We start from the raw sequence: 144,179 nt of genomic DNA on the forward strand, positions 1-144,179 counted from the left end.
TAATTTGATCTAATTCAAGTAGCCAGTGTGTGGAAAACAGTGAAATCTAAAGCACAAACGAAATAGAAGCAGAATAGGCCATATGGCTTCTCAAGCAAAATCCATCATCCAATAAGATCACAATTAATCCTAAATCTCAAATATTATTTTTCTGCTAGATTCCCATATTGCAATATTGTCTTATGGTCTAAACATTTTTTTTTTGCCATTCTCACTATGGACTGCATTTGATTGCGAAACAAGCACAGCTCATCTAATAAATATATTGTTGACCATTTACTGTGATAGGATTTGAACTCGTATTTCTGGATTATCAGACCAGGTCTCCAGCCCCATTGGACATTGTGAAAAGTTGTCTTATTTCTTCAATTCCACACAAAGTATGTCCAAAGAGATTGAAAGTTATCTTATTGGTCGACATTAATTATCAGCAAAGTGATGGAAAGACCTGTTCACTGGGTTTTACTGGATCTTATTAGGACTTCATTACTATCTTTGAGTAAACACGGGAAAACTTCCGAATTCCAGATTGAGTTTTTCACCAAGAACTGCCCCACCTGAAACAAACCACATCACATCCTTTATCTTTACCAAACTCCCAATACCGAGTGCATTTTCTAGGAAGAATGGAATTGGCAGAACTTCAGTAATTATGTGTCCCCTACAAAATGCAATGTGTCTGTACACCAAGAGCATGCTGCAATTGTTCTTTGATAATTAGTATACAGGATCCAACAAGCAATGGCCAGGTGAAGGAGCAATGTTTCTGTTGTCTTATATGTTGAGGATGAAAGATTTTGACAAGACAAATTTTCCATTAAATTGTTTGGATAAATCTTAGATATTTAAATATAAGTGACCTTCTTATAAATCTAACCTGAAAAGTAACATCTCATCAATGAATAATTTTGCAACTTGACATTGAAGTAAAATCTGGGATTGAGTTTATAACCAAGTTAAATTAACCTCATAATCTCTTCAACCAGAAGCAAGTGTCCTATTAATTGTGCAAAGTCAGCATTGAACATATTCATTTTATTCTCTATTCAATATAACAGAATCCTGTTTGCCCTGCAATCAATCTTCCCCAACTGTTTTTCTGTTATTAAAACCAATGATTTATTCTATTAGATATCAGTATTTCTTCAGTCAATTAAACTATTAACATATCTGTACTGTTCACACATGTATCTCCAAAATCACCTTAATATTTAAGCAGGAATCTAAGAAACAAGAGTATGAGTAGACTATCTGTTCCTTCAAACCTGTTCATTCATTCATTAAGATTGTGATAGATCTTCTACCTTCACTCAATTTCTCTGCAGTGCATTGCTATCTCTTGAATCCCCTTGAGATATTCTCTAGATATCCAAGAATCAATCAATCACTTTATTGAATAAACCTGATGACTCAAGCTGCAGATTTCAGACTGGAGATTTCAAAAGATTAATCTCCCTGTCTTGAAGAAATATCTCCATATTTCATAACTATTTGGTCTATGCCTTATTCTGGGACAATGCGCCCTAGTTCTAATATCCTCATTCAGAGAAAATATCCATCTTGCATCCCCTTTATCAAGCCCTGCAGGAATTTTGTAAGAGGGATGTAGGATCTTGACCTGAAACATCAACCAGTGCTTTTACTCAACAGATACTTCCTGATCTTTTGAATTCATCCAGTGCTTTGTAGTTTTGATGAAGAATTCTTCAAGTTTAATACTAGCGTGGTGGCTTAAGACAGAACAAACTAAAAGAACAGTATTGGCATCAAGGAAAAAGGACAAACAATTACATATAACCCAATGGAGATCAATGAAAACTTGAGGGAATTCTACGAGCAACTATATCAAACTGAAAACGAAGGGAAAAAAGACAAAATAGATGAATTTCTAACTATAATTGAACTACTGAAATTGCAAATAGAGGAGCAAAATAAATTAATAAAACCATTTGAAATAAAAGAAATACAGGAGATATTAAAAAAAACTACTGAACAATTAAACACCGGGAGAGGATGGACTCCCAATAGAATTCTATAAAACATTTAAAGACTTATTAATTCCTCCTTTCCTGGAAGTAATGAACCAGATTGAAAAAACACAAAACATGCCAGATTCATGCAAAACAACAACAATTACAGTAATACCAAAGAAGGGGAAAGATCCACTAACACCAGCATCGTATAGACCAATATCTCCACTTAACACAGATTATAAGATAATAACTAAACTATTAGCAAACAGATTGGCTGACTGTGTACCAAAAATAATAAAAGTAGATCAAACTGGATTTATTTTTTTTTTTTAAAATCGAACAACAGACAATATCTGTAAGTTCATAAACTTAATCCATGCAGTACAAGGAAACAAGATACCAACAGTGGTGATTGCTTTAGACACAGAGAAAGCCTTTGACAGAGTAGAATGGAATTATTTATTCAAAGTACTACAGAAATTCAACCTACCAGAGAAATATATTAATTGGATTAAGCATTATATAAGGGACCATTGGCGAAGGTGACAATAAATGGATATATATCAAACCAATTTAAATTAAGCAGATCAACAAGGCTATCCCCCTCACTGTTTGCGTTAGCTATAGAACCACTGGCAGAACTGTTAAGAACAGAAAATAAAATAAGAGGGATAAAAAATAAAAGAGAAAGAATATAAAATCAGTCTATTTGCAGATGATGTCATAGTATACTTAACAGAATCAGAAATATCAATAAAAGAATTACATAAGAAATTGAAGGAATATAGAGAAATATCGGGGTACAAGATCAACGCAAATAAAATGAATAATGCAGATTTCACAAGTTTAAGAACGAATCACCATTTAGATGGCAAACGCAACCAATTCGATAGCTAGGTATACAACTAGATAATAATCTGGGCCATTGATCCAAACTAAATTATCAGCCATTAATGAAAAAAATTACAAGACGACTCAGAGCACTGGAAAGACTTACCACTAACACTGATAGGCAGGGTAAACGAGAAATGAAAATCTTCCCAAGGATACAATACCTATTTCAATCATTACCAATTCACCTAACAGAGAAATTCTTCAAGGAGCAAAAGAAAATAATAAAGAAATTCTTATGGAAAAGGGGGTAACCGAGGATAGCACTAGATAAATAAACAGAATGGTACAAACAAGGGGGCTTACAGCTACCAAACTTTAAGAAATAATATAGAGCAGCCCAATTAATATACCTATCAGATTTTTATCAAACAAGGGAAAAACCAGATTGGACCAGATTAAAGTTAGATAAAATAGGGGAGAAGGTACCTGAACATATACTATATAAGTGGGATGAAAAGTTGGTGCAACATAGGAATTCACTAGTATTGAACCATCTGCTCAACATTTGGATGAAGATTCACGTTGAAAGGAATAAAATAAATTATCAGCTACCAAAATTAATATTGACACAAAATCAACTAATCCCTTTCACAATAGATAACCTTTCCTTTAGAGAATGGGAGAGAAAAGGGATCAAAAGAATAGAAAATTATTTTTCGGGAAATAAATTATTATCTTTTGAACAAATGAAGGACAAATATAGTATAACTCATGATACAATGTTTGCATACCACCAACTGAAAGCCTACTTGAAGGACAAATTGGGAAATAGTCTGAGGTTACCAGAAGGAAGCAATTTTGAATATGTGATTTAAAATGATAATTTAAAAATTTATAACAAACATATACATCAAACTGCAAGAAAAGGAGAATGAGGAAACAAGCTGTAAACCTAAACAAAAATGGGAACAAGATCTAAACATAAAGATAAAGAATGAAACATAGGAAAAAAGCTATGCTCCGGAACTATGAGAAATACAATAAACACGAGGTTACGCATGATACAATATAATTGGTTACACAGGCTATACATCACACCCCAAAAGTTAAATAAATGGGACCCAAGAGTATCAGATAGATGTTTTTGCTGTAAGAAGGAAACAGGAACAACAATACATGCAATTTGGGCATGAGAGAAAGTGGAAAAATTTTGGGAAGATCTAAACCAGGTATTAAATAAAATCACAAAAAGCAACATACCAAAAAACCCAGAGATCTTTCTTCTAAATAATATAAGAAATAAAGAATTTGGACTCGATTTGGATGGAGCCCAAAAAAGATTTATTATGATAGCCCTAGCTGTAGCAAAAAAATGTATTATGTCAACCTGGAAATTAGAAGATAACCTGAGAATACAGCAATAGTACATAGAAATGAATAAATGTATTCCATTGTAAAAAATAACATAATTTAAGAAACAACATCACAGTATTCGAACAAATATGGGAACCATAAATGGAACACAATAGAGAAATCCTACCACGGACCTCCACCGTCTAAAATGACAGAAGGAGAAGACAACGAAATGAACTGACCCAGTACGTAAAAATAGAAGACACAAATTTCTTGTTTATTTTTATTATGTGACGACGTTGTTTAACGGGTTTAATGTATCATATAGATTGAAAGTTGAATGAATGGGGCGCGTTGGGGGAGGGAGGGAAGGGAGGGGGGAAAAGGGGAGAAAATGACACTGTGTATATTCAATAGAAAAATGCCTGTCTATATTTTGGTCAGTATGGTTCATAGTGTGAAAAATAAAAAAAATTAAAAAAAGAATTCTTCAAGTTTCAAAATGACCATCTTTCATTCTTCTTGGGTGTCACAGCAGTGTTTCTCACCCTGTGGTTTGTGGACAATTGGTGATCCAATTGTTATACGTGGTCCATGATGACATAGCAAAGGCTAATATTGCTGACTAATCTTAAGTAATGTCTAAAACAAAGTAGTAAATTTAAAAATAAAGTCAAACATTTGCTCCAATCTTTTGATGGCAAGTACATCCCTTTTAGTAATAACAAAGAGAAAACTGTGCACAATCTTCTTGGAGCAATGTCAGCCAATAAATCTTTACTCCTTCATGTTATTAAAACAACATACTACTTGCTTTCCAAATCGTTAACTGCACCTATATTTTTGCTTGCATTTCTGAGAGCTGAACAATCCACAATAACCATCCAGACACTAGAAAATACTGTTTCTGCAAAATCCTCCAATTTCACTGGAAGAACATACTCAATAAGGAAATAAAGAAGGCAAAAATAAGACATGAGGTTGTTTTGGCAGATAATGCGAAGGTAAGCCCGAAGGTTTTCTACAAGTACGTTAAGAGTAAAAGGATATTAAGTGACAAAAATGATCTCCTAGAAGACCAGAGTGCTCAACTATGTGTGCAGTAATGGGGATGATCTTATTTACTCAGGAAAGTGGCATTGTGCATAAGGAAAAAAGGGAAAAAAAAACAGAAGTGTCATGGAACATATGGAGATTAAGGAGGATGAGGTGCTTGCTGCCCTACAATGAATAAGCGTATATATATCCCCCAGGTTACATATGATATTCCCTTTAAATTGAGGGAGACTAGTGTAGAAATTACAGGGGCCCTGGCAGATATATTCAAAATGTCCTTAACTACAATGAGGTGCTAGAGGATTGGAGGGCAGCTCATGTTGTCCCATTATTTAAAAGAAGGCTCCAAAAATATACCAGGTATTTACAGGCTGGTGAGCCAGACATTAGTAGTACGTAAATTACTGGAAGGTTTTCTGAGAGATAGGTTATATAGGTATTTGGACAGCCACGGGTGATTAAAGATAGTCAATATAGTTTTGTATGTGGTTGGTCACGTCTAACAGATCATGTAAAGTTTTTCCAGGAGGTTACCAAGAAAGTAGATGAAGGAAAGGCTGTGGATGTTGTCTACATGGACTTTAGTAAAGCCTTTGATAAGGTCCCAGATGGGAGGTTATTTCAGAAGGTTCAGACACTGGGTAGTCATAGAAAGTTTGTAAACTGGATTCAAAATTGGCTGTGTGGGATAAAACAAAGAGCGGTAGAGGATAGTTGCTTCTCTGACTGGAGGCCTGAGACTAGTGGTGTGCCTCAGGGATCCGTGTTGGGAACATTGTTGTTTATTATCTTATCAATGATCTGGATGATAATGTGGTAAATTGGAAGCAAGATTGCTGATGACACAAAGAGAGGAGGTGTTCTGGACAGCAAAGAAGATTTTCAAAACTTGCAGAGTGATCAGGGCCAACGGGAGAATAAGCCAAAAAATGATGACATGGCAAAGACTAATAATATCTAAAACAAGGTGGTAAATTTAACAACAATAAAAATAAACCTTTGTTCCAGTCTTTTGATGTCAATGTCAAGCCTAGTGTCTTCCCCCACTCCACCTGAGGACTGTCCACACAATGGGTGCCCCCTCTCTCCCTCCCTCATCAATCACCTGACACCAGACTGCAAGCCCATTGCGGCCAAGAGCAGGTGCTACTGTGCAGCCGACAGGGCCTTCATTAAGTCCAAGGTGCAACGCCTTCTGGCAGAAGGGGTAATAGAGCTCAGCACTAGCCCCTGGCGAGTCCAGATCCTGGTTGTAAAAAGGAGACAGTAAACCAAGGATTTTCATTGACTATAATGAGACCATCAACTAGTACACCCAGCTGGACAGCGACCCATTACCCCATAGTGCTAACATGGTCAATGAGATAGTCCAGTACAAGATCTTCTCCACCATTGACCTAAAGTTAGCCTATCACCAGCTCCCCATCCAGGCCCAGGATAAGACTTATACTGCCTTCAAAGCTGACGAGCATCTTTACCAGTATTACCGGGTTCCTTTTGGGGTCACAAATGAAGTCTCTGTGTTCTAGAGGGAAATGGACCATATAGGAGACCGACATAACCTAAGAGCGATCTTTCCATACCTGGACAATGTCACCATCTGCAGCCATGACCAGCAGGTCAATGATGCTAACCTGGAGAAGTTCCTCTGGATGGCAGAGGCATTAAATCACACCTACAGTAGGGAGAATTGTGTGTTCAGCCATCCTTGGATGCATCGAGCAACATGATGTCATCGATCCCAACCCCGAACACATGTGCCCTGTGATGGAACTCCCACTCCGCCACATACTCACAACCCTGTGCAGGTGCATAGGACAGTTTTCCTACTATTGTCAGTGGGTCCCCTGGTTCTGAGATAAGTGCCGCACACTGGTCCAAGCCACCACTTTTCCCCTCGCTGCAGAGGCACAAGCGGTCTTTGCCCATATCAGAATGGATATCTCCAATGCCATGATGAAAACACCCTATTCCAGGTGGATTGCAACTCCTCTGATATGCCCTCACTGCCACCCTCAACCAAAGGGGCTAACCCATGGCCTTGTTCTCCTAGACCCTCCACGGCTCAGAGCTTGGGCACTCAGCCATCAAACAAGAGGCCCAGGCAATCATGGAAGCAGTCCGTCACTGCCACCACTACCTGCAGGCAGGAGTTTTACCCTCCTCACAGACCAACGTGCAGTAGCATTCATGTTCACCACCATCCACAGAGACAAGATCAAAAATGAGAAGATCTTGCGCTGGAGAGTCGAGCTGGCCACATTCAGCTGTGACATCCAGTACAGGCCAGGGAAGCTCAATGACTCTATTAATGCTCTGTCCTGGACCTGCGCCAATGCACACTCTGACCAACTTCAGGCATTGAACAACACGCTTTTCCACCAAGGCGTCACACCCCTGTGCCATTTTGTGAAATCCTGGAATCTCCCCTTCACGGTCCAGGAAGTCCAGACCATGACTGTGTCCTACCAGGTCTGTGTGGAGTCCAAACCATGTTTCTACTGTCCAGCACAGACCCACGTAATAAAGGCCTCTCAGCCCTTCAAGCAACTCAGCATTGACTTTAAGATACCACTGCCTTCCATGAACAAGATCATCTATTTCCTCTCAGTTGTAGACGAATACTCCCATTTCCCATTCCCCATCCCTTGCCCCAATACCTCCACCACCTCCATTATAAAGGCGCTAGCACATCGCATTTAGTTGCATGACTGGCTACAACCCCAGGGGCAAATAACAGGCAGAATGGGAAAACAGGGTAATCTGGAAGGCAGTCCTTCTGACCCTTAGGTCAAAGGGATAGTCCACCAACTACTAGCAAGAGGCCATTCCTGAGGCACTCCATGCTATACAGTCACTCTTATGTATGACTACCAACCAGACCACTCACGAACGCCTCTTTTCGTTCCCCAGAAAGTCGGCGACGGGAGTCTCACTGCCGGAATGGCTAATGTCTCTGGGACCAATCCTCCTCCATAGGCATGGGAGGACTCACAAATCTGACTCTTCATCGAGCATGTACTCCTCTGTCATGCAAACCCACATTATGCTTATGTGGCATGAGGACACCATCTTGACTCGGGGTCTGGCACCAGTGGGAGCCCAGCTCCCCCCCATTCCGGGCACAACTGGTACCACCAGGACCCTCCCCGCAGCATCATCAAACATGGGACCCTGCTGCATGCGGACCCACCCCTGACCTACATCCCCTCACTGCCTGAAATGATGGCCACCCCAGCCACCCTGACCCCACCAACCTTCAGGTGGTCCAGTCTTCACTGACCATTCATGAGGAGCGATGGTTCCAGAGGCAAAGGTGTCCACCAGACTATCTGAGTTTGTAAACTATGTAACTATGTGCTTTTCTCTCTCAAAGACGCGGTATCTAATGGACATTCAGCACAGACCCACGTAATAAAGGCCTCTCAGCTCTTCAAGCAACTCAGCATTGACTTTAAGATACCACTGCCTTCCATGAACAAGATCATCTATTTCCTCTTGGTTGGTGGACAATATTTTTCCTCTCCTCCCTGGGGACTCATTCTAAGAAGGGATGAATACAACTACTGGACTGTCGGTGACTGCCTGTGCCTGTCCGCACTCCTGCACTGCTTACTGCAAGGGAAATGCACTGTACCTGCAAGGAGGTCAACTGAGAGACTGGATCCACCTACTCCCTGCCAACCACTGGCCCCACATAAAGGCTCATGCAGCCCTCTGGGCAGGAGAAGAGCACACAAAACCAGGAAGGATACAGAAGCTTCTGAGCAAGTTTTTAGCTAATTAAACCCTTTAGTACAGCCTTTCGTTGTTTGTGCCTGTTTGTTCAAACTGTAGTGCACCACAATTGGTGAGGCCAAATTTGGAATATTGCATGCAGTTCTGGTCACCTAACTGTAGGGAGTATATCAATAAGATTGAAAGAGGGCAGAGAAGATTTACTAGGATGTTGCTGGATCTTCAGGAGTTGAGTTACAGGGTATGATGAAACAGGTTAGAACTTTATTCCTTGCAGCAAAGAAGAATGAGGAGAGATTTGATAGAGATTATAAGAGGTATGGACAAAGTGGATGTGAGACTTTTTCCACTTAGATTGGGAAGATAGATATGAGAGATGGTAGTTTTAAGGGGAAAGATTTTGGGCTTATTTTAGGGGAAAGTTCTTCACTCAGAGAATGGTGGGAGTATGGTATAAGCTGCCATCTGATGTGGTGAATCTAGGCTCAGTCTTAAGATTTAAGAATAATGGATGGGAGAGGTTTGGAGGGTTATGGAATGGGAGCAGGTTAATGGAGCTAGTGCAATAATGATCGGCAGAGATGAGAACGGCCAAATTGTTTGTTTTCTGTGCTGTGGTGTTCTATGGTTCTACTAACAAGCAAACTAATCTGAGAATCTTCTCTGAGGCCATCATCCTCAGTAATAACCTCTGAGTTACACTCAGTAGCCCAAAATTGACACTCAATTCCCAGCACTATCATGGGAATATATTATCAGGTAGACAAAGAACAAGATTCATGGATGTGTTCAAAAGGTTCCTGAAGAACTGCAATATTTCCAACTCTGTAACACTCCCCAGAATCTCAGGGCCAATACCCACTCCAAATGGAGCAATTGGAATGGTATTAAGAGCATCAAGGAATGAATTGCGAGCATTCAGAAACCCTGAATATGTAGTAGAATGTGCATCCCACATCACAAACTAACCGTACACCCAACCTGCACACTTTCCCCATCTCAGGAAGCGGTCCCATATTGGTATCTTCAGTTACCTTTGAAACCACAACTGAATTGGAAGCAAGTCTATCTTGATCCTGGAGATATGCCAAAGAAGAAGGGCTTGTGAACAAGAACACTCAGGTCTTGTTGACGATCCATGCTTGCAAATCTGCCACCATTAAAAAAGAATCTGCTTTTCTGTATTTTTTTCACTGAAGAAGATGATCTCATATTTCTCTAAATTATGTTCCATCTGGTATTTTCACACTCTGTCAAATAGTGAGTTTTTTCCCCTTTGAAGCCTCTTTACATCCTCATTATCTTGTTGTTAGTCATAATCCCACTTAATGTTTTCAGCATTTTAAAACCCTCTAAAACAGGGTTTTGTGACTGCTGAATGTTCCAAACCTGAATTGCAGACAGACCATTCCTCTCCATGGATGTTGTCTGATCCATTGAGATCACACATCACTGTTTCCTTTCTAAAAATTAAGGGCATAATTTCTTATTGCAGTACATCAGTTTTACACTCATGGAATATTCTATCATATTATTGTACTATTTTATTATAAAAGATTATCATTGTTCATTAAAATGTATTTATTTTCACATTATTCTGTCCATCCTTCAACTATGAAAGTCTTGTTATTAGTTTCTATATATCCATGTTAATACATTTTGTAAATTTATAGCACCAGAGGTCATAACACAGACCCTAAACATACAACTAGAGACACACAAGAGAGGGCAGATGCTGGAAACTGAAGCTGGAGGAACTCAGCTGGTTAAATGGCATCAGAGGGAGAGCAAGAATTGTCAATGTTTTGAGCCAAAAACCTTTTATCAAGACTGGGGATAAGGAGATGGTGTAAAGATGACAGGGTGGGAGAGGGGAGCCCCAATTATTGGTAAACCATGTTGGAGAGAGGCAATAGTTGGCAGACAAAGGGGAAAAGAGGCAAGGAAAACAAGGTATCAGGTGGAGGAGGCTGACTCATACAGAGTGGAGTGGGGACAAAGGCTGCAGTGCAGTGGAGTCTGAGAAGGTTAGAATGGTGGTATAAAAGGAGGGGAGTGTTCGAGAAACTCAGCAGATCCATAGGAAACAAAGGCAAATAACCAAAGTTTTGGCCCTGAAACGCTCATCTAGTTATGAACAAAAAGCAGGCAGGTGATTGACTAAAAAGGCGGGCGAGGATGGAAGAAGAGGCAGGGGAGGAACACAGCCCAACTGCCAAGAGGCCATAGGTTGACATCAATGGGTGGCAGGAGTAAAAAGCTGGGAATTGATGGGGGGAGGGAGGGAGTCTGTAAATGCAGAGCTGGAGGAAAGGAGATGGAGGGATAGGGAAAGAGAGAAATGGAGATGGAGGAAAGGAGATGGAGGGATAGGGAAAGAGAAATGGAGATGGAGGGATAGGGAAAGCGAGAAGTGGAGATGGAGGAAAGGAGATGGAGGAATAGGGAAAGAGAGAAATGGAGATGGAGGAAAGGAGATGGAGGGATAGGGAAAGAGAGAGATGGAAGGGGAGGCTAACTAAGCCAGAGAAGTCGATGTTGATACCCGCTGGTTGGAGGGTTCCCAGGTTGAACATGAGGTGTTCCTTAAGTTTGCATATGGTTTAAGTTTTGCAGTGGATGAGATCATGGACAGATATTGGCAAGAATATGGGATGGGGAATTAAAAAGGTTGGCCACTGGAAGATCCCCACTCTTGCTGCAGGTAGAACGAAGGTGGTTAGCAAAGCGATTTTCCAGTCTCTGTCTAGTCTCTCCGATGTAAAGGATGACAGTGACGAATCAGTGTTGTGCTGTCAGTCTCTCACTGTGCTTAGTCTGCTTTACTGACATTGGTCGTGCATTATCTCTTCCAGTAAAGTCAATCCCCTTGTGTATAACTGTGTATGCACCCAATGCCTTTCATTATTGTGCCACTAGTTTCTGCTAATAAAAGCCATGATTCCTGGTTAACTACACACCCTTCATCTTCTTCATTAACTGGCACATCAATTTTATTAGTAGAAACTAGAGGTACAATAATGAAAGACAATGGGTACATACATAGTTATATTGGAGACACTTTCTAGCTGGCAGAAAATTCACCCTAATCACTGATCAGAAATCTGTAGCCTACATGTTTAGTACTAAACACAAAAGTAAAATTAAAAACTATAAGATGGCACGCTGGCAAATAGAACTCTCAATTTACAATTATGAGATCCTGTACAGACCTGGCAAGTTAAATGATCTCTCCGACACATTGTCACGAACTGCTGCTGGTGCTCAGCTGGAAGGACTAATGGAGATTCATAGTAGACTGTGCCACCCAGGGGGTCACAAGATTCTCCCACTATATAAGGGCTAACAACCTTCCTTACTCCCTCGAAGAGGTCAGAAAACCGACTAAAAGCTGTCCTGTTTGTGCAGAATGCAAACTGCAGTATTTTAAAGCTCCTGAGGCCACTCTCATCAAAGCAACCCGACTTTTTGAGAGGATCAGTTCTAGATTTTAAAGGGCCGTTACCTTCTAACAAAAAAATGTATTTTTCCTTACAGTAATCGATGAATATTCAAGGTTTCCCATCGCAATACCCTGCCCTGACGTCTCAATGACGTCTGTCTTTAAGGCACTTGACAGAATTGTCAGTATTTTTGGTTTTCCCAGTTATAGTCATATAGACAGGCTCAGCATTCATGAGCGCAGAGCTGCGCCAAGCTCTGTTATGCAAGGGGATTGCTACCAGCCGCACCACGAGCTACAACCCCCCCAGGGCAATGGGCAGGTCGAAAGGGCTAATGCCACAGTCTGGAAGACTGTTAACCTCGAGTTAAAGACACATGGTTACCCTGTTACTCAGTGGCAGGAGGTGCTACCTGAGGCATTACATTCTATTCAGTCCCTATTACGTACAGCAACAAATCAAACACCTCATGAACGTGTGTTTACTTTTCCTAGGAAATCAGGAACTGTGATGGACCAGCCAACCTGTCTATCTGTCTATCTGTACTGCTGAAGCGACACGATAAAATGAACTGTCTAGTCCAGCCAGTTCAATTGCTGCATACTAACCCCAATTATGCCCATGTTAAATTCCCAGATGGCAGCACGGACACTGTACCCCTAAGAGGTTTGGCCCTGCCAGGTTTATCCCTTCTGCATACCCCTACCTGGAGTGATCCTGAGAGGTTGAACTCACCACCCCAGCCTGTGACCCCTAGTAAGCATTCAGATGGCCATGCTGAGGCCCCACTGCCTCATGCTGGTGATTCTGGAGCGGGTCCAGAAGTCCTCCCAACTCACACTACAGACCAAGGAACTGCATCAACACTGCCAGTTCCCAAGGTTGTCACTCCTGCAAAACTACCACTTGTCCCGATAAGAAGGTCTTCTCGCATTCATAAACAACCCAAGTGGCTCCAGTATTCATAAACATCTCATAATATTCTGATTGCTCTGATAGTTACTAGCCTTGTTTTTGCTATGTCAGTGAATTCTCACTGCCATTTATTTTATTGTTGTATTATGCTTTCAGTAGATTTGCTTGCCTGCTTGAATATTACTTTAGCAGCTTAATTTTAACCCTACTTCTGCTGGGGGTAACTGTGGTGAATCTGTGTTCTGCTGTCAGTCTCTCGCTGTGCTTAGTCTGCTTTTACTGATATTGGTCGTGTATTATCTCGACAACTAAAGACATGCTCCTTGTGTATAACTGTGTATGCACCACTAGTTTCTGCTAATAAAAGCCATGATTCCTGGTTAACTATACAGCCTTCGTCTTCTTCATTAACTGGCACTTCAATGACTCATGCAGATTCACAAGTGAAATGTTGCTTCACTTGAAAAGAATGTTTGTTGCCCTGACTGGTGGCGAGGGAGGGAATGTGGGTGCAAATTTCTTGCGGTCACAGGAGTAGATACCAATGGGGAGAATGGTGGAAAGGGTGGGCTAGGCAAGGGAATCACGGAGAGAGCAGTCACTGAAGCAGGGAGGGAGGAGAGAAGAGGAGAAGATGTATCTGTGGTGGGATTACTTTATAGGTAGCAGAAATTTCAGAGCATGATATGTTGGATGAGGAGTTGGAAGGTAAGAATAAGGAGAATTGATGTGTTTGGGAGGCCATGGAAATTAAAGGAAGACATCTCGGATGATCTTGCATGGAAGACCTCGTCCTGGGAACAGATTCGACATAGTCAGATGAAATGCGAGAGGGGAATAGAAACATTATAGGGGATAGGCTTGGAAGTGATGTAGTCAAGGTAAATGTGGGAGTTGGTGGATTTGTAGAAAAGGTCTGTCAAGAGTTTGTCCCCCAAGATGGAGACAGAGAGATCAAGAAAGGGGAGAGTTTTGTGGATACCCATGGCTACCCCTTTGATTTGGAGACAGTGAAAAGGAGGGTGAGAACAAGTTCTGCCAGTCGTAGAAGGAACTGGGATTGGGAATTGGAGGAATGGGTGGGTGGCTGGCTGGATGGAGGGTTTTGGCTCAAAACATTGACTATTCTTTATTTTCTCCCACTCATACTGCTTGCCCCACTTATTACCTCCAGCAGAATATATTTAGTTTGCAAGTAGGCATTCTAAGAATTTTCCATTTATTTGAAAACATTTTTTTTTTCTGCTGCTAGTTCTTCCAATTGTGCCATGTTGGGCTAAATTAACCAAGAAATACAAAAGCTTGAGGGTGATATGAAATGTGAGAAGAGTGGGATTAAAAACATTGTCCATTATTATAGCTGCCTTCAAGTGTTGCAACATGTTTCTCCTACATTCGATATTTGCAAATGTATGTTGAAAGTTTACATGTATTCTATTGCTGTTCTTTTTAAATATGGCTTTGCACATGAACCTTGAAAAGAAAGTTAGAAAAATATACCATTTTCAATCTCCCACCTCATTTGCACTACAATATTGTTGTGGAGATACAATCTTTTGCAAGAGGCAATAAAAACAAAAAAAAACTTGACGACAATTGAGGAAAACTATTGTAAAATGTCTTTTTAACTCCCTAAGGCAATCAAATAAAAATCAGAAGAAAAAGGTCACTCATAACTCTTCACAATCTTAGCCAACTACTAACTTTTATTTGAAAACTGTCAATAACTTGCCATGGTAACTCTTTAAGGAACTGAAGGAAAATCATCTTCCTGACAGTTTTCTGCCGCTCTGATTTTATTTCTGAAAAGAAACATTTCTAATAATAAACTTTTTCCCCATTTTCCTGTGAATCATAAATTACTTATTCAAATAGGCTATCAAATTCTAAGACTATGTTAAAATCCTGAAATATATCCATTTTGAAATTCCTCATGTAATCAACATCGATGGCAGACTGCAACCAAGTAATTAAAATAAGTGGATTTATGATCCTTCAAATATATAGATTTTTCCTGATCTTGCACACCTCCTGAATTTGCTGCAATATTACAAATAAAGATATGACAAAACAGGAAAATGAGTCAGTGAGGAAGTTTCCTTTCCTAAATGATATTAATAGGCTTGTCACATATTATAACATCCTGCAAACACTTTGGCGACATCTCCCAACAGCATATGTTTAATTCAAATTCTTAAACTTCCCTTGTCACATTTGAACAGCCTGCCTTTGTTTCACTAAACAAATAATGTAAATAATATACTGCAATTCTCAATTTACAGTTTGGCTATGAATGAATAGCAATAAACTGAAGATGCTGGCAATTTATTTTTTTTAAGTAAATTTTAAAATTTATTCATTTAGTCCCCTTTTGGCCCAAGAGCCCATACTCCCAAATTACACCTGGTTGACTAACACCCCCAGTAGATTTTGAAGGGTGGGAGGAAACCGTAGACCCCAGGAAAAACATACACAGTCACGGGGAGAATGTATAAGCTCCTTACAGACAGCTCAGGATTCAAACCCAGGTCCCATTCGCTGGTATTGTAACAGAGTTGCGCTCATCTAAAATAAATATAAAAAATGCAGGAAGCATTCAATGAACCAATCCGCATCTCTGGTGAGAGAAATAAAGATAACATGTCAAATTGAAGACCCTTCCTGAGAAAAAGCAGGAGTTTTATTATCCCGAGAAGGCTGCAGATGAAAGTAAAAGCAACGTCAATACAGTGAAGGAATAAAAGAATTAGTCCTTACCATGCTACTGCTGTCACAGTTATATTCATTGTACTTTAGATGAGAGATTATTTTTAACTGTATAGGTTTGAAGAATGGAATTTGTTTTGCTACTCTGATTTCATTTTATGGTGAGAACCAAAGGATTTACCAAAATACTGGCAATGAACAACAGATCTGGTGTTGCGCACCAGAGGTAAAAGCCAAGAAAAGCAATCACAAGCTGAGAGGCCAGTAGCAGGTTACAGTTCACCAGAGGCATGATACCCACTGCAGATGGAAAATCAAATTGAAGGAAGCTCCTGGTCTCATAAATTGGTGGCAGGCATCTGCAGCATCTTAGAAAAAGACAACATGTTGTTCTTCCTGGTTGACATATTTTACTGCCATCTCCCAAAGTAATCAAAGAACTCATTAATTTAACACTCTCCTACATACACATTTTTTAAAAATCTCTCAATCAGCCATCCACAAATGTATCAGAATTAGAATCAATGGGCCATTTGTTAAGAATGGTGGCCACAGGGACTTTGCAATTAATCCAGAAGCATATGTGTAACTTTATGGATTTGAGAGCCTTTCTACGTTCTTTCTTCTTTGGCTTGGAGAGGGTAAATGTCCACGTCAGCTGCAGGCTCGTTTGTGGCTGACAAGTCTGATGTGGGACAGGCAGACACGGTTGCAGGGGAAAATTGGTTGGTTGGGGTTGGGTGTTGGGTTTTTCCTCCTTTGTCTTTTGTCAGTGAGGTGGGCTCTGCGATCTTCTTCAAAGGAGGTTGCTGCCCGCCGTATGCATGGTACAACCAACATTTTTATTACGAGAACTAAGACTCGTAGAACATTCTGACAATTTAATTGCAAAGCAGCAAATTAAAGCAATATATTTATTTTACCCAATCATTTTGCTTCTAATCCAGGTGTTAAAATTCTTATTGAATTAAATGTAAAATTCAGTGCAATCCAGCCCAGTGTCAGCTTCTATTTATCAGCTGCCATATGTGTACAATGTCTGTATCCAGCAGAGCAGAGCTTGGTGGACTTAACCCTCCAATGTGAACTTTTCATTCATGTCCCTATTTCTCTGCGATGTTCTAACTCCCCTTTATTAAGTGAGTCACTGAAACCTAAGCATTTATCCTGGTGGTGGCCTTACATTGTGAGTTTCAGAGCTGATGTGTGGCAAGTATGACTTCTGTAAAATTGCATCCTTGGGTTCAGATTATTCATGCTGAATGTTTAAAGGTCCTGTGTGAGATAAGAGACATAAATAGATGTGGGAGAGAAGTAATGTTTAAGCTATCATCATGAATATAGTCATCTTTCATTCACTGATAAAGCAAAGTCATTGTGAATGAATGTCATATGACATCCAGGTGTGCATTGGGAAGGGTATCACTTTTGGTGGGTTCACAGAGAGACAAGTCTGGACATGAGTGTTACAATCACACGTAACTTTAATTAACACATGGGAGATAAACAGGAGAGAACGTTAGTCAATTGCTATTTCACTTAAGCATTGATATAGACATTCACTCTCGACCAATGTTGGGCTCGGAAAATAGTGAACCTATACTCAACTGCTTGCACATTTGAGTACACACAATACGAACAGGGACTCTTACACACACCCGATTCCCTGACCAATGAGAGTGCAGCTGTCTGCAAGTATTGATCTATTACATTCCTTTGGCTCAGCTTCAGTGCAGTGCACACCTTATCCACAGCACTTCCAGCAATATCTACAGTAATAACCTGGCATGGAGCAATGACTGAGGCTTGAACCATGAAGCAGAGTGAAAGAATGTGCTATGTGTCGATCTTTTATACAGTACTAATCTGTGCATCTAGCCAATAATGGCCCTAGGGGGCCAGAGTCAAACTTGATTGACAGGTGAAATGACTTCCAAATAAGTTTCAGACAGGGAGGACTTGTGACCATTCACAATATACACACTCCAGAGAGGCAGGGAAACCCTGTTTCCTCCACATATACCAGCTAAATTTTAGAAGCTCTTAATTGTTTTAATCATAGCTGATACACACTCAACACAAAGCAAACATAAACAAATCACAGATGTACCTTAGTGACAAGAAGTAAAGGGCTTCTGCTTAATTTCTGAAATGTTCTTATTTGAATTGCTTTTGGGAAATAAAACCAGAGGAACAGTTGCATTTATGTTTTAAAAACAGTTTTTAGCTGATAAATATTGATTATTCTTCAATTACAATCTTGTTTTCTCCTTGTACTCACTTGTGTTATTTAATTGTGTTTAGTAGATAATGTTTAGGTCTAATACTCAAATATAAACAACTTTATGGAAGCAAAACTTTTCCAAATGTCTCACACGTTCTCTTCTCTTTCACATTACTTCAACAGCTTTGCATTAAATGAAGAATTCCATGATATGTCTGTGATATTGACACCACTCAAGTCATTCCCATGCCACAGAGTCAGCCCTGGACATTAGATTTGACCCTCATAATTTCAGCCTTGCTGCTGTTATTGGGACATGCTTGTTATTTGTTATTTTTAGCAAACCTGAATGTCCAATACACAGAAATTCATATACTCAAAATTTAACACTCACTTTATCATATTGTCATGTCAAGAGCATTTATATATAGGATGGTAAAAATAAAGTTCAAGGGACTTGCAAAGATTTTGGCTTCAATACTGTTAAAGAACTTGAACACAAAGTTGCCAATCCAGTGCAGAGTTGATGGAAAAAACATCAAGAATTGCTGGATGAACTCAGACAATCTCATAGTGTCCTTAGGAGGTAAAGAAACAGTATATTGCCAACATTTCAGTTTTGAGCCCTTCTTCGAGGAGTTAAACCTGACAAAATGTCTTAATTGGATAGGAGAAGAGGAGGTGAGAGGTGATTTTGGATCTGTGAAAGGAGACAAAGGGAAAAAGGAAAAAGAGAGAGTTGGGATAATGGGGAGGAGGAAGAAAAAGGGAGGGTGGGGAGGTTTAGTGGAAGCCGGAGATCAATGTTAATGCCATCTGGTTGAAGGGTGTCCTTACAGAAGATAGGGTGTTGTTCCACCTATTTGCAGTTGGGGTCAGTCTAGCAGTGAATGAGGCCATGGACAGAAATGTCAGAAAAGGAATGGTTTTGAGAATTGAAATGGGTGGCCATTATTGCAGTGGACAGAGCTGAGGTCCTCAACAAAGCAATCTCCCAGTCTGTGCCAGCTCTCTCTGATGTAGAGGAGATCACAACAGGAGTACCCGATGCAGTAGATGACCCCTACAGATTCACAAGTGAAATTGTGCTTTACTTGGAAGGACTGTATTGGGTACTGAATGGTCATGAGTGAGGACACATGGGTGCCAAGGCAACATTGGTGGGAGGGAGGAGTGGGCAAGGATGTCCCTGTGATAGGCGGACAGGTGCGGAGAGGTGAATATGTGTCTATTGGTGGGATCACATATTAGGTGGTGGAAATAGCAGAGGAGGATATGTTGAATGCGGAGGTTCATGGGGTGGTAAGTGAGGACAAGGCTAATCCTGTCCTTATTATGCATGGGAGTGTAGAGTGCCAGGGCAGATGTGTGGGTAATGGAGGAAATGTGGTGAAGGCTGAGATGATGGTGGTAGAGGGAAAGCCATGTTATTTGAAGAAGGAGGACAACTCTGATGATCTGTCAAGTAAGTCCTCGGCCTGGGAGCAGATGTAGCAGAGAGAGAGGAATTGAGAGAATGGAATGGAATCCTTACAGGGGACAGGGTGTGAAGAGGTGTGGTTAGGGTAGCTGTGGAAGTTGGTGAGTTTGTAGAATATATCTGTTGAGAGGATTACAAGCTCCCATTTCATTTGGTGTGAGTATCACTTTAAGGACTAGTACTGGCTGAAACCATTCACAGCTGTAGAGAAACTGGGTGGCAACAACTAGTACAGACTATACCCAAAGCTGGTAATCTAGAAGAAGAGAAAGAACGTGCTGCTTTATCTAGGGGCACAGGTGGTGAGAGAGTCATGTGAGTGGAAAACTGAAGGAAACAGCATTTATTATTGACTACCAGCCTGCTCATGGAACAGTGAGGTGGAGTCACTCTGTATGAAATGGAAAATTTGGCTGATTCTCCCTGTCAGGAGAATTATTGAATCTCACCGTGACCAAAGGAAAGATCACTTTGACTGACCCATACTTGAGTTTTGGAAGCACGAGAATTGTTGCTTCGGATCATGTCCAAAGCGATTGTTATTTTGATTGACCCATACCTGGGTTTTGGAAGCATCGTGGAAGTAACCTGTTTCATTTCCCCTACACAAGGAAAATGGGAGTTGTGGCAACCATTCTTCTGAAAGGATATTTCTCAACAAGAAACTCGACAAGGATTTGTGAGTTTTGGGTAGTCCGGTCATTCAGTTTCTCCCATGATTACTTCTACACATCAATTTAAAAGTTTGTATTTTGACAAGGTTTCCTCTCCAACAGTTAAATCTACTGGAGTGGTCCTGGACTGCACAGGCAATGGAAAAGTTCACTGGGCATACTTTGAGCACTAGCATACAGACCATGTGCGGATGCACAAAGCTCTCAGTACTACCACTATTGAATAGTCATTTTATAACTTTCACATTGACAGCAATGTCCATTATTGAGTGCCGGAGTTCTTAGCGGATGTTGCCTGACACTGTAGTTGAAGCTAGGACTGAATTGGGGTCCAATTCTCTGCTCCCAGCTGGCAGCGGTGAGTTGCAGTTTGATGGTGCATTTCAAGAGCTAGGACTGTGGAGGCATCATTATCTGTGTGGTTTGGGTTGGCGTGGGGAGCGACGAGTGTGGCTGTACATGTACATGTTGACTGCATTTTCAGGTTGGCGAGGCGGAAGTGATGTGTTCGGTGGAAGTAGGTGGAAGTAGGTGGAAGTTGGCCGGTCCAAGATGACAGAGCCCGTGGGAAGCATATGGCGGTGGCATGGTTCGACGGCCCGGCCAGAAGTGATGTCACCTGGTGTGGGCAGAAGTGATGTGCAGAGTAATGGCGCTCCCCTATACTCACATGTGGAGATGGCCAGAGGGTCGCGGGAGGCTTATGGCTGGTTGCGGAGGGCTGCCACACTCTTGTGGGGTTTGGAGAGGCACACCTTGGAAGAATGGCCTTTCTTAACACACTGGGAGCAATACAAGTTCCTCACCAAAAAGTTCTTCCGCAATCATCTGTCAGACCCACACCAGTTCTTGTAGTACTTAAAGTGGCGGGATGCATCGGTAGCGGCGATCACTTCTTCATAGAAGGGGCCTTCAGTGGCAGAAGTTGTCTGTGTTGGCCAAGCTGAAGGGGACTGCAGGCGGGCATCGAAGGCTTCTGCATGGTAAGCTGCAGCTTCCAGGGAACAGACCACATCGATGACCTTTGTGAGGGAAGCATTGATTTCTTGCAGCAGTCTCTGTCGGGTAATCTTCGACGCAGACCTCACACACACACATCCCGTATGAGTTGTTCCACTTCCCAGCAGTCACCCCAGTCTTGGCTATGCTCACGCAGTGCCCCAAGGTAAGCGTCTATTGTCTCACCCTGCAGTTATAGCCTGGTGCTAAGCAGATACCTGGAGGAGAGTATATTCACTGGCGGGTGACTGGTAGATGCTTTCCAGGATGGCCATACTTGGTGCCATCACAGATCACCTGGAACATGAATGGGCCCAATTTCATGCGCAGTACTGTGAGTTTCTTCTGGTCTGAGATGATGACCTCAGCCTGAGTGTGGATGATTGTCCCGTTCGCATGGTTTCTGATCTCAATGTGTACTGGAGCTTCCGGGCTTTGGGGGTTGGCATCCAGCTTCTCTATGCTGAGAAACTTTTCCATGGTACTTTAAAACTAAGCTAATTAAATTGTGATGCACTGCAGTGTGAATAAACAGGCACAAACAGCAAAAGGCTCTACTATAGCCTTTAATTAACATAAATCTTGCACAACAGGGTCTGTATCCTTTCTGGCTCCATGTGCACTACTGCCTACACAGGGGGTGACGTTAGCCTTTATGTGGGGTCGGTGATTGGCAGGGAGTAGGTGGAACCAGTTTCCCAAGTTATCTCCCTGCAGGTACATTGGATTGGCCCGTGCAGTTGGAAGTGTGGGAGTGCGAACAGGCACAGGCATCCACCAATAGCCTAGTAGTTATATCACCACAGTACCTGAAATACATTGCTGGGGGTGGTATTGGTACAATAGGGATATTTAAAAGACTCTTAAATAGGTACACCAATGAATGAAAAATAGAGGGTTATGGTTGTGAGGTAGGGAAATATTAGATTGTTGAGGGGTAGGTCGGCACAACATTGTGGGCCGAAAGGCTTATCCTGTGCTATGTTTGAGTATAAAGTACATCAGATCACGAAAGAGGCCATGTGACTGCTTATCTTTCATTCTTTGATTACTGCTTAATCTTAAATATTTCTTCAGAATATTGCAAAGCACAAGTAAGTTTTTATGTTGTTCTTTATGAAAGAATGCCTCTAAATGTCAACCAGAGATATCTGACAGAATGTCTGGATAATCCAGAACTAAGTACCTCGTATCTAGATTCCAGTTGTTACCCAGTTTGATTGAATAGCCAATGACAAACTCATGTCAGTTGCATTAAATCTGCCAATGGTTTCTCAAATTTGATAATGAACAAATTTCATCCTGAAAGATTAGCTCAGCCAAAATAAATCTTCCCTAAGCAAATAGAGTTTTTAGATTTTCACCAACAGATTCACTGATAGACCACATAGAAGGAACAAATAAATAATAATTCCCTTAAAAAAGGGGGAAAAAAAGGAATATCATATTTACTTTTTCATATCAAATGAGGAAGTTTTGAATAGTTTTATAGTTACATTTGTAACACTGGAAGGTCATTGAACTTGTAAGATTAAAAAAAAACACCTGTATTAAAAATTAAGAATGAGGTAGATGATGAAAAACCGAAAATGCCAGAAGTGCACAGCTGGTCAGGTAACAGCTGTGGTGAGGAAACAGGGTGAATGTTTCAGGTCACCAATCCTTTATCTGAAATAAAAGTGAGAACAGAAGTGTGATTTAACTTAAAGAAGGGGCAAGGACTGCAGCTGAACGTATCTAAAATAAAAGAGATTGCTGGAAATGTCTAGCAGATCAAGTCACATCCAAAGATTTAGGAGTGACGGTACATCGTTCCCTGAAGGTAGAAACTCACGTGAATAGGGTGGTGAAGAAGGCTTTTAGTATGCTGGCCTTTATCAATCATTGCATGGAATATAGGAGTTGGGAGGTGATGTTGAGATTGTATAAGACGTTGGTGCGGCCTAATTTGGAGTTTTGTGTGCAGTTCTGGTCGCCTAATTATAGGAAGGATATAAACAGAGTGGAGAGAGTGCAGAGAAGGTTTACCAGAATGTTGCCTGGGTTTAAGCATCTGGAGTATGGGGAGAGATTGGACAGATTGGGTCTTTATTCTTTGGAGCGTAGAAGGTTGAGAGGGGATTTGATAGAAGTATTTAAGATTATGAAAGGGATAGACAGAATGGATGTGGATAGACTATTTCCGTTAAGAGGAGGAAAGTTTAAAACAAGAGGACATGAGTTAAGAATTAAGGGGCAGAGGTTTAGAGGTAACATGAGGGGGAACTTCTTTACTCAGAGAGTGGTAGCTGTGTGGAATGATCTTCCGGGAGAAATAGTGGCGGCGGAGTCAATTGTATTATTTAAGAAAAGGTTGGACAGGTATATGGATGAGAAGAAGATGGAGGGTTATGGGCATTGTGCAGGGAGGTGGGATTAGAAAGGGGTGTTTGGTTCGGTGTGGACTAGAAGGGCCTAATGGCCTGTTTCCGTGCTGTAATTGTTATATGTTATGTTAAAGAGAGAAAATCTTGTGTTCACACTGTAGATGGATGAAAAATTAGAATTGGGCAGTCTGACCATAATAATTTCTTTGTAAATCAGTATGTTGGAGCTGTGAACATGTAACTTTAGCACTACACTGCCAAACACAAGAATCAATGCTAACTCTCTCTTGCCAACATCCTAATATAACTAAACCCCTAATTCTCTTCAGGTTTCCAAAGGCCAGACTACAGAGTCACCACTCCAATGACCCAGGTTCAATGTTGATCCAGGTGTTCTTTGTGTCACTACATTGGTTTCCTGTGGCTCCTTCAGTTGATACTCGCATCCCAAATCCATGGGGTAAATTGGCCTTCTCTTCCCTATCTCCTAAACATGTTGTTATTTGCTCCCACCACTAGACCAGGCAGCCCATTCCTATCACTCTCTCTGCAAAAGGATTTGCCGTGCAAATCTCCTTTAAACTTCTTCCCTGTGTCAAGTTACATGCATATCTTGTAATATAAAATGGGTTCATCCCATGAAAAGATTCTGACTGCACGGTCAATAGCTTTCACAATATTGTAAACTTTTATCAGGTCTCCCTCAGACACCAAAGCTTCAGAGAAAACACCAAAGTATAACTGAACACTCCTTAAAACACATACCCTTTACTTCTGGCCACAGGCTAGTACTTTCCCATGAGATCCAGGCTGATTTTTTTTTCATTACCATCTTTGAACTTAAGGAATTGTGATCACTATTCCCAACAGTCTCTCCCACTAGAACTCTGCTCCTCTGGCCAGGCTGATTTTCAAATATAAACTCTCTTTTCTTTTGTTCACCTTTTCCATTCCAGCATGGTCTTGGGAAGGGTTGAGACTGTCATGTGACAGCACTGCCCCCTACCTAGTCAGAGGACACACCAGCTGCCAATCAAAGTTTGTTCCGCCCCACCTATTAGTGCACACCTTGCTGTTGGTCTCTTGTAAATTACCTGGACTGCACTCTCCAGCCTGCCTGTACTTGGCCTTGGGTCATTGGCTGTTGTAATTAGGTTAACCCTCCTGCCACTGAGCTATTGGCCCCCCAGAAAATGATGTGGGCTTGTCCTTCCAGCACTACAAAGGTGCCATGTGTTCTTTATTTTCTCTCTTTGCCAGGTTGGGATCCCCCTGCTTCACTCCAGGCCTACAAATGTGGAAGGGTGCTGGAGAAACTGTTGGTAAAAGGGTTGGGAGCATTTAATTGGTGTCCCTTGTAGCATAGGGCCGTGCCTGCACTGAGTCAAGAGGTGATGGGGCATTGTAGTGATTTTTCCCTCATCAATGTATATACCAGTTTATTGTGTGTGTGTGTAGAGGTTTGCCTAACGTATCGACCCTGTTGTCCAGTTTTCATTCCTGAAATTAGCGTGTGCTTTGTACCTCAACTTTGGTCTAGTTCTTAACCTGTGGGACCCACGTGAACCTGAAAAACAAGCACTCATTTCAAATCCCTTCCCCCATCTGGCCCAATCTCCTTATTTTTTCCTATTTGTATTCTATCCATCACTCACTAGTCTAAAAACATAGATTTAAAACCCATTCTGGTTCCATTAACCAATCACAAACATCCACCAAATTGGGTAACTTCTCACTCAGCCTGCCCTTCTGTCCCTTCGCCCATTTGGCTCCATTTGCTTTTACTCATACCCCATCTCACCAGGTTCCACTTATCCTCACTGATGGATTAACTACCACCTAGACATCAAGGCAGAGCTTTAATAAGGCCCCCCAGGGTTGGTGTCATGGGAGGGGTGGAGGACATTCGCAGGCCATACCCAAAATCCCCTCCTTCCAACTCTTTCTCTCACTCTCTGGCTTTCTAGCTCTTGCTCACACTCACTTGGAGTTAAGTGTGCCACAGCTTGTTGGCTGGTTTAGTGGAATTTTTCCAGACTCCGTAAACTTAAGGACAAATCTGTGCATCGTGGTGGTAAATTTAATTTTGTAAGAAAATAGTGAGGCCAGTGGGGGAGGGGAAATTATGTTTAATTGGTTGCAGTTCTAATGCTTGTGTGTTTTAAATGGAAAATTCAGCTGTTTAAATTGGAACATACCCACATTCATCATATAACCATATGATACCACTTACAGCACAGAACAGGCCAGTTCGGCCCTACTAGTCCATGCCATAACAAATCCCCACCCTCCTAGTTCCACTGACCAGCACCTGGTCCATACCCCTCCAGTCCTCTCCTTTCCTCTCCATGTAACTATCCAGTCTTTCCTTAAATGTAACCAATGGTCCCGCCTCAACCACGTCTTCTGGAAGCTGATTCTACATCCCTACCACCCTTTGCGAAAATAAATTTCCCCTTATAATTTTCCCCCTTCAATCTTAAACCATGCCCTCTCGTTTGAATCTCCCCCACTCTTAATTGAAAAAGCCTATCCACATTTACTCTGTCTGTCCCTTTTAAAATCTTAAACACCTCTATCAAGTTCCCCCCTCAATCTTCTACGCTCCAGAGAAAAATGCCCTAGTCTGCACAACCTTTCCCTGTAACTCAAACCTTGAAATCCTGTCAACATTCTCGTGAACCTTCTCTGCACTCCCTCTGTTTATATCTTTCCTATAATTTGGTCACCAAAACTGTACACAGTATTCCAAATTTGGCCTCACCAATGCCTTGTACAATTTCATCATAACCTCCCTAATCTTGAATTCAATACTCCGATTTATGAAGGCCAACATTCCAAATGCCTTCTTCACCACACCATCTACCTGAGTATCAGCCTTGAGGGTACTATTTACCATAACTCCTAAATCCCTTTGTTGCTCTGCACATCTCAATAGCCTACCATTTAATGCATATGACCTATTTAGATTTGCCTTTCCAAAATGTAACACCTCACACTTATCTGTATTAAATTCCATCAGCCATTTCTCAGCCCACACCTACAGCCTTCCTAATTCACCTTTTAATCTACGGTAATCTTCCTCACTGTCCACAACACCACCAATCTTTGTATCATCCACAAACTTGCTTATCCAATTCTCCACCCCTACTTCCAGATGGTTAATTTTTATAACAAACAATAGTGGACCCAGGACCGATCCCTGAGGAACTCCACTAGTCACCGGCCTCCAATTGGACAAACAATTTTCTACCACTACTCTCTGACACCTCCCATCCAACCATTGCTGAATCCATTTCACTACCTCCTTATTTCTACCTAATGCCTCCACCTTTTTTCCTAACCTCCTGTGGGGAACTTTGTCAAAAGCTTTACTAAAGTCTAAATGGACAACATCCACAGCTTTCCCTTCATCAACCTTTTTTGTAACCCCCTCAAAAAACTCAATCTACCCCTGACAAAACCATGCTAATTACTCCCAATCAATCCCTGTACCTCCAAATATTTGTAAATACCATCCTTCAGAACACTTTCCATCAACTTGCCCACCACAGACGTCAGACACATGGGCCTATAATTCCCAGGTTTACGTTTGGACCCTTTCTGAAACAACGGAACCACATGCACCACCCTCCAATCCTTTGGCACTACCCCTGTGGCCAGTGACATCCTAAATATCTCTGTTAATGGCCCCACTATCTGTTCACAAGCCTCCCTGAGTGTCCTTGGGAATATTTTGTCCGGTCACGGAGATTTATCCAGCTTTATCTTTTTCAACACAGCCATCACTACCTCCTCAGTTATCCTTATATGCTTCATGACCTCCCCACTATTTTTTCTTTACTTCAACTGCTTCAATATTTTTTTCCCTAGTGAATACTGAGGCAATGAAATCATTCAAAATTTCCCCCATTTCCTTTGACTTCTCACTCAGCCTGCCCTCGCTATCTACAAGGGGTCCAATTTTATCCCTCACTAATCTTTTACTTTTAATGTACCTATAGAAACCCTTTGGATTTATTTTTACTCAGTCTGCCAAAGCCTCTTCATGCCTTTTTTTGGTCTTTCAAATTTCTTTCTTAAGATTCCTTCTACACTCCTTGTAGCCCTCCTTCAAATTCTCAGCTCCCTGCTCTTTATACCTCTTGTACACCTCCCTTTTTCTCCTAACCAAATTTCCAATATTCCTTGAAAACCAAGCCTCTCTATGTCTTCCAGCCTTTTCTTTAATCCTCACTGGGACATATCTACTCTGTACTCTCAAAATGTATTTTTTGAATATCCTCCATTTTTCATTTACATAAGATAATTTTGTGTGGTTGTGTATCAAATTTGGTGGAATAAGCCAATCAGTTAAGAGGATTTTAGTCAATATCATATTGGATGTCAGTTTCAATCTTTAAAGCTGTTCTATGCTTTGCCATTCTTTTGGGTTAGTATTGCGATTTCACTGTTCATTTTGAAGAGAATGGGTGAAATAATTGTAAATGAACACTCTCCAGTCTCTTCCCCTCACCCTCACTCTCATTGACACCTTTGTTCTCTATGGATGCTGACCAACCCATGAGGCCCCTTCAGCTTTTCCCAGGCAGCTGGACTACCCATATTTTCCCCTCCCTGCCCACCCATCAGCTACTCACCTTGATCCACAGTTCGTTGGCCGCTCTGTTCGGATCTACATTGATGAACCAAGGACCTCTGACCCCAGACAGCACATCCCCCTCTGGCTGCCAGTGGAAGCGCAGAGCATCCTCAACACAAAATGTGGCATAAGGAAGACTCTTTGGCCCACAATATTTGTACTGTCTGAAGATCTCGTTCTGCACTGTATTATCTTCCATTTCAGTTCAAGAGTTTATCTCATCCAACATTCTTCCCCTCACATACCACCTTAAATAATATCTTACTAACTAACCACAGAGCACCTGAAACATAGAAACATAGAAGATAGGAGCAGGAGTAGGTCATTCAACCCTTCGAGCCTGCTCCGCCATTCAACGAGATTATGGCTGATCTTAAAGTTCAGTACCCCGTCCCCGCCTTCTCTCCGTAACCTTTAATACCCTTATACTGAAGAAATATATCTAATTCCCTCTTAAATATATTTAATGAACCTGCCTCTTCTGCCCTCTGTGGCAATGAATTCCACAGATTCACCACCCTCTGGGTCAAGAAATTCCTCCTCATCTCGGTCCTAAATGGTTTGCCTATTATCCTCAAACCATGGCCCCGGGTTCAGGATTTTCCCATCATTGGAAACATCCCATCTGCATCCATTCTGTCCAGTCCTGCCAGAATTTTATATGTCTCTATGAGATCCCCTCTCAATCTTCTAAACTACAGGGAGTACAGTCCCAATTTGCGCAATCTTTCCTCATAAGTCATTCCTGCCATTCCAGGTATCAGCCTGGTGATTCGCCTCTGCACTCCCTCCATTGCAAGAACATCCTTCCTTAGATTCTTCTTCTTTGGCTTGCCTTCGCGGACGAAGATTTATGGAGGGGGTAAATGTCCACGTCAGCTGCAGGCTCGTTTGTGGCTGACAAGTCCGATGCGGGACAGGCAGACACGGTTGCAGCGGTTGCAGGGGAAAATTGGTTGGTTGGGGTTGGGTGGTGGGTTTTTCCTCCTTTGTCTTTTGTCAGTGAGGTGGGCTCTGCGGTCTTCTTCAAAGCAGGTTGCTGCCCGCCAAACTGTGAGGTGCCAAGATGTACGGTTTGAGGCAATATCAGCCCACTGGCGGTGGTCAATATGGCAGGCACCAAGAGATTTCTTTAGGCAGTCCTTGTACCTCTACTTTGGTGCACCTCTGTCACGGTGGCCAGTGGAGAGCTCGCCATATAACACAATCTTGGGATTGTGTTATATGGCGAGACGTGACCCACCCAGCGCAGCTGGATCTTCAGCAGCGTGGACTCGATGCTTTCGGCCTCTGCCATCTCGAGTACTTCGACGTTAGGGATGAAGGCGCTCCAATGAATGTTGAGGATGGAGCGGAGACAACGCTGGTGGAAGTGTTCTAGGAGCCGTAGGTGATGCCGGTAGAGGACCCATGATTCGGAGCCGATCAGGAGTGTGGGTATGACAACGGCTCTGTATACGCTTATCTTTGTGAGGTTTTTCAGTTGGTTGTTTTTCCAGACTCTTTTGTGTAGTCTTCCAAAGGCGCTATTTGCCTTGGCGAGTCTGTTGTCTATCTCGTTGTCAATCCTTGCATCTGATGAAATGGTGCAGCCGAGATAGGTAAACTGGTTGACCGTTTTGAGTTTTGTGTGCCCGATGGAGATGTGGGGGGGCTGGTAGTCAAGGTGGGGAGCTGGCTGATGGAGGGCCTCCGTTTTCTTCAGGCTGACTTCCAGGCCAAACATTTTGGCAGTTTCCGCAAAACAGGACATCAAGCGCTGAAGAGCTGGCTCTGAATGGGCAACTAAAGTGGCACACAATACTCCAGGTGTGGTCTCACCAAGGCCCTGTACATCTGCAGTAAGGTATCCTTGTTCCTATACTCAAACCCTCTTGATATGAAGGCCAACATACCATTTGCCTGCTGTATCTGCATGCTTGCCTTCAGAAACTGATGTACAAGTACCCCTAGGTCTCTCTGCACTTCCCCATCTCTTAACCTATTGCCATTCAAATAGTAATCTGCCCTCCGGTTTGTATTACCAAAGTGGATAACCTCACGTTTATCCACATTGTAGTGCATTTGCCATGTATTTGCCCAGTCCCTCAATTTATCCAAATCACACTGGAGCTTCCTGACCCTCTCTTCTGTGCACACAACCCCTCCTAGCTTAGTGTCATCTGCAAATTTGGAGATATTACATCCTATGCTCTGTAGTTAGTAAGGGATTATTTAAGTGGATGTGTGAGTATAAAAATAAAGGTGGAGAATCACTGATCTAACTAAATTTGACATGAATAAAGTTCTTGCCTCCACCAGCTTGTCCAGAAGTCAACAGTGGAGCAACTTCCAACATAGCTGGTTACTCTGTCTATCCCCTACAGGAAAATAAATTTTACATGCACATTGGGAACAAAGGATGAGTCACCGAGTGCCATGCACAACTGGGATCATTGACTATTGGACGTCATGAACTTTGGGAATAAGGCCACTGGGTACAAGACATATTGGATGGTATGCTAATAAAGTCAAACAGCCCATTAGCACAAATAGTCAATGCACTATGGTCTTCTGGGCTAATCCCATCTCCCTGCATTTACTCCATATCCCTCCAAGTCACAACTGAATAAGAAATTAATACTTTAATTTGTTATTTTTGTTTTCATGTTATCTAATTGCATCTCAGAAAGGAAGTTTTTATTTATTGATAACTGAGTGTTGTAATAGCTTGAAATGATGTATGTATATTTTAACTTCTATATTTGATTAGCAAATTTGAAAGCATGATTTAATTATTAAAATGCATGTCATATAAATTTTAAAGAGATTTGCTTCCAACTGATTTGGGTGGCGGGGGTGCTTTGAAAGGATTTAATTCTGTGGAGGCGTGGTTCAAATGTTGTTCTTTTCAATCTTTCGGTGATGTAACAGGTCATCCCACACTGGTGATTTCTTTGCAAGTAGCCAGCGGGAGGAAATGATACAACTTGGCAAAATAAGAATTTTAAAGATTGGATGATTAATGATGTGTTGTGGTACGCCATTAGACAGGCGAACCGGCTGCGCTTGTCACGCATGTGGCGGGGTAGCCGGCCAAAATGGCGCCGTCGGGGGTTTCCTCCCGACCTCGGCACAGGGCTCAGAAGCCCGCGCTTGCGGTGACCAGCTAGGTCCAGGCTGGGAGTACAAGACCAGCCAGGCAGCCTGCAATAAATCAGTTTTTGCTCAATGAACTCAACCCGTCTGGTTGTGTGATCCTTCAGTTAGTAGTGTAGCCGCCGCTACAATTGGTGACCCCGACTGGTTCAAATATCTTTGAACCCAACATGAATGACCCTTTGATCAACGCTATAGCCATCAAACCTTGACTTCTGGGTTCAGGAGCCGGAGACCTGGTTCAGCCACGCAGAGGCTCAGTTTGACCTCTGCCAGATTTCATCGGATTCGACAAAGTTTTACCATGTGGTCACCGCCCTGTACCAGGCCACCACCAAATGAATACTGCACCTCATTCAGCACCCACCAGCGGAAGATACGTATGGGTCCATCAAGCGGATGCTCACCAGCTCCCTTGGCCTCTCCAGGCTCCAGCGTGCCACTCAGATGCTGTGCCTTGACACCTTGGGGATCAGAACTCCAATCGAGTTGATGAATGAGATGCTCGCGCTCATGGGCGATCACACCAACTGACCACTCTTCGAGTGCATCTTCCTCAACCATCTGCCTGAAGACATCCAGCCCTTACTGTCCCAGGAGAGCTTCATCGACCTAGGAAGGTCACTCAAAAGGCTCAGGAGCAATGGCTCAAACGATTCTCGAAGGGCTCAGCAGTCCAGAAGGTTATGAGTCACAGGCATGACCACACCAAGCCTTCCCCTAGTGCTGCAGTGGAACACCTGGCCCCTGCAGGGGCCTCAAAGAGCATAGCCAGAAGCATGACATCCACTTCAGGCCTCTGCTTCTTCCATCAGTGCTGGGGAGTCAAGGCTCAGAAGTGTCATCAGCCCTTCTTGTTCCAGGGAAACAAGCAGGCTGGCATTTGTTAATGGCTGCAGTGGCAGGCAAAGAACACAGCCTTCTCTACCTGCAGGATTCAGTCAGCGGCCAATGCTTCCCTGTCGACACCGGGGCTCAGATCAGCGTCATCCCGGCCACAGCCATCGAGTCCTGGAACCGGCCTCGAGAACCTCCCTTCCATGCAGCCAATTCAATGGAGATCTGAAAATATGGAGACAAAACTGTCCACTTCCAGATTGGCCAGTGGAAGTTCTTGTGGAGATTCATAGTTTTGTCCCTTCCAACCGCCATCCTGGGTGTCGACTTCCTCCTCGCCCATGGACTCCTGGTTGACATTAGAGGTAGGTGACTGGTAGACCCCCGTACCTTCCAATCCGTTCACGTCAATTTCTCCCGCACAGAGCAGCTGCAGAAGCCAAAGGTCAGCATGCCCAAGGATGAGTTTCAGCGTATCCTGGATGAGTTCCCGTCCCTCCTCAAGCCACAGTTCTCCACTGCCTCACCATGCCATGGGGTGTTTCATTACATCCCACCCAAGGCCTGCCAGTCCACGCCAAGGCACGCCGTCTCCCGCCGGATCAGCTCCAGATAGTGAAGGAAGAGTTCTCGCATCTGCAGGAGCTGGGGATCATTCGACGCTCCGACACTCCTTGGGCCTCACTATTTCATCTGGTCCTGAAAGCCTCCGGCAGCTGGCACCACTGCTGAGATTATCGATGGCTTAATGATGTGACAGTACCTGACCGTTACCAGATTCCTCACATCCTGGACTTTACGGCCAACCTGGATGGCACAAGGGTATTCTCCAAGGTCGACCTGGTGCACGGGTATCACCAAATCCCGGTGCACACCAAAGACATACGCAAAATGGCCATCATCACCCCCTTCTGCTTGTTTGTGTTTCTACGTGTGCTGTTCATGCTCAAGAGCACCGTCCAGACCTTCCAGCACCTTATGGACACAGTGGGCAGGGATTTGGATTTCGTATTCATTTACCTGGACGACATCCTTGTCCCCAGCAGAGACCAGGCACAACACAAGTCTCACCTGCGCACCCTCTTCTCCCGACTGGCTGACTTTGGCCTAACGATCAATCTGGACAAGTGCCAGTTTGGAAAAGAGTCCATGCAGTTCCTGGGCCATACCATCACAGCCGAAGGAGCCACACCTGCCGCTACGAAGGTCGCTGCAATCAGGGAATTCCCATACCCGGACAACCTCAAGGGGCTACAGGAGTTTGTGGGTATGGTCAGTTTCTATAACTGCTTCATTCTAGGCACTGCGCGGATCATGCAGCCGCTCTTCAACCTCATCGTGGCTAAAGATAAGACACTCGCCTGGACTCCAGTGGCCAGCAGGACATTCGAAGCCACGAAAGATGCCCCCGCGAAAGTTACCCCGCTCATCCACCCACGCACCGACCTGCATATGGCGCACTCCATCAGTGCCTCTGCCACAGCCGTCGGCACTCTCCTGGAGCAGCAGGTGAACGGACAGTGTAAACCACTGGCATTCTTTAGCCGACTTCTTCACCTGCCAGAGGTCAAGTATAGCACTTTTGATCATGAGTTGCTGGGCATGTACCTGGTGGTGCGTCATTTCCACTATTTCTTGGCGGGAGGCCTTTCATCATTTTTACCGACTACAAACCCCTCACTCAGGTGCTCGCTATAGCAAGAATCCCTGGTTGGCCCACCAACAGCGTCACCTCTCCTTTGTGTCGGAGTTCACCACCGACATTTGGCACAAGGTGGGGAAAGACAATGTGGTCACTGATGCACTCTCACGCCAGCCATTTGCATGCTGACACCCGGCCCCGACTTCAACCAGCTCGCCCAGGACCAGAAGTCCGACGAGGAGATACGAGCCTTCAGGATGGCCATCATGGGCCTGCAGTTTCAGGACCTCCCAACTCCTCACGATGACGGTACCGTCCTGTGCGAAGTCTTCATGGACACCCCGTGACCAGTGGTTCCCCAGCAGTGGCGCAGGCAAGTCTTACACCATATCCATGACCTTTCCCACCCTTCCATCAGGTCCACGGTCTGTATGGTGGCAGAACATTTCATCTGGCACAGGCTTTGGAAGCAAATTACAGACTGGACCAAAACCTACACCCATTGACAGCTTTCCAAGGTACACAGGCACACCAGGGCACCCGTACAAGGTTTCGAACATGTCCAGGAATGGTTCAGCCACATACATGTGGACATAGTCGGACCCTTACCCATTCCCCGAGGTAACCATTGCCTTTTCACAGTGGTAGACCGCAACACTCATTGGCCCGAGGCGATCCTGATGCCAGATGCCTCCACGAACTCCTGTTCCCAAGCACTTTTGAACGGTTGGGTTGCCTGGTTCGGCATCCCGAACCACCTCACCAGTGATCGGGGTGCCCAGTTCACCTCTACACTCTGGGCACAGCTCGCCAACAGGCTGAGGATCGAGCTACATCACACCACTGCCTATTACCCTCAGGCCAATGGGCTAGTTGAGCGACTGGACCGCGAACTTAAGTCGTCACTTATGGCCTGCCTCACTGGCCCCGACTGGGTGGACGAGCTGCCTTGATACCCAAAGAAGACCCATAGGTGTCATCAGCCAAGCTGGTCTACGGTGCATCGCTAGCCCTACCTGGTGAGTTTGTCAACATACGTCACAACCCCCAGCTGTCACCGCACGTTCTACTTCCCCGCCTCCAGGCCCAGTTGGACTCCTTCACACCCCCACCGCTGCCCAGACATGGCACACGTGCCTCTTATGTCCCCAGCGAGCTGTACTCCGCAGAGTACATTTTTATCAGGCGGGGCCCATCCACAGCACCTCTACAAAAACCATACGAAGGGCCATACAAAGTTTTTCAGCGTTCAGGATCCACTTTCCCACGGGACATCTGTGGTAAGACGGAACTCTTTACAGAGGACAGGTTAAAGCCAGCCCACCTCGACCCTACTGAACCAGCAGTTGTGGCCCAACCCAAGAAGTGAGGCCACCCGGCGGGGGGCAGTCTGTGTGGCAGCATGCCATTAGGCAGGTGAACCAGCCCCGCCCGAGGAAGGGCAGCTGGCTGAAATGTTGTCATTCGGTGGGGGGGGGGGGGGGTTTCCTCCCGACCCTGGCACCGGGCTTAGAAGCCCGTGCTTGGGAACCCACGTGACGCCCCATTGACGTCGGGGACCCCCAGCACTGTTCTCAGCCAGGTCCAGGCTGGGAGTATAAGACCAGCCAGGCAGCCTGCAATAAACCAGTTTTTGCTTACTGAACTCAACCCGTCTGATTGCGATCCTTCAGTTAGCAGTGTAGCCACCGCTACAGTGTCTTGTTTACACAGAACTCTTATACTGTCATATAGAAATGAATGGGAGGGTTTTAGCAATCTATTTGCTCTGGCGCTGGATTTTGTATGTGTGATTTCACTCTTGTTCCTGACTGAGTCAAAACCAACCGAGCGGGACAGGTGTCTCCAGCAGACAGGGGCAGACTGATGAATTTCAAACCTTGTATTCCATTTACAAATTTGTGTTGTTTATTTGCTAAACAAGCTACGTGTGCATTTATATTGATTTGTGATGCATTGCCAAAGGTTGTTTTATTTGTGTGTCTGTGTAACAGTGTGTGCTTTAACTGCATTATTCTTCGCAGGCCTGTGCATTTCCCTGGTGCTCGCATAGGCAGAGAGGTTCCAGCTGTGTGAGGGGTTATAGGTAATGAAGACAGACATTGATCCCGCACTAAGCAGCCATCACTCTGAGCAGGCCCGTTGTTTTTTTTTATTTCAGTGAACAGGTGAAAGCCAATCAACAGGAACATTTTATATTTTATATTGTGGCTTAGTTCCCTTTGGCATCATTAAAGTCAGATTTCAATTGTTGTATCTCATATTTGTATTGTTGTTTGACGGGCCTCCTTAACTTCCAGGCCCCGAGGCTTCAGCCTACTCAGTTTAATGGTTAATCCACCACTGCCCATCATCTACCAGCTCCCACCTCATCCTTCCTTCTCACCTCTTTATACTGGCCATCTTCCCTCTACACTCCCAGTCCTGATTCCGGGTCTTGAACCAGAAAATTGACCTGCCCTTTTCCTCCACAAATGCTGCTTGGCAAGTTAAATTCCTTCAGCAGCTTGGCTTTTGCTGGTGTCAGTTGATGGCGAAAGGATTAACCTAAAAGTAGGTGCATGACGGTTTGCATTGACTCATTGGGTCAAGCGGCATGCATCCATATTGTCTCTCTCTAACAATTATTTACATGCCTGATACCAGATTTCTCAAATTGTTCAAGTTTATGTTTAATGTCAAATGCACCAAGATGCAGTGATAGTGGTTGCTTTGAGAATAGACTAGCAAAAGTCTCATGCATAAAACAACAAGTAAGATATGGCAGAAAAGAGACACTCTACTCCAAACTCTATCAGTGCAAGCAATCTTTGAGGTGACAGACATGGCATTTCAAGTATACTCTGAAATGCCCTTTAAAAGTGCAACATTGTCATTGGTCCATTGCAATCCCTGTTTCATGATCATTCAAAATAATAAAGTAGCATCAGGGAAGGCAATAAGCACATCAACCTCTGTGATGGGAGCACACAAATGAAGATGGCAAAGGCAGCACAAAACTTCTAAAGCCACTTACTCATCTGCCACATCTGCCTTCCTAATATGGAGTATGCCGATCCAACAAGCGAGTCTTTAACCATATCAAAACTTGCAGAAACTGAAGAGAAAACAAGCCATCCTCAATCACAAGATAAAGGAGCTGAAATAGGCCATTTGGCCCATTGAGTCTGCTCCGCAAATCCATCCTGAGCTAAATGTCCTCACATCTAGTTCCAAATTCCTGCTTTTTCCCCAATATCCCTTTATACCTTGATTAATTAGATACCTGTCAATCTCCCCTTTAAACTCCCCTAATGATCGGGCCTCCACATTTTTATGTGGCAACAAATTACACAAGTCCACAACCTTCTGGTGAAAGAAATTTCTCCTTATCTCAGTTTTAAATGGGTACCTTCTAATTCTGACCATTCCCTCTTATCTTGGATTATCCTACCAAGAGGAACATCTTATTCACTTCTACTCTGTCCAATATTTTCATTATTCAATAAGTTTCAATAATGTTTCCTCTTATCCTTCTATATTCCAATAAATAGAGTCCATGAGCCTCTAAACCACACATGTCAAACTCAGGCCCGCGTGCCAAATTTGGCCCGTGATATAATTATATTTGGCCCGCAAGATCATATCAAATATTTATTAGAGCTGGCCCGCTGTACGCCGCACCAGTATAGCGCATGCACAACTAATACTACAAATCCCAGAATGCTTTGCAAATGCATTGGCGCCGGCCCGTCAGCCCGCTAATCGCCCCCACCTCCTCTCTTTCCTTTCATTAGCATCTGCGACCTGTCGCCGAACTCACATGTAATAAACCCCTTACGAAAAATGGCCAAACGAAAGACAGAAAACAGGACCTTTCAAGACAGGTGGGAGGCGAACTCTGACCCCAGAGCTTGATGAACTTGCATCTAAGAAGAGATGCCAAGTATCTGGTTTAGACCCAGGTGCATCAGAGTAAATCACAGTGTAGCAAGCTAAGCTTGGATTAATATTTTCTTTGGTCAACTTTGTTCATAGTTGAAAGATTGGATTTTCATTGAAGCAAGTTGTTATTTTTTGACTTGTTGGCTTGTGAAAAAAAATACATTTAAAAGGAGCTTAAAGGCTATAGAGAAATATTATTTATTGAATATTTTATTTCTCATTTGTTAATGCTTCTTCTGGAAAGAGTTTAACCAAAACTATTATTAAACATTTATTTTAATAAAAGTTTAACATTACACATGTTGAAGGAAGAGAAAACATGCAGATGTTGTTGAAAATTTTCACTAAATATTTAGTTTGGCCCACGTCTTAGTCCAAGTTTTTAATTTTGGCCCTCTGTGAATTTGAGTTTGACACCCCTGCCCTAAACATTCCTCATATATTAGCCCTTGCATTCCAGGAATCATCCTGGAATCTTCTCTGCACTCTTGCCAACATTATTACATCCTTTCTAAAATAAGGGGCCCAAAACTACACACAGTACTCCAAATGAGGTCTCACCAGAGCCCAATAGAGCCTCATTAACACCACTTAACTCTTATACACTAATCCTTTTGAGATAAATGTCGACATAACATTCATTTCTTCACTGCCGAACCGGCCTTTAGATAGTTAACCTTTAGATTATGCTGCACCAGGGCCTCCAAGTCCCTTCACATTTCTGAATTTTGAATTTTCTCCCCATCCAAATCATAATCTGCCTCTTCATTTCCTCTTCCAAAATATACAACTGTATCTCATCTGCCATTTCTTTGCCCCCTCTCCCAAGCTGACCAAGTCTCTCTGTAACCTGTAATCTTCAACACTTACTACTCCACCAACTATCTTAGTGTCATCTGCAAACTTAACCAAAAAACCATTCAGTCCATAATCTAAATCATTACTAACCAGAACACGATCCTTTTATTCGCACCCGTTGCGTCCTGCATATCAGCCAATGTTCCACCCAATCTAATATCTTTTCTGCAATTCCATGGGCTCTCATCTAATTAAGCATCCTCTTATGCGGCTCCTTATCAAAGGCCTTTTGAAAATCCAAATACACAACATCCACAGCCTCTCCCTTATCCATCCTCCTTGAGATTTCCTCAAAAAATTTCAATAGGTTCATCAGGCATGATCTTCCCTTCATGAATCCATTTTGAAACATACAAGAAGTGCAATAATATTAATTATGTTAGAACCTCGAAAACCAAGGCAATGCGTAAGCTAAGGGTGAAAGGAGATGAGATGAATTGCCCATAAAATATAAGACTCTGCTTGAGTAAGGAATATTGTGGATATCCCAAAGGACAAATGGAGTGGACTAAGAGAATTGCCAATCCATTGCTACTAGTTATGTAATAATCTGTTAAATATAAGTCATGGTCTCTCCCAAATTGCATATAAAAATGGCATATTATGATGTTGAGATTAACGCCAAAGCAGCAATACTATCACATGACTGAAGCAACTGCCCACAAAGATGCAGAGATATCCAAGTGACATGAACTTGACACTTTCTGATATCAGGCTTTAAAGGATCACTCTTGCACAGCAATTAGGGATCACAGCCAGTCACATTTAAATACTTTTATCATTCTCAAATAAAGGAATAAGAAATATATTTTTAAACTATCACTTATTTGTTCCATGAAGTTTACTTAAAGTGTGTGTGCATGTGTGTGCAATTAAGAATTTAAAACATCATTTGTAAACATTTGTAAACCACGATATTTTAATATAGTATAACTGAGTGAATCACAATCCACAAAAATCAAATTATCTTGATTGGTAAAGACATTATGAAGGAGTCAAGGTTTATTATGCCATTACAGTATATAGTTTTGTTAGGTTTAAGTCATGGAGAGAGACAAGGCAGGATTGCATGTTAAAATTCAGAATTGGAGCAAGGCAAACTTTGAAGGTATAAGACAGGAACTCAGATAACATGATTGGAAATGGTTGATTGAAGGAAGAGGAATGTGTGGAAAAGTTTTTAGAAGTGTGTTGACAAGAATCTAGAACATGCACATTCCTGTTAGAGTGAAGAGTCAGACATGCAATACAGGGAAGTTTTGATGTTGAGGGAAATTCAGGCTCTGGATAAAACTCAGAGGAGGCAGAGGGCAGGTATAAGTAGTTAGGATCAAATGTATATCTGGAATAGTTTCAGGTTATGAGGAGCAAGCTATAAAAAGAAATCAGGGGAAAAAAGGGTTGAGGAGATAGTTCTTGCAGATAAGGATAATCCCAAAAGATTTTGCATGAACATAAAGGGGTAATCAAAGAAAAAAAAATGACCTTTCAAGAAATAACAGAAAACAGAGGGTAAAAGTGGAAGATAATTTCTCAGACTAGAGACCTGCGACTAGTAGTGCGCAACAAGGATCAGTGCTGGACCCGTTACTCTTTGTCATCTATGTCAATGATGTGGACAAAAAAGAGGCTATAGAAAAGATGTGCTCAAGCTTGAAAGGGGACAGAGATGTATGAGGATGTTCCCAGGCTAGGAGAACAGACTATTAGAGGTTGAGCAGGCAAGGGCTTTTATCTTTGGTGTGTGTGGTAACCACTGTTGCGCCATGATTGGCTGCTGCCAGATAGACATGCCTCCTGAGACTGATCCTACCCATATCCTTTGCATGTTCCCCTTTCTCTTTGCTTCGGTCGGTCAATGAGATTGATGATAGTTCCTGTCTTTAGTTAATAAAAGCCTGATTGTTTCACAATATCAGCCCTTTGTGATTATTGATGATGCATCAAATTTATTAACTAAAATTTTCAAAAAACAAGCAAGGAACATTACCTGAAACCTTAGAAGGTTGACAGCGACCCCTGTTTGCCGGGTGTCCTGAACATGTTCAAACGATTGACTTGAAGTCAGTGTATCAACAACTCCTGATCTGCCCAGAGGACTGCCAGTAGACGCATTCGAGGTGAATGGCCAACTCTACCACTTCCTCTGGGTCCTTTTTGGCATCATAAACGGGGTCTCAGTTTTCCAGCAGGAGATAGGCCACATGGTGGACTTCTACGATCTACAGGCCACCTTCTTGATAATGTTACTATCTGCGGTCATGATCTGCTGGATCATGATGAGAAACTCAGCAAGTTCCTCCGAGCAGCAAAATGCATGAACCTCTCTTATAATAGTGTGTGTTCCGGACAGCATGACTAGCCATTCTTAGCTGTGTGGTCGAAAATGGCATTATTGGCCCTGACCAAGGCCACATGCATCTGCTGATGGAACTATCCCTCCCACATACCCTTAAAACACTGAAGAGATGCCTTGAGATATTCTCATATTAGGCTCAATGGATCCCCAACTATGCAGACAAGATTCACCCATTGGTCAAAGTGACCACGTTTCAGCCTGTCAGCAGAAGCCCAAGCAGCCTTCAGCAGTGTCAAAGATGACATTGCCAAGGCAACCATGCATGCCATTAATGAGTCCACACCATTCCAAGTGGAGAGTGATGCGTCTGACTTTGCCTTGGCTGCCACACTCAATCAAACAGGCAGTCCATTTGACTTTTTCTCACAAACCCTCCAAGGGTCAGAAATCTGCCACTTATCCATCAAGGAGGCGGCCCAGGCCAACTTGGAGGCTGTATGCCATTGGGGGCACTATCCCACAGGGAAATGGTTTATCCTCCTCACAGATCAGTAAGTGGTAGAATTCATGTTTAATAACAAGCAAAGAGGAAAAAAATCAAGAAAAAATCCTCAGGTGGAGAATCAAACTGTCCACTTACAATTATGACATTCCCTGCCGGTCTGGCAAACTTAATGGCGTTCTTTTCTGAGGAACTTGTGCTAGTGTTCAAATGGACAGACTGCAGGCTCTCCACAATAATCTTTGCCACCCCGGAGTTGCTTAGTTTTTTCCACTTTATCAAATCTTGGAATTTACCATACTCCGTTTAAAAATAATATATTTTATTTAAAATTTTAAATTACATAACATAACTATATCAGTACAAACATTTTGTGATTAAGTAAAAATCATCCTCTCCGACCAGCCCACTAATACCTCCCTCCTGCCTTTACCCACCTACAAAGAAAAGTCAAAGATCATCAGCAAATACAATCCATATTGAAAAGTTTCGGCTGCGGAAGCGGTGACATCCATCAAAGCGGGACGAGAGATCAAATTTTAATTCCAATAGCTTTCAAAGATGGACTTCAAACTTTATCTCTCAAATTGTATGCTTTCTTTTCTAAAGGAATACAAGCTTTAATTTAATTATGCCATCTTTTCATCCTTAAAACCAAATCAGACTTCCATGTAATGGCTAAATATTGTTTTAGAAACAGACAAAGCCAAACTTAAAAATTCAATTTGATACACTGTCAATCTCAACCCTAAAGCAATCGACTTAATACCGCCTAATAAAAATAACAATGAGTCAAAAGGTAAATTCACTTTTAATACCTGCTCTAAAGACAATTTAATTTGTAGCCAAAAACTTTTAACCTTAAGACAAGTCCAAGTCAAATGAAAAAAAGTACAAACTTCTTGACCACATCTAAAACAAATCAGAAAAACTAAGTAGAATTTTTTTCAATTTTTGAGGAGTTAAATATAATTGATGTAAAAAATTATATTTATAACCTTAGTCATACTACCTTTACACAAATTTGAGGAAATCCGGATATGACTAAAACTGTCAGGTCTGCGCTGAATCCAAATCCAAATTCTACCGGCCGGACAAAATGCTTCTGATCAAGGCTACCCGCCCCTTCGAGTGCTTCAGCATTGATTTCAAGGACCCCCCCACCTCCAATCGGAATGTCTACTTCCTTACCATCATCGATGAATACTCCCATTTCCCCTTCACCGTACCTTGCCCAGATATGACAACGGCCACAGTTATCAAGGCCCTCCGGAATATCTTCATGCTCTTTGGGTACTCTGGCTTCATCTACAGTGACCACGGTACATCATTCATGAGTGATGAGCTGTGGCAGACCCTGCTGGCCAGGGGCATTGCCACGAGCAGGACCACCAGCTACAATCCTAGGGAAAATGGGCAAGTGGAAAGGGAAAATGCCACAGTATTGAAGATCGTCCTCCAGGCACTGAGGTTACGGGGTCTCCCTGACTCCCAGACTCACTTCATTCCATCCGTCACTTTTATTTACAGCCACCAACAATGCTCCTCATGAATGGATATTTGTTTTTCCTTGGAAATTTGCATCAGGGACCATGCTGCCAACCTGGCTTACCTCCCCAGGACCAGTCCTGCTCTGGAAGCATGTCAGACAATCTACTTTCTCCAGGCAAACCTCCCCCCACCACCCCAGAATGCCTTCATTGCGTTCCCTGTACAAAGACACGGTCTGGGACCATGCTCCATTGGGGGTCTCCCTGACCAGCATTGACTTTCAACGGACAACTCCTCCCACTTCAACATTAGGGGTCCCGAAACCTGTAGCTAACCACTGCTTACCCCAGGCCACTGTTGTCATCAATGATGTACCAGCATCACACTCCCTTACCACACTGCCACCCACCTCTCAACAAACTGTTAACAGGCTAACATCACAATCTGCTCAAGACACAACGGTAGTGCCCCAACCATTGCTACTTCACTCACTGCAGCAGAGGAGACCCCCTGATAGATTTAACCTGTAAAAAGGAGGGGTGAATGTGGTAAACCACTCTTATGCCATGATTGGCTGCTGCAAGCTGGACATGCCACCTGAGACTGATCATACCCATAACCCTTTGCATGTTCCCCTTTATCCCTTTATCTTTGCTTCGGTCAGTCAATGAGGTTGTAGGTAGTTCCTGTCTTTAGTTAATAAAAGCCTGATAGTTTCACAATATCAGCCTTTTGTGATTATTGATGGTACATCAGTGTGTCAGAGGATGAAGGGTGATCTCATAGAGGTATACAAAATCATGAGATGACTAGATTGGTTGAACACATGGAGCCTTTTGCCCAAAGTAGGGGAATCAGTAATTAGAGGACAAAATTTTAAGGCAAGGGAAAAGAGATTGAATAGGACCTGAGAGGCAATCTTTTTACACAGAGGATGCTGGGTCTATGGAACACACTGCTGAAGGATGTAGTTGAAGGCATTATGGCAATGTTGAAGAAACATTTGTATGGATACTTGGGCAGGATAGGTTAGAAGGAGATGAGCAAAACACAGACAGGTGAAACTATTGTGGGTGGACCGTTTTGGTTGGGATGGCCAAAACGGTCCATGGGCCTGTTTCCACATTGTATGACTCTATCACTCCACAAACAATTACACTACAAACAAGAAGGGATAATATTTTTCAAGGCCCTATATATAAGTTCCTGACATTTTCATGTTCAGTGATTTATGAAAATTTTCTTTCGGAAATTAGAGTGTGAAAGAGCTGGATATCATAGATAGACATATTTGGATTCCCATTTTAATAGTTCCCAATCCCCTCAAGTTGTAACAATGACCAAATCTAACACTCTCTATTCTCATGTCAAATACAAAATTTGGGCTCAGATGGGCAATCGATAGCTTGACCAAAGACCTGGAGATGTTTTAAGATAGATAGATGCATAGATAGATAGATGGATAGATTTATTTATTGGAGGAGATTGAGAGACAATAGGTAGAGGTGAGTCAAAGGATAAAATTATAAATGAGAGATGTAATATCAAGAGTCAATGTGGGGTAGCAAGCAGATGGATGTAAAATTAATGGGATTTCTTATTGGATAGGATACAACACAGGTTTGGTTCAATTGAAATTTATGGAGTGTGGTGAATGGAAGGGGAGCAAAGAAACATTAGAATCCTGTAGATTACAATGGGTAAATGGTGAAAAAGGTCTGACAAAATGAGAGCAAGATAAATGCAGGCTGTCTTCATATTTGAGAAACATGAGGTTAGAAACTCAGACTCTAATTGAGAAGATTAATAAAAGCTGTGCAGACCTTCAGGCAGTACCTGTAGATGAGACATGTTTTGGAGAATGGACAGTATAAGGTTTTAATAAACTTTCAACAGCATCACCTCTTCCTTGTTCTTGAATAATTTTTCAATAATTTGGATCGACCCAAATTTCATTTAATGTTGGCATTTGCTGGCAAATCTTCATACACAGCTATCATATATCAGGAAATAGGTCTGTAATTTTCTGATACATACTGGTTGAAAATTGTGACTTAATGTTTAGCTTTCCTCAGCATATTTGGCTGAAAATTTGTTTTATTATGATTTAATCGAGAAATGAATTATAATGGTTACTCGGTCATAAATCCTTCTCTACACCGAATGACCCTGAAACCCTGAAACCATTTCCAGTCATGATTCAGCTGATTGTTTCTCACTCATTCAACTGCTATAGACATGGCATATAATATGTGTAAGTACCAATGGCATTCTTCTGCCAAATGTCAACCCACCTCTTGAATTGGGTTAATGCTCTGGATAAAATGTCTGTTCGGTCTGTAAGGATGATTCTGTGCTACTGAGTGAATCTGAATCCGCCTCCACTGTATGGTTGGAATTCATCAAAAACCTACAGCTTAATACTACCCTCAGTACTGAAAACCATCCCAAGATGTTTCACAGCAGTATCTCCAGTGAAATCAGTGAGAGCAGTTAGAAAGTGGAAGAGAAAAGAGTCACAAACCTTGCTAAAGGCCACAGTAAGAGTCAAAGGGCTAGGGATGGAAAATGCATTCTGGATCGTCACAGAAGCTGTCATTAATGTCTTTGGTTGGAGTTATTTTAGTGCAGAAGCAGGAGAAATATTTTTGACAGGCAGTTAAATGAAAGATACTCATGGATATTCTGATCAACTTTATGCAAAATGAACTCAGATCGTAGATAGTTTGGTTTATCCTGAAGATGGGAAAGATTAGCGGTGAGTTCTCTTCTTGCATCTATTAGAAATGACAGCAATCTAATATGCCATGAAGATACAGAAGGAGGAATAGGATCACTTAATCCCGCAAGTCTGCTCTGCAATTCAATAATGTTGAGGCTGATCTACAACCTCAAATCCACTTTAATGCTCGATCCTCATGTTCTTTGATTCATTTAGTGCCCAAGAACTATTGATCTCTGTCTTGAAAACATTCAATGACTGAGCACCTACAACCCCCTGGGATCAAGAATTCAAATGATTAACAACCTTCTGAGTAAAACATTTCTTCTAATCTCAGCCCTAAATTGCTTATCCTGAGTCTATCCCTTCTAGTTATGGATAGTCAAACAAAAGAAAATAGCTTCTCAGCAGCTTTTCTGTCAATCTACCTCAGAATATTATAAGTTTCAAAGAGATCACCTTTCATTCTTCATAATTCTGGTGAACGTAGACTAATCTTACTCAACCTCTCCTCAGGAATAACTCCTCCATCCCAACAATAAACAGATATCAATCTAGTCCAGTGATACTCCACCTTTTTCTTTCCACTCACCTACCACTTCAAGTAATCCCTATGCCTTCGGTGCTCTGTGATTAGTAAGGGATTGCTTAAAGTGGTATGTGGGTGGGAAGAGAATGTTGAGAACCACTGCTCCAGACCCAATTGTTACTGAAATGTTTTGCTTGAGAAAAATTGTCACTGGCCCATTTCCTTTGGAGTTCTGAAACCGTGCACATAACGAGTCAATTAGGTACGATTAAAACAGTGGTTTTCAAACTTTTTTCTTTCCACCCACATACCACTTTAAGTAATACTTTACTAATCACAGAGCACCTAAGGTATAGGGATTACTTAAAGTGGTATGTGAGTGGAACAAAAAAAGTAGAGAACCACTGATCTAATCAATCAGCATTGGAATGCCTCCAAGGAATATACATTGTTAGGCATGGAGAACAGTACTCAAAATGAGGTCTCACCAATGCCATGTACAACTGTAACAGGACTTCCTTGCTCTTGTATTTCAAATCTCTTGCAATTAATTCCTACATACCATTTGCTTTTTTTAATTGCTTGCTGAACCTGAATGTTAATTTCCTTTGCTTCATTAACTAGCACACCAAGATTCCAGTGTACAGCAACATTTAGTCATGTTCAACTATTTAAAAATATTCTGCTTTTCTTTTATTCTAAGATGTCATGTTACTCATTATAATTCATTTTCTATGTTCTTTCCCATTTATTTAATCTGCCTACTTTCAGACTGTTTGTGTCCTCTTCACTCACACTTCCATTTAGGTTTGTTTCATCAACCAATTTTGATAGCACACACGTGTGAACTATTGATGTAAATTATGGGAAGTTAAGATGCTGAGATGCAAGAAGTGTACCCTGCCATCTTCAAATTAACATTTTTATTCCTACTCTGCTTTTCTTCCTTTAAAACATTCTCTTATCATGCTCTTATCATGCACAAACCCATGCACCCTTGATTACTGTAACAATTCTTTGTATGTTACCTTATCATCAGATGCTATGAACTCAATTTCCAGGGTGGTTTTCATATGGTCAGTCTGCATGAAGCGAGGATCATTCAGCTTTCATTCTTTAACTATTTTTCATTCTGTGTCCACTCTATTATTCCAATGACATTCAAAATCGCACTCAATTTGTTAAAGAACAAAAATAATCTGTGATGACAAAGCAATAAATTATAGAGGAAAAACAAAAAGTTTATTTCACATGACTTAATATTTACAATTTGGTATATTATACAGTGGATCAGGCCTTCACACAGCATAATGTTCATCATTCTCAGCATGCATTAAAACTATTATGCTCCAGCCATCTTCTCATCAATGAAGAGCCTAAGGGAGATTTTCTATATTGAGGTATTGTGTAACTGAAAGACTTTGATCATCCTTCAGAAAATCAAAGATGATTGTCAAAGCAAGTAGTTTTAAAGGGAATCTAAAGATTATGTATATTTTTTTAACACAGAAAGCAGTTGATCAGTGGAATTTACTACCAAAGGATGAGATAGAATCTGGTGCAATCACAACATTTGAGAGGCATTTGGAGAGACACTTGCATAGGTGAGGCAATGGATATAGAATGGGGTTACTGTTAAGGGACATAAAGGGTGGCATTAATGTGGTGGGATGAAGCGCCCTTTTCTGCAAGTGTGTCTCAGTGACTTTATGTGAGTTATTATTTCATAAAATGTGTGCAGAAGTATATAGAACAATAATATTTCTGCTAATATATTTTCATCAAATCACATATTGGATCTTGGACATCACTTGCAGTTCCAATGTTTATAGTACATACCTATTTGCTCTTGAAAAATGGTGGGTGGCTTCTTTCTCGTACTGTTGAGGTACTTCAGAAACTCCCTAGTTACAATGTTGTTGTGGAGGGATATCCAGAATATAAATTGAATGTCAATGAAAAATCAGTGATATATTTCCAAGACAGGATGGTGTTCAATGTAGAAGAGACACTGCAGATTGTGCTGTTCTCATGCATCTGCAATCCTTGTGCTTCTTGCTGGTAAATAGTGATGAGCTTGCAAGTAACTTGTATGAATAATTGCTATGCACTTTGTGGATGGCAATTGATACAGACATTGTGTGCGAGTGATGGACGGAATGAATGTTCAGTTGCTTTGATAGGGCTCAAAGAATTATAGAAGACCCTTTCCATTCATGACACAGGAGTTTTGACCTATTATAATCAGGAAGGAGGTACCGGGCACATCAAAATCAGAACTGCAGGCTGGGAAATGCTTCTTCCTACAGACTGTGAGATTGATGAACAGTATCCTGTATTCAAGTACATTATTCCAAAATAAATTTTAAAAATTATTTTCGATCACCTGTATATATAGTATGTGATTATTATGTACTGTGTATTATGTGTATGTGTGTGCACCGTGGTCTGCAGAAACACTGTTTTGTCTGATTGCATATTTCCAATCAGATAATAATATACTTGAACCTGATGTTGAACTTGATTTGATTGGTGCTCATCCAGCAGCTACTTTGTCCTATAACATGTTGACATTCTTAGGACTTCTTGATGTTTCACTCATCTAGGCAAGAGAAGTGTTTTTCATCAGACGCCTGGCTTGCCCTTGAAAGGCTCTCGGGTGCCAGAAAGTGAAGCTTCCCAGTTTCTGACCTAGTAATGTACAGTGTTTGGCTGGTCCAGCCAAATCTCTGTTCAGTGTTGACTCTCATGATGTTGATAATGAAAGACTAGGTATGGTACTGTCATTGAATGTCAAAGTTCAAATTCATTGTCACATTATGCCTGCTACTTAGAGAAAGGTTCATTTTGTGAGCAGTCCAGCAAGTTAACTCTAACATGCGGACAACAGTACAAAGTAGAAGAGCAAGAGCCTATTATTGTGTGTAGTGTTACAGTGAAAAATCAATTAATACATCACAAGGGTCGCAGTGGGAAGAAACTGTGTCTGAGCCTGTTGATCAGGATTTCAAACTCTTGAACTTGTCTGATGGACAGAAGATGAACAGGGATGTATCCAGTGTGCAGTGGGCTATTCCATATGTTGGCAGCCTTTCCAAGGCAATGGGAAGTGCAGATGGAATTGACAGAGAGAGGGATCTTTTTGCAATGTTCAGAGTTATGTTCACCATCTTCTGCAGCTCCTTCCAGCCTTAGGTCGAGTTGCTCCCTTATGACGTGTCCAGCTGAAATGCTTTAAATATGCTGAAGGAAGTAGAAATGCCTCTACTTCAAAGGAACTAGGGACAACAGTCTGCTATCTCGGGAGTCATGTCGAATTGGATGGTCAAGTTACCTGAAATGTTCATTCTCAAGAACTTGAAGTCATTTACTGTCTCAATTTCAATATCTTTGATGTGGATAGGGAAGTAGTTATATCCTTTTGTGTTGGAGATGGTCATGGTTTGACACTTCTATGGTGCCAATATTGCTGCCCGTGTCTGAATATTGACCTGGTGTTCCTAAGCAGGCATTGAATGCTTCATCAACTGAGCATCTGCAAATAGAAGTAAACAGAGTGCATCATCAGTAAACATCCATAATTCTAGCTTTATGGTGGAAAGTCATTGACAAAATAACTGGTGATGATTGTTCCTAGAATCCTGCCCTGAGAAATTCTTGCAAGGGTATCCAGAGGCTGCAATATTTGACCTCTAATAATCACAGCCACATTGTGGGAATGATTCCAGTGATATAGTGCTATGCACTTACTGTGATCAAACATTGGGTCTTCGTGTCTAGAGCAATCATTTATTTATTGCTATTCAAAAAAAGACCTTCAAATCTCTGAGTCCAAGCCATCTCCTAGAAAAAGAAAACTAATCTAGCTGGTTACAATAGCCAATTTATTCATCTCTAAGGCATAGCAGGGAACAAGTATGTCTGGGTAGAACCATAGGTTACAAAGAGAATGAGCAAACTTTTCTCAGCTTCAAATATCATTAAAAAGAAGAGAAGGTCAAGTAAAGTGGCGACCGTGGAGACTTAGAGGCTTTGGATTGAGAGGCTTTAGAATGCTGAGGAAGTGGTGCAAGTAACAGCAGCCCCATAGAGAAAGAAAGGCTTCAGTATGAAGGCGCAGGTGAGGTCATGTACGATTTTTTTTCCCCAGTTCCTCGGAGTGAGCAGTGGGAATGGCAGGCAGGGCAGTGGTATGCTTCCCTTGTATGATGTGGGAAATCAGGGAAGTCCCCAACTTCCTGACGACTGAACATGAAATCAGTGGATCCAACTACAGCTCTGTATAGACCATGTTAGGCAACTGGAACAAGGGCTGGATGAAATCCAGATCATCTGGAAGGCAAACAGTGTGGTAGAAAGGAGTTGCAGAGCTGCAGTCACATCTAAGATACAGGAGGATCAGAGGTGGAGATGGTGACCAAATTTAAGTTCTTGGGAGTCACTACTTCAGAGTATCTTTCTTGGACCCAACACACTAATGGCATCATGAAGAAAACATATCAGAGCCTCTACTTCCCTTGGAAATGTCGACAGATATGTGGTTGAAAGTGCTGACCAGCTGCATCATGTTCTGGTATGGGGACACCAATATCCCTGAGTGTAAAGCCCTGCAGAAAGATATGGACACAGTCCAGGACATCACAGGAAAAACCCATCACACCACTGAGAACATCTACAGGGAACACTGCCATCGGAGAGCAGCAGCCATCATCAGCAGCCAACACCACCCAGCACACGCTCTGTTCTCGCTGCTACAATCAGAAAAGACGTATAGGTGGCACAAGACTCACACCAGCAGGTTCAGCTGCTACCCCTCCACCATCAGACTTTTCAACATCAAACTCAATCAGGGACTCATTTAAGGACTCTTACTTTTGCACTTCATTGATTTATTTCCTCTGTAATGTGCAGCCAATTTGTTTACATTTCTTTATTTGTTTACATGTGTATGTTGTGTACAATTATTTTTCACTACCAATAAGTGGTAATTCTACTTAACCCACAGGAAAAAAGAACTTCAGAGTTGTATGTGATGTCATATATGCTCTATGACAATAAATCTCAAATCTAAATTTGAAATCTGTGACAGGTTGCTGGGTGGCAGTTAGAGGGAGAGGGAGTTGGCTGTCAGTGCAGTGTAACACTGGGGGCTTTCCCCTCAACAAGAAGTAGACTCTTTTGGATTAGACATTGTCTGATGCATAAATTCTGATTCCAGGGAAACTGAGATGTGGAGTTTCAATTAGGAGGTACCCAATCCCAGTTAAGTTCCAAACACGTCCAAATTGTGCCAAGTCTCTAACCCAGATATCTTTCTATGATGAAGCTTTTTACTGCAGGTCTGAGCATTGTTTGCAAGATGATAATTCCAATCCTCTGGTCCACATGTAGTTTTAAAGAGCATTTATCTTTTCTTCAAGGATGTCCTTAATTCTTTTCAACTTTTGGATTTCCCAAGGATGCTGTGAAACATGCAAATTCATTATGGGTTTTTTTTTATTCTAATTCCTTTCAACTATTGGATTTCCCAAGGATGCCGTGAAACATGCAAATTCATTTTGGTTTTTTTTTAAATTCTCAATTCATTTCCTGCATCTGGATTGGTTGATCCCTCTTTGTTCTCCCTCATTACGTCTGGACACCATTGAGAAGTTGGGGGTTAGATTCCAGATTTTTACACATTTTAGCATGTATGCCAACACTTTGGGAATTAAAATTCAGCCCTTATTTCAGAAGGTAATTTCTAAATTAAATTAATGCACTCAGCAAAACATTACAGGCAGCTTTACTTTGGTAAACTGTTTGCAGCTGATGACTTAGCTTTACTTTTTCATAATTGCTACTCGCTGGATAGGGGTGCTTTCGGACCATTAGTGGATAATGTTCATTTAACCAAGCCCGAATAATTATCATTCTGCATTTAAGTAGTTTGAAATGAGCCTGTTTCAACCAAATTGTTCCTTCCTTTCTAATTTATAAAACCACACATTAGAAAAAAAAGTGGGGAATTAGGTCAGATGGAATGCATAGACCATGCCTGATGCAAATTGCTGCTTTTCAGAATCAGAATCAGGATTTAGTGTCATGAACAAGTCTGAAATTTGGTGTTTGCAGCAGCGTCACAGAGCGAATGTTCATAGTATAACCATCTTACAACAATAGTGCAGGGAAAGTGAGGCAGCGTCTGTGGATCATTGATTATTCAGGAATCTGATGGCAGCGGGGAAGAAGCTGTCTTGGTGCTGCTGAGTTTTGAGAACTGAGCTGAATTTGCTGAAGTAATCCAACAGCTTCTTTAGGAAGGCAATGAAATTAATTTTCACAATGCAAATGATATAGATGTTGAAAATAGAAAATCAAAAAATCGTAATATTCTCAATTGACTTAGGGGAATCTGTGGAGAGAAATACAGTTAATATTTTAGGCCGATGACCATTCATGAAAACAATTAAAGTTTATTCTTGTGAGCTGTACAAATGGCATGTTTTATGCCAATCAAGAACTCTCATCTATCAAATTATTATCCAGGAATTATTAACCAATCTTACAGAGTTTTTCAAGGAAGTTACAAGGAACGTTGACAAAGGAAAGGCTGTGGATATTGTTTACATGGACTTTAGTAAGGCCTTTGACAAGGTCATGCATGGGAGATAAGTCAGTAAGGTGTTCATGATGAAGTAGTGGGTTTGAAAATGGCTGGAAGGGAGAACCCAGAGAGTAGTGGTGGATGATTATTTTACAGATTGGAGGTCTATGACTAGTGTTGTGCTTCAGGGATTGATACTGGGATCATTGCTTTTTGAAATCTATATCAATGATTTTGATGATAATGTAATAAATTGGATTAGTAAATATGCAGATGACACTAAGATTGGAGGCGCGTTGTGGACAGCGAGGAAGGCTTTCAAAGCTTAATAGATAACAAAGAGAAGGCAGAGTATCTAAATGGATATTTTGCATCAATCTTCATCGTGGAAGATATTAGCACTAGAGCTGATATACAAAGGTCTCCGGGAATAGAATTAAGTACAGTCAGGATTACAAGAGAGATAGTCCTTAGTAAGCTAAATGGTCTAAAAGTAGATAAGTCTCCGGGACTGGATGAGGTGCACCCTCGGGTTCTGAAGGAGGGGGACTAGGAGATTGTAGAGGCACCGGAATTGATTTTCCAGAAATCAATAGACTCAGGCATGGTTCCCGAGGATTGGAATGTTGCAAATGTGGTTCTGCTGTTTAAGAAAGGAAGAGGCAGAAAAAAGGAAATTATAGGCCTATTAGTCTGACGGTAGTTGGAAAGATCCTCAAGGATGAGGTTATGAAATACTTTGAGGTGCATGGCATGATAGGTCCGAACCAACATGGTTTCATGAAGGAAAAATCCTACCTGACCAAAATAATGGAAATTTTTGAGGAAATCTCAAGTAGGGTGGACAAGGGAAAAGTGGTGGATGTATTTGGATTTTCAAAAGGCCTTCGATAAGGTGCCGCATAAGAGGCTGCTAATAAGATGAGAGCACATGGAATTACCAGAAAAATAATATATTGGGTAGAGCATTGGCTGATAGGTAGGAAGCAAAAGGTGGAAATTAAGGGATCCTATTCTATTCTGGTTGGTTGCCTGTAATTAGTGGTGTTTCGTAAGGGTTGGTGTTGGGGCCACTTCTTTGTACAATATATATTGGTGATTTAGATTGTGGATTAAATGGTTTTGTGGCAAAGTTTACAGATGACACCAAGATAGGTGATAGAGTACAAAGTGTAGAAGAAATCGAAAGCTTGTAGAGAGACAGGGACAGCTTCAGAGAATGGACAAAGCTTAGGAGAATGAAGAAATGACACTTAGGAGAGGTGGAATATAATGTTAAGAAATGTACGGTTGTGCATTTTGAAAGAGGAAATAAACGGTCAGATTATTATTTGGATGAGGAGAAAATTCAAACCTCAAAAGTACAAAGGGACTTGGGGGTCCTTGTGCAGGATAACCTGAAAGTTGACCACCAGGTTTGATTGGCTGTGTAAAAATAAATAAATAAATACAAATAAAAATAATGGTGAATGCTATGTTGGCATTGGTTTCAAAGGGGATTGTGTTTTGGGCCCCATATCTTAGAAAGGATATACCAAGTTTGGAGAGGGTACAGAGAGGTTCACCAGAATGATTTCAGGAATGAGAAGGCTAACATATGAGGATGACTTAGTGGATCTTGGATTCTATTCATTAGAATATAGAAGAATGGGAAGGAATCTTATAGAAACATTTTGAATAATGAATGGATTGGACAGAGTAGATGTAAATAAGATGCTTCCCCTGTTAGGTGATTCCAGGACAAGAGGGCATAGTCTTAGAATTAAAAAAGTACCAATTTACAACAGAGATGAGAAGAAATTTCTTTACCCAGAGGGTAGTAGATTTGTGGAATTCATTGCAACATGTAGCTATGAAGGCAGGATCATTGGGGGAATTTAAAGGGGAAATTGATAGGTTAGTCAGGGTATCATGGGATATGGGGACAAGGCCAGAAATTGGAACTAGAATTGGAACTAAATGCGAGAACAGTTTAGCTCAGGGAGGTTTCACAGAGCAGACTTGAAGGCTCTGTTCCCTTTTCTTGTGATCTTGTGAGATTGATCTGGACCAGCTGGTGAAAAATGGCAGATGGAATTTAATGCAGACAAATGTGAGGTGTTGCATTTTGAAAGAACAAACAAAGAAAGGACATACACGTTAATGGTAGGGCACTGAGGAGTATAGTAGAACAGAGATTTGTGAATACAGATACATAATTCCTTGAAAATGGTGTCACATATGGATCGGGTTGTAAAAAAAGCTTTTGGCATAATGGTCATAAATCAAATTATTGAGTAAAGGAGTTGGGATCATATATTAAAGTTGTAGAAGACATTGTTGAGGTCAATTTTGGAATATTGTGTGCAGTTTTGGTCACCTGACTACAGGAAGGATATCAATAAGATAGTGAGCGTGCAGAGAAGGCTTACTAGGATGTTGCTGGATCTTCAGGAGTTGAGTTACAAGGAATGATGAAACAGGTTCAAACTTTATTCCTTGGAGCAAAGAAAAATGAGGGGAGATTTGTTAGAGGTTTGCAAGATTATGAGAGGTATGGACAGCATGGATGTGAGTAGACTTTTTCCACTGAGGGTGGGTGAGATTCAAGCAAGTGGACATGGGTTAAGGGGAACAAGAGGGGGAACTTCTTCACTCAAAGTGGTGAAGTGGTAAATGCAGCTCGATTTTAACATTTAATGGAAATTTGGACTGGTATATGGATGGGAAAGGTATGGAAGGCTATGGGACTAAGCAAGAAAAGGAGATTTGACACAGACTAGAGGGCCGAATTGGCCTGTTTCTGTACTGTAATTGTTCTAACTCAGGAATTTTATTATGCTTTGTCATCAATAAATGTAAAACTTTGCTTGAAAATGTCACTTCCTGATTGGCAAATAATGCTAAGTATGACTTAGTTTGATTGTCTAAGCAAGTTCCTATTTCCAATTCAATAAATCCCAATGTTTTTGACAATTCTTTGTTTTGTCAGTAGTTAATCATACCCAATGTCAACTAAAATATCATAGGTAGAGAAACTGGTGAAAAATTATTTTAAAAAAAATTAATTGGATTAGCAGATATGTTCAATATATCTGGCCACTTAAAAGCTAAAAATTATGTCAAAAATTATTGAAGCTTTCTCTCCAATGCATCAAGGTGAATTTTAATCTTCACTTCTTGGATGGTATTTTGGTGAGGCATTTTGCCCACTTTGTCTTGTTAATTCATCAGATTCCAACATGAGCAAAAAAAAAAGCTTTTGGTCTCTATTGCCTCACTGCTTAAGTGAACAAATTGTTCAGTGGTCAACTGTAAAATTAATGAGTTTTAGGAAGAAAATAATGCCGGAGATATTAATGGTACAATGTACCAACAATTCTCCAGAGCTTGATAATTTGCATCTCAGAATACCAATGGAGGTGTGGTGGCCATGAAAAATGTGGATATCATATTCCAGTAATTGATACATTGTAGAATGAATCTTGCAGATTGGATGGTTGCTAGTGTAACCCAGCTCTTTTAAACAGAGACCGAAATCTAGGACTGACAAATGGTTACTAGTGTCAATGTTAAAAGCTTTGATAAACCATGAGACTATAGGAAACTTTGAAAATTTCATGGAGATTCAACAAATATCATGGATTTCCGAAAGAGAAACTGTAGAATAGAAAGAATGTGTGGATGATGTGTAGTCGGAGTACAGAAAACTTTTAATAGCCTCATTAAATATGTTTATTCCTCCACACGTTTTAATCTTGATAAATCATCATTTAAACACCTGATATTGAGATGATGAATTGGGAGAGGTTGAAAGTTGATTGAAAAAGGAAACAGCATGGAAATAAAATGGTTTCTTTTAGGATAGCAGGCAGTAACTAGTGGGGTCACTCACTGTCTCCGAAGGGACTTTCTTTTCTTTCTTTATCTCCCTTTACTTTGAAAAATGGCTCTAAATCAAGACAACTTGAGGGCATGGCACGTTAAAAAAAAATTGTCTTGGCATATGTGACAATAAATAAATCTAAATCAATACTTGGGCCTGATCATTGTGTATATCAATAACTCGGAGGAGGTCAAAAAGAAGATTCAAGGCAAGTTAGATGGATTGACCAAGTGGGCAATAATATGGTAACTTCAGTATAGCATGTATAAATAAGTAGGTTTCAAGTTTGGTAGGAGAAAATGAAAGATGGTATATATTTAAATTTTGCTCAGTTGAAAAATGTTGAAGTGCAATGCAAAGCAGGATACTTGAATTATTGTAACTGAAATCAAACATGGAGGCCAACAATATTGAAAAGGTAAAGCAAACAGGATTAACTTAATTGAATAATTTGGTTTGCATGGATGAGTTGGGCCAAATTATCTTTTTCATGCTGTCTTACTCTCTGGCTCTATCACAAATGGTATGTGGGACTTCATCATAAGAGAGGATCAAGAGTGTTTTGCTGCAATTATGTTGTCCTTGGTCAGAACACACTTGGAGTATTATATGCAGTTGGGGTCTCCTTGAACTTGCCAAGAATGGGAACCATCAGCAGTTCAGAAGACTGATATTTAGGAAGTAGGTTTGCTGTACAAAAAGAGATTAGGTTGATTAGGTTTGTACTCATTAGAGATGAGAAGAATGAAAAAGAAACTATTTAATATTCTGAAAGGACTAGATAGACTGGATGCAGGAAAGATGTTATCTTGGCTCAGGTAATCAGTCTCAGGTTACAAAGCAAGAGATTCAGAAGTAAGGTGAGGTGTCCAAAGATATCCTTTGGCAGGTAAACCTATAGAATATATTGTCACAGAGATCTGTGGAAGTTAAGTTACTGGATATTTTGAAGATAATGGATTTTTTTTTAAATAAAAAGGCATCAAGATGTATCAGAAAAATGCAGGATAATGTTATTGACATTGAATCATGCAGTGTGAAAACAGAACATTTGGCCCAATGCACACAATGACCAAATTGTTTTACCCACACTTGTCCACCTGTCTGGATTTGGCCCATAACCCTCTAAATCTATGCTATCCATGTTCATTCCAAAGAGGAGGAAAAGCTCTAAAAAGAGCAAATGGCAGCTGTGGTTGACAAAGGAGATCAAGTGCAATATCAGGTCCAAAAGAAATAAATATAAGATGGCAAAGCAGAGTGGGAGGTTAGAGGATTGTGAAGCCTTTAAAAAAAAAGTAGAGAAAAACTAAGAAAGTAATTCGCGAGGAGAAAATGAAGTATGCGGGTAAATTGGCAAGTGATATAAAATAGGATAGAAAAAGCTTCTTTACATTATGTTAAAAGGAAGAAATTGATTAGGGCCAAAATTGGGCCCTTAAAAATTGAGAAAGGTGAAATTATCAGTGGGGACATGGAGATGGCTGAGGAATTTAACAATTACTTTGCATCTGTTATGATCAGATAAGGGATATGGGTCAAGAAGTATCTAGGGACTTGGTAAAATTACTTAAGGAAACAGAAAATTTGATGGATATTCAGATCCAGAAGCAAATGGTTGTGAGCAAATTGTTAGAACTGAGGCCTGCTAAGTCCCCTGGGCTTGATGGGCTGCATCCCAGGGTGCTTAGAGAGGTTGTTCTGGAAATTGTGGAAGCACAAGTTGACATTTTCCAAAGTTCTTTAGATTCAGGGAAAGTGCCTGCAGACTGGAGAAAAGTTGATGTTGTACCACTTTTTAAGAAGGGAAGGAAAGAGAATACGGAAAATTATAGACCGGTCAGCCTGATGTCGGTGGTGGGAAAGATATTGGAATCCATCATTAAATGAGAAATAGCAGAACACTTCGGAAGGAATAGTAGTATAGGTGCTAGTCAGCATGGGTTCCTTAAAGGAAAATCTTGCTTGACTAATCTCCTGAAATTTTTCAAAGATGTAACAAAGAGTGTGGACTCGGGAGAGCCAGTGGATGTGGTGTACTTGGGCTTTCAGAAAGCATTGGATAAAGTCCCACACAGGAGGCTAATTTGCAAAATCAAGGTGGTAGGGTGTCATGGATAGATAGTTGGTTGAGAAATAGGAATCAAAGTGTTGGGATAAATGGGTCATTTTCTGGATGGCAGTATATGACGAGTGGGTGTCCCGCAGGGGTCGTTCTTGCACCCTCAGTTGTTTATAATTTATGTAAATGATTTGGATGAGGGGATAAATAGCTACATATACAAATTCACAGATGACTCTAAACTGGGTGGTAGTGTAAAGAGTGAGGAGGATGTCAGGAAATTACAAGGGGACTTGGACAGTTTAGGGCAGTGGGCAGAAAAATGGCAGATGAAGTTTAATGTGAGTAAATGCGAGGTTGTCCATTTTGGAGGCAGAAACAAGAGAGCAGAATATTATTTAAATGGCATTAAGCTAGGGAGTGGGGTAATGCAAAGGGATCTGGGCGTACTTGTTCACCAGTCATTGAAAACTAGCATGCAGGTTCAGTAAGCAGTGAAGAAGGCGAATGGTATGTTGGCTTTCATAAAGAGGGGATTGGAGTATAGGAGTAGAGAAGCCTTCCTGCAGTTGTATAGAGCCCTGGTGAGATCTCACTTGGAGAATTGTGTCCAGTTCTGGTCCCCATATTTAGGAAAGGGCATACTTGCTATCGAGGGAGTGCAGCGCAGGTTTACAAGGTTGATCCCGGGGTGGCAGGATTGTCATTCGCGGATAGGTTAGAAAGACTGGGATTATATGTGATGGAGTTTAGAAGGATGAGCGGAGATATGATTGAGGTATTTAGGATTATCAAAGGGCTTGACAGGATGAAATCAGAGCACATGCTCCCAATGATGGGTTAGACTAGGACTAGAGGGCATAGGTTAAGAATACAGGGAAGGCCATTTAACACAGAAATTAGGAGAATTTTTTTTTTACCCATAGAGTTGTGGGTCAGTGGAATGCATTGCCACAGAGGGTAGTGGGGGAGGAGTCTTTGGATAGATTTAAGAGAGTTGGATAAGGTTCTTGTGGGCAGAAGAGTTAACGGTTATGGGGATAAGGTTGGAATTGGTTATTGAAAGGGAAAGATCAGCCATGATCCAATAAATGGCAGTGCTGGCTCGAAGGGCCAATTGGCCTACTCCAGTGCCTATTGTCTATTGTACCTGTTCAAATATTTCTTAAACATTGCAGCAGTTCCTTCCTCAACCACCTCCTCTGGCAACTTGTTCCAGGTGCCTACTACCCTCTGCGTTTAAAATAAATAAATAAATAAATAGAATTTATGTTACCCCCTCAGGTTTCTATTAAATCTCTCGCCCTCATCTTAAGCCTATGTCATCTGGTTACTGATTCACTTCTTCTGGGCACAACAGTCTCTGTGTTCACTTGATCTTTACCTCAAATACTTTTGCCCACCTCTGAGATAACACCTGCACTCAAGTAATAAACCCCAAGCCATGCTCAATGTCTCACATCGGGGCAGCACAGTTAATGTTGCTGTTGCAGCACCAACAATTGGGACAGGGTTTGAATCCCAGTCTGTCTGTAAGGAGTTTGTATGTTCTCCCTATGTCTGTGTGGGTTTTCCCATGGGGGTCCAGTTTCCTCCCACTGTTCAAAATGTATTGGCATTATACGTCAATTGGATGTAATTGGGAGACACAGGCTTGTGGGCCAAAAGGGCCTGTTACCATGCTGTATCCCTCAAAAAACAAAATAGCTGAGGCCCCTGAGTCCTGGCAACATCCTCCTAAATCTAATATGCACCATCTCCAGCTTGACAACATCTTTCTTATACACAAAGGAGATCATTGTTTTTAATGGGTCTCAAAGGTTGAATGTAGGGGGGGGGGGGTGGTTGTTGGAGGGGTGGAGGTGATGGGTGCTGACCGCAAGCATGCAAAATTTCCAAGGAATGCATCAAACCTGCTTCACCAATAGAGTTTTGGATGAGGCTGCTTTGCTCTACTCTATCCACAGCTGTAAAGTCTGACACCATGTGTGGCTAATTCAGGGTGACCTAATTTCCCAGAGGAAGTCTCAACTACAAATAAAAGGTTCTGTCCTTCAGTTATAAGCCTCAACTCTTGTTAGATCCCTCATTAGAACAAACAAGCTTTTATGTAGCTGTCCCAGACTTTAAAATTTTGATCGAACTATTTTCCTCCAGAGATTTTTGATGATTGAAATTAATTTATTGTCATACTCATGTATAATGTATAAATGCACCAAATTAATGATGATGGAAATTAATTTATTGTCATTCACATGTATAATGTATAAACATGTATAAATTCTTATTTGCTGCAGCCAAACAGTTGCTTTTGTGAAAAAAAAACAATTCCAATAGTGTACCTTAAATCATTAAATAGAAATTAGAAATAAATAATAAATATCAAAGATAGATAATAAATAATCACCGTTGCAATTAGTGCAAGAAAAGAAAGTTATTGGGGCACAGTAACAATCTGAAAAGTGTTTTTGTTATTGATTGTAAAATAACTACAATATCCAGTTACCATATGATCCCTTTATTAATCCCTTCTAACCATTTGTCTGTAACCAATGTCAAGATAATGTATATGTGTCCATATTTTCCAAGAATTGATCCATTTTCTTATATCACATTAGAACTATGTGAGCCTTTTCCCATATTACTGGCAAAACTCAGACGCTTGCAATTATTTTTAATACCTTGTGCATGCGTCTTAAAGAGGACAGCTCGCATTTCCTTAAGCAAGTTGGGGTTAGCAATCTAAATTGTTTTAAGATCACTAATCTTATTCAGGAACATAACAATATTTACTTCAACATATGGATCAATATTACTGCTGGAAACTCAAAAATATCTTCTGTCATGGTGAAATTTAGTCATCATAAACCCCCACATAAATCTGCTGATGAGTTCTTCAGTGAAGATGAATAATTTTTAATGACTGTGTTCCCAACACAAATAAAGACTTACTAATATTATTACATTCAGCCTTCGTCTTCCCAGATCTTACTTTGGGTTACTCTGACATCAGTTGTTATTGACCTCAGCTAAGCTCATTACTTATCTATGTTCTTTTGACATGTTCTTTGAGTCCTGATCGCTGGTGCTTTAACAGTATTGCGCAAAGGTTAAATATGTTCTTATTTCTAATGAGGAATAAAGTATTGCCATCTCATAGAATTAAATTTTCTGTCCAATTCAACAATGGCATCTGCAAGTTTCATGCACTTCACTCAATGCAATAAACTAAGCGTAATAAAAGGAAAAGCTCAACCTGCATCTCAGCTTGAGTTAACTATTGCACTTCTTTCAGCAAATTGGAAGTTTTAGTCCCCAACAGTTCTGGTTCATTGATTCATGCATGAGAAACACATAAAAAATACCATTCTGCTCTCTCTAGCAATTTTAATTTAATTTGTAAACCTTAAGTGCAAAGAAGGATTTGCTTTATTTATGATCCACTCAATGAAAAATTACACTTGTTCTAACAGAAATTACCACCACTTATTACGATTAGGTGAATAATTTTGTAGTATATTTCTAGATTCTGAATCTTCCCAAAACACTGGATTGTTCTCCCCAAAACCAGTTGATAAACATTTCCTAGTTTAGAATGGTGAACTGGCTGTTTAAACAGTGAGCTGATGTTCAAAGAAAATAATTGAAAAGTGATCTATCCATTTCTTATATAAAGTGAAAAATATCATCATAATCAGATCATTTTCTATGTTATTGATCGACTACATCACTGGGTATTGTTACTATACCAATCTTCTTTCCAGATAGTTCTGCAGAAGAAAAATGCAGTTGTAATTACATAGTTTTTGTCTCCACTTTCTGTTTTATATCCCTCATCTCTTCCCATCAAATCTTGGCATTTAATCTGTCCTTCAATATTATGGTAGTTACAGGCCAAGACAAATGGTTACTGAAACAAAAGTTGCTTTTAATTATCTTTAAACATGAAAACAGGATCAAACTTCAGCCTATTACTATTAACTTAATGTAACCTCCTTCTAATTCTAAGTGCATGTGTGTTCAAGTTCAGAAAAGTTCTTTGATTCACAGTCCAATCTCACTTATCACTCTTCCAAGTTCACGATATCATATCTTATACTGTGCACAGAATTTAACATTTATCAATTTCACCAGGCTTTGGTGCTTGAAAGGTAAATAGTTACCACTCAGGAAGGTTCTTGTCGGTTTTCAGAGAGAGAGAGATTTGTTGCTTGTTGAACACAAACTGATTCCTTCTAATCAGCCACTTCAATGTCTTGCCAAAGAAACTTGCCCCATCAGGGTTTTCCAGATGATAACCTCTTTTTTTTTCAGGTCACCACAGAGTTCCTTTTTGTTTCCCTTATTTCAAGTGAAACATTATACAGCCAGCTTTGAACAGGCTGAACTAAGAGCTTACAACCCATCTTCAAAATGGGGTTTCCAGCTTGTCATGTTCCAGTCCCAGCTACTCTCTCATTCTCTCATCATTCTCTCTCTCTCTCTCTCTCTCTCTCTCTCTCTCTCTTCTTCCCCCCTTCCCCCCCCCCCACTTGACCTTCTTAGAACAACAAACTGCATTCAGACAGATAGACTGCGGCACCAGACCCAATATTCCGAGTCCATTCATCTGTCGCTTTCCAAAACAATAATCCATTACTCAACGGCATGTCCAAGTAACACCTACTTGTGAAGTGCTTATAGGCATTCTTCAAAGTTTTTGCAAAGGCACTCAAAGCCTGGACTTGTCTGGCTTGAGCCAAGCTCTTGTATTTTAAATAAGATCTGTTTTAAAGAGTTTGTGTCCTACACTAAAAAAAACTACCACAATTTATCTCCTTTAAAACATATCTATATACAATATTAAATGTAACATAATCTGTCACAATGGCACATTAAATGATTTTTATGAATGACACTCAGTAATTAGCTTTACCAAATTACATAATGGAGCAGTAGAGGGAGGAAAATTACAGCCGTTTATTTCTTCAAGCTTCTCTCATCTATACTTGTATCTCTGTTAGCAGGAAATTCTGTTGACTATTCTGTTTCCAATTTGGGATTGTTCTGGTACATTAGTAAGATTACTCACCTCCTTCAAAGGTGGTGTGAGTTTTCATTGGCTTCCTTTTAGGTTCAACAAAAAATTGTGGACACTCAAAAGATAGACATCAATTGCCATCATATTGGAAGATACACACACACCCTTTGAGCGTGCACATCTGAAAGCATAAACTACAGTATTCTGAAATCTGCTCAACAGTTATTTCCTTCAATATGTTCCCATCTAGCAGTACAAAATTATAATGATGTCAGATTCATATGATGGGGATATGAATATTCAATGTCAGATGATATTGAATTCAACAGTCAAATAATCAAGATATATAATGAAAAATGATGTATTTTCATGATTTATGCATGTGCAGTTTGGCATTATCTGATGTAAAAATAAATGGTCAAGCACAAGAAACTACCACATCAAATGATATCAATCATAACTTAGCATTCAATTCTAACTGTCATATAGTAAAAAAAAAAGGAAATTTGCATTTATATAACATTTGTGATGTCCTCAAGGTGTCTAAGTGCTTTACAGCCAATTTTGAAATGTAGTCACTATACCTATTTCCATGTTGCAAGGTCCCATAAAGATCAATGAAATGAATGGTCAATTATTCTACTTTTGGTGGTGTTGTTGAAGAATGAATATGAACTGGGTCACAAGGACAATTGCTTAAATGCAGGTCGGATTGGGCTGACAGTGCCTCATTTTAATTTTGTTTCTGAAATAAGACTTTGTTGAGAATTAGTGTAGGTTATCAGCTGAGGTCTTGTGATTGGAAAGGAATGTGGAGTGTCGATCCCCCAACATAATGATGAAGTGAAAGCTGACCACTGAGTAAACATTTTCTCCAAAACATTTTAACAGATTCCAAATATAATGACAGCTATTCCAGTTTGAATATTGCTTCTTATTTGTTTGAGTTACTGATGTTGATGGCGATTGAAAATTGAGAAATGTTGATATCAATGTATGAGCTGGATTTTTCTGACTTGACATTTGTATCTTCATTATGAAGCATGGTGTTTTTCTAGATACTTAAAAAAACACAAACTTTATGAAATTCAAAATGGTCTCCATAGGAAAATATGAATTTAGAATATATGAATATAGAAAGTGAATATTGGCAATTGATCCTTTGGTCTGTTTTACCATTAAATAAGCTTGTGGTTGATTTGAGAGCTAACTGCCTATGACACATACATCTCAATATGCTTAATTCACAAAAAAATTCAATATTGGATTTAAAATTAATATTTAACCTAGAATCAAAATTGTCATTTGTGAGATGGGGTTAGGGTGGAGATAGGAATCGTATTGAATTGAGTTCCCTCCCAAAAGCCTTGCTTTAATATTTTAGATCAAGTCTTTCTCTGCCATTCCCCAACTAGTGGAAGTGGTTTCATTATATCAATTTATCAATCTCACTTAATTTTCTAAAAGCTTTGATTGACTTCTGAAAATCTTCAAGTGAATAGCAAGACACAGAACAGCTGAAGGAACAAAGGACAATGCAGCAACTATTTTCCTTTATAATCGCTTGGAGGATATTAGAATGTTGTTGACGTTGTCTGTGAATCATGCAAACAAATCCGTACTAAAGTTGAGTTGAGCTTTCCAGAGTTTTTTTAAATATTGTTAACGTTATTATCAGTTGCTATATATTGTTGCAAGCCATTGAAACTTTGTAAGACAGTGTTAAAACTTTCTTAAACAGACAATAAAATTTTCACATCATTCTAATTCTTTACCATTTCATAGAACAAAGGAAACTAAACTAACGTGTAATCTTTAACAAACCATAGGTCATTGGCTCGAAGACTTTGCCAGGAGAGACACAAAGCATATGTAAACAACATCTTGAAAGATGCATACAGAATTTGCTTGCAACTTGCAATTCATTTTAACCCTTACAATATTGTCCCCTAATTATTATATTTAAAAAATAATAATTACCATTACAATTTTAAAAATATTAAAATAGTACATAATAGTTTATATCAGTTAAATTTCAAAAGGAAGTGAAAGTCAATTATGAAAGCTTTCTGCCTCTTGTAAAAGACAGATTTTGGTAAATGGTATTTCAGAAAGCCAGTTTTAGTCCTGATCCAAACTTGATGTTTAAGTCCTCTTTTGTTCTGTATGGTATCAATAATCTTCTCCATCAGCCAGGAATTTTGAGATGCTGATCATTATGACATCCCCAGCCATGAAATTGAGCCTGATTTTAAACCATTTCTGTCATTCCTGAAACATGGAAGATATTCTTTCACCCATCCTTTCCAGAACAAATCTGAAATCAATTGCACCTGCTTCCACATGCAGCGAGCATTCAGGTCTTCCTTTTGAAACTGCCCTTGTGGCAATGGAGGTTTACCTTTAAGAATATTCATTCCATTTTTTAGACTTGAAATTTCATCTGCAAATTTCTTTCTCTGGCAAAAGTGGATTATCTCCATTTCAGCATTAATCAATTCTTTATATGTGAGAACCTCCTTTTCTTGAGTTTCAAGATCACCTGTCTTTTTGTGGTAGATCTTTTTGATGTTAACCGATTGAAATCAACCAGGAACATCATTTTTATTTTCTTTCTGCTATGATTCAGAAACCATCCTTTAAATTTGAGCATCCTTGCTGTTGCCTATTCTCAAACAATTCCAGGATGTGAAGGAATGGATTAAGTGGGTGACTGTATCCATTTTCTCAGACATTATCTGAACAGCATTTGCAGTCTTACTCCTGATTTCAAGATGTTTTGGTATTTTTTTAAAAAATCAGTATTTTGAGGCCATTCCTTTTGAGACTAGAAGAAATCGAGGCCCAGACACCCACATTTCTTTCTTTTAAAAAAATATTTCATTTTCAAGCCTTGTTAAGCCAGATCGGCTGGATTGTTAATTGCATTAACACATCTCCTCTTTTTTGGACGTGAGACTTTATCAATTTCTGTGATTCTGTTAGCCATGAAAGTTTTATTATTTTATTATTGATGTATTTGAACATCGAGTTGCTATCAATGCAAAATATGGAATCTGTTATCTGTAACTTTCTTTTCAACATTATGTCAATTTTGCTCACCATGGGATAATGACTGATTTCAATGGAGCCACTCTGGCCTTTCTCATTGCAAATCCACAATGTTCCTTGCTACCATACAGTAACAGGTAACCAATTAATAGTTCCATAATTATCTTCATGTGCATCAGCAAAATTGTATGAATGAGCAGATGTTACAGCTCCAAAATTTGTGGATTTGTAGCATCTGTCAATCTTGAAGTCTTCCAGCTTACGAAGATCCATAATCCAACCTGTCCATTCTTGTGCAATGGATTCTGGTAGCTCATCATCCCAACCAATCTTCTTCCTACATAAATCCTGCAGGATCTTCTTGGCAGTCAATATTCTTAGAGGATCATATATCGAACTGACTGTTGATAAAATCTCCATTCTTCTGAGAGGTTGGTCCTTCAAAATGATTTTGAACTTCAGATCTTCACACTGAACACACCATTGTTCTCCTAACATCCTCTCCACTGGAAGGTGGTCATGGTCTTGGTCCAAATCCTTCATTTCTTTTAACCTCTCTGCTTCAGGTTTGGCAGCCAAACCTGCTACTTGTCTGTTTGTTAAGTAAAAAGCCTCCTTTGTTGCAGATCACTCTTAACTCATGATAAAAAAGTTATTGCTTCTTTTACTGTAGCTGCAGAATTGAGACAGTTGTCCACATAGAAGTTATTCCTGATGATGCTTATAGCTATAGATCTAAATTGTTCCATATTGTCCTCACCATACTTTCTAAGGGCAAACTTGTTGATGAAGTTGCTCCAAATAGAAGCCATGTCATTTTGTATTCTACCATGTTTTGACCATAGTTTCCAACAAGCTAGCAACTAGTACTCCCGTCATCTGGTACTTTCCTTGCATAACCTTTAAATATCATGTCAGTCACGAAGTTGGTGTAATCTAAATGAAAAGAAGAGTCTTTCTTGAATCTTCTCTTTAAATTCAATGTGTATTGTTTAACAATGCTTTTATTATCAGGCATGCATATTTCCCTTTTCTTCGAAGGTGATCCAATGCAATAATGATCATTAACTAGCTTGGCAGTTTTTAATCACCACTTCCAAACACTGCTGGTCTTCCTTTGAAGGTTCTTGTTCATCCCTGGGGCATTCAGGAAAGTTACTCTTGAACTTCTGCTCCCACAGCTTATCAACCATAAAAATCAATATTTTGTTGACACTTATAGCCACCTGATTTTGGACCTCATTTCTTCCTCCTAATGGTCCATTAATCGTCCAACCAAGCATAGTTTTGACAGTATAAGGTCCGTCTCCCACATTTCTTATTATACCTAGTAGTTCCAGAGCTTTTGGTGCCTCTGAACCAATTAGCAACTCAGTCTCACGGTTGTTTTTGCATCAACAAACATTTTTCAATATAATTTTCAAATGGGTTGTTTCAAATGAACAGGCCTAAATTTCTGAATGTATACACCTGGGAGTTCACATAAATCATTAAGCAATCTCTAGGCCCAAAACAATGTTGGTTTCAAAATGTGTTTAACTTGACCTATAGTTCTCAATGGAATTTTTGACCTTTTTCCTTGAAGATTAAGCTTATCCATTAGCCCCATGGTCAGGGGTGCAGCGCTGTCAGAACTCACTGAAGCACTGCTGCAGCACCTCTGTAAAATAAAATAATCAATTTCTTCATGAATGAGGACAGTGTGATTGTAGATTTGAGATAACATTCCATTCCCAACAAGTTTTATAATTTAAGTCTCAATACTGTGTGCTCCTCCACATTCCATTTGGCACACAGGCATTAGTGAATTGGGAATGGTGGTGAGACCAGACTGCAAGTTGAGGGAATGATAGCAGATACACTCTACTGCCCCTGTACTCAAATGTGCATGATTGAGAACACCGCAGTCCCACTAAACCTCGTGATACTTAGATGGAGAGGGACATTGTCATCTGGTCTGGACCACACAGTAATGTCCTGGCAGCAGAGGCTGCAATATCCTGTCTTACCCATGTTTCGTCCACCTCTTCCAATTCAGTTATTATCTCCACTTACAGAATGGATCAAACTGATAACAGTATTCGATTCAAAATTAGTCCGGAAGTAGAAATTATATTTTTTTTATTTTTTGGCAGGTTGTTAGAGAGGAGGAGCCTTTGGCTGGGTTCAAAGTTGAACCAATGAGCTTAGAGAGAGAAAGACTCAGAAAAAAAAGAGAGATGCAGGATGGGGTTTGGTGGAGAAAGGTACTGGATAGAGAGGGAAGAGAGAGAAGTGTGGGGTAGATAGAACTACAGGATAGAGAAGTGGAGACTCAGAATACAGTTGAAATTGTGAGACAACTTAGATGTGTGTGTGTGTGTGTGTGTGTGTATGTGTGTGTGTGTGTGTGTGTGTGTGTGTGTGTGGGGTTGGGGGCAGAATGAGGGGCATAACCCTGGGTGATAAACTCAGGATAGAGAGAGAGAGAGAGAGATTCAAAAAGACCTGTGAGAGAAAGTACTGAATGATAAGGAGTCCCAGAAGAGAAAGGATAGTGAGAAAGATAAATCAGCAAGGAGACTAGGGACAGTGGGAGAAGAGATTTGGGGTAGAGTGATGCAGGACAGAGTGAGGAACCCCAGGAGAGAAAAAAAATATGAGATAAAAAGAGAGAGTCCTGGGATAGAGAGAAACTGGAGAGATAGATAAATAGCAAAGACTGGAATCTTTCTCTGGACAGAGAAGAGAGAGACTGTAGCTGCATTAACAATGCACTCATTTCATCTTGCCTTCTCACCCAGATTTCTATTGCCTGTCAGGAGCCGGTAATATTCTGGTTCATAAAATGGCATTAGACTCACATTTCTGCTCACTTGGGTCATTATTGGGGTTTGAGATTTCGCACCACCGTGCCTTAATCTGGCTAATTCGGGGACATGTGAGTTACGTGACCGAAACACTGGCTCACTTTGGTATTAAATACTTCCTTTTTTTGTTGTCCTTCCTCAAAACATGAATCCTAAATATTAAATGCTTTAGATATTTTACTTCAGGCACAAAATAACTCAGAGCCTTTAAGTGCCCTCGACCTGGCCCGATTAACAGCAATTAAGTTGTCCAGTTCCAGTTGCTCCTTTCGGCTTTTAGCAGCACTTCCTCTCTTCTTAGCTGCTCCTTCTGCAGGTCCTTTTCCATCCGCAGCTGGTCCTCTTCTCTCTGTAGCTGTTCCAATCTCAGTTCCTTTTCTCTCCATAGCTGCTCCCATCTTATTCTTATCCACTCCTCCTGGTCATCTAGGGCCAATTTAATTTGAAGCATTTCTTTTTCTGCTTCAAAAGCTGCCATGTCAGCCTGAACCTTTAAACATATATATTTGACACATTATAATTCGGTGATAATGTATGTCAGATGTTGCCTTAATATCTGACTTTGTCTCCACTCTGAATCACCCATTCGCCTCACCACCATTTTGTGGAACATCTTCAGCTATTTCCATGTGGCTGATCTTTGTTTCTTTTGATTTTTTTTACAGTAATTCTGTGGGATTTAAACTCCCAGATGCCAATAGAAACTCTCTTTCTATTGCCTCATTCTTTTTTGCTTGAAGAGTAGTTGCATCTAATTGTCACCATTACAATTCTTTAAGTTCCCTGATCTTCATCTTCTTGACATGTAGTTTCTCAGCGGCATCAGCTTCAATGGCAGCTGCCATCTTAAGCATTCAGCCAACCATTGCACTCAGACAACAAATATGTACAACAGTTACTGCAAAACCAAAACAGTTCTCAAAGATAAGCAGCAGTTTCTTCAAACTGTGTTCTAACTTTCAATAAACACACAGAAAGAATTATTTAGTAAGGCTTATTGCCTCTTCAGTGGTCTTGATGATGCTGTTGATGTCCATGTCTCTTTGAGTTCATAATGCTCTAAACAGAGCCAAATCGATCCACTCCAAATTGCAAATCCAATTTCCAACTTTCTATTGTCTTAAATTCTGTATTTTATTGACTAAAAATGGTAGGAACTATTTTCCTTGGAGGATATTAGAAAGTTGACTCATTATGACTCATTCAAATAAATCCATACTGAAGTTGAGTTGAGTTTTCCAGAGTTTATTAAACATTGTCAACATTATAATTAGTTGCTATACATTGTTACATACTATTAAATCTTTGTTAGATGGGGTAAAACTTGCTTAAACAGTCAATAAATTTTTTGGATCAATCTAATTCCTTACCATTTCATAGAAAACAAATAACACTAAACTAACATGTGTAATCTTTAACAAGCCAAAAGACCTTGGCTCAAAGACATTGGCAGAAGATGTAAATAACATCTTGAAAGCTGCATACGGAATTTGCTTGCACCATGCAATTCATTTTGACCCTTTTAGATAAGTCGAGTTGTAGAGCAGAAAGGAATAGGATAATTGATAAATGGTCTGGCAGTCGTGAGGCAGAGATTAGATTTAGCTATGGCCCCACTTGTATTCCTACAACATTCTGGCTTCCGACATAATGAATACATTTTCGGCAGGAGTGTCTTTCTTCAGATTTCCTCACTATTTCATTTAAGAAAATAATTTCTCAGCACATGTTCAAAGTTCCAAGCTTGTGAGCTTGTGGGTGAAAGGTGGAAATCTTAATGTTATGTGATGCAAGGTTCTTTTTTACACAGAATGGTAGGCATCTGGAAAGTGCTACTGCGAGCATAATGGATATGGCAGAAGAAGATATTTAAAAGGTATTTAGACAGGCACACGAACATGTAGGGGATGGAGGGGTAAGAATCATGTGCAGGCAGATTAAATTAATATAATTTGGTATCATGATCAACACAGACATTGTGGTCAAAGGGCCCGTTTCTGTGCTGTACTGTCCTGTATTCCATACTCTAAATACTATTGATTTATCTTTACTGTTTAAAAAATTGTACTTGAAGATTTTATTTTCAAAGGAATAGATAAAATTTACCTTCATTTTGATTTATTCAATCTGCTCTGTAACCCTGTTCCACTACAGTCATAACGGCAACAGGGTTAGCCTCGTGGTTAGAGCAATGTGATGCTGTTACAGCGCCGGAGGCACAGGTTTGAATTTGCCACTGTCTAAGGAGTTTGTATGTCCTCCCCATGTCAGCATGGATTTCCTCCGGGTGGTTCCGTTTTCTCCCACCATTCAAAATGTACTGGGGTTGTAGATCAATTGGATGTAATTGGGTCACATTAGCTTGTGGGCCAAAAGGGTCTGTTACCTGCTGTATGTCTAAATTATATTAAATTTAAAAATTAAATTAAAAGCCCAATATAACCCAGAAATTTATCACAGCTACTATCCTTTGATATTTTCTCAAGGTTCCTTAGATATTGGGGTCATAGCTTCATGATGCACTGACAAAGGTAAATGATACAGACAAACTGGTGATAGCAGTGGCCCTCAAGCGAGGGGTTCATAGTTGGCTTCAGATTCAGGAACCCAGAGAATCTGGAGATGCAGGTAGGGAGATGCCAACTCGGGGCATAAGGGAATTTTAAGCAAGATGAAACAGAATTGTTACCAAAGACAATGAGTTGGAGAGAAAGGATTCAGGCTGGGAATTGAACACTCAAGTTGCCGGGATGGCTAGGCAGGTGAAGTGGGCAAATGTACTTGGGGCCTTGGAAATGAAAATCAGAAGCAAAGAAATCAAAGGATTTGGCCAGAGGTTGCAAATCAGTAATTGGACTGGAAACAACTCTTGCCCAACTCAAAGGTAAGAACAGGGACTCGGCAAATCATGGGCTTTATTGGACTGGACCAGTATTGAAGAGATTGCTGGCCTTTTAGCGGGAAGGTCAATACCACAATTCAGAAACTGGTAAATGTTGATTAATTCCTTCCCAGTTACAAGTTCACGAACATCTGCAGAAATAGCAGAAACAATTGGGGCTTAAGAAGAGGACAAAACAAAGAATTTTCTCCCATGAAATAGAATGCAAATATCAAGAACTGTCACATATTGTCTGCAATTTTATTCTTCATTTATTTCCTTTTTTTAAACTTTTTTTATTATAGAATAATTCTCAATACATAATCCTTTGTCTCAAAATAATCATATTTTTCCACTGTTGTTTTATTTAGTTCCATTGACTGTTCAATACTCCCTGGAGCCTCTGTTTTGCCCAAAAACCTTTTTTAAATCTGTATTTTAATACCAAATCCAACTCTTCACTTATTATTAGATTTCAATCTTCGTCAGTTTCAAATTTTAATGAATTCAGGCATTTGCCAATTTCAAGTAACCTGCTTCAAGTTGTTTATTAAGAATTTTCTCCTGATTTGCTTGAAACCAATTTCCTCCTCATCTCCCTTTTGATTGACCCTGATAGCCAACTTTTCTACAGTGTCATTGATTATCCACCTCTCCCACCTGCTTATGGAGTTCTGTAACTGTTTTGTTACCTTGAGCTGCAGGTCAATATTAGCCTTCAGTTACCATTTTACTGCATTTATTGACAGCAGAAACCAAATGATGAAGTTGTTCCCAGGTGAGAAAATATTCCGGAAACCATTACCTTTGTACTCAAGAATGTGAAATGTTTTCATTCACACACTATTTCCAACTGAAAGATGAAGGTGGAAGGCAGGATTGGAGGAACTTGGGAAAAAGCTGTAGATTTATCAGGAGCATGTATTGTTTGCAAGAGTAGAAATAATAAGGTCAATTTTGACTTTGAAATCCACCCTCAAAATGTCTGCACCAGTTTTATTGGAGACAAGGTAATGAGGCAATCAACATGACTTCAAACAATGAAATAAAAGGCTGCTTTCATTTAGTTTTAGTTGAAACAATTATACCCACTTTTGACCTGACTACATCCTCTCCTCCTAAACTTCCCCTTGTAGCTTGTCTCCCAGACAAACCAAGAAATTATCTCACCTTCGTATCTGTTTCCTGCTCCTTGCCTTCAGCCTTGTGCCTTGAGTTTTCCCTCATGTTAACTTGGCAGTCTGTCACCCCAGTACATTCCCCTTCAGGGTGGAATTTACTGCTACTTCCCCTTGAACAGTATCAACCCGACTGAAGTAAGGCAAAAGAAAAATGGAGACAAACCCGAGACCTGAACTCTGTTTCTCTAATAGATGTTGCCTGCCCTGCTGTGTTACCAGAAAATTTTCTATTTTTTAAAATCTCAGGTTGATTGTTGGATGAGATCTCCCAAAAACACAAACTTCCCAGGTTCCAGATGTAAGTTACTGGTCTTCTCTCCAACCTCTAATTCCCATAAAAATCTGCACCCATAAATTGCTAATGTCAGTATCTCATAACCTGAAAACAACTAAAACTAAAACAACTAAAAGAATTTGAAACTTGAAAATTCTGAGTTGAATCATTTCCCAACATTAGCATTCTGAGAATTCTGACCATCCAAAGGCCTCTGAATAGATATGTAGTCCCCAGTTCCTTCATAGCAGAAGTATCCTTTCAAAGTGCCATCTGTGAAGGATGGCAAAGGTAACAGATGTTTTCAAGTCACATAATTTAAAAAAACTATAATATTATGAATTTATTCCAGCATTTCAAGGACAATATTCATTCTCACTTGGACAAGCATCAGTGAATAAAGAAGCAACCAGCACCTATTTGTTAAAGGTAAAATGTGAATTACTGACCTGGTGGAATACAATGTATTTACAAATGTAAAGTAACAGAGATATTTGATGAAGGTGAGTGAATTCTTGTACTTGCAATAGTACAACACTTTACATCATTTTTAAAAAAAGTTTCAATATGAATGAATCAGATAACTGGGTCTCCCTTTCTCCTTTTGAATACATTTATCAGAAGTTTTGCTTAAATAGGGTTCAAAAGAATTATAGAAGACTTTCTTTTCCATCCCACACACAGTATCTTTGACCCACTACCATCAGGGAGGAAGTACAGAAACATCAAAATCAGGATTGGCAGACTAGGAAATAGATTCTTCCTAAAGGCTGTGAGATTGATGGATGCATTGTAACTGAGAAAATCATCCCTAAATATATATAAATTTAAAAGTTTTCACACACACACACACACACACACACACACACACACACACACACACACACACACACACACACACACACACACACACACACACACACACACACAAAAACTGGAACTTGAATTTAGCTAGGTGTTTGCGTGGTTGATGGTCAGCATGCACTCAGGGATGAAGAACCTTTTTCCTCTGATTATAAACTGTGTGAAAAAAAATTAAAAGTGAGCAGATCTTTATTTGACAGCAGAGAAGAATGCAAGGGTTCATGGTGGGGGGGGTGGTCTTCACTTATCAACTAATAATTTGAACCTCATTATATAGTGAAAAATTTTAATGTTTCTAAATGATATAAAACATTGTTATCTTATAAATCCAATGCCTTCTTTGCCCCATTTGGTGATAGCAACAGCCAAAAACTACCCCTCCACATCCCCTGATGATCCCATCCTGTCCATATCTGAGGATGACATGCATGCTGTCTTCTGGAGAATGAATCCAAGGAAAGCATCCAACCCAGACAGAGTGCCTGGATGTGTATTAAATATTTGTACTGACCAACTTACCAATGTATCCACAGGTACCTTCAATGTCTCACTCTAGCAGGGTGTGGTATTCACCTGTTTCAAACAGGCATCAATCATACTGATGCCCAAGGAGAATGTAATAATCTGCCTTAATGATTATTGGCCAGTAGCACTTACATCAACAGTGATGAAGTGCTTTGAAAGGCTGAAGCATGTCAGCTCCTGTCTGAGCGGTGACATGGATATGTTCCAGTTCACCTATCATCGTAACAACAGGTGTACGGCGGATGCCATCTCACTGGCTCGACATAAAGCCCTGGTACAACTGGACTGCAAAGATGCATTCATCAGGATTCTCCTTATCGACTACAGTTCAGCATTTAACACCATCATCCGTCAAAACTGATCAACCAATAACTGGGACTCAACACCCCTCTGTATAATTGTATCATGGATTTCTTCACCTCCAGACCATAATCAGTGAGGATTGACAAGAACATCTCCTTCCCAATCTCCATCAGTACTGGAGCACCTCAGGGCTGCGTTCTTAGCCCCTGCTCTACTCAGTTTACACTTATGACTGGATGGTTCGGTGCAACAATAACACCACCTAAACATTTGCCAATAATCCCACTGTAGTGGGTTGTATAAAGAAGGGGATGAGTCAACATACAAGAGAGAGATTGAAAATTTGGTTGAATGGTGCACCAACAACAACCTTGCACTCAATGTCACCAAAAATAAGGAGTTGATTGTTGGCTTCAGGAAGGGACGCCCAGAGGTAGACAATCCAGGGATCATTGGAGAAATCAGAAGTGGATAGTGTGAGCAAATTTAAATCCTTGAGAGTCACTATCTTGGAGGATCTTTCCTGGACCGACCACACTTAAGGCATTGTGAAGAAAACACGCCAGCACCTCTAATTCTTCAGGAGTTTGTGGAGATTTGGTATGACACCAAAAACACTGGCAAATTTCTACAGATCTGTGGCGGAAAGTGTGTTGACGTGCTGCATCACAGTCTGGTATGGAAACACCAATACCCCTGTGCATAAAGGCCTGCAAAAGGTAGTGAATACAGCCCAGGATATCACAGACCAATCCTCCACACTTTCAAGAACATCGACAGAGAATGCTACTGTTGGAGAGCAGCAACAATCATCAAGGATCTACACCTACCATCTCAAGCTCTGTTTTCACTGCTACCATCAGGAAAGACTCACACCAGCAGGTTCAGGAACAGTTGCTACCTCTTCACCATCAGACTCCTCAACAACAAACTCAATCAGGGACTCATTTAAGGGCTTTTACTTCTGCACTTTATATTTTTTCTCTCTCTGCATTGCACAGTGGCTTTGTTTACCTGTTTACATGTATATGCTGTGTACAGTTTTTATTATGCACTACTACTAAGTGGTAATTCTGCCTCGCCTCCAGAATAAGAATCTCAGGGTTGTACATGATGTCATGTATGTACACTGACAATAAATCTAAAATCTAAAACTTAAACAATGGGGAGGACAAAAGAAGACTTCAGAGGAACAAATAAATGACTGAAATGGTCAATTACAAAGCAGATGTAGCTTAGTTAATACAAGTCTGGGGAAGACGATATTGGGAGACTGAATAATGTGAATGCTGATATTTTGACAAAAGCAAAAGAATAGAGAGGCAGAATATGCACATTCATACATTTCTGAAGATACTGGCCAGGTTTATATGTTGGTTAGTAAAGCACTCAGAATACTTGGCTTTGCAAATCAAGGCACTAAATGTAAAATCAAGAAGCCACGCTTAGCTTTGCAAATCAGTGGCAGGGTTCAGCATTTTCCTTGGCATGGATTTGGAGAGAATTTTGGCAGAGCACCATCAAACAAAAGCGTTTGGACTTCGAAAAGAATGGAGAAATTCAGAAGTAATATGAGATGTTCTTGACGTATTTCACCAATGAAATGGATGCTGCACTTCTTGCAGGGTAGAGTAAAGGAATGTAAATTTGTAGCCTAGAATCTGTAAAAATAATTTGTACTGGATTGGATCCAGTGCAAGACAATTTTATAATCAGAGATAAGATTGCAATACCAAGAGAGACAGGATTTACAAGCATTTGGAGAGGCATAATCTGATAAGGGGTAGTTAGTATGGCTTTACCAGGGGAAGGTCATGTTCCACAAGCCTGATTGCATTTTTTGAGAATGTAACAAAGAACATTGATGAAAGTAGAGCAGTGGAAATAGTGTACATAAATTCAGTAAGGCATTTGATAAAGATCCCCAGGCAAAGCTCATTCAGAAAATAAGGAGACATGGAATCCAATGAGAACTTACTTTGTGGACACAGAATTGGCTTGCCCAGAGAAGGCAGAAGATGGAATTAGATGGTTCATATTTTGCATGGAGGTTGTGTTCTGCAGTGATTTCTTCTGTCCCCCTTCCTCTTTGTGATTTTTTTTTTATAAGTGACCTGGATGAGGAAGTGGAAGGATTAGTTAATAAATTTGTAGATGACAGGAGGGTGGGTGGTGTTGTGGATAGTCTTCAGGGTTGTCAGATATTACAAAGGGACATTGATGGGATGCAGAACTCAGTTGAGAAGTGGCAAATTTAATTTAACTCACAAAAGTTTGATAATTTTTGTATCTTTTTTTTCTCCCCATGACCAACATTAAACATATTTAAGAGTCAGTTGGATAGATTTTTACATTAAAAAAAAGGAATTAAGGGATATGGGAAAAAGGCAGGTAGGTGGAGTTGAGTCGATGATCAGATCAGCCATGATCTTATTGAATGGCGGAGCAGGTTCGATGGGTCATATGGCCTATTTTTATGTTCTTAAAGTGTTGTTAAAAACTTTTTTTTTAAACTCCACCCATATTATGGCCCTGTGTTTGAGTGTTTTCAATATAAAATTACTTCTCTGTGCATGTTTCCATTGGGAGAGTCACATGAACTACATTTATTATAGCACAATGACAAGTGCTTGTGTTTTGATTCTGACAAAGCTTTAGGCTAATATGTACAATTCTGCATGGCAGATGTCAAAGCCTGAAAAAGAGGACATAGGTCAAATAACAGAGTGATGGTCACATTACATGGAGAAATTGAGGAAACTGGAACAGGTTCAAACAGAAGCACAAAAACTGCAGATGCTGAAATGTTGATCAAATAATGAGGTGCTGGAGAAACCTCAATGGGTCAACAGCATCCAAGGGTAAAAATGGTCACTCACTGGTTTAGGTTGGAACTTCTTATCGAGGTCTACTTATCGTGAAGCCAGCTAATGAGATATTTAACAGTATTTCAACAGCCAAAAGAACAACATGAAGGAATGAGGACAATTGTCACACATCTTTAAGGCCTGAAATGGTGGCAGATAAGCTTGCATTAAAATTTTCCTGACAGAATTGAGAAGGGGACTAACTTACAAGATTACAGGGTGAAAGGTTGGAGCATGGAACTAAATTGGACAGCTCCTTCAAAGAATTGGCATGGGCATGGCATACTAAATGCTCTTCTCTGCACTGAAACATTCTGAAGTTCCATAAATCAATCATCCCTCTTTGTAAATGTCACAGAAAGTAATGAAGATGAGATACTGACATTAGCAATACTCCAACGTACTCTGTTATTTACTCTCCACTTTAAAATGTACTATTTAGGTGGCTTTGTGAATACCTTGAGAATAGTCAAACACCTTTCTGGTACTTGATAGAATAATACAAGCTCATATTTGATGTTTAGTCTTGATTCCACCTCATATGAGCTTTTAGCATTCACCTACGTCTTGTCATTGTCCTCCACAGAAAATGATTCTAACCTTAGGAATGTTTGCTGTAATGCTTAGTGTAGATAATTCATTTATGGAGACAAGAAGGACATTGTTCCATTAATAGATTTGGACTAAGAAGTGTTATGAAAGCCAGAAAGGCACAAGATAATTTATGCACTTCAAAAACTGATGATAAATAGTGACACATGGCTCTATTCATGTTAATTAATTGCTTTACAGGCTGTGATTAGCAAATTCATTAAGATTAATGTAATATTCAGTGCTTTCAAACTTTTTGTCCTCTTTGCGAAATACATTATTGTCGAACCATTACTGAACTGGTCGTCTTTCAGAACTGCGGCACTCTAGAAGCTAGAATTACCTGGTCAGCTCACATTAGATTAGTTTAATGGCAACTGGGAGGCATTGAGCTTATTTTAAATCTTTGCTTGAAATCTTCTCATTTGTCATGGTTTCCCACTTGAAGCTGTTAATCATCTGATATCATGTAGCTTATATTTTAAATGTGTTTATTATAGAATGGTAATCCTAACAAGACTCAAAAATAATCCTTTCGGAAAGGACATGATATTTATTGACCTTACAAATGTTGCTAACATAATTTTTCAGCTTAACTTTAATATCACCTCAATATTCAGGGCATGGCTCTGAAACATTCTTGTTTGGCTTTCTTAAGTTTTCTTTAGACTTGTTGAATCCCATGGGATGGCAATAAATGAAGTTCTGTTACATATTATGATTAAGCTACCTGGCATTACACAATAAAATGTTCTGACTCTCAATCTTTTGACCATATACTTTAAATTAACTGTTGAAGCCTTTCATTTAGAAAATTGTGGACAGGATGATTTTCAGCTGAATTATATCCACTTTAAAGACCCATCTTGTTGAGTCTCCACTCTATTAAGGACATCTACAAGCAGTGGTGTCTCAGGAAACTAGTCTCTATCATCGAAAACTGCAGATGCTCAAATGAGGGTTCACCATCCAGTCTCCATTATCGAAAACTGCAGATGCCGAAATGAGGGTTCACCATCCAGTCTCTATTATCGAAAACTGCAGATGCTAAATGAGGGTTCACCACCCAGTCTCTATTATCGAAAACTGCAGATGCCGAAATGAGGGTTCACCATCCAGTCTCTATCATTGAAAACTGCAGATGCTGAAATGAGGGTTCACCATCCAGTCTCTATTATCGAAAACTGCAGATGTTGAAATGAGGGTTCATCATCCAGTCTCTATTATCGAAAACTGCAGATGCCAAAATGAGGGTTCACCATCCAGTCTCTATTATCAAAAACTGCAAATGCTGAAATGAGGGTTCACCATCCAGTCTCTATTATCGAAAACTGCAGATGCCCAAATGAGGGTTCACCATCCAGTCTCTATTATCGAAAACTGCAGATGCTGAATTGAGGGTTCACCATCCAGTCTCTATTATCGAAAACTGCAGATGCCGAATTGCGGGTTCACCATCCAGTCTCTATTATCGAAAACTGCAAATGCCGAAATGAGGGTTCACCATCCAGTCTCTATTATTGAAAACTGCAGATGCCGAAATGAGGGTTCACCATCCAGTCTTTATTATCGAAAACTGGAGATGTTGAAATGGGGGTTCATCATCCAGTCTCTATTATCGAAAACTGCAGATGCCGAAATGAGGGTTCATCATCCAGTCTCTATTATCGAAAACTGCAGATGCCGAAATGGGGGTTCATCATCCAGTCTCTATTATCGAAAACTGCAGATGCCGAAATGAGGTTTCACCATCCAATCTCTATTATCGAAAACTGCAGATGTTGAAATGAGGGTTCACCATCCAGTCTCTATTATCGAAAACTGCAGATGCCGAAATGAGGGTTCACCGTCCAGTCTCTATATCTAAAACTGCAGATGTTGAAATGAGGGTTCACCATCCAGTCTCTATTATCGAAAACTGCAGATGTTGAAATGAAAGTTCACCATCCAGTCTCTATTATCGAAAACTGCAGATGCCGAAATGAGGGTTCACCATCCAGTCTCAATTATCGAAAACTGCAGATGCCAAAATGAGGGTTCACCATCCAGTCTCTATTATCGAAAACTGCAGATGCCGAAATGAGGGTTCACCATCCAGTCTCCATTTTCGAAAACTGCAGATGCCGAAATGAGGGTTCACCATCCAGTCTCTATTATCGAAAACTGCAGATGTTGAAATGAGGGTTCTCCATCCAGTCTCTATTATCGAAACTAGAGATGTTGAAATGGGCGTTCACCATCCAGTCTCTATTATCGAAAACTGCAGATGCCGAAATGAGGTTTCACCATTCAGTCTCTATTATCGAAAACTGCAGATGCCGAAATGAGGGTTCACCATCCAGGCCATGCCCTGTTCTCACTGCAACAATCAGGGAAATACAGGAGCATGATGAACACCTAATGGTTCAAAATACTCTGCCAGTTGTCAATTTTGATTCCAGTGGAGTTACCACACCACTGCTGGTGCTACATATCACGTGAAGGCAGTATTGTGCTACCATGCACACAAATGCTTGTAATTAAATTGGAAAAATCCTTTGAATGGATTCAGAACATTTTAAGAAGAGTGATAGAGAGAATTTCTCCAGCTCGCAATTTTTCACTTCTTCAGACCACTAGAAGGCAAGATGAGGGAAGATCAATAAAATTGTTTGAACTAAGTCTACTTCACTTTTGAGTTAGTGATAACATTAGTGCCCAAAACTCATCTGTCCACTTTCTGATTTCAGATTTTAAATATATTGTTAGAGTGCATATTCAGGATGGCAGGGTTGGCTTAGTGCTAATGCAACACCATTACAGCACCAGCATTAAGGACCGGGGTTCAAATTCCAGACTGTGCATAAGAAGCTTGACATTCTCCCTGTATCTACATAGGTTTTCCCCAGGGGCTCTGGGTTCCTCCCACTGTTCAAAATGTTCTGAGGGTTGTAGGTTAATTAGGTGGCATGGACTTGTGGGCTGAAAAGGCCTGTTACCATGCTGAATGTCTAAATTAAAAATAAATTAACAATGAAATGCAATCACGCATAACCCTAAGATTCTTTTACCTGGTCATGTTCATCAGCTGATGATCCAAGTCTTACACAGAGACCTTCAATGGTCCTCAAACCTTATAAAAATTCTGCTCCTTTCAATCACATGAATGAACAACTTTAAAAATATTCATTTAGAACTTATAATGCACAGTAATATCCATGAAATATAGGCATTGTTTAATATTCCATGCTCTTTTTGTCCAGGGTACCACTGCAAACTGCAGTCATTTTTGAGGCAAATTGGCAAGAGTCATCAAATTTATTATCATCTGATTGCACAGGTATAACCTAACAAAACAGTATTCTTGGGTCCTCAGTGCAAAACAGACACACAACCAGATATAACACGCATACAGATAAACAATAATTATACTGGACAAGTATTGATATATACAAATAAATATATAATGATTGTTTAGTCCATATGAGAGTCTCGGATGGTTAGTGTGAGCGGTTCCTTTAGTCGTTCAGCATTCTCAGGAAGAAGCTGTTCCTCAGCCTGGTGGTGCTAGCTCTGATACTTGTCTTAACTCTTCCCTGATAGGAGAGCTGAAAGAAGCTGTGTGCAAGGTGGAAACGGTCCTCAACAAAATTTGCATGCTCTCTTCAGACAACAATGCTGGTAGATCATGTTGATGGATTGGGAGAGGGGGTGGTGGAGAGAGAGAGACTCCAATGATCTATTCTGCCACTCCTATGGTCCTGTGGATTGACCTTCAATCCATTTCTCTGCAGCAACTGTCCCAAACTGATGCAATCGGCCAGGGGACACTCAATAGAGCATCTGTAGAACATTGACATGATAATGGACAGTAGCCTTGCCTGCTTCAATCTTCTCAGGAAGTACAGTCACGACTGCACTTTCCTGCCAAGTGAGGAGATGATGGGTGCCCACGATAGGTCACTAGTTAAAGTGTACTCCAAGGAACTTGGTGTTCTCTACTTTCTCCACTACAAAGGGAGATGGAATATGCATTGCACGATGGTTCAGGCTCACTGAGTAAAAAGGCCACCAAGAGCCATAGAATCATACAATGTGAAAACAAACCCTTATATTAGTGAATTTGTGCCTGATGCTGAAATCTACCATTATGTCTCATAGAACATACAACAGTGCAACACAGTAGAGGTCAATTAGCCCACAATATGATGCTGTCCTACATAAACCTAAAAACAAAAATGGCACAAGGTTACAGTCACAGTGAGGGGACATGGAGCACAAGGCAGAGACATATCAAACTATCTGCATTTTATAAACCGATGAGATTAGGGGATAATTGAGAGTGAAGATGTGTGGAGGAGGACAGGATGTGGATGTACTATCACCTTTTGTTTCATCCTACCCCACTGATGATGATATCTAGAACAAGCAGGAACAGGAGTCTGCAGATGCAGGAAAATGGAGCAAATAACAAACCGCTTGTGCTGTGTCTCAATCCAAAATGTAGACTATTCGCTTCCCTCACAGGTTCTGCTTAACCCACTGAATTCCTCCAACAATTTTTTTTCCACCAAATCTAAAACAATGTGGGCAAACAAGTTCCAAGCATGTTTTGTTCCTAGAAATGAATGTTTAATAAATCAAGAGGAAAGGAGAAAGCAGTGGCACAAGATAGTGCAAAGGTATTGGCAAGCAAACTGTTACAAGCTGGGCCTAAACATACAATCAAAAGTAAGCTGTGCAGAGCAAATTCAGAAATAGAAAAAAACAATATTAAAATCAACCCTTAGTGGTCTTTATCTTTTGGACGCAGTTGTTTGTGCATTTATTGTTTTGTAGGGTGGTTTATATGAATGTTTTCACTGTGATGCTGCTGCAATGCAACATTTTTTTTACTTATTCAGAACAATAAATTCTGATTCTGAGATGAGTTGACAGGACTGATAGCAACATATGGTATCATCCAATAGCTACAGTGGCATGACCAATGGTTGGAGGATGACCAAGAATGGGTGCTCAATATTGCAGGATATAAAATGTTCCAAGAGGACAGGCCAAAATCGAGAGGAGGAGATTAGTATTGTTATTCATGGGTGAGATCAGTACAGATTTTTAAGCACATTTATCATAACCCCATAACCGTAGAATCACATTTATAATATTTTACCATTTCAATCATTTAAGTTTATTTGAAATAATGTAAATGTATTGGACCAAGTCAACATAGTTTTATGAAAAGTAAATGATATTTCAAAAACCTGCTTCACCCATTTGAGGATATGACAGGGAGAGTTGATAGAGGGTAACCTGCAGATGGTGTATAATTAAAGTGCTGCCTAAGAGGCTGGTGCAGACATTAGGATCCAAGGTATTGGAGGAATTGTGCTAGCATGAATTGAAAAATAATTGTTGCATAGTGTTGGAATGAATGGGCCCTTTTCAGGCTGAAGGGATGCAGCTTGGGAGAGGACCCTGGAATCAGTTCTTGGCCCTCAATTGTTTGATATGTAATATGATTAATGACCACCTGCAGACACGAAGCAAGCAGTCAAAAGCTTTATTAACCAGAAAACCTTGGCATGCTTCTATGTGCTGCTGGTGCACATCCAAGGCAAGTATCAGCCTTTATTAGGAATCTTAAGGGGAGGTGCTACAGGTACAGAAGGTGGGCCAGCCTGCCCAGCTCAGTGAGGCCATGCCTGCAGTACCGCGTTCCATCACATTCACCCCTTCTCTTTTTGGATGAAGTCTGGCGGGGTGAAGCGGGACAATGTTCATCGGCACTGGCCGTGCAGTGAATAATAGTTCATAGGTTCAGCTGATCCAGTGCTGTGTTGTCAGTTCCTGTGGAACAGTGGCTTGTTAGGCAGGCTGAGTGTTGAAGGGCAGAACTGTGTCTGTGTGTACTAGTTCCGAGGGGGGTGGTGAACTTGTGTGTAGGGGTAGGGGGCTGACAGCCTGAAGGGCCATGGTGGTGGGTTTACTTCGTCGCTTGTCGGAGTGGTCCCTGGGGCCGACTGGTCGCTGACGGGGGCTACTGGGTGAATCTCTCATGCTGGAGCCGAAGCTCGAGTGAGGTCCGGGTTCCGTATCAGAGCATACTGTAATTAGCATGCAGGAGGTTCTCTTCTTTAATGAGTAGGCCTATCCTGTGGATCCTAACATGCTTATAGAGAAGCACTGGCCCTGGGGTCATCAGCCAGAATGGCAGTGTGGTTCCCAATGTCAACCTCCTAGGGAAGAACAATAAATGAACAGATCAATTCTCCACCTCATGATCTTGTCATTTTTTTGTTTTTCCCTGCTGTTTATTGTTAAACATAACTCTGGTCTATCAGAAGCCAAATAGTGCCTCCAGTCACACATGGGCTCTGCTATAGCTTGTGCCTCCTTCTCAATGTCAGAGTGTCTGAGTTTGGGGACTTGAAGGGTTCAGGAGAAAAATGCTACTTGCCTGCCTGCTTGGTTCAGTATGATGGTCAGGGCAAAGTCGGAGGTGTCGCTCTCCACTTGGAACGGAATGGATCCATCAATGGCGGGCATCGCTGCCTTGGCAATGTCATCCTTAATGCCCTCAGAATTCTTATGGGCCTCCGATGACGGGGGAAATGTGAGAAGAACCCCAGACACCTTTTTAAGTCTTGGGATTGTGGGGCAGAGGTAGTAGTTCCAGAAGGGGGTGCATGCACTCAGGATTGGGGACGATGACACCATGCTCCACCACGTACCCCAGGATTGCTAACTGTACTGTATGGTGCTAAACACGCACTTTTTCTTTTTGTACGTGAGGTTGAGGGATTTGGCGGTGGCCAGGAACCTCTGCAGATTCTCATTGTGTTCCTCCTGGTTCTGACACAGATGGTGATATTATCCAAATATGGATAGGTAGCTTTTCTACCATGCAATTCATCTCCTTTTGGAACTGTGACACCCTGTTTGTGAGGCTGAGAAGGACCCGCAGGAAGTGATAGAGGTGGCCATTTGCCTCAAATGCCATGTAAGGTCAGTCTTCTGGATGAATTAGAAAATTTGGCTGTGTGCCAACTTGAAGTCTATGATGGAGAAGAGCCTGAATTGGGCGATTTAATTCACCATGTCGGCTATGTGGGAAAGAGGGTAGGCATCTAATAAGGTGAAGCTGATGATAGTCTGGCTGTAATTGATGACCATCTGATACTTCTCCCCTCTCTTCACCACCACCACTTGCACCCACCAGGGACTGTTACTGGGTTCTATGATGCCTTCCCCCAGCAGTCACCCCACTTCTGTTTTTATGAACTCCCTGTCCCCAGGGTGCGGTTTGTAGTTTGGGGTGAGGTTTTGGAACAGAGGTGCAGGTGGGCAGAGGGACCCGTAGGGTGGCCAAACCACTTGTTGGGTGCCCTGCACAGCATTCTGGTGTGTGATTGGGCACATTGGAGAGGACGGGCAGGCCCTCCAAAAACTAGTTATTACCGACCATGAAGGGTTGGGGTCCATTAAACTGCATCAGCACTCTCTTAAGCTGGCACTGGAAATCCAGCCCCAGTATGATGGGTACGCAGAGGTGTGCATGACCAGCAGTTTGGAGTTTTTATATTTCATGCCCCTCAATGTTGAGTAATGGTGCAACATCAACAGATTTTCGCAGAGAGGGACTTAGAGGCTAGCTTTACCTTGAACTTTGCCAGGGACACTGTCAGGGAATAACATTGGACCATGCCCAGGGTATATGAAACTCTCTGTACTCCCTGTGTCAAACAAGCAGCCAGTGATATGGCCATTTACCTCAATGTCCATCATCAATTGCCCCAGCTGGTGTGGTCAGCCTTGGTCCAGCATGATGGAGGCTAACATCAGCTCACTGTCCAAGTCACTGCTGCTATATCGTTGGAATGGCTGCTGCCAAGATGGCTGCCCGGGAGATCATGAAGATGGCTGCCATCATGGATCGCATACAGTGGAGTCCGGAAATGAAGCCAGATGTGAAGTCATCCCGTGTTGTTGCGCTTCTGTTCTGGATGTTCTGTTCCCAGCTACTGGAAATTACACTGGAAGTGGGTCAGCCCAAGATTGCGATGTGGGTCTAGAGTGGGGTTTAGAGTGGCATACCTATGTGTAGTGCCCCTTCCTCTGGCAGTTTGAGCAGGTCGAGCTATGGGCTGGATAGTACTTACACGGGTGTTTGCCCTGGCCACAGTAGTTGTACCTCGTGCACTTGGTTGCGACAGTGGCAGTCAGGGGCCCTGAATCCCAAGATGGGGTTACCCATTCTCCTCACCTGGTGGCTGCATGTCCTGCTGAGTAGGTCTCTGTGCTCTGTGATCAGGACATCTGCATGACTTCTGGTTGCCCTTCTCATGGAGCTCTCCATATGTGGTTGGAGAGGAAGCCTGCGATTGGCCTGCTGTGAATGAGCTCCTCCTTGTACGTCATTGCGGTCACATCCTGGTACCCACAGGCTCACCCCAGCTCCCACATGGCCTTTACAAAATCATTGACTGACTCACCAGACTGCCTAGTTGGCAGCGAGCATACATGTGGGCTTCATATTACTGTTGTAGTAGGGTCATTGCCTCATCTTACCCTTCACAGCAACGGATTATCTGGTACGTTTGATGGCCCACCACTGTGAAAATCAGATCGTATCTATCGCCGTTGGCTATGATCTTGTGGTGCCTCACGTAGGCCTTCAAACAATATAGCCAATGTTAAACTTGACAGAGGCCTCTGGTTCCTTTGGATCGGTTTCAAGCTTTTCCAGCCTAATCGCCTTGTCCATGGCAACTAAAATTCTGATAAATAAATTGTGGCATAATCAATGACCACCCGCAGACACAAAGCAAGTAATCAAAGACTTTATTAACCAGAAAACCTCGGCATGCCTCTAAATGCTGCTGGCTCACGTCCAAGGCAGGTATGGAGGGAGGAGACAAGGGCTCTTAGCCTTTATTAGGGATCTTATGGGAAGGAGTAACAGGTACGGAAGGCAGGCCAGCCTGTTCAGTCCAGCGAGGCCATGCCTGCAGTACCACATTCCACCACATTACATCAATTGACCGAGAGGAGGTAATGAAATATAAAGTTTCCTGATAACACAGAAATAGATGAAAGGGTATTTTGTGATAAGAACCTTAGATTCTACAATAGGATAAATAGTAGATAGTGATTGGATGAAAACCTGGAAAATTGAATTAAATGTGGGGAAATGTGAGAGTCTTCAAATGACTGATGTTCACAGGGATTAAGGTTCTCTTGTACACACATCACAAAAAGTTAGTAGGCAGGTCATATAAAAAGGCAAATATACCCACTCCCTTCCACCAACTCTATCGATACTGCCTGCTTACTTGGAAAAGCAGTCAGCGTATAAATAGATATCTTACTTTGTACACACTCTCTTTACTCTCTTCCCATCAGGAAAAAAATTCATGACTCTGAGATCAACCCCAAATAACAAGTTTCTTCCTGCCACCATCAAACTAAACCTCACACCTGTAAAATTATATTGCCTTGGTTCTGTACTAACTGATCTTTACTTGTAACTCTTCACTTCTGTATTAGGTTTTACTTGCTGTATTTTGAACAAAGTGACCACCTTGACTGCTTGTAAACTTTATCACGGCACCTTAGTACAAATGTCTATAAATATGAACTGGAACTTGAACTTCTATCACCATTATTTTTTTGAAATGAGTTAATCATGAGTTGTAGTGACCTAGCTCTTTTGGGTAGCTTTGTTTAATAGAATATATCTCACAATGAAAATTTATTATTGTTGCTCAGCCCAGTATTGCAGTTGATGGTAATCACCAATCTGCTGGATTTACACCCTTTTACACATCTCTACTACTTAGAGTAGAAAATAATAGCCTGATCGATGTGACAGTGGTTTAATTAAATGGGGCGTTCTCTGACTGCATTTAAATGCCTCTTTTAAATGTGCTTGCTGATCGAGACATTAATTAGAACAATACGTTTGTGAAACTGACTCAGAACAAAACCTAATTCTTTTTCATTTCTGAAAGCAATGAATCCATTCCTGGGATTCTTGTAGGTGGGGATTCTGGAAGTATCACAGACCCTTTGGCCATCTGTTCAAACTCATGGCTGTATGCACAGGTGTATTTGCGCTATTACAATTTGATCATTCAACTTGATGAATTATTAATTAGTTTTTAATTTAACAAATTAGTATTGCATTTTTTCAATTAAAATCAAAACTCACTTCCACTTTTCTAGTCACAGACTAATGTCATTTATGAACAGACCTAACCTATAATGAGAGGTCTAGAGTGAAACAAAAGAAGGAAATAGCAAGTAGCAGTTCTTTATTATTAAAGCAATGGATAACGATTGTACATTTAAACCAAACAATAAACAGTTTAAAGATTTTGCAATTGAGAAATGAGGATTCTTCTGAGAGTTATAGAAGAAAAATGGTGGCATTGCCGGAACTGCTGTAATGGTTCGAACCTGGGGAGAGCAGAGAGTGGAGACACAAGGTTTCCCCCAAAGGGTCCTACAACTGAGTTCGACAGGTGATGATTCCTACAGGCTTTAAACGGATTGTTATAGGAGCTGATGCCGTTTTATGTAAAATCCTGCGACTGTGAGATCTGGATCCAAGGTGGCAGTGCCTGTATTTGGTAGCAGCCTCAAGGGTTACAGACTCCAGGGGAGTAGTGGACTGGCAAAAGGCACCAATAATGGAGAAGACAACCCCCATTGAGGAGGAGAAGCTGGGGAGACTATGCAAAGGGCAGTAACCACGGTGGTAGATCAGCACAGGTCAATCCACTAAAAAGGCCCAGTACTCACAGAGCATGCTTTGCTCTGAATTTCACAAAAAAAAAATGCTGGCCACAAGAGCTGCTTTCAAAGAGTTGTTTTCTCTCCAGCAGTCAGCATGGTTCTCCTTTGCAAAATCACAATGTCTTTGCAAATGTATCAAATACTGGAACAGACTGTGAGAAGCCTTCCCTCAATCCTTCCAATGTATTGAGTTAATTGCTGAGCTGTTGTATTGTGCTTGTTGCTTGTGTGAAATGTTAAATGTTAACTGTGACCATTCAGTCTCTCCTGTCTATACTATCCCTTACAGTGATAATCCCATTTTACTAAAACAGGAGCTTGTAATACCACAAAAGCTGCAGGCTGTTGGTGCTGGATACTGGCTGCGGACTGCTGGATACTGGCCCATGAGAACCAGATATCAGGATTCAAGGGGATGCAGAGAGATAGAAAAGCTCGCAAAGGGCCCTTGGCACTGAAGGATTCCTCATTGTATAGGAAGTTTGAATCTGGGCACGGGATTGAACAGAACTGTAGTCTGAGTGGCAGCAGAGGCTGCAGGAGTGCGGGAAGTGAATCCACAGACACTCAGTGACTTTGAGGGCACTATCTTTTGCTTCTCTTTCTCAGACTGAAAGGGGTTCCAGGAAACTGCTAATAGCAAATCTTTGTCTGCCTTATGTTGACTAAAGGCAAATTCATGTAATTTGATATTGTGGCAGCGCACATCTCTGTGAGAGAACTGGCCCCGCTTGTACTGCCGCAGTGGTGGGGCAGCTGCAGAAGATGGTGCTGTCAGGCTTGCTCTTGCCTCATGGCTTAGGTCACAGCTCGATGTGGTGACATCACCGCTGTGTGGGGAGGAACTCCTGTTGGCCTTAAAGGGGCGCTCACAAAATTCAAATAAACAGTTCAATTGAAACCCCCACTGAATTCAGTGGTGGGTTTTTGTGTATAGCAGCCGCTACATTGGTGAGCCCGCAGAACCCAGATGTTATCTGGTCTCCAAACATGGATTCGCAGCGATCAGCGCCATCTCTGTGAAACTCCCCCCACTTTTAGACCCATCGGCCCCGCACGTGGTTTGGGCAGACGGAGGCAAATCACCTTGGACTCCACCATGTTCCACTAAACCCTCCTCCTCGGCCTCTTCGGTCTCTCCCGTCGGCAGCGTGCGGCCAGGCTGATGCACCTTAATGGCCTGGGGGGACAGAGCCGCGTCCGCCTTAATGGATGAAATGCTCACATTGGCAGAATGTCACAAACCCTGCCTGATGTTTGAGCAAGCCTTCCTTGAACAACTACTGGAAGACATCCAGCTCCTACTAATGGATGAGGACTTCTTGGACCCTGGGAAGGTCACAGCCCGCACTGATGTGCTGTGGCGAACTAAATGAGAGAATGAGGGCTCCATGAATCAGGTTGCCCGCCCTGGACTAAGCCAACCACAGTCTGCCCCCAAACAGAGGAACAGAGGAGCACCTATCCACCTGGTGTTTCTACCACCAATGCTGGGGAGCCCAAGCCCACAAGTGCCACCAACCTTGCTTGTACCAGGGAAATGAACAGGCCAGCTGCTGCTAATGGCCACTACAGCTGGCCACACGAACAACCTCTTACACATGGTGGATAAGACCAATGGACGGTGTTTCCTGGTGGACACTGGAGCAGAGTTGAGCATGGTGCCCCTGACCACCCTCGAATCCCGCATGAGAGCACGAGACACCACCCTGCGTACAGTGAACAGCGCCAACATAAAGACCTTTGGCACATAGACCATTCAGGTACACCTCAAGCCAGACAAATACCGCTGGAAGTTGCAAATGACCACCATGAGAACTGCGCTGTTAGGAGCTGACTTCCTCTGAGTGCACAGTCTGCTGGTCGACTGAAATGCAAGAGGCACATGCATGCCTTTCCTTGCAGATCCTCCGACTCAAGCTGTCCAGCTCACACAGCCCGGGGATAGTGACCATCTGCACACCCATGAACGAGTACTCCCACATCCTAGACAAGTTCCCCATCATTTTACAGCCACAATTCACTGACACACCACCACATTGCCACACAGGGCCCTCCACTCCATGCCAAGGCCAGACATCTGCCGCTGGAGAAGCTGCAGCTAGTGAAAGAGGAGTTCTCCCACCTCCAGGAGCTTGGCATAGTTTGCAGATCAGACAGCCCTTGGGCTTCTTCCCTGCACATGGTCCCAACGGCCTCCGGGGGTTGGCGCCCATGTGAGGACTACCACTGGCTCAATGACACAACCGTGCCTGACCGATACCCCATCCCCCACATTTAGGGCTTCACGGCCAACTTACATGGTGCCAAAGTTTTCTCCAAGGTCAACTTGGTGAGGGGCTACCATCAGATCCCCGTAGACCTGGACAACATTGGCAAAACTGCCATCATCACCCCGTTTGGCCTTTTTAAATTCCTTTGGATGCCCTTTGGCCTGAAGAATGAAGCCCAAGCCTTCCAGCAGCTCATGGATGCAGTGAGTAGAGACTTGGACTTCGTGTTTATCTATCTCGATGACATCCTCATCACCAGTCGAGATCACAATGAGCACGTTCCATCTCCACATACTGTTTGCCCACCTGGCTGAATTCAGAGTCACCGCCAACATGGCCAAATGTCAATTCAAGAAGGAGTTGCTACAGTTCTTGGGCCATACTATCACCACGGAATGGCCTGCACTGTTACAAGACAAGGTCAAGGCCATACAACAGTTCTCCAGGCCAGACACCCTCAAGGGCCTGCAGGAGTTCACCGGGATGGTTAACTTCTACCACCGCTTCATCCTGGGGGCCGCACACATAATACACCCACTGTTTGCCCTGATCTCAGCCAAACAAAAGACACTCAGTTGGTCGAAAGAGGCCAAGAAAGCCTTTGCACAGACCAAGGCCGCCCTTGCTATTGCCACCCTACTGGCCCACCCACAGCCGGATGCCACCACAGCCAAGGTCATCGGGGGTGTCCTCAAGCAAGAAGTCAAAGGGTAGTAGGCCCACTGGTGTTCTTCAGCCGGCACCTCCGACCACCTGAGCTGAAGTATAGTGCATTCGACAGGGAACTCCTGGCCTGGTACCGCTCGATCAGACACTTCCGGTACTTCCTGGAGGGCAGACCGTTCACCACTTTCACGGACTACAAGCCACTCACTCAAGCCCTGGCCATAGCTAAGGATCCCTGATCGGCGCACCAGCAGCAACTTCTTTCCTATATCTTGGAGTTGAAAACCAACATCCAATACCGGGCAGGTAAGAACAATGTCATTGCCGACGCTCTCCAGACCTACCATCCACAACTTGTCCCCCGTCCTGAACTATGCCCAATTAGTTCAGGCCCAGAGAGAAGACAAAGAGATGCAGGCCTTCCGAACCGCCATCACTGGCCTGCGCCTCAAGGACCTGAAGCCGTCAGGCAGATATGACATGGTCCTGTGCAATGTCTTGACTGACTCGACGCGACCGGTAGACCCCCGCAGTGGGGGCAGGAGGCATTCCAGATGATTCACGACCAGCCCACCCCTCAGTCAAGACATTGGTGAGCATGATGGCAGAACGTATCATCTGGAATGGATTGAAAAAACAAGTGTCCCAGATGGTGAGGAACTGCACGCATCGCCAAGCCTCCAAAGTCCAGTGCCATGATAGAGCACTGATACAACATTTTGACCCACCAGCCAGGAGGTTTGACCATATCCACATCGATATACTGTGTCCCCTACCAGTGTCCTGGTACGCCCGTTACCTCCTGACTGTGGTCGTCTGGACTACGAGGTGGCCAGAAGCCATCCCCATCAGAACACTTCAGCCAAGTCGCGCCAGAGCCCTGTTCGCAAACTGGGTCGCCCAGTTCGGCGTCCTAGCCCACATGATCAGCAACAGGGGAACCCAGTTCACCTCTGTGCTCTAGGCACAACTAGCAAACTGCTTGGTAATCAAGCTCCACCACATCACGACATATCAACCCCAAGCGAATGGACTCATAGAGCACTTCCACCGGCACCTCAAGGTGGCTGTCATGGCATGGCTAAAAGGACCCAACTGGACAGACAAGCTGACGTGGGTCCTGCTTGGTATTTGAACGACTCCAAAAGAGGACCTCCAGGCTTCATCCGTGGAACTTGTCTACGGTGCACTGCTGTCGCTACCAGGGGAGATTTTCGGAGTGGGCGCAAAATCCGGAGGTGAGATCCCAACCCTTCTCGCGGACCTCTGCAACAGGCTCGCCTTGCTGGCACCCGCACCACTGACCCACTACAGCAAGCACCCAGCCCCAAAGAGCTGGCCTCAACAGAGTTTGTGTTGTCCAGAGTGGCCTGCACCCCACCCGCCTGCCATGCCCATTCGAGGGCCCATACAAGGTCCTCCACCGATTGGAAAAGACTTTCACTCTGGACATTGGAGTCAGGGAGGAACTATTCAGGGTCGACCGACTAAAACCGGTGCACGTGGACTTAGACCAACCTGTGCAGATGGCCCAACTTAAACGGAGGGGTTGGCCACCCAAGCGGCGGGAAGCGTAAGCCAGTTATGGGGGGGGGGCGGTTGTGCGGTGGCGGACATCTCTGTGAGTGAGCCGGCTTCGCTTGTACCGCTGCGCTGGGGGGCAGCTACAGAAGATGGCACCGTCAGGGCTTGCTCTTGCCTGAGGCCACAGCTTGAGCCCCGTGCAATGTAGTGATGTCACCGTTGCGCGGGGCGGAGCTCCCGTTGGCCTTAAAGGGCCGCGTGCAAAATTCAAATAAATAGTTCAACTGAAATCCGTATCGAATTCAGTGGTGTTGTAGCAGCCGCTACAATATTACTATTTTATTACATGACAATAAATAGTATCTGATCTGAGAATGTAGTGTGAATTGCCAAAATGTGTTGTGCACAAGGACATCATAAAATATTGTATGAAATCCATTGTTTTTTTCTTTGAAAGAGAAAAATTTGATAAACTTGAGAAATCAAATTTTTTTGGAAATATTTTTTTTCTTATTACAACAAGATTTGTGAAATTATAATCATATAACAATTACAGTACAGAAACAGGCCATCTCAGCCCCTCTAGTTCATATCAATTTAAGTGATCTCCTCTAGTCTCAGTTACCTGCTCCCTGTCCATAACCCTCCAATCCCTTCACATCCATGCACCTATCCAACTTTTTCTTAAATGACAAATTTTAACTTTCTGCAAGCACCTCTTCTGGAAGATCATTCCACTCAGCCACCACTCTCTGAGTGAAGAAGCTCCCTCTCATGTTACTTATAAACTACTACCCCTAACACTTAACTCATGACCCCCCATTCCAATCTCACCTACCCTCAAGGGGAAGAGCCTATTCACATCTACTTTAACTAACCCCCTCATAATTTTAAATACCTCATCAAATCCCCCCTCAACATTTTACACTCCAATGAATAAAGACCAAATCTAGTCAATCTTTCTTTGTATTCTAGATAATGCAATCCAGGACAACATTTTAGTAAATCTTCTCTGCACCCTCTCTACCTTATTGATATCCCTTTTATAATTTGTGGACCAGAACCGCACACAGTATTCCAGATTCGGCCTCACCAATGTCTTGAATTGTCTCAACATCACTTCCCAACTTCTATATTCTATGCTTTGATTTATAAAGGCCAGCATAACAAAGCCTTCTTGAATACTCTGTCCACATGAGATTCCACTTTCAAAGAATGATGGACCATTATTCCAAGATCTCGCTGTTTCTCTGCATTCCTCAATGCCCTCCCCTTCACCACATATGTCCTGTTTTGATTATCCTTCCCAAACTGAAGCACTTCACACTTATCGACATTAAACTCCATCTGCCATCTTTCAGCCCACTCTTCTAAGCCATCTAAATCCTTCTGCAGTCTCTTAAAACAATCTTCACTATCCACAACTCCCCCTATTTTTGTATTGGCCATATATTTACTAATCCAATTTACCACTCCATCATCCAAATCATTAATGTAAATGACAAACAACAAGTGACCCAACACCAATCCCTGAGGCACACCGCTCATCACCGGCCTCCATCCTGACAGACAGTTATTGACCATGACTCTCTGGCATCTACCTTCTAGCCACCATTGAACCCATCTGACTATCTCAACATTAATACCTAGCGCCTGAAATGTCCTTACCAACCTCCCATGTGGAACCTTATCGAAGACCTTACTGAAATCCATATAGACTACATCTACTGCTCTATACTCATCAACCTTCCTAATCACCTCTTCAAAAATTTCAGCAAAATTTGGGAAACATGACCTTCTCCACACAGTCCCATGTTGGGTATTCCTGATCAGTACCCGCCTCTCTAGATATTTATACATATTATCTCTAAGAATATTTTTCACTAGTTTACCGACCACCAATGTCAAATTTACTGGTCTATAATTTCTGGGCCCTTTATAAAGCAAGGAACCACGTTGGCAATACACCAATCCTGCAGTACCATGCCCCCCTCTAGTGACTTTTGAAAAATCACTGTCAGAGCCTCCGCTATTTCCTCCCTGACTTCCCTCAAGATCCTGGGGAAAATCCCATTGAGACCTGGAGACATCCACCTTTATATGCCTCAAAAGTTCCAACACTCTCTCTTTCCTAATCCCTACATTTTCCATAATCACCCCTTTTGCTTCTCTTATCCTACACGATTCCATACCCTTTTACTGAGTGAATACCGAAGAGAACTGTTACAGAGTCCAGAGGACCCCAAAACCAGCAGCAATAGATATGCACCACAACACGGGGTTACTTAAACAAAAGTAGTTTTTAATTATATTTGAACAAGAAAACAGAATTAAACTTTTAACTTATTACTTAACCTACCTAACCCACTTAATCCCCCCCTCTAATACTAAGCTCAGGTGTGTGTACTGTATATTTAAGAATAGAAAAGTTATTTGGATCACAGTCTAATCTCACTGGTGGCAGGCAATTTTTGTACTGTGCACAGAAGTAAACATTAACAAAGTTCACCAAGCTTTGGTGCTTAACAGGCAAATGGTTACCACTCATGAGGGTTCTTGCTAGTTTTCAGAGAAAGATTCATTTTCCAGGACATCCGCAACTGATTCCTTCTCAAACAGTCCTGCTGACGAAACTTGCCATCTTCAGGGTTCTCCAGATGATCCTCTTTCTTTTAGGTCACCTTTCAGACCACTAGTCTTCTCCGTTGACCAGGCAACCTTCCGAAGTTTGCCAGCTTGCCCCTCTGGAACTGATTTCTGTGACTCTTTCTCTCTCACTCACTCCATCTCTGAGAGCAAAGCTGTTCTGTCTCTGCCTGCAAAAATTCCATGCTCTCCTAGGCAAGCTGTATGTTGATACTTTGTTGCTCTTCTGTAAAAAGAACTCAGCAAAAGTCCTGCAAAATCTGTGCTTTAAAATGTTTGTGTGCAACCTGCTCTAACAATTCCTCTCAAACCACCTCTAACTACTCTGTCACAGAAGAACTCGTTCAATATCTTCCCCCATCTCATTCAACTCCGCACACAGTTGTCCGCTCTGATTTTCTGACCAATTTTATCCTTCACTTTCCTTTTGCTATTTACATATTTGTAAAAACCCTTTGGATTTACTTTCACCTTGTTCGCTATAGCTACCTTCTTTTTGCTTTCCCAATTTCTTTTTTAAGCTTCTTTTTACAATCCATGTATTTTCCAAGCATCTTGTTTATAATTATTGTGGGCATTGTGTGTAAAATTAGTAATCTAAAATAATCTCTGAATCATTGGAGAATCAGTGTTCATGGAGAAACAGCATTCAGAATCTGTGGGAGTTTTATTTTTCTGTGGTGGTCACTTGCATTAAGCTTACAGACCTTATAAACTGGACAGAAGTGATAGACTGAGGATTACAGCCATAGATGCAAAATAAATAAATTGGTCCATGTGAGAGATAATAGAATATAGGAAGTAAAGCTAGTATGAATGAAATAAGGAATACTAGACTAGATTAGAGGAAGTTAAGTAAGTGCTGAGTAGGGATGAATTCCGATAAGGATGAATTCCGATGAGAGTGTGAGGAAGGGTTACGCAAGTATAATAGAATAAGGGTCTTATAGTGAAAGAATGAGCAAGTTCTGCAGAATTAGTAAGTCCTGGGGGTTGAGATGTGTGAATAAGGACAAAGGCAGACTCATGAATAAGGACAATGACATGATGGGACCCAGACAGGATACCCCATGGTCTTTCAAGTTTACAGAAACTGCACGTAGGCGGACAGAATTACCAAATGCCAAACCAATCCAGGAGGCAGAAGAATGTTATGGGGGGGTGGGGGGGGGGGTACCTCTACACTGAAATGAACTGTATAAAAGTTGAGTGAGCCCCAGTATGTGTGTGTATTCCCATGGTAAGGGGAAGCACCCAACTTTGCACTGTTGTACAATAAATGTTCTTTGTTTTCAAAGTTTTGTCTCGAGCGAAATCTGTGAAGGTACTTCTGTTTCTCACAGTCCACAATTGGTCCACAATAAATTGGATAAAAGAAGTCTTCTTACCCAAACCCTTCCTTCTGGATTTCTAATAGCATACAATGAGAAAAGTCTGAACCATATCAGAGAACTCGTGTTCCACCCATTTTAACTCAGTAGTATTGTACATACTTTTTATAACTATACAATTGTTCAATAAAAATCAAACTTGTGCAAATGTCATAATCATCCTTCCTATGGTATCAGAATTATTTAAAAAATAAATGAAGATCCAATTCTGATATTTTCTTGTGCTACCTATTGTCAGTAAATTATGAAATGGGGTTCATCAGTGGAGTGATAGAACATACAATGTGAACAGCAGCTAAATGCTGTTTGATGTGGTTTATGGTATTTTGGATGACACTTTTGGAAAGGAGCTTTCTCAGTGTAGTCACTTTATTAGAATACTTCAGCAACACGTCCTTTTCTCTTTAAACCTGAGATTGCACAGACCCCTGTTGCCATGTCTATCTTATGAATGGTTCCATCACTCAACTTCCCTCTATTTGCTGACAAACATATACCTGTACATTGTTTTGACATTTCCAGCCTTGCTGTCAGATCTCTCCACAATACATCTTCCCTATGTCTGCAGTCTCCTCCAGTTTGAGATATCAGTCTGGCCCACGGACCTGCACCCATTCTATATCCTTCCATACCCCTCCCATCCACGTATCTCTTGAAATTTTTCTTAAATGTTAAAATTAAGTCTGCATTTACCATTTCACCTCATTCCATACTCCCAGCACTCTGTGTGAAGGCATTCTCCCTAATATTGCCCTTGTAGCCGATTGCTACAAAGAAACACACACACAGAGTGGCAGGTTAAGCTCACTCTTTATTAGGGCTGGAAAGGCTGCTTTTATACTGTTCAAGTTCCCGCCATTTATCCATATGAATAACAATAGCGGGTAGGAACATTCATGCATATGAATGCCCTTCCTCCCCAACCTGTTTCTGCTGAGTTAGCTGGGCAGCTTGACTAACACCATTTTAGCACTGTTGGTCTGATGCCACCCTAACTTCTACTCCCGCCGGTTCATTGTCCTGGGAGTCGCTTTAACGATCTCTGTCCACGTCTGCTGCCATGCGATGTGCCGGCCCAATCTCCACAATTGTGGGCCGCCACACCCTAAACATTCAATTTTCACCCTTAACCCATGACATTCAGTTTATAATTCACTCTTTTATTGCCCTACAAATTAGTAGTAAATCTGGCACACCTGCAGGGAAAAAAAAAGATTCTTGGGGTTGTATGTGATGTTATGTATGTACTCTGACAATAAATCTGAAAAGGCCTACATTATCTATATCTATGCCCATCATAATTTTGTACACCTCTATCCAATCTCCTCTCATTCTTCTATACTCCATGGACTAAAGTCCTAAACTGTTTCACCTTTCCTTATTATTCAGATTCTCAAGTTGTAGAAGTTTGTGTTTATAGCCTATCTAGAAATATCAATTATGAGAAAATCAGCACAGATTTTCCTCTATAACAGAAATAGTCATGGGCTTCCAGAGATCAGGCTGGAAGCAAGAGACAGGTTTTAAGCCAAGGAATATTCCAGACAGGAAATTAGAATCATTTATCTCTTACCTGATCATCTCAAAGTAATCACAGTACCCCCCTGGCTCTAGAATACATAATGTATTTAAAACAAAGACACAAAATGCCTTGACTGGCCGATTTCATTACTTGTCAAACAGGCTCCCATTCATAAATTGGCTTCCCGCCCACTCGTGGTTGATTGACTCCACTGCTTGTCAGATGAGATCTAGATGTGAAAAGATGTAGGATGTGCATAGCCACACTGAAGGTGCCAAGGAGACCTCAGCTTCACAGACTGTCAAACTAGCACCTTCCGTCCCTATTGTTGGTATCCATGGCTTTCTGTTTAAGGTGGAAATTGCATTTGCAAGTATTAACGAATGAACACAGAAATCACTATATATTGCAAGCAGCTTTTCAGGCTGCTTCCATTGTACTGTATATCATATTTTTTAATTATGATATGTTCATGTAAAAAGCTAATTGTCATCAACTATTTTCCTTTCTTTAGAAATGTGCAAATATAGATTGTAACATCTTAACTTGTAACAATACTTTTAAAGAGATAACTCTAATTTGTATGCAAAAATGGTCCTTAAATATTGTACCCCTCAACTGGATTCTTTGAATTAGGTTCAACAGTATAAAGTCACTTTCATACTTGTATCCTAGTAAATTGGCCATTCAGTGTCCTGGGATAGGAATGGGGGTTTGGCCTTTCAGACTAGACCACTCCTAACTGGGACATTGAACGCTTTCACACTTGCAAGGGTTTATCCCTGGTGTTTGGTCTGTTGTACCTTTAATAGGAGTGTCTGCAATACAATTGCCCATTTCACACTTGCCAGATCTCAACGCCGGCATCTTCATATGCCAGGGATTATACAAGGGGTCGATGCCAGCAATCCCAGCATAAAATAACGTCATCTGACACCGGTGTTGAGCAGATTTTGCTTTCACACTTGCCACTTTAACGGCCAATTGGCGTTCGATTTGTGGGATCACTGGCTAATTTGAAAGGGACTTTAGTGAGGGGACCTTGTCTACCTGCCTCTAATACTGCTCATTCCCACTGGTGTGACACAATAAAATCTGTGTTTTGTACTTTGTGGGTTCTGCTGTATATTTTGTACCTTGACAGAAATCGCAACTTTAAAGAAGTTCCTGCAACATCCTAGGAAATCTTCCCTGCACTTTTTCAATTTTATTAATATATTTCCTGTAGGTAGGTGACTAAAAGTGCACACAATACTCTAAATTTGGCCTCACTAGTGTCTCATATAACGTTACCATTAACATTCCAACACCTAGTCTCGTACTTTGATTTATGAAGGCCAATGTGCTAAAACTTCTTTTTAGGACTGTATCTAACTGTGACCCCACTTATAAGGAATTGTGTATCCGTATTCCCAGATTCCTCTGTCCTACCACATTCACACCCTATAATTTTCCATTAATATCTCCCTTGGTTTGCCCTTCCCAAATTCAACACCTCACACTTGTACACATGACGTTCCATCTGCTATTTTGCAGCCCATTTTTCCCGCAAGACTAGATCCATCTGCAAGCTTTGAAAGGCTTCTTCACTGTCCACTGCACATCCAAACTTTGTATCATCTGCAAACTTGGTGATCCAATTTGCTCACCTGTGGCCAAGGACATTTTAAACATATCGGCCAGGACCCTTGCAATTACTGTACTGCTATCCTTCAAAGTCTGAGTGAATAAGTGGTCAGACTCTGGAGAGATATCCAACTTTATTCACTTTAAGACCCTCCTTTTCTTTAGCTGCATAGGCTTCATGACCTTACTGTAATTTGTCTCCCTTCCCTAAAATTTGTGCCTGTTTCCTGAATGAACACATAAAATAAAACTTTTAATGTCTTACCCATCTCTTCCTGCTCCATGAATAGCAGATCACTCTGATCTTCAAGAGGACAAATTTTGTCCTTTACTATCCATTTGCTGTAGAAGCTCTTCAGATTTTCTTTCACCTTGTCTGCCAAAGTAACCTCCTCTCTTCTTTTAGCCCTTCTGATTTTCCTCTCAGGATTTTTCCTGCATTTTTTATGCTCCTATAGTACCTTATTTGTTCTTTATTGCCTATACACCTCTCTGTACTTAACCAGATTCTCAACATCCCTCAAAAACCATGGTTCCTTAAGCCTGTTAACTTTACCTTTAATCTTAACATGAACATACAAACTTCATTCTTAAATTTCACCTTTGAAGGGCTTTCACTTTCTGAGAAGATCATGACTGAAACCAACCTAGCCCAATCCACACTCTCTAGATCCTTTCACATTTCCTCAAAATTGGCTTTTGTCCAATTTAAAATCTCAACCCAAGGACCAGACCTATCTGTATCCGTAATTATCTGGAAACCAATGACATTATGATCACTGGACACAAAATGTTCCCCATACACATACTGCTGTCACCTGTCATGACTTTTTCGCTAATAGGAGATCCAGTATTGCATTCTCTCTCATTCATACCACTATATAATGATTTAGAAAACTTTCCTAAACACATTTGACAAACTCTAATCCATATAGCCCATTTACAGTATTGGAGTCCCCATCAATATGTGGAAAGTTAAAATCACTTGATATCACAACTTTATGTTTCCTACAGCTGTCTCCTATCTCCCTGCAGATTTGTTCCTCCAATTCTCACTGACTATTAGGTAGTCTACAATTACACCCTATTTATGTGATCATATAGCTAAAGTAAACAATCCCTGTAAGCTGTCCTGTTTAAGCAGAGTCGTGATATTTTCCCTGACCAGCAATGCTACTCCTCCCCCTTTCATCCCTCTTGCTCAATTGCATCTCAAACAACAGAATCTCAGAATATTGAGATGCAAACCTCCCCCTCCTGCAGCCAAGTTTCACTAATGGCCATAATGGGTGGCACATTTGGTGTGGCAGTTAGTGCAATGCATTTACAGCGCCAGCAATCAGAACCTGACTGAGGTTCAATCTCGTGCTGTCTGTAAGGAGTTTATACGTTCTCCCTGTGTCTGCATGGGTTTTCTCCAGGGGCTCCGGTTTCCTCACACCATTCAGAATGTACCAGGGATGTAGGTTAATGGCGTGTAATTGGGTGGCATGGAATCATGGGCCAAAATGGCCTGTTACCATGTTGTATGTCTAAATTTAAAAAAAATAAATATCATAACTCCATGTGCCAATTCACATTCTCGGCTCCTCTGCCTTTCCTTCAGTACTCCTTGCTTTGAAATAGATGTACTCGAGAACATTATTTCCACCACACACAGCCCTTTGATTTTTGCCATTAAATGCAGTCTTTGCACCCTATTTTCCTCCTCTATTCCAACATCTGCTCTGTCAATCTGGTTCCCATCCCTCTGTAAATCTAGTTTACGCACCCTAGAACATCATTAGCCAATCTTTCTGCAAATATATTAGTTCCCACATCCAGTTCAAATGCAATTCATCCATTCGGTGCTGGGCCCCGAAGCCTTCACTCCTGCACCTTCAGAGACAGATGCAGGGATTGCAGGCCATGACAGTTTACAAAGGGAGAAATGACACCAAACATGGCTGTGATGCTTTAAGGGAGAATGGACACCAAACATGGCTGTGATGCTTCATTAACTGATTTGAGAAGGAGAACCCAACTGACCTTGTGATTTCAGACTCTGAGGCCGACGATAGAACATCATTCAAGAAAATGAACCCTCACAAGGCATCAGATTGACAGCGTACCTGACAAATCTGTGCCAACTAAGTGTTCACGGACATTTTCAACCTTTCATTGCTGTAGTCAGACAATCCCACCTGCTCCAAAAGGACATCAATCATCCTGATACCCAAGAAGAGCCAAATGAGATGCCTCAATGAATATCTTCCAGTAGCACCAGCATCTACTGTGATGAAATGCTTTGCGAGGTTGGTCATGGCCAGAATCAACACATACCTAAGCAAATGACTGAACCATTACAATTAGCCTATAATCAGAATTGCTCCACAGAAAATACCTATCACTGGCTCTCCACTCAGCTCTGGATCACCTCAAAAATAGTAACTCATACATACAGCCTTCATCGACTATAGCTCAGCCTTCAACTCCATTATTCCCTCAGTGCTGGTCAGCAAGCTCCAAACCATTGGCCTCTGCACTTCCCTCTGCAAGTGGATCTTGACTTCCTCACTGGAAAACCACAATACGAATTAGAAACAATGTCTCCTCTTCACTAATTATCAACACTGGCACAGGTCAAGGATGAAACCTTAGCCCACTGCTCTACTCATTATGAAACCATGACCATGTGGCCAGGCACAATTCCAATACTATCTACAAATTTGCCAATGACACCACAGTTGTTGGCAGAATCACAAATGAGAATGAGCATGTCTACAGGAGGGAAATAGATCAACTTGTTGTGTGGTGTCATGCCAACAATTTTGCACTCAGTGTTAGCAAGTAGATGCTTGTGGTCTTCAGGAGGAAGTCAGGAGAATATGAACTAGTCCTCAACGAGGGTTCAGTAGTGGAGAGGGTGAAGAACTTCAAACTTCTGGAGGTCAACATCTCCAAAGAACTGTCCTAGAGCCTCCATGTCAATGCAATCATGAAGGAGGCTTGCCAGTGGCTATACTTTCAGAGGTGTTTGAATGTCACCAAACATTCTCAAAAACTGCAGGTGTGTCTTGGGTAAACTTGGATGACAAAGGCTTTGCTACAGTCCAAGCATTCAATATCTGATGCCCTGCCTTCATCAATCTTGTTGGTTACCTCCAACAAACTCAACTAAATTTCTGAGACATGATTTCCCATGCCCATTTTCCATGGAATGGAGAATCCTAGAAGATGGACCCAAAATGATAAAGAATGAATGATATATAGCAAAGCCCCAAGCTAGTGTTGCTAGGAGGGGAACCTGCAAATAATGTAGTGGCCTATCTGATGACACTACCTTATGCAAGAGGCAACAAATGACACTGGAGTCAGTAGAGTCAAGAATCAGTACCTTTATTGTGCTTAACCACAGCTTTTATAGTTCCCTCTGCATATTTCACAATGAGCCTTCTGGGATACAGTAGAGATGTCATTTTCCAGCCTCGGGTGTTGGGTGCCATAAAAAGCCCAGTCTCTTATTTATGCGCTTTTCCTAATTGCTGGTGCTTGACCTGCAGCTGGAGGACTGGGATGTTGCTGGAAGCTATGCGCTCTACAAATGCACTTGCTTAACTGTTGTGGCTGTGTGTGATTCTGTTGTATGCATGGGGCTCCCGCTACACCAGTGATGTTCATGAGGTTCTGCTGGTGTTGGTCATGAGATTGACAGGGTAAGTACATCAAATTTTGAGCATTGTACACACCGTGTTGTCTGTTGGAGAAGGAGGAAAGGAATTCTGAACATGGTAATGGAAAAGCAATCAAACAGCTGTCTTGCTTAGACAATGATGATCTTAAGAATTGATAGTACAACATTCCTATGCTCCAAACACATATCACATATTGTGTTTGTAGATAATGGAAAAGTCATTTGGTTACAGGAGGTGTGTCACTTGCCACAGGATACCCAGCTTCAGAACTCCACTCATTGTCATAGCGTACATGTGGCTGGCCCAGTTAAGTTTCGTGTCAATTGATGTATTTGCCTAAAATTTAAAAACTGATAAATAAAGAGAGAAATAAATAATGACTGATAAGGAAAGTGAACTGAGTCAGATCAGTTAAAAATGAGAATTAATAAGAACTTAAATGGAAGTAAGAGAAGATGAGATGGAAAGGAAAATTAAATGTTAAAATTGAAAAATAAAATAACTGTTTAGCAGAAAAGCATTCTGGACAGTTAAGAGAGAAGTCACAAAATTCCATTTTACACATGCAACCAACAAAATCAGTCACATTGCAGTCAATGAAGTTGAATATTGTGCAGAGAATGACATGGGTTACTGTCACAGCATGGATCAATTTGCTTTCATGCTCAAGTTGATTTTCCTCCATGATGTTTTTAAAATCTCCAAACTTAATTTACTTCCTGAAGAGATGGCATATCGCAACTTGTCACTTCTTAGTGGACATTATCTATTAATATACCATGAAAATGTTACTTTTTTCAATAATCACTAGATTCAACTCTCAAATCCATTCACCACTGTCTGCCCCATTGACCTTACTGTCCACCTGTCCAAACAAGAAATGCAGGAAATAGCACTACATCTTTCCATTTGCAGACGGATTATTATTGTGTAATAATCTCATATCATCACTGCTGCTCATTTCTGACTGAAGACTGGTAAAGATTCTGTTGTGTTCATTTACACATTCCATAGAAGCAGCTTTCATTTTTTATCCTTTTTGCTTGGTAACTTTATTTCACATCTATGAATCCGACCTGCCTACTACTCTTTGTCAGGGATTTCCTCTTCCAGCCCACCATTGGGCTTGTTGAAAACCAGATTCATTTCCAATATATTGACTTCTAATGAGAGTTTGGTTCCCTAAAATGTTGACTCTGTTTCTTTCTCCACAAATGCGACTTAACTAGGTGAATATTTCAATAATTCATAATTTTAATTCCTTATTGCCATATCCTGCAGTATTTTGCTTTGGTCACATAACTGTCATTTGCAGTCTGGAGAACATAACATACAAAATAGGCATAAGCCCTTCACCCCACAATGTGCCAGTCATGATGCCAATGTAAACTCATCTCATTTGTTAGTGCAGAGTCTATATTGCTCCACCCCATGCCCATTTATATGTCTTTATAACTGCCTCTTAAATGTTGCCATGATATTTGCTTCCACCACATTCCCTGGCAGCACACTCCAGGAAACTACTCCCCTTTCTGTAAAAAAAACTTGCCTCACAAACCACCCTGAAACTTTACCAAACAAACTTAAATCTATTCCCTCCAGAAAAGGGGGTGGGGTAGTAAAGAAAATGGGGTGGGGTAATATTGATGGTGAGAGAAGGGACCGACATGATTGACAGAAAGGATATCAACTCGAAAGATGCAGAATCTATATGGGACTCAGGATCAGTACCCATGGATTGGAGGGTAGCTAATGTTACCCCACTATTTAAAAAGGAGGGTAGAGAAAAAGTGGGGAATTGTAGGCCGGTGAGCCTTACATCAGTAGTGGGAAAAATGATGGAATCCATTATTAAGGATGTAATAGCGGAGCATATGACTAGCAGAGAAGGGATCGGACGGAGTCAACATGGATTTACAAAAGGTAAATCGTGCTTGACAAATCTATTGGAATTCTTTGAGATGGTGACAGGTAAAATAGATGGGGGAGAGCCAGTGGATGTGGTGTACCTGGACTTCCAAAAGGCTTTCGATAAGGTCCCGCATAAACGACTGGCTTACAAAATCAAGGCTCATGGGATTGGGGGCAAAGTATTGATGTGGATTGAGAACTGGCTGGCAGGTAAAAGACAGACAGTTGGGATAAATAGCTCATTTTCTGAGTGGCAGGTGGTGCCACAGGGATCTGTACTGGGACCCCAGCTGTTCACAATTTACATTAAAGATCTGGATGAGGGGATTGGATGTAATATCTCCAAATTTGCAGATGACACTAAGCTAGGAGGGGTTGTGTGCACGGAAGAGGGGGTCAGGAAGCTCCAGTGTGATTTGGATAAATTGAGGGACTGGGCAGATACATGGCAAATGCACTACAATGTGGATAAATGTGAGGTTATCCACTTTGGTAATACAAACCGGAGGGCAGATTACTATTTGAATGGCAATAGATTAAGAGATGGGGAAGTGCAGAGAGACCTAGGGGTACTTGTACACCAGTCTCTGAAGGCGAGCATGCAGGTACAGCAGGCGGTTCAAAAGGCAAATGGTATGTTGGCCTTCATATCAAGAGTGTTTGAGTATAGGTACAAGGATACCTTACTGCAGCTGTACAGGGCCTTGGTGAGACCCCACCTGGAGTATTGTGTGCAGTTTTGGTCACCTTATCTAAGGAAGGATGTTCTTGCAATGGAGGGAGTGCAGAGGCAATTCACCAGGCTTATACCTGGAATGGCAGGAATGACTTATGAGGAAAGATTGCGCCAATTGGGAGTGTACTCCCTGGAGTTTAGAAGATTGAGAGGGGATCTCATAGAGATATATAAAATTCTGGCAGGACTGGACAAAATGGATGCAGATGGGATGTTTCCAATGATGGGAAAATCCAGAACCCGGGGCCATGGTTTGAGGATAATAGGCAAACCATTTAGGACCGAGATGAGGAGGAATTTCTTTACCCAGAGGGTGGTGAATCTGTGGAATTCATTGCCACAGAGGGCAGTAAAGGCAGGTTCATTAAATATATTTAAGAGGGAATTAGATATATTTCTTCAGTATAAGGGTATTAAAGGTTACGGAGAGAAGGCGGGGATGGGGTACTGAACTTTAAGATCAGCCATGATCTCATTGAATGGCGGAGCAGGCTCGAAGGGTCGAATGACCTACTCCTGCTCCTATCTTCTATGTTTCTATCATTTTTTCTCCTTGGCAGAAAGATGCTAACTGTTCACATTTTCAAAGACTCTGCATTATTCCCATAATCCAATGGCCAGCAGTGCATAGAGTACTTAAAATATGGCCTAATTAAAGTTTAGAACAGCTGAAACATAACTCGCTAACTTTTACACTCAATGTCCCAAACAATTATTTGTTTTCTTTTTATTATTTTTATTTAATTCTTGTTATTTGTATTCTTTTTGTATGATGTCACCATTTTCATGAAGTAATGGACTTATAGCCAAGTTCTCTCTTTTATTATTGCTTCTCAGGGTCCATTGCTTCTCTTTCTTCTTACATTTGACAACCCCCATCCATCCTCCCCCTAATTAACCCGATACTCAGCCTTCTGGTTTGTCTTTACAAAATGCATCATCTCACACTTAACCAAATTGAACTCTATCTGCCACTTCTCTGCCCAACTGCATCCTGTCTATATCCTCTTGTAACCTTTGACAACCTTCAGTTCTATCCACAACTCCTCCTCCAAACTTTGTATCATCTGCAAACTTACTGACCCCTCCATCTGCTTCTTCATCTAGGCCATTTACAAAAATTACAAAGAGCAGGGGTCCCAGATCAGATCCTTGTGATACTCCATTAGTCACTGACATCCAGCAGAATACATTCCTTTCACTATTGCGCTCTGCTTTCTACCTGCAAGCCAATTTTTTTCTCCACACAGCCAAAGTTCCATGCATCCCATACCTCATGACTTTCTAAATGAGTCTTTCATAGGGACCTTACCATAAACCTGTTAAAATCCACATAGACCACATCTACAACCCGACCCTTATCAATTTCTTTTGTTACCTCCTCAAAAAACTCAATTAGACTCACGAGGCACCACCTTACCTTCACAAAACCATAAGCAGACTGTACTTCTCCAAATGTTCATAGATCCTATCCTTAAGGATCTGGTCCAATAGTTTGCATGCTACTGATGTAAGACTCATTCTCCAATCCTCTGGCACTTCTCCTGTGGCCAAAGAGGACTCAAAAATCATATACTGCTCCAGCAATCTCTTCCCTCACTTCCCACAGCAACCTGGGGTATATCAGATTTGGCCCTGGGGTCTTATCAATCTTGGTGTTTGTAAAAAGATCCAACACTTCCTTAATCTCCACATTGCTCAGCACACAAGCCTTTTCTATTTTGACCTGACCCTGATTAATGTCTTTTTCCCTTGTGAATACTGAAGAAAAGTATTCATTTGGGAACTACCTAACCTCCTCCGCCTCCAGGCACATGAAGTCTCCTTTATCCTTAAGTGGCCCCAATTTCATTCTCATCATCCTTCTGTTCTTCACATATTCATAGAATGTCTTCAGGTTCTCCTTAATCCTACATGCCAAGACCTTTTCATGTCCCCTTCAAGCTCTCCCAAGTCCTTTGTTAAGCATCTTCCTGGTGACCATATACTTCTTGTTTCCTGTTTAATATATCTAATGTATGTTTCTTTCTTCCTCTTGACTTGCTGCCTCACCTGCTTTGTCAACCGTGGTTCCCTTTTCCTACTATCTTTTCCCTGACCCAGTGTGACAAACCTATCCTAAACCCAACCCAAGTGCTCCCTAAACTTCCTCCATATTTGATTGATGTTTCTTTTATTGTAATAAGAAACTTGAGTTCTTTTAAAACAACTATATTTATTATCTCGAGCACACACAGACAAGATCTTATGAACGCATCCATCTTGAATCTACCCAAGATGCAATAGCTCATCTCCTGATTCCCCCTAGTGGTCAGCATTAGCACTAGCATTCATATTAGCACTCTATCAGTACATCCCCTTTCCTTGAGATATTTAATCTAACAGCATGACACAGTAATACAGTATTCACTTCAAATTCAATTTCAACACAAACATAAACACAACATCAGTAGCACAAACTTTTTAATTGTGCAGTTCTTTTTTTTTATTCTAGAGATTTGTCTGTCAGGTATTTTGATAATGCATGTGGATCTTCTTAACACTGATGCTTATGTTGGCTTGGCTGTTTAACTACTCTCTAGCACTGATGCTGTTTCCTCTATTGCTGTGCATGCTGGATCTTCTGCATTTGTCTGTTCCTGCAGTGACTCTTGCATTTTCAGCAGGCTCTTTTGATTCCTTCTCAGCATTTGACCATCCTCTGTTCTGACAGTGGAGGATCTTGGATTTACTTCCTCCAGAACAGTAGCCTTCTTGTCCCAAATGTTAGAATCTCTGAGTCTCCCTGTGTCATGTTGTACCAGTGGCCCTAAGCCTTTTCCTGCTGACTTGACATAGATTGCTTCTTTGTCTTATTTGCAGACACTTTTGTTTCCATTCAACATATTCAACATCTCTGTTCTTGATCTGATGAGTAGGGAAGTGTGTGTAGACTACATCACAGCAGAAACTTAACAGTTGACATGCCATGTTCAAGTGGTAAAGCTTTGTAACTTAATAGAGCTAGATACAGATCTGAGCCACTATCTAGTGCTTTCTTGAGCAACTGATTAACGATGTGAATTTCTTTCTCTGGTTTATTATTTGACTGCTGATGCAGAGGACTTGAAGTCACATGTTTAAATCACACTCTTCTGCAAATTTCTGGGATTCTCTACAACTGAAGCATGGTCCATTTTCACTGTAAGCAATATGAGGAATTCCATGTCTTACAAAGATCAATTTCATGTATTTCATCACACAAGCAGCAGACATGTTAGGAAGTAACACAATCTCTGGATAGTTCGATAGATAATTCTTTCCATCCATGTGGAACAGATCGGTCCCAACTTTTTGCCATTGGTCTGCTGGTAAGTCATTATTATCATGGGTTCCTTTGTCTGCTTTGTGTAATATTTCACACAGGTCTCATAGCTGGAAACCATCCTGTCAATGTCAGCATTTATCCCTGGTCAATAAACAGCAGTTCTGCTTCCCCCCACCCCCACCGCATTTTCTCTTTTCCAAGGTGCCTGCATGCACCCTTTTTAGCTTCTCTTGTCACAGTGATTGAGGAATGACAAGGCTGCTCTCTCTGAGTAGAAGCCCATTGACAACACTCAGCTCAGCTCTGATGTTGTAGTATGGCTGACATTCACCTCTAGGCCATCCTCCATTCAGATTCTTGACGATCTTCTATAGAACACTGATTCAGCAGTGATTTGCTTGAATTTCATATCAGATACAGGAAGAGATTTAGTGATCAGATTCACATCTAGATTCATATTTGACACTGTGTGCTTCACTCAGTGTCATTTCCCTGGATAACGCATCAACTAACACAATAGTTTCCCTGGTGTGTACACCATCTTGACTAGATTTTCAGTCACCAAGCAGTGATTCATGTCAATCTGGGACTACTGCTAATCTGAGGTGATGCTCTTTATCGTTAACTTTTACTTTGAGTTTACATGTACCTTTCATGTTGATGCTCTGTCCATTGTAGGCTTTGAGCTGTACAGGATTTGCATGGATGTATAGCTTTAGCTTATTTGCCCTGAAGTTGCACTCACAGATTGTATTGACCTTTGCCCCTGTGTCAATCTTGAAAGGAATATTTCTTCTATTTGTGTCTAATGACACAGTCCACTTGTCCTGCTTGACTCTGCTCATGCTTGCCTGTTCATTGTCTGTTGGTTTATAATGTTCCTTCATTACCATGCCAATGAAAAGTGTATCACTGAGAGTAGTTTCTTCAATAGTGTGTGCACTTTCATGTTTTTTTCTCTTCAGGAAAAAACAATGCTTTGCATAGTGATTCTACCCATTATTATGGACCTTTCCATAGGTGGGGCATTGTTTTAGTGCATGTTGAGTGTCACATCATTTGCACTTGAATGTCTCTCTATCTTTTTGTTGTTTTCTTTGCCTCATTGTTTGTTTATGTCTGCGTCCATACACTGTCGCTTTGGCTGTGCCTTCGTTTTCGCTGGCTTTTGAACTGTCACCAAATTTTTTCACATGCAGCAGAGCTAATTCACTGGCATGTCATATCTTCACACTGCCAGCTAAGGTAAGTTCTGTCTCTCACAACAACCTCTCTCTCACTTTCTTATCAATAATCCCGAACGGATCATTGAATCTTTCAGCGATCCAAAATGACATGTTCTCGCTTTTAATTTGAAGTCTGTTAAAAAAAACTATCAAAGCTATCTCCCTACAACTGCATGCTTCAACAAAACACATACCTCTTGAACATTTCATTTTTTATTGGCAAACAGTGTTCATCCTACATCTCGATATCCTTGTCGAACTTGGCCTGGTCAGCAGCCTCATCAAAAACAAATGTACTGAAAACCTCTAGTGCTTGAGGTCCCACCATGGTAAGTAGCAGTGCAATCTTCTGTGAATCAGGTTTGCTATCGACCCTAATGGGTTCCAGGTACAGAATGAATTTTTGTTTAAACAGCCTCCACTGATGGTCGATATTTTCAGTCCAATTTACAGCATTAGGATATATCAATATATACTTTCCATTTTTTTCTGCAGCTATTGACTAATTCTCACTCTGCACACCCCTGTTGTTTCTTCCACTCCTGGTACCATGTGATGTTTCTTTTTATTGTAATTGGGTTCCTTTAAAATAACTATATTTATTAGCTTGAGCACACACAGACAAGACATTGTAGAAGCAACCATCTTGAATCTACCCAAGATGCAGCAGCTCATCCCCCAACTCTCCCTAGTGGTCACTATCTCTCATATTAACACTCTATCAGTACAATTAGTTCTGTGTTTTCACCCTTGAACATTTGTTTCTAATTTACTCTCACTAGTTCCTCCCTCATCCCATCATAATTAACCCTTCCCGAATTAACACTTTCCCATTTTTTCGGCTTTTCTCTTTACCTAAGCTAAGCTAATACTCAAGGAGTTGTGGTCACTCTCACCAAAATGCTTCCCCACCGAGAGATCTGCCACCTGACCAGGTTCATTATCCAATACTAGATCCAGTATGGCTCCTCCTCTAGTCAGCTTGTCCACACACTGTCAGGAATCTTGGACATATCTGACAAATTCAGCCCCATCTATCCCTCTTGCAATAAGAAGGTAGATGTCAATATTAGGGAAGTTGAAGTCTCCATAACAACAACCTTTAATTACTGCAACATTACAAAATATGGCTGCTTATCTGTTTGTCGGTGTCCTGGGGTACATTGGGGGCCTCTCGACTACTCCCAGTACAGTGATAGTTCCCTTCTTATTTCTGACTTCAACCCGCACTGACTCAGTAGACACTCTCTCTACAATGTTCTCCCTTGATAAAATACCTGACTAGTGATGCTATTCCTTCCTCTCTGACCTCCCATCTTATTCCTTATAAAACAACTAAACCCCACTACCTGGAAAAATAGGCCAAAAAATGGCAGATAGAGTTTAATGCAAACAAGTGTGAAGTGATGGATTTTGGAAGGGCAAACCAAGATAAAATTTACACAGTAAATGATAGGGCACTGAAGAGGACAGAGGAGCACAGAGATCTGGGAATACAGACACGTTGATCCCTGAAAGTGGCATTATATGTGGACAGAGTTGTAAAGAAAACTTTTGGCATCTTATCCTTTATAAATCAAAGTATTGAGTACATGAGTTGGGTATGTTGAAGTTGTTTAAGACATTGGTGAGGCCAAATTTGGAATATTATATGCAATTTTGCTTACCTAACTACAGGAAGGATATCAATAAGATTGAAAGACTGCAGAAAAGATTTACTAGGATGTTGCTGCATCTTCAGGATTTGAGTTACAGGGAAAGATTGAACATGTGGGACTTCATTCTTTGGAAAGAAGAAAAATGAGGGGATATTAGATAGAGGTTTAAAAGATTATGGGAGGTATAGGCAGAGTTGATGTGAGTAGGCTTTTTTCCACTTAGATTGGGGGATATAAATACAAGAGGTCACCATTTTAAGCTGAAAGGGGAAACGTTTGAGGGAATATTAGGTGGAAGTTCTTCATTTGGAGAGTGGTGGGAGTGTGGAATGAGCTGCCGTCTGATGAGGTGAATGGGAGCTCGATCTTGTGATTTAAGAATAAATTGAACTGATACATGTATGAGCACAGTCTGGAGAGTTATGGAATGGGAGCAGGTCAATGCAACTAGCGAGTTGATGTTTGTCACAGACTAGAGAGGCTGAATAGTCTGTTTTCTGTGCTGTAATGTTCTATGGTTCTACCTGCCTCAGCCAATCCTGTCCTTCCACCAGCAACATCTCTCTAATGGTCACAATGTTGTAATTCCCCATATTGATCTATGCTCTGTCAAACTGCTCTTCTAAATTCACATTCTAGATTAAGCAATCCCTATGCCATAAGGGCTCTGTGATTAGTAAGAGGTTGCTTAAGGAGGTATTTGAGTGGAAAGAAAAATTTTGAAAACCACTGTTTTAATCATACCCCTAATTGACTCGTTATGTGCATGGTTTCATAACTCCAAAGGAAATGAGCCACTGACAAATTTTCTCAAGCAAAATATTTCAGTAATAATTGGGTCTAGAGCACTGGTTCTTAACCTTTTTTTTCCTCCACTCACATACAATTTTAAGCAATCCCTTACTCATCACAGAGCACTTATGTCATGGGGATTGCTTAAGGTGGAATGTGAGTTTAGGGGGGCAGTTTGAAAGACACTGCTCTAAGTACACCTCCTTTTATTCTTAATACTCCTTGCATTGAAATAGACACATATCAAACCTTCTAAATGGCTATATTTATGCTTCCACCCCTGCCTGTCCTTGCTCTCAAACTCATATGTTTTTTTCACATTCTGGTCTGTTCTCTGAACTCTGGATTCCAGTTGCCCTTATACCATTTTTCCATGGTCACAATACCCTGGTGAAACTTTTCAGCATGTTCATTACTGACTGCACCAAGATCAGCAGGGAAGGCGTTCAAGAGCGAATACAGAAAATGAATTTTAAATGACATGTCGCATTCCATGATTTTGAATGCTTGAAGCATGTTGTCAATCAGCTGGATACTTGCCACAAATGTAGCAAGATGTATCACAGCTGTTGCGTCATTGAAATGAAATGCACATCATCTGTTTATGTTAGCTGCTTTTATAGCCTGTCTGCATCTATTCTGACTAAGATAACATTTGCATAGCATCTGCACTGAATTTTTTGGACTGACCCAAACAGTTTGCTTTGTGGACAATATAGTAGTTATATTTTAAATATGATGTATCTAAAACATGATACACGATAGGAAAATTTTAAGTTGATTTTTTGTGATCAGCAGCCCAAAATCCATGAAATACAAGCAAAAGTGTTCAGGAAGCAAACCTTTGTTGTCCAGTATAATAGACTGGATCCCGAATGCCGACTATTTTGTTGAATTATGTGCAAGGATGTGGGTTGATGAAGCAACAAAAATGCATTTAATATTCTGCAGGTTCCTGGATTTGAATTTTCTGCAAAAGTTAGGACATGTTCAATGTATACGCTGTTATTAATGCATAAATCATCTGGAAGCTTGTGTCATGGAAGAGTGGGCAGTAAATTGCAAATTACCACAAGTTACTGAATTACTGTCTTTGTATTTTTAACATCATTCATGTGGTGCAGATGTCACTGGTAATACTGTCATTTTTTTTGTCCATTGTTAATTGCCTCTGAACTGAGTTGACAGATATAACATCTTGGTAGATCTGAAATCCCATGTTAGACCAAAAAATGCAAAGGCAGCTAATGTTTCTCTCTGAATAAGTGATTGAAGCTGATGGGGGTCTCGTGATAATCGAGTCATTTCATCAGCACTATTAATGAGACAAGCTTTTATTTAAAAAATCCAGTTAATTATTTTTTAAATTTACTATCTTTGGCTCCCTGAGTGGAATGAAAGCATGTGTCCATGGATTTAAACCTCATGGCCCTAACAACTACTGCAATAACTTTGCTAATATGCTACCATAACCAGGTGTTCTATTTTCCTCCCCTGATCCAAAGACATACAGAATTATTGGGTGTAGTAGGGTGCCATGGGCCGCTGTGCCAGAAGGGGCTGTTACCATGTATCTCTAGATGAAAATTAAAATGAATTTTCATGTCCTATTTAACTGCTTTGCTGATCTACAAAGTAACAATTATTAAAGTAAAGTTATTTACTTGGTTATTTGAAAATTGAATTTTGTATTTCTTAGTATTTATTTGAAAGTTAACAAGAAGTTGGATGAATTCACTATTCCAAAAGCAATCTCATATTATTATAATCTTTAGGAAAAGGAAAACATGAGAAATTTCCCAAGTCTTTTGTCTCAATTTATTTCAAATCAGTTGTTTTGAGATTTGATCAGGCTTGCATTACAAACATTACAACAAAGCAGAATCAACACTGAAACGAAAGCAGGCCAAGACCATTCTATTGTTTTCCAAAGCCTTTTTTAAAAAAAACATTATTAATCTTCCCTGGGCTTTAATCAATGTTTTTATGTTTTATATTTATACTCAAAATTCCAGCTATATTTTTCGGCACTTAATATTTTTAACAGCACTTAATACTTTTAATTGAATGGTAAAGAATATTTTAACTTGCTTTAGCCAGTAAATTTGCTGCTGTTACTTTAATTCTACCAATCCAAAGAGGGTAAAATTGCAGTAAGATATCATCAGGCAAGGAGTTTACTGCATGGAAGATAATTGGTTCTCGGCAAAGGCGAGATGTTCAATAAATATTTAGCTTCAGGATTATGGTATCAGGGGACAAGGTCCAGCTCTACGAAATGCTATGAATCAAATGAAAAGAAAGAATATCCAAAAATATCACCATGCTCTCGTGCTGTGTGGCATCTGTGATGAGTGGAAATATTTCAATTGAAAAAATGTAAACACATGTATGAAGTGCAAATTTAAAATTTCAATGTTGATTGAAGATCTTTCCGAATATGTAATATTTGATAACAACATAAATTGTAACTCTTTCCATCAACAAGTAAATCATTCACCATTCAATTGTTTTCATTCACCAGAGACAGGAGTGTTAAGAAGATTTTAAGCAGGTGGGTTTAAACTGAAAGTACTGAACCTGGATTTTATCCGAATGACTTGAAGGACATGCAGTGTCATGATGTTCAACCAGATATAAGCATTCCTTAACTGTGGAAATTAGAACTGAACCAAAGCAAGATATTTAACAGAAGAAAGCTATTCAACCCATGAATCCACGGCAACATTTTGGAGAGAAATTGTAAATATGAATGAAAATGTTCATAATTTTCCATAAAAATACTATAGGCATGCATCAACATTTCAGTCAAGATTCTACTTTGGTCCATATTGCATGTAATCAGCTCCACTGTGCAGACCATACCATGATGTTCACCAGTCTGATATAAGTCTCTGGAAAGGAACACTTTACTTCAAGCTCTGTCACATCAAGAGCAGACAGGTAAAAGATTTAGGGATGTTTGCAATGCTTCACAAAATGTGCATCAGTTGACTTCTGAGATCCTATGGCACATGATTGCTCAAGCTGGAGAAAGAGCATATGGAATGGCACCAGAAACCTTGCTTCCATATTTTTGGTGAACTTGAAAGCCCCGAGTCAATGGTAGAATTAATGGACCACATCATAAGCCATATCATCCTATCAGGAACCTTCTGTCCCATCTGTTGTAATATCTGTGGGTCACATATGAGTCCCTTCAGTCACCTTGAGGTCCAATAAACTAGAATGGAAACAATCCATCCTTAATCCCAAGGGACTGCGTAAGGAGAAGGCATTGGAAAGAATCATTGGTCACCATGTATTAGTTATCTGTCAAGAAACATTGTCATCGCTCTTTCATGGGAGGAATTTTTAACATAGATGAGCCAAAAGATTTGGGTGTGAGTGGAGGGAGAGGTTAAAACTCTGATGCCAGCTCTGACCCAGTCACTTTTGTGAAGATGTGACTCTCTCGTAGGGAGCAGCTTGTCTATATTCTTCATCCAACTGAGTGTCATCAAAATTCAACTCACTTTCAAATTGAATGTGCATCCATGGGTTTCCACACTGATAAAGCTCATGAGTGAAAGAAAGGTAAGGGAATAGGAACAATTGAAAAGGCAAACACAATCTCAAATACTGCACTAAATACTCCATCCTCGCTGCCATTTCCTATCTTCTGATGGAGATGGCTAACTTCAAAATACTCCTTCTTAAAATTGATATATTTCACTTTGTAGAATTTTTGAATCTCGGGATACCTGTTTGAACTTCAGTGGTTTAAGGAGGATCCTGGAGATTGATGCGGATAATTCTTGCACTACACTGGGCCTTCTGGATTTTCACTCAGGACTCTTAATCATTTCAAATGATTTCCAGCATCCTTATAAGGAAAGGTCCAATTTGGTGTGGGAATGGGCACTCAGCCTCAGGGCTGACTTTCAACTACAGAAGATGTTAGAATTTTTGTGCCCTGTCCGACTTAACATGTTCCTGCTTTACCTCTACTACATTATTTTTGATTTACAAGCTGAAGTGAGTTGAAGTATGTGCCTCAAATGGGTTCCCATTACAACATTGCGAATTTTAAATTAGCCAGATAGGAAAAGAACAGCGATGCTGAATCATTGAATATCACACTTGTTGGCAACAGCATATCATTTGTGGGATAGCATAGAGATAGATCTAGACACGTTGAATCACTAGGATTATTGATTAATGATCAGGACAGTGCAATAGGAAGGCAAGGACACATATATATCATTTTGCAAGAAAACAGGTGAGGTTATTAATGGGTCAAGCTGTGCAATGTGATGAATTCAAAAAGTACAGTGAACCCAACTTGAAGCTTTAAGACTGGAGAACAGAAAGGACTTGTTAATTGTAACATTTCTAGACCCAACATTTAAAAGTTAAGGTCTCAGCTTTACTGGATCCAACTGCCCCTGCTGCAGACTCCTCTAAAACAAGATAAACATGGAAGTTCTGATAATACCATCCTAGCTGAATTATATTATACATAGAAGCTTAAAGGATAACAACAGTATTATGATGTATTTTCCTTCTCTGATAGAATAAGGCCATTCAGCCTGTTGTATACCAAATTTTAGACAAATTCCATTAATCCCATTCTCAGATTTATTTCTCTGTGACCACTGGAATCACAGTGGACATGATGAAATAACCACACAAGGCATTTTTAGAGTGAATCGATTGGATTTACTCTTCATCACCCACACAACCGAGCATTGATGTCACATGGCTGGTTTGATGCCTTTTCGGAGTTGTAGTGCTACCCTAGTGCCGCTACACAGTGCCCCCCACCCCACCCCCCAGAATCAGCAGAAAGGTTTGTCTTTCTTTTAGGTGGTCGACCTTGCTGATGCAGTGGGGAAGACTTGTCCACATGAGCTGGTTTAAGCCTATCAATAGTGAAAAATTGTGGCTTCCCTCCAATGTCCAAAATACAGGTTGACCTAGATTGTCTGAGTATCCTAAGGTCCTGCGTAAAGCATCTGCAAAGTTTGACCAATTGTTCCCCTTCGGACAAAGACATATTTGTAATTTTTGAGGTCTTTTGATGTTCTCCGTGTGACGATGGTGGCATATGGGTCAATTTTCCTATGGCCTCCCTTATTCTGCTCAACATTTCCTAAGGATCATCGCTGGATTTGGAATGATAGGGACAAACTCCCCTGGAACCATCAATGGTACACCGTACATGACCTCTGTAGATAGAGCTTGGAGGTCCTCCTTTGGAGTTGTTCTGATGCCCAGTAATACCCAGGGCAGATCATCAGCCCAGTTCAGGCTCTCTAACCAAGCCATCAAGGCTGACTTGAGATGTTGATGAAATCTTTCCACCATTCCATTGGCCTGGGGATGATAGGCATTCATATGATGAATTGTACCGAGCAAGCGAGACAAGGCTGTCCACAGAGAGGAAGTAAATGGTCATCCTCTATTCAAAATAACATGCGCCAGTAAACCAAAGCGATACATCCAGGAATTGAGGAACACCCGAGCACAAGTGTCTGCAATAGCATCTACCATAGGCACGGCCTAGGGCCATGGCATAAACTTGTCTATTAAAATGTAAAAAGATAACTGTATCCTCTTGAAACAAGAAACAGACCAACAATATCCATGAGGACATGAGCAAAATTGAGTAACTGCCGGGAAGGACTCCAGGGGTGCCTTAGTATGGCCTGCTGAACTTTTGCTTTCTGGCTGGCAAAGCAGTTCCTCACCATTAGTGTAACATCTTCCAATGTGAAAGTCAAGATCCAGTTGCAGAGGGGGATAAAGAGGTTTTCTGATAGTTATCACCTAAAGTAGATGGATTGATTATTATTTCAGGTGAATACTATCAACATAAAAGTTTTCAAAATCATGTATGGGTTAAATTCCTAGATGTGTTATGGCTTTAATTTTAAAACAGGATTGTAAAATAGGTTATAACCATCATACTTATGCATCTGCTTTATCCCTGCACTTTCACCTTTGAACCTAATTCACAAAATTAGTATTATAAATTACAAATTGGAGAAGGGTGGGCAACATTTAACTGGACGTAGATTATTGCACCATGATGGATATCTGCGTTCCTGACCCAGAGGTGACAAACTTGACAGTGAAGATTTGGTCTGAAATTTGAACTACTACATACAGTATATTTATGAACTGTTTATGTAACATGGAACTGCAGCAGGTCATGCTGCTGTCTCTACATTCCAACAACTTGGATTTGATCTGAAGCTCAGGAACTGTCCACATTGAATTTAGTAAATTCTCCGCATAACTGTGGTTTCACCTCATTCTGATTTCCTCCCACATCACAGAGACATGCTGGTTCCTTAATTAACTATTACAAATTAATGTATAGTGCAGGTCAAGGCAAAAAAGATTTAAAGGGGAATTGATGGTCATGTGTGAAAGAATAAATTGCAGGAGTACATGGGAACAGGAGTGTGGGAACATAACTCATGTTATTACTCCCCTTCAAACTTGGAGTTGGTAACTGGCCACTTCATGTATTGTTATAGCATAAGAAAAAATGGTAGTTTTTCCATTATATATTTTCCTCACATGAAGCAATGAATCCTGAGAAAAATCATTCAAAATAGTGAATAGTGATTGGATAATTTAATCAACTAGCTTTTTAATTTTTCAATGTTATTTCTTTATACTTCATGGTGGTAGACGGTTTATTTGGTTGAAAACACTTCCACTTTTTTTATGTAACACCATCCTAATATAGAAGACTGACACATTTGGCCTTGATTTCTTAAGCAAGTGCAGTGTGGAAGTGTTGTACCTGAACCCAATGGCAAGCAATAAACCATGCAAGAATAAGAACTTGGACTCCCCACCACTCCCCCCCACCCCCCCACCCCGGCTGATTTTAAACCTTGATCAAATAAAGATCTACAGTACACCAGGTCAGAAAGCAATCCTGTTCATCTAGGGTAGATAACATGAGTTAAGAACTGACATTTACAGCCGTCCATGCTCTGAGGATAACGCATGTAAAATCATCAAGTAGAAAAGTATACAGGCAAAGACTAGGAAGTTGGAGAGGGGATGGAGAAAACGTGAAGAAGCTAGGGATGCATGTGAGGGGAAAACCATTCTGTTCGTCGCCATCAAAGAACCTTAAATATTACCATTGGCCCTGCCTTCTAGGTCTCTCCTGCTTCCAGTATTATTATTGGTTATAAAGGAGTAAACACTACTTTACTGTCTAGGTTTTACATTGACATTACAATTTTGGCTGTGTTTAGGAGATCAATGAAGCCAATTTGCTCTTATAAAGTTATATACTGCTTTCTTCCTGTGGGTAAGGTTAATCTAAAGCCTTAGTGGGCTCACAGTAGGATCAATGAGTATTGTCTGGTTTTACTTTGAAACCACATTTCTGTCCCACTGCCCTGTTTTCACTGGCGTCTGAACTTGAAATTGAGGCTTCTGTTACAAACCACGTGTAACAAGCAGCCATAGACAATGAACCACACAGTATTTAATTTTAAAACACATGTAATTGTGGTGGTACACCACCAGCCTACTGCAGGGGGCAACACCTGTATCTACAGGAGTGTCCTGCCGGCCAACTGCACGGTGCAACTTCTGTACCTGCAAGAGTGTAAGGGGACAGGACAATACCTGCCCAGCTGTCAATCAGTCGACCTGAAGGGATCAAGCCCACCTGGTTGGGTATCAATCACCCTCATGGATAAAAGCCTGCGCCGGCCTCCCGAAGCTCACTTGGAGTTACTGTAGCTACAGCCAGCCTGGCTCTGTGGAAATCTTTGTGGATTAAAGCCTGTTGTACAGACTTTACCTTGTGTGTGTCTGATTCTGGCTAACAGCGCACCACAATTTAATCCACAAAATTTAACCACGGCTGCCATGGAAAAACTCCTGAGCACAGGGAGCCTTGAAGTCGACCCACACCACCCGGAAGCCCAGACAATCTTCGAGATCTGGCAACACACGGTCAAGGCAATCATTGAGGCACTCGAAGGCGGCATCGTGGACTCAGATCGGAAGAGGTTGGTCCTACTCTGGTCAAAGCTGGGTTCCCACGCCTTCCAGGCAACCAAAGCCTGATCCACGTACAAGAGCACAATGGACACTCTCGAGAAATTGTGCAAGCCCCCCATGAATGCGGTCTATGCTAAGTTACCTCCTCAACACCCAAGCCCAGTAACCCGGGGAGACGGCTGAGTATTACCTGGGACACCTGCAAGAGTTGGCCCGACCGTTTTTGGCTGAACCAGGGGTAGGTGCAGAGGAGGTCGACTGGCTGATCCAGGATGCCTTCATCCAAGGGCTACGCTCGAGTGCCATCTGGCAGAAGCTGCTGGAAGACAATATCTACCCCCTAACCAAGACAGTGGAAGTGGTCCAAACCCTGGAAGTGGCAGCTCTGCAAATCGAAGCCTTCGATTCCAGGTTCCCCAGGCTCCCTCAAGGCCCTCTCACACTGCAGCTGCAGCCCTAGACCAAGCTGGGGAGGAAAACGTCACTGCAGCAGGTGCCTGGCGTCCCTGTAAGTACTGTGGGTCCCTGGTGTGTGTCAGACCGACGATCGCGCCAAAACTGCTCGGCTAGTAACCAGTATTGTTCCCCATGCGGCAAAAAAGGCCACTTCACTAAAGTGTGCCTCTCAAAACCAGCCGTCAGCTCAGCGGCCCTCTATGACCTCCCCACCTCCCTGTGGTCCCCTCCACGCCATTGCCCCCGCTGCGACTTCCGTCTTCCCCAACCTAGACAGTGCAATATCTGGCCCCACCAGCGACCGTCACAGTGTGTGCCCCAAGCACCTGTACCAGCTCCTGCCCTCGCCAGCGTCACTCACTGAGAACTACAGTGACGTCACTTCTAGTTGATGTAATGATGTCACAGCCACTTTCCGCAATGACATCACTTCCACCAGTGCAATGAACATGGCTGGAGAAGGAGGCCAGCCATGCAGTGGGCCCCCATGTGCCGCCGCCATCTTGGTCCAGGCAGCGGCCAACACGGATGGCACCCGACGGCGTTGAGAATGACATGGTCAACATGGGCGGTGACCAGGCTGCCCTTCCGATGCTCCCCATGCTGCCAGTTGCCAATAGCTATGTGCGCCGCACCCCATGACTGACGTCGATGTGGTCAAACAGATGATGACCAGGCTGACCTATAAATGCTCCCCATGCCTCCAGATGCCATAAATCACTGCGTACAACTGGAGAGTGACAACTCTGACTCCGAAATGGTCATGGCCACCACCCTGCTCACCAAAGACATCCCTCATGACCTCGAGCGCTCTATGATGGACGTTCAATTCAATGGACCGGTAACGAAGAGCCTGTTTCACAGTGGCAGCACTGAGAGCTTCATTCACTCGAGCATGGTCCACTTCCTGAGATTAAAAGTCCACCCCACCACCTGCTCGATCACCCTCACCACCAAGGATAAGACTGTTGGTACACTCGGGCATTGCTCAGCCGATATAACAGTGGGAGGGAAGACTTACACAGATTTCAGGCTCCTGGTCATGCCCAGCTCTGCGCCCTAGTCATCCTGGACCTAGATTTCCAGTGCCACCTGCAGAGTGTCACCCTTGACTTCGGGGGGCACCAACTTCCACTCACATTACACAGCATGCCAACCTACCAGCCCTGGCCAACTAGTGGCCTCTTCACACTGCGCATCACCCCACCGGCGCTCTTCCCACATCTTGCGTTAGGCTACAAGCTGATCGCAGCCAGAAGCAGGCATTATTGCGCGCAGACAGAAACATCAACAAGGCGGAGATGCGGCGACTCTTGGCGGAAGGTGTCATAAAGCCCAGTAACAGCCCTTGGTGTCAAAGGGGGAAGTAAGCCGAGGATGGGCATGGATTACAGCTAGACCATTAACCAGTACACCCTGCTGGACGCCTACCCCCTGCCGAAGATCGCTGACATGGTCAACGAGATAGCCCGCTACCGGGTTTTCTCCACGATTGACCTGAAGTCGGCATATCACCAAATCCCCATCCACCCGAAGGACAAGCCCTACACTGTCTTTGAGGCAGACAGGTGCCTGTACTTGTTCCGCCGAGTTCCCTTTGAGGTCATGAACAGGGTATCCATTTTCCAGCGGGAGATGGATCGCATGGTAGACTTACACAAGCTGAAGGCGATGTTCCCATATAGGGATAACATCACTATCTGCAGCCGTGATCAGCAGGACCACGATGCTAACATGGAGAAAATCCTCCAGACGGCCGCAGAGCTGAACCTCACTTACAACAAGGAGAAGTGTGTGTTCAGCACTACCCACCTCGCCATCCTGGGGTACATCGTGGCCCATGGAGTCGTCAGCCCAGATCCAGAAAGGATGCGCCCATTAATCGAGTTACCTCTCCCCCCCACGCTAAAGGCCCTCCGCAGATGCCTTGGCCATTTCTCTTATTACTTGGAGTAGGTCCCTCGCTTCTCGGACAAGGTCCACCCACTGGTCCAAGCTACAACTTTTCCCCTCCCACCTGAAGCGCAGGCAGCCCCCATCGGCATCAGGCAAGACATTGTAGATGCCACAACGCAGGCTGTGGATGAGGATTCCCCCTTCCAGCTGGAGAACGATGCCTCTGAGGTAGCCCTCACCGCTACCCTCAACCAAGAGGGACACCCTGTCGCTTTCTTCTCCAGGGCCCTCCACAGCTCTGAGCGAGGGCATTCTGCCATTGAAATGTAGGCCCAGGCCATTGTAGAAGCGGTCCGCCAATGGCGCCACTACCTGGCCGGCAGGAGATTCACCCTCCTCATGGACCAGTGGGCTGTGGCATTCATGTTTAACTCTACCCACAAGAGCAAGATCAAGAATGACAAGAATGACAATGACAATTACATTTACTGAAGAAAGAAAAAATTGATATAGCATTCGTGCAAGAAACACATCTAACTGAAGTGGAACACAAGAAATTAAAGAGAGATTGGATAGGACATGTAACAGCAGCATCATATAATTCAAAAGCCAGAGGAGTAGTTATATTAATCAATAAAAATGTACCAATCAAAATAGAAGAGGAAATAATAGATCCAGCAGGGAGGTATGTAATGATAAAATGTCAGATATATTCAGATCTTTGGAATTTACTCAATGTATATGCACCTAATGAAGATCAAAAATTTATGCAAGATATCTTTTTGAAGATCGCAGATACGCAAGGGAATATACTAATAGGAGGGGATTTTAACCTTAATTTGGACTCAAACATGGATAAAACTGGAAAAAAAGACTAACAGAAAGAACAAAGTAACCAAATTTATAATTAAATTGATGCAGGAAATGCAACTTTTGGATATATGGAGGAAACAACACCCAAAGGAAAAAGAATATTCATATTATTCAGGTAGACATAAAACATACTCAAGGATAGACCTATTCCTGTTATCAGCCCACATTCAAGAAAGAGTTAAGAAAATGGAATATAAAGCTAGATTGTTATCGGATCACTCACCCCTGTTATTGGCAATAGAGCTGGAGGACATCCCACCAAGAATGTATAGATGGAGATTAAACTCCATGCTACTTAAAAGACAGGATTTTAGAGAATTCATTGAGCGACAAATTAAAATGTACTTTGAAATAAATACAGAATCAGTGAAAGATAAATTTATACTATGGGACGCAATGAAAGCATTCATCAGAGGATAGATAATAAGTTATGTAACTAAGATGAAGGACTACAATCGAGAAATAGAACGATTGGAAAGGGAAATAACAAATACAGAAAAAGAATTAGCAATAAAGGAAGATACAACTAAAAGAAGAGAATTGACAGATGTCTTGGGTAAACTTGTACCACTCACTTTGTTCGTTTTAGATTGGTCACAGTGTTCGAGCTAACAAAAGAAAATAGACACACACACTGAGAGCAGTTCAGTTTATACAAGTCTTTATTACTAAATCTAAAGCTGAATTCACACTACAATATGCAAGCCCTTCCCAATTATACTTATCAATGCCTGGACTGGTCCCAACTGCCAAAGCGAGGCGATGACTGCACACTTGTAGTAGGTTGTCTGGGCGCCGGTAGCAGGTTCTCCACCTCCCCGGACCGGGACGTCAGTTTCGAATTTTGAAGTTCTTCTTCTTGCTGAGAGATGTTGCCACCTCTTGGAGAGTCTCAAACTTCAGCAGTGGGACCATGGCTTATATTACCCAAAAGTTGTTTACTTCAGATCTTATCTCTTTGAACAAATGATTTAATTATCTTCAAGGTCTCCTGACAGTCTGCGACCAACAAAAGACAACTGCATCTCTTGACCTCATGGTGGAAGTTGGATAATGTCTACTGATTCATATGCATCCCTGGGCCCCATAGTGTAAATTTAGATAATTTCTTCCTATTCAACTGCATCCTGGGCCCCATGGTGGAATTTAGGTGTGCTACTAAATATGCATCCTGGGCCTCATAGTGGAATTGAGATTATGTCTTCTGATGCAACTGCATCCCTTCTTGCATCAGCTAGTCTAAATCCTCCATTACAACAGACAAGAAAATAAAATATGAAACACTACAAACATATAAGGTGTAGAAGAACATAATGAAGACAAAACAGAAGTATTATGAGCTAGGAGAAAAAAATGCACAAAATACTAGCGTGGCAGCTTAAGACAGAACAAACTAAAAGAATGGTATTGGCATCAAGGAAAAAGGGCAAACAAATTACATATAACCCAACGGAGATCAATGAAAACTTCAGGGATTCTATGAACAAATATATCAAACTGAAAACTAGACAAAATAGATGAATTTCTAACTAAAATTGAACTACCGAAATTGCAAACAGAGGAGCAAAATAAATTAATAAAACCATTTGAAATAGAAGAAATACAGGAGATATTTTTTAAAAAATACCGAACAATAAAACACCGGGAGAGGATGGAATCCCAATAGAATTCTATAAAACATTTAAAGACTTATTAATTCCTGCTTTCCTGGAAGTAATGAACCAGATTGATAAAAAAACACAAAACATATCAGATTCATGCAAAACAGTAATAATTACAGTAATACCAAAGACAGGGAAAGATCCACTAACACCAGCATTGTATAGACCAATATCTCTACTTAACACAGATAATAGCTAAACTATTAGCAAACAGATTGGCTGACTGTGTACCAAAAATAGTAAAACTAGACCAAATTGGATTTATTAAAAAAAGACAAACAATGGACAATATCTGTAAATTCATTAACTTAATCCATGCAGTACAAGGAAACAAAACTCCAACAGTAGCGGTTGCTTTAGACGCAGAGAAAGCCTTTGACAGAGTAGAATGGAATTATTTATTCAAAGTCCTACAGAAATACAACCTACCAGAGAAATATATTAATTGGATTAAAGCATTATATAAGGGACCATTGGCGAAAGTGACAGTAAATGGATATATATCAAACCAATTTAAGTTAAGCAGATCAACAAGGCAGGGATGTCCACTATCTCCCTCACTGTTTGTGTTAGCTATAGAACCACTAGCAGAACTGATAAGAACAGAAAATAAAATGAGGGATAAAAATAAAAGAGAAGGAATATAAAATTAGTCTATTTGTAAATGACGTTATAATATACTTAACAGAACCAGAAATATCAATAAAAGAATTACATAAGAAATTGAAGGAATATGGAGAAGTATCGGGGTACAAGATCAACGCAAATAAAAGTGAAGCAATGCCAATGACGTTATAATATACTTAACAGAACCAGAAATATCAATAAAAGAATTACATAAGAAACTGAAGGAATATGGAGAAGTATTAGGGTACAAGATCAACGCAAATAAAAGTGAAGCAATGCCAATGAATAATGCGGATTTCACAAAGTTTTAAGAAAGAATCACCATTTAGTTGGCAAACACAAGCAAATAATAATCTCAGCCATCTATATAAACTAAATTATCAGCCATTAATGAAAAAATTACAAGACAACTTAGAGCACTGGAAAGACTTACCACTAACACTGATAGGAAGGATAAACTGTATTAAAATGAACATCTTCCCAAGGATACAATAACTATATCAATCATTATCAATTCACCTAACAGAGAAATTCTTCAAGGAGCTAAATAAAATAATAAGGAAATTCTTATGGAAAGGGGGGGAAACTGAGGATAGCACTAGATAAATTATCAGAATAGTACAAAGAAGGGGGCTTACAACTACCAAACTTTAAGAATTATTATAGAGCAGTACAATTAAGATACCTCTCAGATTTTTATCAAACAAGGGAAAAACCAGATTGGACCAGATTAGAGCTAGATAAAATAGGGGAGAAGATACCGGAACATATACTATATTAGTGGGATGAAAAATTGGTGCAACATAGGAATTCACCAGTATTGCACCATCTGGTCAACATTTGGAAGAAGATTCACGTAGAAAGGAATAAAATAAATTATCAACTACCAAAATTAATATTAACATAAAATCAACTAATCCCTTTCACAATAAATAACCTTTCCTTCAGAGAATGGGAGAGAAAAGGGATCAAAAGAATAGAAAATTGTTTTTTAGGAAATTAATTATAATCTTTTGAACAAATGAAGGACAAATATAATATAACTCATGATACAATGTTTGCATACCACCAACTGAAAACCTACTTGAAGGACAAATTGGGAAACAATCTGAGGTTACCAGAAGAAAACAATTTTGAATATGTGATTACAGACACAATGATAATTTAAAAAATTATAACAAACATCAAACTGCAAGAAAAGGAGAACGATGAAACAAGCTGTAAACCTAAACAAAAATGGGAACAAGATCTAAACATAAAGATAAAGAATGAAACATGGGAAAAGCTAGGCTCCGGAACTATGAGAAATACAATAAACACGAGGTTACGCATGATACAATATAATTGGTTACACAGGCTATACATCACACCCCAAAAGTTAAATAAATGGGACCCAACAGTATCAGATAGATGTTTTCGCAGTAAAAAGGAAACGGGAACAACAATACATGCAATTTGGGCATGTGAGAAAGTGGAAAAATTTGGGGAAGATCTAAACCAGATATTAAATAAAATCACAAAAAGCAATATACCAAAAATAACAGAGATCTTCCTTCTAAGTAATATAAGAAATAAAGAATTTGGACTCGATTTGGATGGAGCACAAAAAAGATTTATTACGATAGCCCTAGCTGTAGCAAAAAAATGTATTATGTCATCATGGAAATCAGAAGACAACTTGAGAATACAACAATGGTACATAGAAATGAATAAATGTATTCCATTAGAAAAAATAACATATAATTTAAGAAATAACATCACAATATTCGAACAAATATGGGAACCATACATGAAATACAATAGAGAAATCCTACCATGGACCTCCACCACCTAAAATGACAGAAGGAGAAGACAACAAAATGAACTGACCCAGTATGTAAAAGTAGAAGACACAAATTTCTTGTTTATTTTTATTATGTGACGACGTTGTTTAACGGGTTTAATGTATCTTATAGATTGAACTTTGAATAAGTGGGAAGGGGAGGTGAGGGAGGGAGGGAAGGGAGGGGGTAAAAACGGGAGAAAATGACACTATATATTAAAGAGAAAAATGTCTCTATGTATTTTGGTCAGTTTTGTTTATAGTGTGAAAAATAAAAAAAATTAAAAAAAAAGAATGACAAGATCCTGTGCTGGAGAGTCGAGCTGGCAACCTACAGTTATGACATCCAGTACCCCCGGGAAGGTTAACAAATCCCCCAATGCCCTCTCTCACACCTGTGCGTCTATGCATGATGACAGGCTGCAGGCATTGCATGAGTCCCTCTGTCATCCAGGTGTCACCAGTTTTTACCACTTCATTAAGTCCCGAAACCTGCTGTACACCATCAGGGTCATCAGGGACATGACTGAGGCCTATTGGGTCTGCGCGGAGTGTAAACCCTGTTTCTTCCACCCACCCCTGGCCCATGTTGTAAAGGCCTTTTGAGCATCTCGGTACGAATTTCAAAGGGCCCCTGCCTTCCACGAACCGAAACGTCTACTTCCTCATGGTAGTGGACGAGTACTCATGCTTCCCTTTCACTATCCCTTGTCCAGACACCTCCACGGACACCATCATCAGGGCCCTGGGGTAGATCTTCACCATGTTTAGCTCCCCTGACTTCATCCACAGTGACTGGGGGTCTAGTTTCATGAGTCATTCCCCAGGAAGTTGGCATCTGGAATGTCCCTCCCAGCATGGCTCACGTCCACAGGACCGGTGCTCCTACGTAAGCACGTATGGACATACAAGGCCGAAGCCCTGGTCGAGCAGGTCTTCCTCCTACATGCAAACCACTATGCCTGCGTTAGGTTAGGCAGTGGCAGGGAGTACACCATCTCAACCAGGGACCTGGAACCAGCAGGAGCATCCACCACACCACGCCATCCTCCAGCCCAGGACAACGCTGACTGGACATACATCCCTGTCCCCAGGCAACTATGGGGCACGCAGGATCTCCTTGACCACCAGGGGCCCACTTCAGCCCTGGGAAATGAACCTGGCCTCCACCCATCCAATATGACCCTCATACATCGACCGCAGCCACCCCAGCCACATCTCCGTGCAGTACCACACCAGTCACACAGACCCCTGCCGCCAGCCCCCCCAATTCCCCTTTGACCAGTGACCAGGAGCTGCCGCACCATCTCAACCTCTAAATATTGTATGTGTATTGTGAGTACAATTACTTGTTACTGCACCCCGCCCCCCCCCCCCCACCGGACAATTTTAAAGAAGGAAGTGTATGTGGTGGTACACCACCAGCCTATTGCATGGGGCAACACCTGTACCTGCAGGAGTGTAAGGGGACAGGACAGCACCTGGCTGGCTGTCAATCAGTCGGCCTGAAGGGATCAAGCCCCACCCGGTCAGGTGTCAATCACCCTCCGGGATATAAGCCTGCATCGGCATCCCGAAGCCTCACTCAGAGTTACTACAGCTACAGCCAGCCTGGCTTTGGGGAAGTCTTTGTGGATTAAAGCCTGTTGTACTGTCTTTATCTTGTGTGTGTCTGATTCTGGCTAACAGCGCATCACAGTAGTGCACTATCAGTAACCACCAAGACTAGGCTGAGGGAAAAATAGGCTTTAATAAACAGAAGAACCCTGCTGGCCCAGACCCAGGTATAGGAATGGCAGGAAGGGAGAGGTGGCTCGACTTTTATGGCCCATGAGGAGTCATAGGGTATGAATCATCAATGGGCGGACCAGATCCAAATATATATTAACCAACAATAACTATATACAATGGAGGAAATATATCACCATAGAACTCATTTTATTTCTATCTCTAAAACGATAGTTTTAATTCTTAAACTATCCTTAACACTATATCTATCCCCAACTATGTGCAGGTGTACTAGTGTGTGTGTGTGTGTGTGTGTGTGTGTGTGTGTGTGTGTGTGTGTGTGTGTGTGTGTGTGTGTGTGTGTGTTGTGTGTGTGTGTGTGTGTGTGTGTGTGTGTGTGTGTGTGTGTGTTTGATATACCCAAACTATTCAGTCCAGGCCAAAATCTAGAAAGTTACTTCAAAGTTCAGTCTTTTAAATTCAGTGTTGAACTGTAGGTGTTATGTCTCTATGTTACTTGGGAGGCTTCTTAAATAACTTAGAGATGCAATACTCAAATGACAAAAATAGCAAAATTTCATTAGAGAAGTTTTGACCAGTTCAAAGAAATAATATGCAGAGAAGTGGAATTGAAATACTATGATAGAGAAGCCCTCTCTCTGCAAGTAGATGTATCTAACAGAGGCCTTGGTGCAGCTTTATTACAAGGGTGTATTCATACACGGTTACAAAATAGTACACATTATCCTGACTATATAACAGTAGGCCTTTGAAATTTGATGCCCAGAATTAATGATGAACTGATGGGAAGATTGGAGTTGAGGCTTCTACAGACTCACAAATACTCCTTGTGTTGCCTTTGAAGAAATGTCCATCCACATGAGCTGTAGTCATAACACTCCTGGTCCTTTTGTAGGTAAGACTCAAACTGGGTGTCCTCCATGAAGCTTCCAAGATCCTAGCACTGGTCTTTCCAAGTTATTTTACTGTTAGTCTCACTCAAAATGAACCAGTTTGCTTCCCAAAAGACTCTCCTGGCACAGGTCAATCCACCGAAAAGGCCCAGTCATTCACAGAGCATGCTTTGCTCTGAATTCCACTAAATGGCTGGCCACAAGAGCTGCTTCAAAAAGCTGTTTTATCTACAGCAAATGTATCAAATCTGAAACAGACTGTGACAAGTCTTCCCTCAATTCTTCCAATGTATTAAAATGTCGCTGGGCTGTGACTTGTGCTGTGATGGTGTTTGTGTGAAATTTTAAATGTTAACTGTGACCATTCATTTCCGCCTGTCTATACTATCCCTTACAATGATAATCTCTTTGCAAATTTACAAAAAAGTTTCTGTTAAAAAAAACTCTCAAACTTTAGCTGCTCTTAATGGAGAATAGACAAGTAATCCTAAAATTCTCAAGGTATGCATGCAGCCATTAAAATTGCTTTGTCAGTTGCCAGGAAATGTAGAGCAATAACATGGAAATCTGATTCCCTACTTCACAGTGATCATTGGAGCATGGAAGTGCAAAGTTGTACTCCCCTTCAGAAGATTACTTATAGTCTTAGCAATAGATATAGTGCGCTCGTCGAAATTTGGCAACCTTATTTAGATTACTTAAGTGCTTAGATTGTATAATTTATTTTGATATTTGTCAACTTGTATACTCCTTATTAGAAATTTAATACTTTTAAATTGATGTGACTCTGAGATGTCGAACCTTGCTCCAGTTGCTTTTTTTTCTATCTTCTTTGTTTTTATCTCCCTCTATTCCCTGCCATCTGTCCCCTTTTCTTTTGAATTAGGGGAGTGGGCACTGGGAGAAAAAGGACTCTCCTTTCCTTTTTCTTTGGCTTTATGAATGTTTTTCTATGATTTTATATTCAATGTATTATTGTTATTATATTAATTAAGTCCTATATTCTCTATTTTGTTTAAAATTTAAATAAAAATTCAACAAATGTTTGCATGCAGCCAATCAAAATATCAAAGTTACTCTGCTGTGGCTCTGCAAGATAGAGGAAAACATTGCACTGAAGAACTGTGTCTTCCGTCAGGAAGCAAACTGTTGAGACCAGAGCCTACTCATCTTTCAGAATTATTCCTACACCCACCATCCCATCACCTTGCCCTCTCCTTTGAAGGAAAAAAATGTGACAGCGGTATTGGAATTTAATGAAAGGGTATCAAATCAACTTCTGAAATATAAATAAAATGACCTCCTTGCACTTTTGATGAGGCAGCGAACAGTTTTGGATTCCAATCACTGCAAACTGGATGTGGAAGGAGAATAAATTTGCACAATTTATTTACTCTGAATTAGTGAGTAAATGTTCAAATACAGTCCATTCCTAAAGATTACTCCTGACAACAATCACAATTTTGTACAAGCATGCATATTGGATAATGGTATATTAGGTTTAGTTATAAAACCCTCCTCATTCTCTATTGACATCACTTGGTAACGTAAAATAAAATAAATAACAAGGCATCCGTGCAGCTCCAACTCACTATTAATTAGTACAAAAAATAAAGAATGTAATTCAGAAAAGCAAAGAAGGACCAACACACCAATGGCATCATGAAGAAAGCCTCTACTTCCTCAGGAGTTTGCGGAGGAGCTAGTGGAGTTGTTCAAGTGAACCGGTACAGACTTGAAGGGCCGACATGGCCTGTTTCCGTGCTGTAAACGGTTATATGGTTATATGGTTAAGGTCTGTTATTTGCAAACAGAGGAAAACTGGTGCACAGTAATATTCCTGTCCTAATATAATGAGCTTTGAATTATAGGAACCATACAGGATCAGGATTGTAACAGGGTTATGTTATCATTCACATGAAACTGAAACAAATATTCAGTGGTATAGTCACTTATCCTTGGAAACAAAGAATCAAATAGGGCTTCGGGTTGGAACTCTGCATCAGGATGTTGTTGAGTTCTGTTGCAGGGTCTCATCCCAGAATGCTGTTCATCCAATTGCCTCCACAAATGCTACTTGACTCATTGAATGCTTTCAGCAATTTATTTTTTCATTCCAGGTTCCTACACATATAGTCCATGTATAGTACCCAAAAATGCTGGAGAAACTCAACAGCATCCAATAGAAAGCAAAATGAAGTCGATGTTTCAGGCCTCAGCCATTCTTTGGATGTGAAAAAAATCAGGCAAACACCCAAATAACATGTGGGGTGGGGGTGGGGGGAGGGGGCAGGAGCACAGGCTGCATTGTGATAGGTGGATACAGATGAGAGGGGGAAGAAATGAAAGGGGCTGAAATGTGATAGGGGAGTGGAAGAAGGCTGAGAAAGGTAGGTCAGTCTCAGAGAGGAAAGCAGGGAGCAGGAGGAAGGGAGTAGGAGATGTGAAGGAAAGCAACATATCAGGAGAGGAGAGATTAATGGAAATTCGAGGTTGATATTGCTGCTGCCTCGTTGGGGCCGGCCAAAAAGGAATATAAGGTGTTGTTCTTCGAATTAAAAAAACATCTTGCCTTCATTAAGATGTAGGTATTAATTTGAACTATATTTAATGAATGGTTGATTTTTACTGGAACAAGTCCATCACAGTTGGCATAGCAGTTAGCAGTGCCCGCAATTGGGATGCGATTCGAATCCCAGGCTCTCTGTAAGGAGTTTGTACGTTCTTCCCATGTCTGCAAGGGTTTTCCCCAGGAGCTCCATTTTCCTCCCACCATTCAAAATGAACCAGGGCGATTTGGACCAATGGGCTCTTACTGTGCTGTATGTCTATTTTTTAATTAAATAATATATTATTTTTAAATTTAAGGTTATACATTTAATATCAACCAGGGGCAATGTTCTTACCCTCACCTTTTGATTCAACATTTCTACCTGACACTTCCTCAGGAAATCCAGGACAAATGTAACAGTCTTCAATATTAAGATTTTGTTCCTTAAAAATATGGAAGTATTTTCTGCTAAAAAATAGTTCACTACTCTGAAATTTCAAGAAAGTACATTGAAAATTTAACACTGTCTGATCCTGTTATCCAACCTCTAGATGATATTTTGAAATATATTTTTGTAAGGTGGCTTGCTAATTTAATAGCATTGAGATTAAGGTTAAAGTTGAGGAAGGTGGAAAAAAAATCTTCTAAGATTAAAAAAAAGTGCAATTAAACAGTTAAATAAACTTTGCAATCCCAAACATCATATGCTCTATTAATTTTTACAATTTTCAGGTCAGCGATACTGCATTGTTTGACAGAATGAAATGTATTTAATTGGCTGTTTAGTAATAACAGCATGAAATTCAAAGAAATTTGTTTTGGTATTCACTCATTTAATGCTTTAATATTCAATGACGTTACTTTATTTCATTTTTGACAATGTTATATGAGAGTTTTGCTTACCAGCGAAAATTAAAGTCACTGAAACAGTTGACAACAGCAAAACTGTGAATATTTCTAGGCGAATAAACTGATTGTCATTCTATTTTACCAAGAAATGCTTATTGTGTGCTTTAATACAGTCAGGTTTACTTACCGTATCCTTCATAACTGTGTAATTGGGTTAGATTCATGGAATCTCAAATTCTAAATATATTCTGATATATATTCATTGTTTGCTATTCTATTAGCCGGATGGTTAGATGTGAATGCTCTTTTTTTTTCAATTCTTTTATTAAAAATATGGAAAATAATTCAATGACATTATTTTAGCCATAAAACAAGATTGGATAATTAGATGTTCAAAACATAACAGACAAAAAAGAAAAATAAAACACTATCTTCAGCTCTAGGATGCTAGGTTTAAATTTAGTTCAGACAAAAGAGATTATGGTTTATTCATTTTCATTGCTACTGCAACTCAATTAAATAAGATTATAGCACATGTAAAAGTTTACCAACGACAGCAGTAAGTTGATTATTTTAAAAACTATTCAAGGATTGAATATGACAGTAAAAAAAAAATACATTTGTACTTTGGAGAGCATTTTTGAAGTTCAGTGATATAAAATATAAATGGAGATGTATTATGCAGGGTGTGTCTGACCTGGCAGCACCTGCTTCTGTTCACTGAATGCATAAAAGTCAAATATATAATTCCCCAGGGAGTTATTCCTCATCCGATAAGAATCAAGATCAAAGATTCAGAACATAAAAGGTCAAAAGAGTCAGCTGAACCAAAAGGACAACAACCCAAATATTTCATAATCATAAACAGAAACAACTTTTATTTTACTGCTCTACCATTTCAAAGGGCATTTATCATTTTTGTGCAAGAGAAGATTTTCAATTAGACCCTTCTATCCTTTTGAAATATGGCTCCATCCCATGCCCAACATACTGCAAATCTACCAAGACTTTGGTGGATCAGTCCCATGAAATAACTGACCAAGTTGTAATTTGATCATCCTTTGGATATCACATCTTGTCTCAGCGGTAACATTTTCTGTGCAATATTGCTTTGAAAATTTCATTGTCATACTGAAAGGTTGGCAGCTCCCATACTTAAAGTAATCTTTATAAATGAATTGGTTGTTGCAATGACAAGAAACTGGCAAACCTAAGCCCGTTTGAGAGAGAACCATGACTCAGTTCTTGAAAATGCTGAGGGATGCAAATATTGTAGGTCTGGGACTTTGTTTTCAACTTGCACACTGAGCAAAGGATGAACATGTAAGATTAGCCCAGTTTTTGAAATACTCAAGAGACGTAAGAATGCATGTGATTACAAAAGCAGATTTATTTAAAAAAAAATAAAAAATGTAAAGCTAGGCCAAAAGTAAGATGACTAAAAACTGAAAAGAAATCCAGGTAAAATACAAATTAGTATTCTTCAGTGAAGGGAGACAAAGCTTCCATTTTTCAACCTGGACATGATAAAAGAAAAGAATTGGGGAAATAATATCTACAGATTTCCACACCTCAAAAAGAATGAGTTGGCAGCAAGTGGAAATCTTAATATTCATTCTCTGTTCAAAAAAGATATTAAGTTGAATAACATATTTAATAGAGTAAAAATGCCCACAAATCTGTATGAATAAAATATTGCACCATTCTCTTTGGCAACTGACCTGCTGCCTCTTTCACAGGGCCTTATCAAGGACAGTCAAATTGCCTGCATGCTTCAAGCTGACTGCTCCATACACATTATGGTGATGATATTGACTGGACATCATTTTGTAGCAGATATGGGAACTTTTGAACTTAACACCTTTCCATCCCTAGGCCCCATAAGTACAGGTACATGGGAAGCCACATCATCAGTGGTAATGTTCATACTCTGGCTGTGGCTGTGGCTCCTGAAGCTTGTTCTGAAGTTCCGGATACCACAGTAAAATCTAGAGTTACAGACATTTTGCTACAACAAGTTAAAGTAATTTTAAAAGTGTTGCGCAAATTATTTATTTAATCAAGTTTTTTGCTGGTGTTTTCCTTCCATCCACATGGATTCGCTCTCCCGAATGCCTCCTTAGCTTCTATTTCTAAATGTATATTTGGCAAAAATGTATATTTGGCGTAACAAGAAATCTTATATTTCACTCAGTGTTCATCAAGGTTTTTTTTATATACCGACTTAAGGCTTTGACCACTTAAGACCACTTACCATCTCATTGGTCTAAGTGGACAGCGTGGAGAAATTTTAAGTTCCCACAGAATGAACACGGTGGTATTATTCACTATCACATACATTAGTTTTAAAATGCTGAAACTATTCTAGCCCTCCCAGGTTAATTTATTTTATCCCTTTCTGGTTAATTTGCATTCTATATGTGTAACCACCCCTCCCCCCATCCTTTCATTGAACTATTCCCAAAACATTCCCTGAAAGGCCTGATACAGAATTTCCATCTCCATTTATCTTTCTTTCTCTGCTTTCTTAAAAGCAGACTTAAACCTGCACATTTCAACAAATGGATTGTGCTTCAACACTCCCATTAACTGGAATCAGCACGAGAACTAACCATTACATTTCTGCCTCACCAAAACCCTTGATAATCAGTAGATCAATGGAGTATGTGTGTGGTGGGGGGGGGGGGGGGAGAGAGATGGTGGGCTAATGAGGTCTCTTGTACCCAATAATTTTGAAATAAATCAGAGATGTGCCTTTACTTTGTTTTTATTGTCTATGAAAAATGTCCATGTGGTTCTCTTACTGGATTTTGAATTGGCTGATCTTGCATTCACCAGTACACAGTTTGTTCCCTACTTGCCAAGTTAAAATATCTCAAGGTTAAGCCTTCCTATTAACCAAACCTTCCTCTACCACTGTTTAGGAGCTATCATTACAATCAATGTTTTCGAAATCTCAAGAAATACACTCTGCAGTTTTGCTTGCACCTATAACAGTGTGGCTCAGGATGACAAAACTCCATTTATAAAAGGGGTGATTCACCATACAGGAGGGAGATAAAAACTTGGCTAAATGGTGTACTAACAACAACCTCTCACTCAATATCACCATGACCAAGAAGATGATTTAAATTTAAATTTAAATGGTAATTTAAATAAAACCAAATTCAGATGTACAGCAATGTTACAGGCCAATTCAGCCCTATGAATCCTACTGCCCAATTTACACCCCATTAACCTACATCTCGGTATATTTTTGAAGGACAGGAGGAAACTGGAGCCCCCAGAGAAAACCATGGCAGACACGGGGAGAAAGTACAAACTCCTTACAGACAGCGTGGGATTTGATCCCGAACGATGGTGCTGTAAAGGCATTGCCCTAACCGCTCTGCCAATCATGCCTTTAGGAAAGGAAAATCAGAGGTGTACAATCCAGTGATCATTGGGGAATCAGAGGTGAAGAAGGTGTGCAACTCTTAATTCCTGAGAGTCACTATCTCAGAGGATCTTTCCCGGACCCTTCATATCAATGTCATCATGAAGAAAGGACATCAGTGCCTCTACTTCTTCAGGAGTTTGCGGAGATTCAGTATGTCATCAGAAATGTTGGCAAATTTCTATAGATGTGTGATAGGGAGTGCTGACTGGTTGCATCCTGGCCTGGTATGCGGGCAGCACTAACTCTCAGTGGAAAGCCTTGCAAAAGGAACTAGTAAAATTCTCCCCACCACTGAGAATATCTACAGGGAACATTTTTGTTGGATAGCAGCATTCTAGGATTCACACCCCTCAGGACATCAGGAAAAGGGTATAGGTGCCACAGGACTTAGACCGCAACCATCAGACTCTTAAGCAACAGAGTCAATCAGAAATGTTTTTTACGGACCCTTACTTTGCACATTTTTTTAAATCACTGAACATTTCTCTGTCTTGCAGTTTGTTTACGTTTCTCTTTTTTGAATATGTATCCTTCTTCTTGTGTACAATTTACAGTTACCAATAATAGAAATTCTGCCTGACCTGCAGGAAAAAGAATCTTAGGGTTTCATGAAATGTCATGTATGCACTCTGACATTAAGTCTGAACTTTGCTATTTGAACTCGTTAATTTATTTCCTTACAGACTTCCACCCCATAAAGGGTAATACCAGTTCTGTTTAAGGGGAAAGAGAGAAAACATGAAACCTGACCACAATGAAAAATAATTGGTTTCTTCTCTGATTCAATAGGCTCTACAATATTCATTGTTCCATTCCTTGTTCCTCCTTATATACTGTGGAGAAAATTACAACTGAACAGTTCAGTATGCAGAATGGAAAGGCACAATAGAGGTCCCAGGTCAAAAGCAATCAATGGACATTACAACAAATTCAAAACTTATATTTTTACAAGCATTGTTAGAAAGGAATGCGACCTGTTAGAATAAGGTGCTGTGACTGTCATAGCACTATTGAGTTTCTGGCCAATGCTCAATGCTGTCATTATTCACAAATCATGAAGAAATTATTTTTTTCTGAGAATTGTTAATATGACAGATAGCAAGCTTATTCAAACTATATTGCATAATGCATGACATGAAGCAGAATATCCTTGAGATTTGCATTTGTACTCTGCAAAAAGACGTGGGCAATGAACAGTCCTCTATTTCTGCAGACAACAGGTAAAGAATAAGAAAACAGAAGGATCATCTAGGTCCCTTAACTATTTCCAAATATGGAAGGAATTTTTGAAAATGTGGAAATATATGCCTATGATCGTATGGGATCCTATCACCTCTGTATATATTTGTATGTCGTGCTAATGATTGGCTGAGAGCCGTAGCCACACCTACTAGCCAGGTCATAAAGGGCTGCACCTAACTAGATCCAGGTCAGTCTGGACTGGTTGACCTCAATGTACTACGCTCCAGTCTTTAGGTAATAAAAGCCTTGATTTGAGTCAACAAGTCTTTGAGTCATTCGACGCGCTACAGTGCCTTATGCTGATAATCTTGATCTGTAAATTTCTCTACCATGTAGCACTTGAGGAGATACTTGCTCTGTTCAATAGTCGAAGAGCAATGAATGTGAAATGTCATTGCACAACAGGTAAATCCAGCATTTAAGAAGAATGTTGTACAATGCATCTGCTCTTCATTTGTCATATTTTCTTTAAAGAGCACACGAAGAAGAAAATCAATCTTTAAAATTTATAATCCATCTCATAGCCCCTTTGTTTCACTCTCAAAATTTTGTCCAAAATCCTGAGACAAAGACACAGAATAAACGCTGGCTTGGTGAATTCTGTCATGGAATATGATAATGTTACAGATAGTGACTTTTCTCCTCTGCAATTGATGGATGAATCTCCAGTCACACAAAAGGGAAAAGTACCTTTAATGATGCCTGGCCACAACATTATTTTATCATTAGATTAAAATTCAAGCTGTAGGCTTCTGTGTAACTGGCAAAATTGGGATTACCAACAGTGAGGAATTCACAGGAACAGATGTGATTTTTGAAGTCAATGCCAGTGTCATTCCATTTCTCTGCCTCTGGCTAAGCAATGGAAGAAGACTTCAAGGTGTGAAGATTGCTACATGACCTACTTAATGCCATGGTCAAAAATCACGTTTGTAGTAAGGAAGCCTTGAAAGAGATTATACCTGCCCTTTCCATTAAATAGTCCTTGACCAAATTTACAATGTTACATTTTTTTTGTAGAAATGCATGAAAAAGATACTGATATAATTGAGCCAGATTACATGGAAAACCTTCACAAGCATAGATAAATTATAAAAAGAACTATTGGTACAAAAATCAATTTCTCTCTGTGCATTGCACATGGTAATGATCAAACATATGAACCAACAAAACATTGAATGAAAAATTGATAAAACTAATTATAGACAACTTCAGCCTTAATGTATTCAAAAATCTCAGAGAGAAGATATATCCAACATGAGCTCCAGGAGAAGTATTGCATGACGTGTTTTCCTTCAGCGTAGAAAATCTGAGAACAGGATAGTTTGAATGGTATATAAAAGAACAGCAACTATAAACAGTGAGGCGAAGATGATGATTGATAGTCTGGAAGGAAACAGAACAGAAGGTTGCATGCCTACAGCGGGGTTTAGGGTAAGGGTTAAAATATTTAGAGGAGAACTGAGGAAGATCTTTTTCACCAGGAGAATTATTGGATTCCTGGACATACTATCTGGTTGATGTCAGAGGCAAGTACTCTTGCAACATTTAAAAAGCATCTGAAAAAACACTTGAATTGTCAATGTATGAGAAACTATAGATAATGTGCTGGGAAATGGACTTATTATGAATGTAGTCATTGAGTTATATAGAAACATAGAAACATAGAAGATAGGAGCAGGAGTAGGTCATTCGACCCTTCGAGCCTGCTCCGCCATTCAACGAGATCATGGCTGATCTTAAAGTTCAGTACCCCGTCCTCGCCTTCTCTCCATATCACATGGAAATAGGCCTTTCAGCCCATCTGATCCATGCAGACCCAAGTGCCTACCTGAACTAGACTAATTTGCCTGCATTTGACAGATATCACTCTCAATCTTTCCTATCCATGCCCCTGTCCAAATCTCTTTTAAATGCTGCTATTGTACTACCTCCATCACCTCCTCTGACAGCTCATTGCACAAATATCCATCATGATCTGTGTAAAAACATGCCCCTCAGGTCCTTTTAAATATTTTCTCTCTTACCTAAATCTATGACTATTAGTTTAAGACTTCCCTAACGTGGGAAGGAGACTGTGACTATACAGTAAAAACACAATGCTGGAGAAACTCATCAGGTCAAACAGTCTCTTTAATATAGCAAAGATAAAAAGACATAACTGACGTTTCGGGCTTGAGCCCGTCATCAAGGTATAGAAAAATATTGTTAGGCTTCCGAATAAAAGAGTAAAAGGGGAGGAGTGTTCACAAAGGCAGGAGGTAATAGGTGGAGAAATGAGAAAGGGCACAACAGCAAGCAAGGGGAGGAGCAATGGCTAGGTGAACAGAGAGGGAAGGGAGTGGAGAGCTGGCAGGGGGAAGGGAAGGGAGGGGTAAAGGAGAGCACGTTAGCAAAATCAGAAAAGTTGATGTTAATGTTGGAGAGTGCCAAGATGTAAAATCAGGTGTTGTTCCTATAATTTACAGGTGGACATGATGGGTGTCATGGACAGACATGTGAGTAAGGGAGTATGCCACAGAACTGTAATACTTGGCTACTGGGAGGTCTCTGTCACTGGTCCGGACAGAGCGAGGTGCTCAACAAAATGATCTCCCAATCTGCATCCAGCATCTCGGATGTAGAGAAGGCCTCAAAGGGAGCATCAAATGCAGTAAATCATTCATGTGAAAGGCTTGTTTGGGGCCCCATACTGAGGTGAGGGAAGAGATGTCAGCATAAGTGTAGCACCTCCTATAGCCATAGCAGAAGGTGCCAGGGGAAGGAGGAAATAGGTAGGGCATGAATGCTTGAGGGAGTCACAGAGAGAGAGAGAGAGAGGTCCCTATAGAAGCCAGAGAGGAGAGGAGAGGGGAAAATGTGTCAGTAGTGGGATCCTGTTGAAAGTTCGGGAAATTCTGGAGCATAATGTGTTGGATGTGAAGGCTGGTGGGGTGGTAGGTGAGGACAAGGGGAAATTCTGCGTTTGTTGCATCTGGGGACAGAGGGGACCAGGGCAGATGAGTCGGAAATGGAGGAGACCTGGGTAAGGGCTGAGTTGATGGTAATCGAGAGAAGCCATGTTTGTGGATGAAGGCAGACATTTCAGAAGATCTGGACTGGAAGAC

Source organism: Narcine bancroftii, chromosome 3 (genome assembly GCF_036971445.1).
Source record: "Narcine bancroftii isolate sNarBan1 chromosome 3, sNarBan1.hap1, whole genome shotgun sequence".
Classification (NCBI taxonomy): Eukaryota; Metazoa; Chordata; class Chondrichthyes; order Torpediniformes; family Narcinidae; genus Narcine; species Narcine bancroftii.